This window comes from Bos mutus, chromosome 10, assembly GCF_027580195.1.
Source record: "Bos mutus isolate GX-2022 chromosome 10, NWIPB_WYAK_1.1, whole genome shotgun sequence".
Taxonomy (NCBI): Eukaryota; Metazoa; Chordata; class Mammalia; order Artiodactyla; family Bovidae; genus Bos; species Bos mutus.
The window spans coordinates 21,620,953-21,765,131 of record NC_091626.1 but is presented as its reverse complement, the minus strand read 5'-3'; the positions used below and the strand labels follow the sequence as shown (position 1 = coordinate 21,765,131).

Here is a 144,179-nt window from a genome sequence, read left to right as displayed (position 1 = left end):
TTTCAATAGCCTAGTATTCAGCTTTGAATACACTGCAGTTTGTCTATAACCTTCAAAGAGTACATGTCAATATCAGGAGCAGGGGGTGGAGATAAATAAAGCAAGTTCAGAGTCCACAATTACAAAATTAAAAGCTCTAGGATGCCCCAGTTTAATCCCCATTTCTTTTCTTGGCCTGGCACCTCATAAATTTTTTCCAAGTGCTCTGAGTCTCCAGTAGGAAACCTGATCCCACCCAGGACTGAAGAAACCATGATAAACTCAGTACCCTCAGACCATCCCTGATCTTTGATCCCCTCTGAGAATGCACTTCTCTGACAGTGAAAATGACCCAGCCTCCTACCAGGAAGAGATGAACTTCAGGATGAACCCACCCTGGGCCTGCCCCTCCCCTTTCCCACAAAAGAGCATCTCCTACAACAGTGAAAAGCTACATAAAGAAAGAAAATGCCAGGCTGCCCAGGCCATTCTAAGGGCACTCCTGGGGAAAAGATCAGCTGGAAGACTGAGCAGATCTAAGACACTTTCAAATAACAAATGTCAGAATAAAAGACCAAAGTTTAAGTGTACCAAAAACTATCACTGGACTAGGAATTGGGATACTTCATTTCTTGTATGTTCTTTTCAAGTTGAGTGCCTTGGCCAGTTGTGAAACCTCTCTGGATCTTTCTAGATTCTTTCCTCTGAACACATAGGGAAGTGAACATATGATCCTTGAAGACTGTCTTATCTATGACATTCTAGGATGCTTCTCCAGGGGCACAGTTCATCCTTGATTACTCATGTTAGTGGAAAGAAAGCAATTTGAACACTCTAAATATGTAGACAACACAGAACTCGTTTCTCTTTGGCTTTGGAATATATTTCATGACATGGAGCAAAGCACAACAAATTTATCTTCTCAGTGATGCCTGTGCTGTGCTGTGCTGTGCTTAGTCACTCAGTTGTGTCTGACTTATTGCAACCCCATGGACTGTAGCCTGCCAGGCTCTTCTGTCCATGGAATTCTCCAGGCAACAAAACTGGAGTGGGTTGCTGTGCCCTCCTCTAGAGCATCTTCCCAGCCCAGGGATTGAATCCAGGTCTACTGCATTGCAAGTGGATTCTTTACTGTCTGAGCCACCAGAGAAGCCAATGATGCTTAACTCAGGCTAATGTTAAAAACCCAGTTATTTACAACTAGTGGTGCAAATAACTGGGCACAGTTATTTTCAGATAACTGTGCTCAGATAGACAAATGTAAGATAGTATTTCATCGGGCACCAAGGGTCAGAGAGAGCAGGGGACCAGGAATGGGTGCTGGACCAGGATAAACCTAAAGTTTATCCTTTCTCAATATGAGATACCACATCTCTAAAATAGCTTCTGAAGGCAGTGTCAGAGCACTCAATCAGTGAGGCACTGTGCTGGAACAGAGGACACAGAGATGAGCAAGAGAAATCTCTTCTCTCAAGGGTCTTTACCTAATGAAGACAAAAGGAATGGGGTTTTGAGAGCAATGATAAGGATCAGCACTGGATGCAAGAAGATTCAGGGAAAGGGGTACATCTAACACAGTCCAGTCTTAAGCAGTCATTTAGGACTTCCCAGGGACATCCACAGCTAAGCTCAGACCAGCAACTCAATAGAATCTAAGGAAGTGAGTAAGGGGCCAAACTGAAGAACTAAAAAAAGAAAGTGCATTTCAGACAAAAGCAATCACAGGGCAAAACAAGGAAGAATGAAAGAACATGGCCCTTTCAGGAAGCAAGTAGTCTGAGGCAGCTGAGTTTAAGGGAGCATGTGGTGAGGTATAAGATATAGGACTAGAAAGGCAAGCAAAAGCCTGTGTTCCAAACTATCTTATTCTGAACTAAGTGGGGAGCTACCATAAATTCTGGAAGGTAATTTCAGAGTTGGGGTCCCTCCAAGGCTTAGCATCTATATTAATCAGCTCTTGGCCTAAGGGACAAGTAGGGTTAAAATTCAGCTTGAGTTCTTCTGGCTGAGCCAAGATCCTGATGTGGAGCTGCATCAGCTGGAGAAAAGGAAGCCTTTAAGAAAGCTCATAAAGCAGCCCCTCTGTTCACCACATTGAACCCAAGGGGCTACCTCTGCATTCGCCCAGCAGGTCACCTTTTCCAAGTCACACTAAGTAGTATATGGGTTACTGGCCCTGAATTTAGAACCAGAGAGTCAATGGAGAAAATGAAATTCTAAGTTTATGTGAAAGTCCTTTGTCGGTTGCATGATCCTCCCCATGTGCAAAGTGGAATAAAGAGAATTAATTTGAGAGCTGAGCAAGATAAATAAGAAATTATATTAGCCACAGACATTTTTTGCCTACTTACATCTTGTAATATCAAGTTGAGACATTCAGGTCTGGCAAACTCTTCTGGGGAAACCATCTAGAGTAGACTACCCAGAAGGCATAGTGTGAGTAGACATCATGATTTGGTCTGTTCTAGTCACAAACTCCAAGACAGATCTAGCCAGGGGTTCAGAAGAGCTTCAGACAGAAACAACTGGGGAGCCGGCCCTGACCTAAGCCAAATCCTTTTGATCTTGCTGGAGCATGACTTGGAGAAAACACCTGGCCCTGTAGTTCTAAGAGGCCACGTTGGGCAAAACCATAGGGGAGGTTTTTGTAAAGGACTGTAGCATTGTGGGTGGGATACGCACGGTGATACAAAACCCACAGAGACCTGTACAAAAACTTCAGGAGCCCAAAAGACATTTCCCTGGGAAATCCATAGCCTGGCTACCCTGCCCTAGGGAACTAACAGCAAATAGCTGTCCTTCCTTCCTCTGTGACCCAGAAGGGATGCCAGAAAACTGTCCAAACCAGGAGAGGTGACACCCTAACTCTCACCCCCACCCCCCAACTGCCCCTGCCAGCTGCTACTGCTAGCCTCTCTCTCACTGCTGTTTTCTCTTGGATTTTCTCTTGGTATTTCACCCATATTTGAGGAATACAAAAAAGGTGATCCTTGAAAACTATCCTTGTCTTGGTTTCTACTGCAAAAGAGTCATATGGAATTTCTGAACCCAAATTCCTAGAGACATTTGCCTATGTGCTTTGCTATGCAGTTTGGGAAGATGAATTTAAAGATAGGGATTTGGTTTTAGGTCATCACCAGTAGTAGCTGCTCATTCTAACACTGAATACACTATAAATCCCCAGTACAGGACTGGTGTTTCATGCTGTCACTGTGGATATGCCACATGTTATCAGACTTAAAGCAGCTCTGGTGTCTGTGAAGCCCTTGACTCTGGAATAGCTGTGGATCCAAGACCCATCCCCTGGGCAACACTCATCTTCTAAGACTGAGAGTTAAGTGTGTATCTAGGAAATGAGAAAAAATTTAAATAACAGAAAGCAACCATTCCAAGAACTTCACAAAATGTCCAGTACAGGAAATGTCCACCATAAGGAGTGTGTGCTCTTACCTTCTCTTCAGACAGCAACCTTCCAAAAGCAAACCCAAAAGCAATTGCAATTCTGCAATTGACTAAATGAGCATGAACCAGTTGAATGAGCATCAAGTGCCATCTTTCAAAGAGCCAAACCCTTAAGATCCTCCCATCCTCAAGTTGATAGGAAGAAGAAAGGTGGGAGCACTGCTGAGGTTTTTGGAAAGCCCTCAAGCTCTGTGATGAGACTGACAAGCTCATCTTTGGAAAAGGGACCCGCCTCATCGTGGAACCAAGTAAGTAATTCATTTATCTGTTCTTTGAAAAGTAATCCTCCATCTCAGGGGGTGGAAATATTAGGGAATGTGAAATGGGTAGTAATAGCACCAATATTGTGTCAAGGAGGGGTTTGGGGAAGATATGAACTACCGTTAAGCTCCTCCATAGGAACTGGGAGCGGGTTGTTTTTTTAAAAAGTAGATTTGGGGGTTGTAAAAGACCCCCACACAGCTCAGGGAGACTGAAAAAGCTTCTGTCCAATGCCTGAGCTTTGGGTCAGGCTGTAGAAACCACACAATCACTGGCTCAACTCCTCCAGGAGAGTCGTAACTGACCAGATGCAAGGTTAGGCTGAGTCTGGGTGACTCTATCAAGCTGGCTCCAGATAACTCGCTCTTAGGAGAGCCCAGAACTGTATCAGCTTCCTGGGCACAGAGGCTTAGGCCAGGGTAAGTGGGCTGGTGCAGCTCCATTTTTCTTCAGAAAAAGGGAACCGGTTCCAGAGATCTGTTTCTAATTGTTTGCAAATGGAAGTTAGGTGACTAGTGAGGAAGAAAATGGATGTGCTATGCTTTCTTTAAAGCCTATAGGACATAGCCAGGTGTAGCTCCCTAAGGGCTCATGGCGTCCATCTTCCTCACTAAGGGTACGCAGTGTCACTCACTAATTAACTGTTATAAAGGAATCGATGCTAATGTTGTCAAAGGTCTGTGCTCAACTCAGAAGGCATCTTCTCGTGTCATTTAAGTGACATTTTAATTCAATTGTGTCTTGTTTAGAAAAAAAAAAGACTGTTATCTCCAGTGGGCAGCAGCTTCCAATTAGAACGTGAAGATTAATATTAATCTAGAAAATGTAATAAACAACACAAAACCCCATTTCAGAGATCCTAGGGGAGTCTGGCAAGGGGATCTTAAATTTGTTGGGGCCCCCTTGTCTGCTGGAGCTGTCTGCTGGAAAAGTAACAGCACAACCTGGCCTGACGCCCTGGTGTTCAGATTGTGTTTTCTAAGGTAAAAGAAAACTATAGAGAAGTGGGGTGAAAGTGTGATGGAGTGGGCTCCTCTCATAGAATGGCTGAGGACAGGACTGTCCTGGATGTATGAATTGAAGGAGGCATAGAACTGAGATCAGATGAAGGGAAGGGGAGAAGTGCAAGCTGGGCACCCGCACCCTCACACACAAAAGGGAGAAGTGGGGCAGGGGCTTTGTATCCAGAAAAAGATGGAGAGCCAAAGTCGGCTAGCAGAATCAGAGCAAAGAAAATCATATATCTATTTTTTTAATCATAGTAAGATTTGAAAATTCAACTAATTAAGGTTCTTCCCTTTAGAGCTTGTTGGCTCTAATTTTTCTCACTAAAATAAGTTTATCCACCTTCCTGACAAACCTAGTGACTGAGTTCCTTTATCTCCCTTTGTTCACTGAGTTCTTCCTAATGAATTAAGTTCTTCTGTTTACTGACTTACTTGAGCCAATGTTGCCCTAAGTGTAGAATGCATAAAATGTGATTTTCGGTGGTACATAGACAGACGTTCTTTTCATTTGAATTGCACTATCTTTTAATGGTATCAGCATAGTACAACTAGGTTGTCAAACCTATGTGATTTAGTTTCCTCTTAATTGTATTTTAAGTTCAAATGTGAGTAAATTTCAAGAAAATTATTAAGCAAATCTTATGACTAATGGAAATGACCCAAAATAAAAGCCCCAAAAGAGATGTGATTAATTGAAGTTTAGGAAACACTGAGCTGGTGCCTTCCATTGTCCTTTGAGATGAAAAGATAGCAGGCATCCAGAGAAGGCATATCTTTCAGTGTAGCCCAGATCCAGAATATCTTTACACAGTGACTTCTTTTTAGCCAACACATATTGGATAAAAAAGGATCACTGCAAATCCAGATCCTTTATCTTCCCAGAAGCCTACTTGCTTTTCATGGTCTCTTTCCTCAGGAGCTTCTGTCAAGTTCTTACTTGCAGGGCTCCCCGACTGCACCAAACTAACAGGTCTACACAGACCCACCATCACAGGCTCACCATAGCTTTTAACCCTCCAGATGGAAAAAACCTAGGGTTGCCACTTAACTTCATAAAACAGAACCAGAGTAAGGACCAAATGGCAAGGAATGAAGTACCACAATGTAAATAGGTGCTACTGACCATGACAATGACAGGAGCTTAGAAAGGGTAGTCAGGAGCATTTCATGCCAGTGGGCCACTGGATGGACTTAGAATTATATATACTGTTATATGATATTCACATATCCTCATCATATCAACTGGTGCTTTTTGAGAGCCTACCATGTATTGGGCCTCTGGACCAGGCACTTTATTCATGAATGTCATTCTACTTGGTTCTCACATGAATATGTAAAAATTAAGTACTACTACTTGCATTTTTATAGATCAGGAGAGGTTCCCCAAGATCACACAGCTTAGCAAAGTTAAAATTAGTATCAACTGTCAATTCCAAACCCTGCGCACTTAAAACACTCTGCTCTTCTAGGGACTTCAGTTGGACTGGGGCATCTGTGGAGGTTTTTCCTGCCTGGCTTTCCCACTCAGGCTCCTAATGAGCTTCTTTCCAAGCTGCCTACCAAGTCAGAAGCAACGGTTAAGCTATTTCCCTTCCAGCTGCCACCCCCACCACAATCCTTCACCAAGGCAGAACTCCTGCCCCCAACCAAAACCAGTTACCCAAAGAGGCATTCTCCAGGCAAGGCCCATCCCCCACATTACACCCCTCAGGCTCAAGGGTCCCTAAACTCAGAAAGGTTCAGACAATGATCAGAGCATCACCTTTTCCTTCAAGAAAGAGAAGTCCACAAAATCCTGGGCTCATCAGCAGGTTTCTAAAATGCCAAGAGACAGCTTTCCCACTCCCGTCTTTGGCATTCGTCCCCTCTCACTCAGGAGGAGCATCTCCCAGAACAGAGCCTTGACCTGCTGTACTTTCTGCCGGGACCCATTTTCTCTCATGAACTCACCCTAGCTTTCTTGCTCACCTTCTCCAGGTCTTACTCAAACGTCACATCTAGTGAGGCCTTCCTCAACCACCCCCTGTCTGCTGCAGTCCTTGCTTTATTTTTTTTTTATTATTATTTAATTTTTGGTTGCACTGGGTCTCCATTGCTGCCTGCAGGCTTTCTCGAGTTGTGGCAATCAGGGATGCTCTCTAGTTGTGGTGTGTGGGCTCCTCATTGCAATTGCTTCTCATTTCAGAGCATGGGCTCTACACACCTGGGCTCAGTACTTGCGGTGCACAGGTTAGTTGCCCTGTGGCAGATGGAATCTTCCTGGACCAGGGATTGTACCCATGCCCCCTGCATTTTCAGGCTGAGTCTTAACCACTGGACCACCAGGGAAGTCCACTTTGCTTTTTTTTTTTTAAGTGGCATTATTCATGTTTTACGGGAGACCTTAACTGTCTATGTTAGAGACTCTAGGATAACCATTATTTAAGGTAAATGTTCCATGGGGTCACAAAGTCAGACACAACTGAGCGACTGAACACATACACGCATAGCTTCACAGGGCTGTCCAAACAAAGGCCCACAGCCTGGGCGGCTTAAGCCAGAAGCTCATCCTCTTGCAGTCTGGAGTCCAGCTTGCTTTATTTCGTATAGCCTTCATCTTCACCCGAAACTTTGAATGCTTATTTATCAGCTATCTCCCTTGTTCCATGAGGACAAGGGCTACATTGAAAGCAGTAAATAAATATTTGTTGAATGAATGAATAGACAAATGAAGGAATGGATGAGAGGACAAGTCAGCAGTGGTATAAGGCAAAAGGAAACAGAAATGTAAGCAAGCTAGGCACTTTCAGAACCAAGCCCGATCCCAGCTCACAACCTGTGACAAGTCACTGGTACTATACACAGGGCACTCTTCTAGGTGCCAGGGAATCAGCATGAACAAAAAGACAGAAATCCATGCCTTGTTGGAGTTTACAGTGTACTGTAAAAGACAGATGATAAACTCACCAAATAAAATATATAATGTTTTAGGTGGTGATAAGCCCTGTGAAGGAAAATAAACCACAGAAGAGAAATAAAGTGTATCAATAGAAGGGGACAATGTGCAGTTTTAAACAAAGAAGTTATAGAAGGCCTCATTGGAAAATTGACATTTGGGCAGAGACACGAGGGGGTGATGGAGTGAGTTGTGCAGATTTCTGAAGGATGAGCACTTCTGGGCAGAGGGAACACAAGCCCTGCCCAGGGTACGTTAGGACAGCAAGGAAGCCTGGGTGGCTGGAGGAGAATGAGTGACCGGGAGAGAGTTTACAAATCAAGTCAGGTTGATAATGTAGAAAAGATGGCTTGTAAGTCACTGTAAGGACCTGTACTTTTGTTTTTGTTTTTTGTTTTTTTTTTTGTTTTGTTTTTATTTTTTTTATTTTTTATTTTTTTTTTATTTTATTTTTAACTTTACAATATTGTATTGGTTTTGACATATATCAACATGAATCCACCATAGGTATACACATGTTCCCCATCCTGAACCCTCCTCCCTCCCCCTCCCCATACCATCCCTCTGGGTCGTCCCAGTGCACCAGCCTAGAGCATCCAGTATCGTGCATCAAACCTGGACTGGTGACTCGTTTCATATATGATATTATACATGTTTCAATGCCGTTCTCCCAAATCATCCCACCCTCTCTCTCTCCCACAGAGTCTAAAAGACTGTTCTATACATCTGTGTCTCTTTTGCTGTCTCATGTACAGGATTATTGTTACCATCTTTCTAAATTCTATATATATGCATTAGTATACTGTATTGGTGTTTTTCTTTCTGGCTTACTTCACTCTGTATAATAGGCTCCAGTTTCATCCACCTCATTAGAACTGATTCAAATGTATTCTTTTTAATGGCTGAGTAATACTCCATTGTGTATATGTACCACAGCTTTCTGGACCTGTGCTTTTGGATTTAAGAGGGAAGGTTAGAGAAGGAAATGGTGGTCACACCTGACCCTGGTAAGAGACCAGAGGAGACAGAAACCTGGATTCCAGTCCTCACTTTTATCCCAAACACCAAAGAAACAGGATCCTCTCCTGTCTCAGCAACCTCTCCCTACACCTTGCCCTGGGGAGCTCTGAGCTTAGTGTAATTACCTTCTCCTGCTTCAAGTAAAATTTTTACTCTGAGTCTGACCCTAATAAACATTCTAATACTTACACTGAACATTTACAGAATGCTTTATATATACACCCTTTCGCTTAATCTTATAACCTCTCAATACAGAAGACAGCATCCTCATTTTATAAAAGAGGCAAATGAAGCTCAGTGACCTTAAGGAACTTGGCCAAGATTACACACTTAGTAAGTAAGAAACTGAGTGGAATTTGATTTCAGGTTCTCTGATTCCTTTCTACTTCACACAACTGAGAACCACTCTCCATTTTAGTGATTCTCAGAGTATGATATGCAATCCTGTATGGGCTGTAAACTGATCTGAAAAATCTGCATATTTTCTCCCTGGATTTTTGTGAGTAACATACAACAATTTCATAGACTCTGGTTTTTACATATGACAGAAGCTATTTTAACTGTCATATCTAAGTGTAAGTACGCCATTAAAGTTTGCTCAAATTTGAAATTCATGAATATATTATTAAAATGTTATTAAAATAGACTTTAGTTCTATTTTATACCAACTCTGGCTGCTGCACAATGCTTGTCAATGATACAAAGCTCTGATTGGATAGGAAATGGAATTCTCCTGAAAGGTTCTGAGTGGGGCTCATAACTTACTAGATCTTGCCCCATGTAAGTATAGCCCAAGGGTTGAGAATCACCATTCTATGACCAACAGGATTCCCCAGTGGCTCAGTGGTAAAGAATCCACCTGCAATGCAGGAGCCACTGAGATGCTGGTTCATTCTCAGGGTCAGGAAGATCCCCTGGAGGAAGGCATAGCAACCCACTCCAGTATTCTTGCCTGGAGAATCCCATGGACAGAGGAAATTAGCAGGCTACAGTTCATGGGGTCACAAAGAGTTGGACACGACTGAAGCAACTTAGTATACCTTCATGCACTCTATGGCCAATAGCCCACCTTTTTTGCTCCAGACTGGAAATTGTTTTTCAATATCTCTTATTCAGACTGCAAATCAGACTATAACATGGCAAAAGTCTAGATTTCTATTTGACACAGGAATCACTTCCTGCTTTGTCCTGAAGGGTAGCTCCCAAGACAGAAGAAGAAAGAGGTTAAGCAGATGAGACAGAAAATCTCATCCAATGACTGTCACATGACTTGGGGCCAGGGTTGCGGTACGGAAAAGGCAGGCAGTTTTTAGACTGGGTTTATCAGCTGTGCAGAATCCACTAATATTTGGCAAAGGAACCTATCTGAACGTGGAACCAGGTAAGTGACTTGGTTTTATTCTTCTTCTTCTTCTTCTTTTGACCACTGTATCTGTCAATTATCTTTGTTAAATATTTTCCCAATTCATCAGTTTAGGAAACACTTCTCAGGTTGTTGAAAGTCCCTCCAGCAAGTGATTTAGCAAGGGATGGTGGAGGAGCAGGGACTGAGTTTCTGACAAAATCCAGGGTGGGAATGCATTGTAGTAATCTTCTTGGTCCGCTCTCCATCCCAGAGTGTCTGTAAATGGCATTCGCCATTTACAGATCTGGGCCATGACCAGACCTGTGTTACAGCACATCTAATAAATGTGAGGAGCACTGGCAAGCATGTTAGGCCAAGAATTGAAAGACTGAGTTCTAATCCTCCTTTTTGACCAGCTCTGTGACTTAACTTCACAGTACTTGAGTTTCCCTCTAGCTGATTCAAATGATTTCCAAAGTGTCTTCCAGCTTAGCACACTAAGATCCTGAATGTCAGCCAGACCAATTCTAAGGGACAATATATTAGGAAAAAAAAAGAAAGCCCAATGATGTGAATGTCTTATGATCCAGTGGAAATTCTGAGATTTAATGAAAAATGACGCTGAAAACTGGAGTCCAAACTCTGTCTATATGCCCATTACTTAGCCTTTGTGTGGCCAAGGAATTTTGACAAGTGGCAGCTGAAGCTCCTCTCAGTCCTGTCATCTATTACTCTGGTTCAATGGATGGGAACTGGGGTCTGGAGACCGGAGAGTCAGACACAGCTCAGTCACTATCTTAACTGCTCTTTAGCTCCAGTGACTTCATCTGTAAGACGGATCTAATAATAGTTAGCTCATGGAGCTTGTTATGATGTGTCTGTTGAGGTAGTGTAAGCACAAGCCATCTGGAAGTAGTAAAATACTTATAGAAATGGCAGACTTCTGAGAGTATTGGGATCTTTTTAAAAGACTCCCAGTCTTTTGCAGAAATGACTTTTGGTCCAGCCATCCTGTCCTTCCAACTCTAACTGATGCATAGTCCTTTCTGATTGACTTGAACCTTACAGCTGTGTTTCTGCTGAAAAGAGCCATTTGACATTCTCAGCAAAACCAAATTAATTCCTTTCTCTCTGTGAAAATATGACTGTGAAGCAAGATCTTGGGGTAAGAGATGACAGGTTGAGGAGATAATAGCAGTAAACCCTGGGACTTCCCTAAATGCCAACACTCAGAAGATAACACACATCAAAGAAGCTGCCAAAATGAAAGGCTTAGATCTCAGAAACCCTTGTAGAGCTCTTTGTATCCAGGTAGCCCATCCACTTCCAAACAGATGGACTAGGCAGGGAGAAGATAGGTAGTGAGGTTTTGGGTCATGATGTCTGAAATGGTGTGCTGATAACAAAACTTGTCTTTGGAAATGAGACTCAACTCATCATGGAACCGAGTGAGTTATGCATTTTATTTAGTGTGTATATTCCCTTGGACTCATGATACAGTCCTGAATAAGCAGAGCTTCTTGAGAAGTTAAAGGTTCTAAATGGGAAATCCGTTATCATTGCTGTTGTTGCTGTAAAGAGTCAACATAAAATTGGAGAATAAAATCATTAGATCTCTCTTAAGAAAATATTCTATGCATACTTAGAAACTCTCTTCTGAGGATTAGTATTGATAAGTCTTCTGCAACTGCTTAAATAAAGCCCTGGTCAGGGACTGGGACTAGGGAAAAGGCAAGCTCTGGATCTTTAGTCTTTCCACTGTTTATGAGGGAAAAGAGTCATAGTCACAGCATAGGGAGAGGGAAGGTTAGAAAAAGAAAAATATTATTAAAGAAGGAGTTACTGCAAAAGCACCTTCTCTGCCTCAGATGTCAATAACCAATCTGCCCTTGTCTCTTTTCTTGCTGAGAACTTGCATTAAATCATCATGCCTGGCTCACACTAAATTATTTCCAAGGTCCCATCCTTGTTTGGGTCTGCTGAGAACTGTTTTGTGCTCACCTCCCTTGTTGGCCCTGAATCTGAGGATTCTGTAAAAGGTCAGGAGTCTACAGCAAAAGTACAAACACAGCCCCAACTTCAGGACAATAGGGAAGTAGTGGGCTCCCCTAGGGATACTATCCACGGGCAGTCTGTTCCAGTGTTTGGAAATCCAGGGGCCATATTCAGGTAGTTTGGCTAGCTGCCAACCGTCAGTCACTGGAACCAGTCCAGAAAACAACAGTCTCAGAAGCTTTCCAAAATGCCAAGGCCAATGGGGCATTGGTTAGATTCTGCTTTTACTTATTTCAGAGGCAATAAAAAAGTGGAGAAATGTACATGAATGTGAGGAGGCAATCTGACAGTCCTGAGAGGGACTGGTAGTGTCAACGTGGTCTCTGCCTCTCAGAGGGTAATATAAACTTAGAGGCGTTCTTGATTGCCTCAGGCTTCCAGGGAAATAGTGGAATTTGGTGAGTTTTCTTATCTTTGAGGAGAGGGAGACTAGAGCAATGAAAAGGAGGGAAAACAGAATCACATTGTAACTGATTGCAGTCTGATTGATGCTGGGCAAATTGCATCTGAGCAAAAAGTATTGTGTTTCATTTTCCCTTTAAATCATTTCCACTTGAAATTCAGAGTTATCTGCAGTGTTAGAATCAAATCTCTGAGGCTATGCCTTTGGGACTCCTAAGGAAGAAGGAAAGAGATGAAACCAAAGCTTAGACCCTCTGTTGAGATGCTGACCTGCGCTCTTCAATGATATCCCAATTGCTTCTCCAGTTTTCTCTTCCTGCAGCAATTGAGTATAATATGATGATATGAGGCTCAGGTAGGGGGTTTAAGAATTTCAAATCAAGCCCCCAATCCTTAAAGTTTTGACAGCAAAGAATGGTCCTTCCCTTTCGCCTTGCTCTAACCCTGGACTCTTGATTTTTTTGGTGATAAGACAAAGTAATCTATAGGGTTTTAAGTTCTATTTCACATGATTACTCTGTCCTCTTGAGGCTTGTATCTGGATCCAGAGTCAAGAGAAATTATAAAACAAAAATAAGCAATCCAAAGCAAGCTCTGCTTTCCCTGACCTGTGTCCATGACACGCAGCACCACTGGGTTCCTTTGTCAGCTACCAATTTCTTGTTCAACCCTCGGATCCTTAGAAAGTCTTTCCACGGGCTCAGGGAATTAGAAAGTAGATTTGTTGTTACTGTGAGACTCAGTCTGAGTGATGGGGGAGAAATTAGTTTCTAATCAAAAAGCAGGATTGTGACCCAAGAGAAGGGAAATAGAATATGAGAAAAAGAGCTGGGCCTAAAACTCTCCTCAGCCTAACATTCATTACAAGAAATATCAATGTCCAGTCCCCCATTCCTACTCCCAAGCTGGTGTGTGCTTAGCGAGTCCTTCCAATGGATGGGTGTTAAAGCTTCCATCTTGGAGGCAGCTACTGGCCTGCTGACACCCTCTTCTGCTGCTCTGTCTCAGCCCTGTCCCCTGTCCCAGTGCTCCTGGGCTGGGGATTTCATGCTCACCTCCTTACCCAGCAGTTACACTATTCTTAGCTTCAAAGGGAACTGGGACTCTGTGTGCTCAGCCCCCTGATATCATCAAGTACAGCTTTGTAGCTCTCTGAGCCATGGGCTCTCTGGGCTGGAACCCGAGCTGCAGAGGCAGGACACAGATGCTCTAGCTCAGGCCCCAGAGCTGGCCCCAGGCTGGTTACTTGTCAGGTAGTGTCACAATGTGCTCCTGGGACACCCGACAGATATTTTTTGGAGCTGGCACCAAACTCTTCGTGGAGCCCCGTAAGTTGATTTTTTTCCCCATACATTTCTAGGGATAAGTTGACTCCTGGGACTAGGCTTGCCATCCAGTTTGTGGTACATGAGAAAGTATAACTAGGAGATGGAGTGGTACAGATGTGGACCGGGCACGGTAAAGACACTAGGCTGAGTAGCGAAGTAGCTCTGTAACTATTATTACTAAAAAAAAAAAAATTATTTCTGAAAAAAGAGCAGCCCAGAAAACCCAGAGAAATCTAGCAGAAGAATTATACAGATATGTTGGAATATCAGATGCAGGAGGGGCAGAGGCCCAAATTCTCCAGGTGGTTGCTTCTCCTTGCGCATCGTTTTGGCTAAGCTGACTACTGTGTATGTCTTTGTGCCACCCGAAAAATGTCCTGCAGCTGGAAGACTTAGGAGAGAGATGGTTAACCTGGTGAGAATAATCAAGTAAAGCAAACTTATTTTCAGTGTTCAAGTTAAAGGCCATCTTGGCAGAGACCTTTGAAATTGTGACTGACATCTGTTGTCAATGTTTCAATGCTTAGGGAACCTGTAAGGGGCTCTATAAGAATCTAGAACATAGATGATTTCTAAGTTTATAAATTAAGGAAGACTGTTCAGGGAAGGTATACACTTCTTTTTGTATGTTTACCAGCACATAGCCTTAGCATTAAATAGTACTCATAAAAAAAGAAAGTGCCAAAATGTAGTTAGTTATATTTGTGGACCAAGAAGAAAGATTGGAAATTCTCAAAAGACAAGCAATTACATCTTTAAATTATAGACTACAATGTAGTGCAAATTTTACACAACTTCAAATTTTGGTTTAGGTCTAATATAAAATAGACTGGGTTACATGTAACAACTATATTGAATGCATTCTATTTTTTAAAAAAGGTTCGGTTCAGTCATATAGCCTTTTATTTTAGTTACCATGATACTAAAGAATGAGTTAAACCCTTTACCTTCAAACAACTGTTTTGAACAGATAGACATTAATTTAGAAAGAGGATCTGAGAAAAATGTTTTTTCAAACCAATGCATCATGCTCTATCTGAAATACTAACAGCTTCAGAGCTCAATATCCTGAGTGTATGACCTTCTTCGGACATCTGTCTTGTTGGTTATATCAAATTGTTCAAATTATTCAAGCCAGGTCTCTCCATCCCAGAGTGATTATTAACAACTGCCTTTGAATTTAAATTTTTAAATCCCAAGAAAGGCTTAATTTTCCAACTAAATCAGACTAGGATTGGATCATATTTTTAAGTAATGAAAAAAATAGGAATGTTTGGGCTTTGGTTTTTAATGGACTAGTTTCCTTTCTCTATAACTCATAGCTCCCTTGAAAATCAACCGGATTCATCTCACCAAATCAGTATTGTGAGCGAGAAATGCCACAGTTCTGAAGGGAGATGACTGAGCAGAATGTGCGGTTTCCAAGCCGTTACTGCTGGGCTTATCAGTGTCGGTTATCAGCGGCTTCAGCTATGCCGGGAAACAAAACAATGAAGCTTTTCTCCTTTTAGGTTCCAGAAGAGCTCTTTGAAAAATCCCCAACACCCCCCCCCGCCCACACACACACACACACCTCTGATTTTAAGGAAAGAAAAAGATGCAAACAGAGAGTAGCAGATAAATGATTGTCCAAGGTGAGGCATGAAAGGAAAGAAGCCCAGGAGGAGACCCAACTATTGTAACCCATTTTCCACAGCTCTGCTTAGAACAAAACAAGAAGAAATGGGCTTAAACTGGTTTCATGCTCATAAGGACTTCTGAGAATGATAGTTATTATTCTCTGATTAAAGTCTCAAAAGAAACTATAGGGTAGTCCTTTACAAGAGAACAAGAGTTCACCTGAAGACAGAGAGATGGACCACTTAACTTTAGCAGATCCCTTCCAGTCCGAAAAACAGGAATGACATCCTGAAGTGATGTCAACACTAATATCTGCAGAGTGTTGAACCACTATGGACCCCTTTTAAGACTCTGCTTTGATCTCACTCCAAGGGTTCATGCATTTAAAATAAACCAACTACAGCACAACTTAAGCTTGGTGCTCTGTGATGACCTGGAGGGGTGGGATGGTGGGCGGGTGGGGGTAGGGGGGTTGAGAGGGAAGCTAAGAGGGAAGGGGATATATGTATACTTATAGCTAGTTCAAACTGTTGTACAGTAGAGACTAACACAAATTTGCAAAGCAATTATACTCCAATTTTTAAAAATTTAAAATAAATGAAAATGGTGGATATTCAGAAATTAAATAAATGTACTGATTCAGATAGATATTCAGCCTAACTCAACCGTCCAGAGGATCGACTAATAAAACATAGATAATTGAAACTCAGTTGACCAAGACACTTCTTTGTATTTGTCATTGTCTATCTCTACTCCCAGTCATATCTCTTCGCATCTCCTAACTAGGAGTCAAACTGCCTGCCTTTCATTTCTGCTTCCCTTGGTCATCCTTTCATGGAGATGCTAACAGGTCAGGTCACTAACAGGATGCAGGAAAGTCTGGATTGCGGTGTTTGGCCCCAGGGAAACTGAGGAAAAGAGCTTTGTTCAACTCCTACACGTGGATAATCATCTCACAAAATAAACTGATTATATTTGCAGAAAGTCAACCTGCTGCCAGCCCATCTGTTTTTGTCATGAAAAATGGGACAAACGTCGCTTGTTTGGTGAAGGAGTTCTACCCCAAAGATGTAACTATAAGTCTGCAATCATCCAAGAAAATAATAGAATATGACCCGGCTATTGCCATCTCACCTGGGGGGAAGTACAGTGCTGTCAAGCTTGGTCAATATGGAGACCCCGATTCAGTGACATGTTCGGTTGAACACAACAAGCAAACCTGGCACTCTACTGACTTTGAACCAAAGAAAACTATTCCAGGTAGGTCCTATCTGGCCTCAAGGGGCTAGGGTTGTGGGGAAGAAAAACTGAGGGCAAGAGAAGTTGGAGATGTAAACTCTTGACAGGTCACATTCAATATGGCATCATGCTGGAAATAAGACTTAGGTTCAGATTTAAGGATTAGGCTTAATTCCTATCCCTAAACAGGAATTAAACTTGTTGCATCTCTGAGCTGGAATCTAGGATAAAATCCATCTTATTTCATCCCCATCTCTCCTCTTCACCAAACTCTGTTTCCTTCATACTAAAGACTCTAGGATTGAACATTCATGTGGGATCTGATCTAGTGTGAGTGCCCCAACCAAAGGCAGCCCAGCTTATCTTGGTGTTCATTATCTCAATTCTTCCTACAAATTAGAGGCATACCTGGATGTTGGTTTCATGGCCTAATGGGAAAAAAACCTCAAGACAGGAAGCATGTTGACTGTGTCAATAGCTGTAGGACCTTAACCAAGTCATTCCTCTGGTCCTTAGTTTACTTACTTAAAGTCACCTCCAGTTCTAAAACCTGAAAGCCCTTGAGCCTCTCAGTTGTCATTGTAACCCTGACCATTGCTGTTTGTTCCAGAAACAACTCCAAAACCGATGGCATATGAAAACAGCACAAAAGCTGAAGCTCCAGTGACCTGCCAAGAGCCCCAAGGTTAGTTGAAGCCAAAGGGCCAGCTTCAGAATTGAGGTTAAAGCAAACTCTGTCATTGTCAGATGGGGCCCCAAATCATTCTATTTCAAAAGAAAACAAAAACCATACTTGAGTCCAGTTGGCTCCCTCTAACTCTTCAAGCAGAGTCTTCCTGACTATCAGATCAGATCAGATCAGTCACTCAGTCGTGTCCAACTATAGGAATGGGTTTTTCAAAGCTTGCTTTGCTGACTGTGAACAGCAGCTTCAGGTCTGTGAAGGCTGTCTGGCACCATGCAGGGCTTCAGGCCAGGAAGAATGATGATGATGCGGGGCAGGCTGGTGTCAGTGCTGTAAGCCAATATCTGGCAGGAAATTTAGTCTCTTGCTAAGTGAATGAACCATCTTCACTCTCATTCATCTGCAGTGCAACCCGGGAAGGTGAACATGATGTCCCTCTCGGTGCTGGGGCTCCGAATGCTGTTTGCCAAGAGTGTCGCCATCAATTTTCTCTTGACTGCCAAGTTATTTTTCTTTTAAGGTAAGAACTAGCTGCTTCTTATTCCTAACTCCACCCAAACTATGCTACACGTGAAAGAAAGGAGTTTAGGACTGATAAGAAACATTGGGAAAGGAAAAAACACATAGAAACCTATTACGATTCAATAAGGTGGGCCTTTCTAGATACTTAGCATTACACTCTGCCTCCTGTTGGCCTTTTATTTCAAGCCAGATTCAAAATTCAGGTAATATAATGTAATACCAGTCAATAATCCTCACTTCCAACTGAGGAGCTAGAAAAACTGGACCTAAACAGGAAAAATCTTTTTCTTTATTGTTATTTTTGTGTATATGGCCAAAGGACCATGGGCTTTTTGAGAGACCATCAGTAAAGGCTCACTTGAAGAATATTCAGGGAAGCAGAACTTGTCTTTGCCAGACAAAGGTGATGCCAGTTCTTGATCCTTAGTCATAGGACTCGATGTGTCGACCAGCCTATCTCTGGGATGAACCTACACTCCTATTCTTAGTGAACAGCTCACTAGTAACCTCTCAGGATGCATACAAATTGAGGATGAGATGTGAATTATTTGCCTGTCACTTGCATTCCCTCTTCTGGTTACCTTGTTATTGTTCAGTCGCTAAGTCATGTCCGATTCTTTGAGACTCCAAGGACTGCAGCACCCCCGCTTCCCTGTCCTTCACTATCTCCCAGAGTTTGCTCAAACTTATGTCCATTGAGTCAATAATGTTATCTAACCATCTCATCCTCTGCCGCCACTTTCTTCTCTTGCCCTCAATCTTTCCCAACATCAGGGTCTTTTCCAATGAATTGGCTCTTCACATCAGGTGGCCTAAGTATCTTAGACATGAAATTTGAACCAGAACTTAGGTTTGCCTATAAAGCTCCTTCTCCAGTCCCCCAGACACCCCTCAGTCCCAGCTCCTGATCTAAGGACAATCCTAGACTTAGTGTGTTGGACTTACCCAACCTGGCCTGCAAGCATCCTCAGTCATTCCCCAACAGGTGAGTGTTTTACCAGCCGTCCCCAGGACACAGGCCAAATGGCTACATGAAAAGGACCTTCTGACCTCAGTTGGAATCAGAAGCACTAGATTTTCGTTCCAACTTTGTCACTAACTCACTGCAATACCTGAGCCAGTTTTCTTCACCCTGTTGGACCTGGGTTATCACATCTGTAACGCAAAGGAGTGAAAAATAACTAAAGGAGAGCAGATAGGTTTTGTGACTGGTGTCAACACTGATAAACTGATAGTGACTAGCTGAACTATCTCCATGTGTAGAAGGGAAATGTGCCAGGATAGGTTAGCGATGTCTGCAATGGTACAACCATAGGGAAGTACTGACCATCCTCATGACTACTACAATTCCTTCCAGCACCGAAGGTCTATGATTCTATAGCTCTGACAGTTTTCCTTCATTTGCAGGCTGACTGGCATGAGAAGGCTGCATTCCCTGACAGAAACCAAAAGCCTACAGAGAAGCTATCTCCTAGGCTTTCAACCTTTTCGTGATTCAAGTTGACCCGTCCCAGCCTTGCTTAAATGGCTGCTCCCCAAACGGTTTTCCTTTAAAGACAACAAACCCAGCTTATCCTTCAGCCTGATGAAAGACAGAAGTCCTGGGGAGTGGGGGCCCAACTGTTTTATATGCTGCTTTATAAAGGGATAAGAGATATGAAGGTATATAGGACTCATTTTTTTCCCTATGACTGACATACTTTGAAAGTGGTGTTTTGTTCCTTTGACTTTCTTTGCCTCCAGAACTAGCAAGTGGGACCCATCCGGTTCCCAGCTCCATCCTCCAAGAGGAAAAATAGATCCTGGGGAAAGGACAGCGGGTGTCCTTCTACCTAAATGTAAAAGCCTCTGCTCAACCCAGCACTAGATTTGCCCAAACTAGCGTTCTCATCCACAAAAGCACTTTCTGCTTTCCCTAGTACTTGAGAAACAAAGCAACACTTGACTCCCTAATACTCTCTGTGTAGGCAATGGGGGTCTCATCTAAATACTCTCAGAGCTATTAGCAGAGAAAAGAGTAAAATGCAGAGGAGATGTGCTTTCCTCAACTTAACAAACGTGAATTATTGCAAGTTCCAGGCACTGTGCTGAGAGTGCAAAAATAAGTAAGACATGGGTCTTGCTTTCAAGCAGCTCACTGTGCAAGTATTTTTGGAGGGAGGGATAGGAATGAGTCCCCAATATTTCCCTGTAAAACCAGAGTCTTCCTGAACCCTTGCCTGCCCATCTGTATATGGGGATTTTGAGGGCATTGGATCTTTGGTGTTGATGGTTTTCTGCCGTTTTTCTTTGTCTCTGTTGCGTTTATTAAAGTGCATTGTATGTACCTTGCTTCTGGCTTTATTTATTGCAGACTACTGCAGGAGGAAAGGTGGGGGGCTGTGAATTCACTAGTAGTCAGACAAAAACCAAACTGAGCTCATAGGTCACACCACAGCTTCTGGGGCCCCTAGCCCAGCCCCTGGGTTTCCTGCTGTTGTTGCCGCAGCTGCTACAACAGCAGTGCCCCTACCTGCATGTGGCCACTGACCTCTGCTCCTCTCACCTCGGCAAGGCCAGCTTTATCCCTTTGCAGGAACACGGGTAGCAGAGGCTTAGAAACCCAGCACTGTGGGTGCCTCAGCACCTATGTGGGGTGTCAGCTGGGGACTCATGAGGTGACAAGTGAAAGAACAAGGCTCACCCACAACTCCCCCGCCTTTGCCATCTGCAGACTGCCGCATCAGGTCCTCACACCCCAAACCAAAGAAAACAGGCAGCTGCATTCTGAGTCAGTGAGTTTAGGACAATCCAGATGGATAAGCCAGGTCTATCCTGGGAAAAACCACTAGAAGATTCCACACATCTTCACCTCATGGGCATCTAGAATGCTCATTTCCAAAACATGTACATCTGTTACCTTGGGCCATTCTTAGAATATTTCTCTGAAGTTGCTAAAAACTAAAAGATCATAGACTCATTTTGCAGATGAAAAAAAAATGCCCCCCAAAAAGTTGTGTACCTTGTCCGAAGTCATTCAGTGAGGCAGGGATATTTCTGGAAGCAGAACCAAGTTGTCAGGGGTGCCAACTCCAAGTTCAAACAGTCCTGCACTTACCATATGAATGAGCCACCCACTGGCCCACTTTGATCATCAGCAAAATGCAACCAGCATTTTATAGGACTATGAATTTCTTCCACAAAAGTGACCCTCCAGAAAAGATTTAAGGCTGGGGCCAGAGGGACTGTGGCTGCCTTCAGGTGTGGGGATCTTGCTACCATGGATTATAGGTTTCCAGAGCTTTCACATGAAGAATCTCAAGTCCTACAAGGACCCAAAAAAAGTTTACAGAATAGTATTACACACACTCAGTAGTAGGTGGCAGAACAGAAGCCCCAGAAGCTGAGTCATTTGCCTGAAACTTTGGCTCCCTTACCCATATTCTTTCCTTCCCTCTCTATAGTGACTACTCTCCACTTGCCTGTGCTCAAGCCCAGACAAATTGCTGCCCAAGCTACTTACTGCTACAGCCTCCTAGGGCACAGCTGCATGGGAGCACCCAGATATGCTCCCTTGGCTCAGTCATTAACCAGCTCAGTGACCTTCTGATTGTTCCTCACTTCTCTGGGCTTTTCCTATAAAATAACGTCTAACGCTTCTACTAGGGCTTCCCTAGTGGCTCAGCCATAAACAATCCGCCTGCAATGCAGGAGACTGTTTCAATTCCTGGGTCAGGAAGATCCCCTGGAGAAGAAATGGCAACCCACTCCAGTATTCTTGCCTAGAGAATTCCAAGGATGAAGGAGTCTGGTGGGCCACAGTCCATGGGGTCACAAAAGAGTCCGACACGACTTAGCAACTCAACCACCACAATCAAGACTTCTATTTCTAAGATTACACATAATAACTCCAATAGTTGTATTAAGGCAGAAACATCAGTAGTAGAGGAAGGAGGGGTGCAATCCCAGGGCTGAGGGTGTATCTATTTTTGACATCACATCTTGGTTTTGCCTGGAGGTAATTCTCTCCCCTGGGGATACCACTGGGCTCCAAACTCAGGAACTTTGAAGCTGGGATTCTGGTTTTCACAGACAGCTTTCTGGGAATAGCTCAATGCTCTTTGGTGAAAGGAAAATATTCTCCAGACAAAGTAAAAAGGAGGTACCAAAGAACATCCCAGAGAAATAAGATGACTGCTCAAGAAGATGTGCATGAAAGGTAAACTGCAGAAATTTTTTAAAGTAAATAACTTTGTGTCCAATTTGAATCTTAAAAGGGAAACAGACCAATTCCAACAATGGGTAAATGATGGACATAAAATAAACACACTTCCAATGGGCTCTCTTTAGATTGGTCCCCCACCCACCCCATCTGGCTGTCTGCCCAGGGCACACAGCACATCCCTGTCAAGCCCTTCTCTGTATCAGGCACAACCCAGGCACCAGGGTCCCTCAGACAGGCACCAGGGCATCAAGGGCCCTCTATGAAGTGGAGCGACATCTCCTCCATTTGAAGTTGGGGTGCTCCCTTGCAAGTGACCAGGCTTTTTCGTATTTGGCAGGCATGTTAGGGCACCTCCCAAGGCCAGACTGGACCACAGAATGATGGGGAAGAAGGATGCCATGTTCAAGGACATGAGCTGCCCAGAGAAGCAGCTCTGCCAGGCTGTGCCCAGGGGTTTGTGTGCAGACTTCCTGGGTGCCTGCATCACCGTGGGAGCCTCAAAGCACAGTAGTAAGTGGCAGTGTCTTCAGGCCTCACGGAGGAGATCACCAAGTGGAAGGTTTTTTGGCTCATGCTATGCAGCACGGTAAATCTACCCCGAGCAAAATCTGCATCACGGGATCTAGTGTTGTCCCTGTACAGGACAAACTGGAAGACACCATCTGGACTTTTTCGGTACCAGTATAAGTCTGGATTTGAATATATGGTTTGGAAGGTGCAGAGCAGTGTCACCTCACTGCCACTCGCCACTCTCTGCTCCGGGGGACTCTGGGTCACTTGGTTACACAGCACGCCCTTGTCTGTGAAGAGAAAAATAAGGAAACAGTGAAGTGCTACGTTCTGCAGGTCCTGGGTCCAGCACAGCCCCACCCAGGGGAACTCAATGGGCAGAGGCAGGGGAAGGACACAGAGAGGAAAATTAAAGGCAGAAAATAACTAGAAAATCTAGTGTGAATGGGAAAGAGCCCAAGCCTTGGAAAATCAGAAACAGGGAAACGGATGATAGAATAAGTGGGACAAACAGTGAGTACACTTACAGAAAAGCAAAAGGCTGAAGCCCACAGGGAGAAACATCTTCTTTTTATATCAGGGAGGAGGATACATAGAAACCCAGGCTCCTTAAACCTCTGAGACCGTCTCTGGGGCTTCTGAAGAGAAGGAGATGGGAGGGACGTGAAGGGAGTGGAACAGCCCTGACGGTCACGTGCCTGAATTAGCTGTAACTCTCTGAGGCACGTGCTTCCAACCCAGGAAATGTCGTTGTTGTTGTTTTTGTAGTCCTCAACCCTCTTGAACTAATCCTTTTGTAAAACACAATGAAAATGAATTAGTTTTGAAAAAGGAAAAAAATAGAAATTACAAGCCCAATGATCACATACATCCATACCAAATCGCCCTGCATGCTGCATGCTCAGTTGCTTCAGTCATGCCCAACTCTCTGCGACCCTATGGACTGTAGTCCCCCAGGCTCCTCTGTCCTTGGGATTCTCCAGGAAAGAATACTGGAGTGGGTTGCTATGCCTTCCTCCAAGGGATCTTCCTGACCCAGGATTCGAACACACATCTCCTATCTGTCCTACATTGCAGGCAGATTCTTTACCCACTGAGCCATCGAGGAAGCCCTAAAACTGGCTTATGGTCCATTTCCACATCCTCTGGTCACAGACTGGGTACCAGTCACACAGCACGAGCACAGCTGACCATACCTGTGGCACTCGGTCCACGGAATAAATGAACGGGGACCTAGTATTACATCTTTGTGTAATGAGAAAAGGAAGAGGGTTGGATAAGGTCATTTCTAAAATCTGCTCTAGGGACTTCCCCGGTGGTCCAGTGGCTAAGACTCCATGCTTCCAAAAGAGGAGCTTGGGTTTGACCGCTGGTTCAGGGAACTAGACCCCACATGCCACAACTAGAGAACCTGCATGCTGCAATGAAGACAGAAGATTCCGCATGCTGCAACTAAGACCCAATGCAGCCAAAGAAATAAATATTTTTTAATAAATAGAATCTGCTCTAACCCTGAATTCTAGAACTCTTATTTCTTTTGTTGTTGTTGTTATTTATTTTTATACAAGTTTTTAATGTTACACTCTGTTCACGATTATTACAAAATATTTGAACTCCTCTATTTCTTTTTTACCCCAGCTTTATTTATTTTTTCTTTCTTTTTAACTTTTTAAATTCTGAAAGTATGATAAAGTTACTAGAGACTTGGAAAATACAGAACAAAATAGCATATAATTCCACTCTACATTACAATTATTTTCTTAAGTAGCTAAATTAAGATTTTTAGTTGGAGTTTCAGTATCAAACTCTCAAAAAATGAATAGAATGAATATACAGAAAAGCAGAAGGGTCGATTTCTGATGGATCAGGAGGGCTGCGATTCTGAGATCATTCTTTCATTTCCCTGCAGTCTGATTTCCATCTCTCCTGCAGTGCACACTTGGCCCCAGCTGGAAAATTCTCCCCTGAAGCAATGCTTCCCAGAGGGTGAGCTGCAGTGAGTAGGTTACAAGGCTGCTGAGACAGTGCTCACAGTGGACAATGGGACCTGGGGTAGCTGGAGCCTCCTGGGTCAGCCCTTCCTGGCCACACTCAAGTACAAATATTATCTTCTGTATAAGCCAAGACATGACAACGGCTGGGAGGCACTGCCCTAAAAGAACAGATGACCAACTTGCTCCCCAAACCTGGGAGTGTTTCTAGGAGTACTCTGGAGTCCCTCTGTTTCCCTGTCCCCCACCTTCAATTCATCAGGAAGGGCTGTCAGCTCCACCAAGAAGTATGTCTCCAAGTGCCTCCACTTCTCTCCACCCCCACCCCCTCCTGCCAATACCACCCTCTCTTGTCAGGCCCAAGGCACTAACTCCCCAACTTGTCCCCTTGCCTCTGCTCTTCCCCTGGGCAATCACTCTCCAGGTCTTCATAAACTGTAAATCTAATGATGTCAGGGAGGCCTCCGATCCTGGCCTGTGACCCACTGCACATGGTGGGACCGCTGCTGTCTGCCAGCCTCCTCACGTGCCCTCTCCTACACCCATCACTGCCCTTCAGCTGCTGTGGCTTTCCTTCTGCTCCCTCCCTGCCTCCCTCTTCTAGGTGCCTGAAACTCTGCTTTCAGTTTTTTACCAGTCTCAGCTCTGAGAGTCTCTCTCTGGCAAATAAATTAGTCACTCACTTGGGTACCCAGTTCAATTCAGTTCAGTTCAGTCGCTCAGTCATATCTGACTCTTTGCAACCCCATGAACCACAGCACGCCAGACCTCCCTGTCCATCACCAACTCCCAGAGTCCACCCAAACCCATGTCCATTGAGTCGGTGATGCCATCCAACCATCTCATCCTCTGTCATCCCCTTCTCCTCCTGCCCTCAATCTTTTCCAGCATCAGGGGCTTTTCAAATGAGTCAGCTCTTTGCATCAGGTGGCCAAAGTATTGGAGTTTCAGCTTCAACATTAGTCCTTCCAATGAACACCTAGGACTGATCTCCTTTAGAATGGACTGGTTGGATCTCCTTGCAGTCCAAGAGACTCTCAAGAGTCTTCTCCAACATCACACTTCAAAAGCATCAATTCTTAGGCACTCAGCCTTCTTTATAGTCCAACTCTCACATCCATACATGACGACTGGAAAAACCATAGCCTTGACTAGACGGACCTTTGTTGGCAAAGTAATGTCTCTGCTTTTTAATATGCTGTCCAGGTTGGTCATAACTTTCCTTCCAACGAGTAAGCGTCTTTTAATTTCATGGCTGCAGTCACCATCTACAGTGATTTTGGAGCCCAGAAAAATAAAGTCAGCCACTATTTCCACTGTTTCCCCATCTATTTGCCATGAAGTGATGGGACCAGATGCCATGATCTTAGTTTTCAGAATGTTGAGCTTTAAGCCAACTTTTTCAGTCTCCTCTTTCCCAGAGTCACCCTCCTCTTTCCCAGAGTCACCTCTATTTCATCTCTGTCTTATTTTCACATTTCATCAATCATTATATTTGACATCACTGGGCTTATACATGCTTATTATTTGTCTTTCCCTTCTCACCCTGTATGGGCTTCCCTGATAGCTCAGTTGGTAAAGAATCCACCTGCAAAGCAGGAGACCCCAGTTTTATTCCTGGGTCAGGAAGATCCTCTGGAGAAGGGATAGGCTACCCACTCCAGGATTCTTGGGCTTTCCTGGTGGCTCAGCTGGTGACGAATCTGCCTACAATGCAGGAGACCAGGCTTTGATCTCTGGGTTGGGAAGATCCCCTAGAGAAGGGAAACGCTACCCACTCCATTACTCTGGCCTGGAAAATTCCATGGATTGTATAGATGGGGTCACAAAGAGTCAGACACGACTGAGTGACTTTCACTTTCACTTTGTCCCGCTGTGTATATAGGACATGGTGAGTCCTAGCCCCTGGGACTGTGTCTGCCTTGTATCTGGCAATCAACAAATATTTGCGAACAACAGAATATAACTTTCTCCACTTAAAAACTCACCATTGGGATGGATAAGTTTGCCAGATTCTTTTTATTGAAGTATAGTTGATTTACAGTGTTGTATTCGTTTCTGGTATACAATATAGTGATTGTTATTTATATGTATATATATATATTCTTACCATATTCTTTCCATCATGGATTATTACAGGATATTGAACATAGTTCCCTGTGGTATACAGTAAGACCTTGTTGTTTATCTATTTTATATGTAGTACTTTACATAGTATTTGTCTTTCTCTTTCTAACTTACTTCACTCAGTATGATAATCCATAGATCCATCTATGTTGCTGAAAATGGTACTATTTCATTCTTTTTTCTGGCTGAGTAGTATTCTATTGTGTATATATACCACATTTTCACTATCCATTTATCTGTTGATGAACATTTAGGTTACCTCCATATCTTGACTATTTTACATAGTAAAGGTGCCAGGTTTAACAAATAAAAATACAGGACACTCAGTTAAGTTTACATTTCAAATGAACAACAACAAAAAATGTTTAGTAACAATTGGGGCTTCTGTGGTAGCTCAGCTGATAAAGAATCCACCTGCAATGCAGGAGATCCCAGTTCAATTCCTGGGTCGGGAAGATCCACTGGAGAAGGGATAGGCTACCCATTCCAGTATTCTTAGGCTTCCCTGGTGGCTCAGCTGGTAAAGAATCCACCTGCAATGTGGGAGACCTGGGTTTGATCCCTGAGTTGGGATGATCTCCTGGAGAAGGAAAAGGCTACCCACTCCAGTATTCTGGCCTGGGGAATTCCATGGACTGGGGTTGCAAAGAGTAGGACACGACTGAGCAAATTTCACTAGTAATAACTGGGACATTCCATATTTGGGATGTATTTATTCTAAAAAGATAGTCATTGTTTTTCTGAAATTCAAATTTCACTGGACATTTTGCATTTTATCTGGCAATCCTAGTCATGAAGACCACCAAAAGCATATCCCAGAAAGTCTGAAACCCCAGTGTGAGCATCCCCAGGCCTCTGGATGTGGAAGAGGGAGGTTCAGCTACCGGGTTGCTTTGTTTGATCAGCTGACGCCAGGCCTGCACTGCCCCCTGCAGGTAGGGGTCCCCTCTCAAAGGCACCAGCCCCTCTGAGAGGGAAGGTCACTTCCAGCTTCTGGCTCTGAGATATTCACAGGCTCTGGCGGCCCCCACTCAATTTTTGGGAGTCTGTCCCAGTTCTAAAGGTGGTGCCAAGCATGATATTTGTGAGAACTGAGTGTTCCCTTCCTGACCTAGGCCTGTTTACAAATTAAATTGCTGCTCCTCTTCTGACAGCCCAACCTCAGTTACATCTGCCCACACACGAGAACAGAGGAGAGGGCTTCAGAGACCCTCAGTCAAAGGCACCTGCCCTCTCTCTAAGCCTTCACCTTGAGACCTTCTCAGGGTGGCACAATCATAAAACAACCCCTTCCCCACCATGGTGTCCTTCCATCACTCCTTAAAAGGCATCGCTTCAACCAGGGCACTTCTCAGAACAGCAGTGCAGTATCATGGTTAAGGAGTGGGGCTCTGGATCCACACTACTTGGGTTCCTATCAACTCCAGCATCTACTTGCTGTGAGACCTTAAACACAACCTAACTCCTCCTCAAGCCTCAGTTTCTCCATCTATAAAATGGAGATGAAAATAATAATAGCTTTTTCACAGGACTGCTGGTAAATTAAATGAAATAACAGCAATACACCCAGCAAGTGATTTAAGAATGCTAGTCATTGCTGTTGCTATTGTCGTTTTTGTGAAATAGACTGATGAATAAACTCCTGAGAGCTTGAGTCTCATCAAAGACGTTCAGAGATAAGATGCTGAGTAAATCTAAAAAATAAAGTTGTGAAATCATGCCAAAAAAAATTTAAAAACCATGTTGTACCAATCGATGGCAAATAAAAAAGAGACTCTCATCTTTCATTTCTGTCACTGCTGTAAGTATGTCATAGAGCTCTGTGCTCCCCTGAGACCTGAGCCAGCTATGCTTATCCCAAACCCCTAAGAGCACTGGAAGTATGAAATGAATCTCCTAGCTCACTGTCCTATGTCTTCCGAAGGTTTCAAGAGGCTTGTTCATAGGAGATCACAATGTACACAAGAGAGTGACCCCCAAAGTTTAGAGCTAAGAGAGACTCAAGATTTAATGACCTACTATGGACACATTGCCCTTGAACGTTCCTGCCCCATCTCCCTTAAACCTGCGGGTGTCTGCATCTGAGTCCAGGCAGGGAGCGCCCTGGACTGCCTTTCTTTAACCCAAAAGCACCACTCAACAGAGGCCTTCGGACCTGACGGGGCCCCAGGGATTTGATAAACAAGCCACTCTTGTCCTAAGCTTGGATTTGATCACTGCTGCTGCTACTGCTGCTGCTAAGTCGCTTCAGTCGTGTCCGACTCTGTGCGACCCCATAGATGGCAGCCCACCAGGCTCCCCCGTCCCTGGGATTCTCTAGGCAAGAACACTGGAGTGGGTTGCCATTTCCTTCTCCAATGCATGAAAGTGAGAAGTGAAAGTGAAGTCGCTCAGTCGTGTCTGACTCTTAGCAACCCCACGGACTGCAGCCCACCAGGCTCCTCCGTCCATGGGATTTTCCAGGCAAGAGTACTGGAGTGGGGTACAATCGCCACACTAGCTCAAAAAAAGGGGGAGATTTTCCTCCCAGCTTCCTCCGAGGAGGGCAGCTTTGTTTTTGACCTTATAGCGCCCTCTGCTGTTCTAATTAGCCCATCTCCATAAGTAGGTCACACTGGAGGTTGGCAGAAAAGAGGTCAGGGGAGGAAAATATTCTTTGTTCAGAACTTAGTCAAAGTTGCAACTTCTGTTCCCCTTGATCCCCTTTCAACCCTGACACTGGCAGCTGCTTCTCTGTTGGGCCAAAGGGCCCATCCTCCCCCAGTCACTCAGAGCACTGTCTTCAAGGACATGAGACAGCACCCCACAAGGGTACATGGGACATTTTCCTACCAAACAAAAGCCTAGTGCAACAGCAAGGACACAGGGAAATGTCTTTGGATGGACATGGACAAACACATCGCTTTTTTAATGAAAGAACAGAAATGTGATTGAAAGGAAAAGCTTAGAAACATCTGACTGTGTGATGATGGGAGTGAGTGGTCTAGCGGAAGGGTTTCTGCATCACTTTCTTCCTGTGGCCCATTCCATTCCAGGGCCCCCAGGACAGACCTGGGTGGATGGATAAGAGGAAGCATGCCAGGAAGGGATTGAAGTCCAGCAGACGTCCTCTACCCCCAGGACCTCTGTTTGGGGGGAAGATCTTGCTGAAAGCTCTTTGGGCCAGGGCAAGCACGAAGAATGCTACCATGGTTTGCTGCCCAAGGCCTGTGTTTGAAGGAAAGCTGTGAGGGGTAAGCGATACTCCATGGTATTACTGTCGTCACCTCTGCAGCAGCCTGTGGAAGGACAGTCTTGGTCCAACCAGGTCAGTGATATCTTTTGTGATGGGGCTGTGTGGGACCTGGCCTGACCCTGACCCAAGCACATCTCTCAAGCCATTTGTAGGATCTTCTTTCCAATTATCCCCCAGGCATGGAGGGCAAGCAGGTGATATTTCAATTACCAAGGGTTAGCAATTGGTAATAGTTATCTGGAACACAGTTTTAAGAAGGATTGTGAGCTATATGTAAAATAGATAAGCAACAAGGATTTATTGTATAGCAGAGGGGAATATATTCAATATCTTAGAATAACCTATGATGAAAAATAAGAAATACATCATATATATATATATTTATATATTAATAAATATATATAACTGAATCACTTTGTCATACACCTGAAACTAACATAATATTTTGAATCAACTACACTTCAATTTTTTTAAAAAAGGACTGAGGCTACATCTAGACCCCGAGGAGCAGAGTGATGTGTCTATTAGCAATACCTGCCACGGGAGCAGGAACAGGAGGTAACACCACGTAGCTTTGTGTTTGCCACCATCCCTGCTTAGATGTCAGTCCTGGTAATGAGTCCCGCAGAGAAGGACTAATCAGAGGCAACTCTCTGTTGGATTATCCTTTTGGTAAAGGGCAAATTTCTAAATCTCTGTCTTTCCCTTGGCTTCCCTGAGACCTCACGGGCCATTTCCCCCACTATCAACTGCTGTTGCCTGCAGCCTAAGAAATAAAATTTTAAAAATGAATTAAGATGCTGTATATCTCTCTTTAAAATTTTAAACCCTGTGCCAAAGCCAAACATCTCCCTTGAGTCACTTATCCACTGCTTAGCAGAGATAATCATACCCAGGCTAGCCAGGAAAGCCCCAGGGATGGGGACTGCCAAGGGAAGGTCCCTGTTCTCTTGAGTCACAGGAAGGAAGAAGGCAGGAATGGGACTTAGGTGTTCTGATTTCTAGCCCCATCTCTGTCTCTATCTACTGATGTGGCCTTAAGCAACTTTATCCCTCAGGGCTTGGGCTTCTTCATCCTCTGCTTGGCTCCAACAGCTGCTAAGTTCCCTTCCAGGTCTTGCATTTTGGGATGCTAATGTATGAAGCTGAGAGCTGAACTAAGAGAATTATCGGTTTATATTCTCCTGTGTGTGTGCTTAAACTCTGCCATGCCCAGCAAGGGAGGAAAGCAAAGCATGCTTCTTCACTGAGGGGTAGCATCATTTCTTGATCAGTATGTGTGTGACTCATCAGAACCTGGAGGTTTGTGCCCTTATGCCAACTTGAAATCCAGTTATTATTGCATCTGGGAGAAAGAAAGTGCTGAAAACAGCCTTTGCCGGAGGGGGGAGGGGGGAAGCATTAATTTGGCAAGAAAAAAGAAGTCTCTGCATTGTGTGATAACATTTTGATATCTTATTTATCATCTTCATCCCTGAAATCTACTCAGCCACCTACTATCTCTGTCCTAACAGAGGGAAGAGGGCAGACCTTTCCCAGGAAAGAGGGGGCCCCTGGGGAGGACAGACAGCTCTCTCTGTCTAGTGAGGAAGGGGAACAGAGGCGATGCCACATCCCTTTCAACCACGCTGATGCTTCTAGTTTTTGTAAAGGTGTTCACTCCTGTGGGAATGGGGTTAATAGGAAACTGACATTTTGGAACCAAGACTAGAGGAATCTTGAAACTCAGTATGTACTATCTGGCAGGATTAATTTTTTTTCATCTGAAAATTGTCAGAGAGATATTCAAGTGTTCTTTGAGGAAGAGGAACAAAAGATGAATGATTAATACAATTCAATTTACCAAATATTTATTAAGTGCCCACAGTTTTCCCCAGGGATCACCTGGGCCAGTTTTGGAGGAAGCAGTTTCATTGCTCAAAGGGAAGAAGGGTTTTGTCAGTGGATGAACAATGACAACGGATTTGCCTTTGAGACCCAGATACGGTTAACTGTGGCCCTGGGTAAGTAGCTTATCTTCAGGGGGGATAAAATATGTACACAACAGCATGGGTAATCTAAAACACAAGATATCAAAAATGGCATTTTATAATTGGCTTTTAGCACATATTTCATCATTTTGTAGGGCCAGTTTCTCTCCCCAACTGTAGGTTTTCTTGATCTATTAAATATATGGGGGAAAGCTTTCCAAGAATAATAGGTTTCTGAAATTAGGCTCACAGTCAACATAGGAAGAAGTGGTACCTTTTGTCTTTCCAACAATGAAAAAGGGGACCTGACATCCCTCATATACTTGATGCCCACAGGGGTCTCCTTTCCTGTTGTAGGTCAGAACCAATGGTGAACCACCAGGCAGTTATGATTTTTATAGATCTGTACAAGATGGGAATAAGAAATAGCCTACAAGATGTTCAGGATACAGGAGTCTCAGCTGCCCAGGAGGCCAGAGAATTCTGGACCCCAACATGATTGGTCCTGGTGTCCTCCTGTCCTGAGTCCTGGGCTGCAGGACAACCCTAAGTGACCTTGCTCACCAAGGGGGCCCCCTAATCACCCCAGAGACAGGCTACATCTGAGAAGAGGAAGTCACAGCCCGGCACTAAGAGGAACTTTTGGTAAAGGGCCCAGGCACTGTGTAAAGAGCACTGAGAAATTCACCTTTGGGAAAGGGACTCAGTTAATTGTAAGCCTGGGTGAGTACCTTTAGTGTTAGCAAAACCCCCCTCAGCATCTAACACCTAGCAACCAGAGAGCTGGCACTGGTGGCTAGATGATGAACTTCCTTATCCATTGGGAAAAGACTATAAATATCGAATCACCTTTCCTGTGGATAAGCAAGAGCCTGTAGTTTATGTAAAGGTGTCTGCTCCTGTGGGAAGCAAGGCAATTTACATTCGGAACCGGGACTCAAGTGAGAGTGAAACTTAGTAAGTACTAGCTTTAAACCAAAGGTGTCAGTTTATTTGGTTTGGTTTTTGAATTATCTGAAAGCTCCAAAGAAAGAACAGTTTTCCCTGAGGATTTGGTTCCAAAATTCTGACTTCAAACTTCTAAAGAGATCTAATGTTAAGGCAGATGGTAGGCTCGAAAAACTCTATTTCCCTGTGTGATAAGCAGAGACCTACTTTTCTTTTCTCTGCTTATTTGTTTTGTTTTGTTTAGGAAATGGGGAGGAGGACTAGACACTCTGGGAGGTTGGGGGGAATAGATTTGCACAGTATTTTGGGATAGATTAGGTCCAGAGAATCAAATCAAAGAGTAACAGCTCAGAAAGTCCTGAAAGACTACCTAACTCACTTCTTTAATTTTGCAAATGAGGACAGTGAAACTCAGAGAGGTTTGTGAACTTGCTCAAGGTCACACAGCTGAGCCTGGCCTGGGACTAAGCCAAGATACCTCACAGCTGTGACCAGGCCAGACCCAAGAAAAAGAAAACATCATGGTTCTTGACTAAGCAAGTTTATTTGCACCCCAAACATTCTTTTTCCAAGATTTAGTGAGCTCAGAACAGAACCCCAGGGTTCTAAGAAGAGATAAAATCATCACATGCCTGTTTTGTGGGGGAAAGTTGACTAAAGTTGAAACAGCTAAACTTGATCTTAGGGGAAATGTTCAGCCATCTGCAAATGGAGGCAGGGATGCAAAAAAGTGCAAATGAAAATGCTGGTCTTGTCTTCAGACAATTGACTGTGACCATCAAACACTATCTATAAATTCTGCAGCACTAATTTCTCTCCCAGTGGGATTTTATATTCTATGATAAATTGCATCAGCTATGCAATTACTCTGGACCACAGATGTGTATAGAGAATCGGCTTGCTGAGCCTTCCTGTGTCTTAAAGTAGCAATCATATCTCTGGACATATCTCTCAGCCCTGAAGCTCTGGCCTACCACCAAGAAAGATACCATCACTTATCCTGTCTGAAAAGCTTGGAGGTTGAAGGAAAATTTTAATTCTTGGGAAGCTCAGCAAAGTTGGGCTCCCTGAGTTGACCCCTCTGGTTTTTGCAAAGCCTCGGAGCATTGTGTTCAACAAACCAGTGGCTCTAAGATGATATTTGGGAAAGGGACTCAGCTCACAGTGCAACTTGGTAAGTGGAGAAAGCACTGAACCCTCTTCTTGAAAATGGTATGAGACCCTTTTACAGCAATTCATGGGTATGTGACTTCTTGGCCAATCTCTGCTCATATGCAAGTTCTGCCTGGCTAAATGATAGCCTCGCCATATCCTCCAAGATGGTCCAGTTATGAAGGTGCACCCATGCAGCTAAATACAGCTTTTGCTAAATTCTCACAAAATCCCTTACCCTCCTCATCAAACTGCTGAGTAGTTCTTCTGTTACCCTTATAGCCCTGCTGGTTTACAAATTAGAAGAGAAGTACTCAAGGACTTGGAGATTTTTAGGGCATTGTGAAAAGAGCATCACTGCCGGTGTGTTTGGCTTCTGGGGAGGAAAATAATGATGATTTTTAATTGCTTACTATGTGCTAGGCAATGGGCTGCATGTTTTCTATCCATTATCATAGCCAATCTTTATACCGGCTATGTGGGTTAAGTGTTATTATTATCGTCATTTCATAGAAGAGAACTTCTTTCATTTTTATATTTTATATTCTTTTGGAAGCTCAGAGAGAGGTTGAATAACGTGTTCAAATTGATTGAGTGAGAAAGAGGGCCTAGAGTTTAATTCTTGGAACTCAGATTTCAGAATTTAGTGTTTACTAGTGGGGGAGTGGATTATGTTTTGGGGGAAAATCACTGATGCTTTGGTCTCTAAAGTTGCTAAAACAATCCCTAGAGAATTGTGCTCTCAGCTAAGCAAGCCAGAGATTGAGCAGCAGGGCCAGTGCAACCCACATACAGATCCTAGTCCTTATAACAACATCACCATGCCGCACCATTCTCCCCACTTTTCTCCCCACTTTACAGACAGGGAAAGTGGGGTGCAGCAGGTTAAGGAACTTGCCCTTGATTCCAAACCCAAGTCTCTCTGACCCCAAAACTGAGCTATTTCAAAATCATTACAACTGCTAACCAGCTAGGTTAATTAATTCATTAATGGCAACAATCTAATGTTAGGTAAAGATGGATTAAAGTGTTTCCTTAGCTCCTCCCCCTTCTCAGGAACAACTATACAGTTTCGTGGTCACACAACATTGTGTTTCCACCTTTGTGCTTCCTTTGGGAGAGACGGAGGAGCCCCGGCCCCCAGCACCTGGTGGAAGGGTCTTGGCGGTATTTGTAAAGCAGTCTATGGGGGTGTAACTCAGGGCGGATCTGAAAGACTCCTCTTTGGAAAGGGAACGAAACTGACAGTAAACCCACGTAAGTTTGAGTAACTAATGCTTCCAGATTTCTCTCTGGAACCCTGATTCTTAAATTTCCCACTCTGTTTTATACTCAAGTCCAAATCATGGCAGCCCCATTGATGGATTCCAATTGAAACAACCGATGGTATATACCTGCCTTATGTGATACTCTGCTGTTTACCCTCACTTGCTATTTTATCTAATAGACCAGAGTGAGACTGCTAGTGGAGCATTTAAACTAAGGAGTCAGACTGTTAGAAAGTTTAATTTCGTATTATAACTGGTGGAATTTTCCATGAGACTAAGAGAAAATCAGTTAACTCGCAGGGCCTCTATTCTCTCCCTCTGTAAAATGTGGGAGGCAGTTCCTACTCCTGTTTTACCAGAGCAGGCAGGCTGTGGGGGGATGTTGGCACATTTCCAACTAAGTGACAATAACGCAAGGAAAAAGAAGGGCCCAGACAGTCCATAAACTCTACCACCAGACCCTCATCATAAAGCTGGTTTTATCAAGAGAATTCTTGGGTGATAAGTGAACATTTAGATAGGTAGTAAAGGGAGTTTGAGCAACTGAGTTTTTGTAGAGTCTCGTGTCATTGTGTGATACTCCAATAATAAGCTGACATTTGGAAAAGGAACAATCCTGAGTGTTAGACCAGGTATGTTTAAAAGATGATTTGTTTCTAAACATAAGCCTTCACTCTTAGAAATTCTGTGAAAGATCACGGAGTTACTCACTGAGCTATTAGCATCTTTGGGGACCTGGTGTCACCAGTCTTTCTGGCAAGATGCTAATGAGGGCAGCCTCATATGGAGACTCTTTAGGGCTGTTTCTTCTATACCTTTAAGCCCTTGGACGTGTTATGCTGGTTTTGGTTGTTATTGGAGATGTGTCTCTGACAAATGAAATCTGAACTAAAGTTGTAGTGTGTAGGGCAGAAAGCAGTTAGGAAGAAAGGATCTATTAGACGAAAGCAGTGTAGGGTATGCAATGCAACCTGACTCAAAAGAAGACAGTGAGATGCGCCTGTTGATATAAATGGCTGAATGACCACTCTCATTCTCATATCTCAGGTGCGATACTTGCCTTCCTAAGGCCTCCATGTTGGAGAAATTAGGAAAGAAATTGCTTAATCCCGATTATTCTCAAATTCTTGGAGCCACACCAGTTGGGTAAAACCATGTAGGATTTTCTGGTGCTGACATAAATCTCAAGCTGATATTTAGGGAAGTGCTAAGATTGAAAGCAAATACTCAAAACAGATCACGAACTTCTGAAAACATGCCCCAGGATGCTGTTAACCACAATGCTTCTAACTGGAACTTTTTCATTCTCGCCTTGGCTGAGCTCAGCAGAGAAGCCCCTTTGAATACCCACTCATTTCTGTGCCCTTCGAAGTGTGAGGGAAGGAGTTCCTAACCCAACATAACAACTCCCTTGCAATATTCAGAGGGAGATTTTTGAGTGCTACTTACCACTCTCAAAACAAATCTAATTAATTAACTTGACTGTAGCTGAAATTTTGCTCCATGAGGGAATTTCTATCTACTGCAATAGAAGCTCATTCCAGACAATTGTTTGGGTTTTAACTTTTGCTTACAATTCATAAGAGATGCCAACTACCCAATGGATATCTCAAAGTAAAACTTCCACTTTCATGACCAAATTAGTGTCCACATTAGAAAGGCTAGAATCAGGAGGTCCTAGTGAGCATTATGTTAGTTCCAGATGACCTTCCTGAAGTCCCTTATGCCTAAAACAGCATAAGAATAAAAAATATTTCCATGCTGACCTGTGTGTCCAACTGCTAACTAGAGCTCAAAATGTGGACCAGTTGGCTGCCATGTTTCCAAATTGGGTTGGATATTTAGAGTCCCCCAGACACTGGAAATGATAATCAGAAAAAGCACATGCTAGTCCATTTTTATTTATAATTCTCATCTCTCCCAGAGAACTGTTATAAATTTTCTCCCAGAGGTGTTATATTCATCCTTCTTTTGGTTCTTTATTTGTAATACGTACAGAGATGAAATATTGGTTGAGATTCAGAAAACATCTATGAGATTTACCTTAAGCTTTGCCTGTCACAGAGATTCTAAGAGCTAAAAAGATGGGAAGCTGACATTTGGGAACTAGATTAAGAAGAAAACTCAAATTAATCCCAAGGAGCAACGTTCAGTAGATGGTTATTTAGACATCAGCCCCACAAGCTGAGTTGCTCAGATGGCTGCACTGCCCCTATCTTGGGCTTGCCTAGAAGAGTAATAATAACGTGTTCACCCCCAGACCTGTTTTCAGAAGAGAGAAATGTCAGCCTCCGGCCCTAAAAACTCCTGAATTGGTTCATTTCAATAGAGTTTATCACTGCACATGGTGTTCTGGAAGTAATAGAAAAAGTGCATTAGAAGATTCAGCAAATGGAAATGAAATGCAAATTTAGATTGTAAATATAGGACTGCAGTAAATAGATAGCAAGAAGAAAAGATGATGAGATTAGAAACTTACCACATTTCTCTAACCCTAAAGGGGTTGTATCTATGAATAGTTTAAAACTACTGAAGAGGAGGGGGGTGGAGAAAGAAAACAGAAGCAAACAGATTTTCTCCTAATCCTTTTCACTTTGCAAAATCAGAAATTGTTTTTCAATCAAATTTCCCCAAGCAGAAGAAAGAAATGATGTCTGTTTTCAGAGTTCAGGGTGTGTGGGTGGGAGCCTTCTAGAACTGATGCTGAGCAGGGCTCCCTGTTGGTGACAAAAGATAGCAATGTCCCGGTTGGAGAGGAGAAGAGAATAAGCCCAAAAATAAGTGCAAATAAGGGTGTGAAGACAAGAAGGGCTCACAGGCCAGGATTTCCCTTGGATTTTTCTACCTTGACTTCTAACCTTTCCTGTCTTAGCCTATGGATCAGGTCCCAGATGAGCAGACCCTAGGATTCAAACTACCAGTTTCAAGGGGGAAGCCAGCTTAACTTCACTCAGGAGACCTTGTTTATTCTGACTTGAAAGATTCTTTTAATCCAGCTGATTTTAGGGAGAGCTCTGTAAAGGCTGAAGGATTTTTTTTTTTAAGTTAAAATTCTATGAAGTGGAAATAAAGATGTTAAATATTTGACTGACAGGGAGAACAAAACTCTGGTACATGCCTGTAACTGCTAAAGGGGACATTGACAAGGAGGCAAAGGACAGCAAAGAGACACTGTCCTAAAGCTCTCTGGTTTGTGAGACTCCGGGCCCAGCAGGCTGAGGCACTGAGGGCCCAGCAGGCTCCTCTTCAGGGGAGAGAGAGGGCTCTTGTGGGGAGACAGGGGCCTTGCATACAGTTTGTGTAAAGCTCTTTGCTGGGGTGTGACTCAGAGGTGCAGGCCAGAAGCTGGTATTCGGGCGAGGAACCAGGCTGACCATCAACCCCAGTGAGTATGGAAGGATGAAGCCACATGGGGCCCCTGACAGTTTTGTCCTCTCTAGACCACATCCTGCAGGCTCTCCTGGACAGGCACTGGTCCATTATAAGGAAGCAGATCAGGAAAGACCAAAAAGCCCTCAAACTCCTACCTTTGAACACGTCCCTGTAAAATTCCTTCACTCTCTTCCCCTTCTGCCATGTGTTTCCAGTAAACCAGAATCTGGGGCTCTGATGTGAACAATTTCCAAAAAACAGAGAAACAGTTAGCCTTGAAGTATAATAAAATAGAGACTGTGTGAGTGCCAACCGGGGTAGACAATGGGGGAAGAAGAAAAAAAGATTGGTTTATCCAAACTAAGGTGGCAGCTCAGACAAAAAATGAAAAAAATTTTTAATTTTTAATAAATAACATATATATTTATCAAGCCTCCATTGCCTTCTGGAAGCCCAGCTCCCACCTGCAGCAACCAATTTGGGAGCATGTTGTTAAATAACCCACAAGTCATGTTGTAGGATCGAGACTACATTGACCCCCAGGGCCCTGCTGCAAAGAGCTGGTCCTGTTAGTGTTTTTGTAAAGCCTCCCCTGACTGTGAGACTAGTGGAACTAGCAGCTATAAACAGACATTTGGAAAAGGCACTCTCTTAATTGTGAATCCAAGTAAGTTTGAAGGGCCCGGTGGGGAGTGGGAGAGTTTCAAAACATGTCTTTCTTCTGATTTAAATTACTTGTCCCCCCCGCCCAAAACATTCCAGGTTAGTTTCTAAATCTGATGCTTGTGTTGGGAAGATATGGGCCCCATCAGAGAGATTAAAACTCCATTGTACAAAGACTAAATTACCTTCGGCCAAAAACATTCCTATCATCCATCTTCAATGAGATTGCTGGTACAGGGAGAAAAATTGAATACAGGATCCTGAGGGATTCAGCTAAAGCCAGGAAATGTTTGCCAAAAAGATAGAGAGGAAATTGGCATATTGTGACTATGCAAATTCAGTAGACCAAATATAAATCTTCCTGATGTAGATACTAAAACTCCCCTAAATTTATCTCCTGAAATAATGAGACCCAGAGATTTCATTAATGAATACTGGAAATTCTACAGACAGATTTCTTTTCTTCTTTTATCTTCATTTTCTCTCTCTTAAAGAACTATACTCCATCTCCAGTCCAGTAACTGAGGTCTCTGTGAGTGGAACTGTCAGATTAACTCAGCTTTTAACCGCTCTTTTCCCTCTGTTACCAAAATTATTGATTAAATCACCATTTGACTTAGCTCAACCCATGAGGGGGGCAAAAATTCATTTGTCCTCTGAATCATGAGAATACAGCAGTACATTCTCTCCTTCATATATGCACCCACATGTTCATAAGGGTAATAACATATGTTAAATACTTGGGAAAGTTTTAAATGCTATATATATAAAATACTAAGCAACTGCAGTAGCTCTTGGCATTCCTTGAGAATCTATGTTTCTGGTGGCTTCAGCGAGTGGTGCTTATAAACTAATGCCGGGAAGACTGACTTGTTATAAAATTTGGGTAAATAGGAAAAACATGTTGAAAGCACTCCCAGTCTCCTTTTGACATAAGCTAAGCTCCCTGATTGCTGAGTTTTGTTTATTCAGTTCTGCTTTCTATGATTAGGAGAGGATACAGCACTGGGAGAGGCATACTACAAAATACAGCCCAGGTGAAGCTCTTGCAAAACTGGCTGGGGAGGGTTGGGGGTAAATGCCTAAGTGATGCAGTGCATGCAGTGCTAAAGGAGTTATTGCGGCCCTGATAACAGCCAGCTTGGAATGTTCTGGGCTAGGTCCTGCCTGAAAAACAGTCAGTGTGGTTAGCTCAGTGGTGAAGCTGTCACAGGCAGAAGTGCCTTGCTCAGCAGGGGCAAAACCAGCACACGTCTGCAACAACAGAAACAGTGAATAAGGTGGAATCCCATGCACTCAGTAGTCTCTGAGATCCTAGCTAATTAAAGCTTCAAGGGGATTCACTGGGAGATTCAAGGACATCACTTTTCAGAGGGTGGGCAGCCAAAACTGGGGACCAGACTGGTTTCATCTTTGGGGTCTCGCTGGAAACACTAGGGAGAGCTCTATAGTGGGTGTTCTAGAATGCACAGAGAAGCTGAGAGTTCCTCTCAGTACTTGGTGGGCCACTTCAGGGAAATGAGAGCCGTAACCCCTACACAGTAAAATGTAGAAGCAGACAGCCTCACCTTGCAAAGAAAATACCTGTGCAGGGCGAGCATTTTTCCAGAGCTCCAGACAGTAATTGTAGGCCAAATTTTCCATACAATGGACTCATCTTCTACAAGGGCTACCAAGGCAAGGCTGGAGTCCAAGGGACCTTAAAGACTATTTTCCTTCAATCAGCAGAGGACAGAGATTATTGCTATAGCGACACTTTGGCACCGTCTGCTGGAGAACTTTCGCTGAGAGTAGGCATCTAATTTTGCTTAGGTTCTGAAATTTCAGCGGCTGAAGTATTGGTGTGGGGAGCTCTGTAAACTGTGATGCTAGGAAGCAGGAAGAGATGAGAGGGTCATTTGAATCCCTGACTGCTGTCCTTAAAGCAGATGTCACTTCTTCTTTGCTAAATAATAGCCTTTTTTCCTCTCTCCCAATTCATGCTTCATGTTGACACTTTGTTAATAAGTGGTTGCTTGAAGAGATGACTAGAGAGAGTAGCACAAATTCAGTCAAACAGTTGAAGAGTTTAAAAGTTGAATGCAGATAAGGAGCTAAAATATTTGTGTTTCATCTTCGTTGGGGACAGGGCTTGATCACAATGTGCCAAATAATGAGGTTGCCTGAATTTGGCTCCTCACATGGTCTGTGGCATCCACCAGACACAGCCAAGGAGACCCCAGGGCTTTCTATGGTTGTGACTGTCAGCAGTGGAAGCTGTGTTTGATCAAAGGATGCAATTTACAGCAACTCCAAGTAAACACAGAGTAACTCCAAGTAAACTCTGAGCAACCCTAAGAGAGGCCTCAACTAATTCTCCCATTATGGCTACTGGGCTGCTCAGAGGTCAGGACACCGCAGATGAGCCTACAGGGTGACCAGTTGTCCCGGTTTGTCTCTGATTGTGGATTTCCCAAGACAAAGGTCTTTCTTTTCTAAATTCAAAAGAGCCCCCGGGATGCTTGATCACATAACAAAGCTCAGATGTAAACTTCCTGTGAGATATTGCTCTCAGTAATGAGTAATTCAGGTTCAAGACCAACTGAAGTTCAGTCAAATGTGCCCATTATTTTCATTCCTTATGCTGGGGCATGAAGGGAAGCTCAGGAGATGGTGTTTCCTGAGGCTGGAGCCTAAACCTCATCAAATTCTAGTCAGCCTCCAGAAAGCTGAACACTCTCCTCCTGTCTCCTTGCAATCAATTCATTGTCATCAGAAATGTGTGACACCTCGAAGGGAGGGGAGGACATGTCTTGAAAACTGATCAGAGGAATTGTCCTGAAAATGATGCTGTAAAATGGAAATGAGACCTTTAGAAAGAGAAATGCTGAACATGAGAAATCAGTAAGCCTCAGGATGGAAACCAGAGGAAATGGACAGAGACAAAACACAGCCCCACCAGGGGGTGGGAGGGATACAGGAGGTCAGCGTCCCAGGACCAGACGTGCAAATGGTTCTCTGAGCTTAGGTGGGAAGAATCTCAGCCTCACAGGTTCGGACCCCTTTGGGTGAGTCTCTTCTGACCCAAAGGAGTTAAAGAGGAAGTTGTCTGTGAGCCGTGGGGGTGCCCCCGGGGTTCTTGTAAAGGCTTCCATTGCAGTGTAAATACTGGTGGTAGTGCCTATGGAAAGCTGATGTTCGGACAAGGAACCACTTTGACTGTCCATCCAAGTAAGTGTAACAGGACACAGAAACATACTGGGAATTCTGGGATTTCAGTCCTGGTGTTAGTTTTGAGAGAAATGTGTGTTGCCTAGAAACCAGATCTTGCTTGTCGTTGACCAGTAGCCTCCAGGGTCCTGTCTCTTCTTTAATCTCAGCATTCATAGATTTCATTTTGGACCTTGAGTCTTTGGGTCTAACCCTTTGAGACTCTGGGTCTATCCCACTGCTGTGGAATAAAGCTGACCTTGACCTTGGAAAGATAGAAAATAGTCTGCTGCTTTCAGAGCCTTCTCTAGACATGATGCCCAACTTTGGGGGTGAGGGTGTCCCTTTTCCAATCGATTCCCCTGAGTAACCCATTCTAACCGTTAGTACCATTCCTCATCAGAAAGTTCTTCCTTATATCAACCTTAAATTCTTCTTGATGCAGCCGAGGCCATTTTCGCTGGTATCATCTACAGTGGAGAGGGATAATTGAGAGCAGAGGTTGAATAAGTCCGAGGCATTCAGTTCAGAATGAGTTTCAAATGAAAGCAGAGAGGGAAAAAATGAAAACTGAATGGGAATCTAGGGTCTTATTTCAAATCCCTCTATGTTCCCTGCATGTCTCCTATGGCTTCTCTAGATGCAAAACTACAAAAAAAGAGGGGGGGGGGTGGAAAGGGGTGGGAAAACACACATATCCACTGTTCCTATCACTGAAACCACCAGGCAAGGGATTACAATTAATTCCAAAGAGTTTCAGATACCAGGCTTAATACCTTTCTCCTCGTGGTGACTTGTATCCTTGCTGATAATTAGAGCAGATAGGAAGATTTGGCTTTGGTGTGTTTGCTGCTGTTCCCCGCTGGGAAGAGTGAGAAGCTCTGTTTTTTCAAGATTCATAAAGTTCCTTCTGTCAGTCGTTGTAAAACTCTCCACTGCAGGGAGTAGCCCGGCAGCTCTGAGTTAGAAAAAGAAAGAACTTGACTAACCGTGAAGCCAAGAAGCCAGAAAGACCCAAACTCACAGTGTCCCCAGGTAGTCTTGCATTTTAGGACTTTTGTTCCTTTCTTGCAAGGATGCTAATGGAGTCCAGCGGAAACAGATCACGGAGGCTGGAGTCCCGTGGGTGCTCAGAAACATAAATGGAAGGAATGAGCTATAGGAAGGGGGAAATGTTAAAATATTAAAATGTAGGAATATGTCTTTAACAGCAGCATGATAAGACTGAGATGGGGAGGAGGGTGTCACAGAGAAGGGTGGCATCACTCTGTGTTGCAGGCACTGTTTTCCCAGGCTTTCCACTGAGGGCAAAGTCTTCTGATGCTAAAGGGATGAGAATCCAGATCTGTGTCTTTATGCAGGCATAGTTGACCAGGCAGACAGCATGGTCCCTACTCTGCGTGATGGAGACAGGAGTGGGGATGGAGGGTTGGGGTTTTCTGATATCATGGTCTCTATCTGCTCTACTGAAGGGCAGCGTCAATTCACACCAGGTGGATGTGGCACTAGAAGTGCCACTCTAAAACTGAATCTTGGATTGTTATGACCATCTTGAATGTGCAAGATGCCTCCAAGAAGAGCCTAGGTCTACTGAACAGGGGGCAGGTTGGACCAATATTCCCCAATTTTTGTTGAATTTCTCCAAGCCTAGTATTGTGGGAGCTGAAACTGAGAGGATGACATTTGAGCCTGGGAACCCTTTGACTGAAATATGCCAAAGGGGTCTGAAAGGGCAACACCGCCTTCGGAGCTCTGCTTTTGTTGTTAGCTCTTTGGCAGTTGTCATTTCAGCAAAAAAAGCATCCACTTAGAAAGGTCAGCTCTTCATTAGCCAGACAAATGAGGACAACATATTGACCAGTGATCAAGAGCGAGAGGCCCAGGTCTCAGCTTCTGAGAGGCTGGCATTTCCAGTCCTTTAATCACGGCAGCCTATGAATATATGCTGTCTTGGGGAAGGCAGATCAGTGGTGCCTGAGGACCTGGTGTCACCAAACCAGGGCTTAGAGATGGAAATGAGATGCAGATGGGGACATGGTGTGATGTGTGAGGACAGAGAAGGGAGAAGACGATAAGAGAACTCACTGATGTTTTTAAAATCATCAGCATGTCAGAAGTTGCAATGACCCCAAGGTGAAGAAGCACATGTTCCTAGCAAGTTTTCTACCATCCCCCAAAGAATCTGACCTAACTGTGGCCCCATATCTCATCTGAAGTTACCTGAGATGCCTTTTGAAGTGGCGTCAAGAAAGACTGGGGTCTGAGATCACAGAGTCACCTGTCAGTTATTGCAAAGTGTTCGATGGCTGTGTGACAACTCCTACAAGTTGATGTTTGGGCAAGGGACGAGCTTATCAGTCATTCCAAGTAAGTTTGCCTGTGACTCTACCTGTGGAGGGTGGCGGGGATAATTACCACAGGCATGGGGCTCAGATGACTGTGCTGGTGGCATGGTTGTTGAAAACACAAAGCTAAGGGAATCCAGATGTATTCACTGTGATCAGAAAAGGAGGTCAAAGAATGGCAGATATGGGTTTAGTGCCTAAAAGGTATCATAGAGACCTTGGACCTGAACATGGCAATTTGAAAAACAAGTCACTAACCTGTGTTCTCCTCACTCTACCCTCTCCTTGCTCATGGGGTACAAGATCAGGTGGGTGAACAATGGACACTGTAATAGGCTGTTAGGGAAGTGAGGTAGGTTGGAAAAAAGCAAGTGGTCAGAGCTTCATCTGGGTTAATTCCAAGAAAAGAAATTGTTCCAAAAATTTCCCAAAGAAATAAAATCCTTCCCAGAGTTAAAAGATGTAATAAAGAGACCTAATGAGAATGAGCTTCAGAATCATGTGATCATCAGGAGAGAAATTAAATCTTCAAAGAAAAAGAATGTTTTAAATGTCCACGCATAAAACAAATGGGCCCACAACTTTAACTAGACAGCGAGCAGCCCACAAAGCACTTGAACCTTCCCTTTAACCCCCACTCAGAAGGACTCGGTCCCTCCAACCACTCCTCATGGTCACAGCTGCTCTAAGCCCTGAAGCTCCTTTCCATTAATGCCCTGGTCCCTGAGCCTGCACAGGACAAGAGATTGTCTGTCTGTCTGTCTGTCTGTCTGTCTGTCTTTCTGTCGGGTGGGCCTCCAGGTGTCTGCACCAGCTCTGTCTTCTGCCTGGTTTTTGTTGAGCTTCCTATCACAGTGGAACAGCTACGGCCAGAACTATTTTGGGAGAGGGACAAGTTTGACAGTCATTCCAAGTAAGTCAAAGAAAAATTTCCATCCCTATTGTGTTGAGCAAACCCTTTAATTTCCAGAAAGAAATCATCAAGTTCTGCTACTCTGTTTCTCTAAACTCAGTTCAGTTCAGTCGCTCAGTCGTGTCCAACTCTTTGGGACCCCGTGGACTGCAGCAAGCCAGGCTTACCTGTCCTAATTCTCTAAACTAGATAGAATTTTATCTGGAACAGAGCAGAGTCCCTCCCCCTCCACCCCCAAGAGTGAGTCATGCTTGGGAACATAAACCCTCACCTGGACACCCCTGGGAGGAGGGGGACAGTGTCCCCTGCAGCTGGGCCACCCCCACCAGCTGGCCCCTCACACCTGCACTGACCAGAGAAGCATGGCCGGTCACAGCACAGGCCACAGGCCACAGGAGCAGAGACTGGGGGACAAGTTTCAACTGAAAGAAAATGGCCCAGAGGCTAAAGGAGGGGAAAGAGGCGACTTCAGAGAAAACTGAAATATGGAATGGTATGAAAGGATGAGAAAGATGGCAGGCTGTCCAGACTCATCCTATGTTTAGACCTGAGGAATTCACTGATGGCACCTGGAGAGAGAAAGGGGATGTCTAGTCCTCTCTCTGAAGAAAACTTGGCAGAAAAATCAAAACAATTCTCACATGTCAAGCCTCTCCTAATTATAGCCTTTTTTCCACTTTCTCTCAGCTGGTCCAGCAGGAAATGGTATGGAGGGTCACTGACAGCTTTGATGGTGAAGTATTGGGAGAAGGGGGTTCAGAAGAAATGGGGGCTGCACAGTAGGGTTTGGAGAGCTCGGAGCCTTGGTTTTTGTAATGACTTAGAACACTGTGTGTCTAACTACCAAGGCGGTCAATTAAACTTTGGAACAGGAACTAGACTCACCATCACAGCCAGTAAGTACTTCATTCTTGGTCAGGAAATCAGGTATTCTTTAATTTTTAGGTCACCTATGTGAGATTCTGGAGGTCACACTCGATAGAGCAGGCTTAGAAGAATTTCTACCTGTCCTTTCTCACAAATGGTAGGGATGGGTGTCAGCCAAATATCTGATTTTCTGGGGGGAACTCCAGTCTTGAATATTTAATTCAAAGCTGAAAATATGATTCACAATTCTGTTTTTGCTGCTGCCATCATGTGCTAATGTGACATGTGAAGAGAATTCAGACAGAATAACTGCATCTCCACTTTTATCTTGTATGATAATTTGAACTTTGAGTACTGCAGTCATTTGGACGAAATGGTTGAAACGTAGGCTATCAAAATGACAAGCAAACCATGAGACCCAGAGAAGCAGGCAGACAGAAAGTTGGAGAGTATAATTTTACAAAGCTAGTCCAATGTGTTTCTCTTTGCAGATGGTGAAGGTATTTGGGAAGGTGCTAAGAACTGATGCCTTAGGTAGGGCAGAACAATGAGCTCTGATCCCAAGTGGAAGGTTAAACTTGGAAAACATGGAGGAGGGCTGTCCCCCAGTGGAGTTTATCAGTGTGACAGCACATCTCAGTTTAATACAGTTCAGTTGCTCAGTCATGTCTGATTCTTTGCCACCCACGGACTGCAGCAGGCCAGGCTTTCCTGTCCATCACCAATTCTCGAGCATTTAGTAAGTTACAGCGTGGATAAGGCACAGAATTAACTGCAAAAAAAACCCCAAAAAACTATGTCTGAGATGGTAGATAGTTGATAGTTGATAAATGAGAGAGAGATAGAAAGAATGAGATAAATCCTGGATATATACACCAGAGTACAGTAATGTGAAAAGCATGGGGCAAATAAATTTCTTACATCTAAAATTTAAAGTGGTGGAAAATCTGAACATGTAGACTTTGTTACAAAAGACAACCTTGCAAATACTGGAAGGGCAAGAACTGGATAGATGGAACCTGCCCAAGTCTGGATTTCTCAACTGTCTTAACCACTCAGTTACCTAGAGGAATATTTTTCTCTTTTTTCTGCATTAGAAATTAAAGGCAAGAGTACTGAGGACTTGGATGGCTCAGACTATTGTAGTGAAAATTACATTATAAAGCACCTCCCAGCTAGGCTGGATAAAGCACCTTTAGGCTTCAAAGCCTTTTTCTTCTCTGTCTGGAGAAGGTAGAGGAGTGGTACTCTCTCTGCTCTGTATCTAGGGAAGGGGAGCTCAGAGAGTTACAAAGCAAGACAGTGAGAGAGCTGAGCTGTGGGGACGCAGTGATGGTCAGTAGCCAGAAGTGTTGAGGGGACTGTCCCCAGGTGAAAACATAACTCACTCGGTGAAAATGTCACTCTCCTCTGTGCCACCAAGAGCAACTCAGTAAAAGTGCTTTCCCCAGCAGGGGACAGTCAGAGTGGTTCTAAATCAACTCAGAGCCCCAAATACTCAAAAACTGTATGTGGAAGCCAGCTGCAAAGAGTTTGTTTCCAATCAATGCATCCAGAAATTTTTACTGATTGGTGGTTGCTATGGGTTTTGAAGTTGGAGGACATCACAACAGAGTAGAAATATTTGTAACAGGGGAGTCTGATTAGGATTAATGAGATGAAAGAAAATTCTGCTAGAGGGTTAGAAAAGCACTGGAAGAAAAGAAATACTGAATCTTTGGAGCATTCGTTCTTTCTAGAGAAGAGTCAAGTCGTAGCATTTATCCTACTCCAAGAAGCAAAGAGCAAACACAAGGGAAACTCCATACACAATCGAACTTGTCAAATTTGGAAGTTTCTGTGATAAGTCCAATATCTTTGGCTTCTTGGCCAAAACCCAGCACATCCTACACGCAGAGAGAAAGAGTTCTGTTTCCAAGACCAAGTCATTCACTCCCACGCCACCCCACACGCTAAGACCCACGAGCTGTTTTTGTAGAGGAGTTTGATGCTGTGTGAATTCTGGAAACACACTGATCTTTGGCTCAGGAACCACTTTGACAGTCAAGCCTCGTGAGTATAAAACGCGCTCTGGCCCACCTTAATCCCAACCTGTGTTTCCTAACAAATCAAATAGACTCGAGTTTAGAAGTTTTTGTTTCTAAGGAAGAAAAAGTGAAATCTCAGTGCAACACAAACACTTTATTAATGTGATTCACTTAAGAATTCCCATGCAGTTATAAGAAATGCAAGAGTACACACTTGGTTCTTTCCTTTTAGTTACTAGTTTGGGAATGTTGAATGGTTTCCTAGTTTCCTCCAAAGGTAACCATGGGGTTTTATATAAACTTAATATTATTATAAACTGTAGAATTTTTTGATTTTTCAAAGAATTCCCATGCATTGCTTTTGAGAGAGTTAAACACACCAATTAACTGATGTTAAAAGAGAACTTAAATTTTTTAAGGTTTGAAATAGAACTTAAATTTTTTTTTAAATGTCAGCATCTCTGCAGGACCGCACTGCTTGCTGTTTGGGTGTCTAGACTTGTCAGATAGAAACCTTAGCCTGTTGTTTTGAGCTGAGAAATTCATCCTGAGCCTGTGACTTGGAGAGGTGTGAGGGAAGATGCACACTGCTTGGTTTGTAGGGCACTTTGGGATCGGTGTCAGGAGAAAGCCAGCCAGACAAGTTGGTGAGGTGACACTCGTGACAGATGTCTGCCCCGTTTCTGTAAAGCTGCTTACAACAGTGAGAAGAGTGGCAGCGGAGACAGGCTGACTTTTGGGACCGGGACGCGTTTAGCAGTGAGGCCCAGTAAGTCTGAGAGGAAAGTGGAACATTTATGTCTCTTCCTATCATTTGTTCTAGCATAATTTTTGCATTGTCCTGTTTTACATGCCAGATGTACAAACCATAGCCCCTTTAAATGTCTGTGGCTGAGGGCCTCTGTCCTCCCCATCTTCTCCTACGTGACAGGGGCGTGTTTTGTGACCTTGTCTCTCTCATGAAGAAATCGACAGCAGTGCAGTTGGTAGCCATGTGCTGGCAGTCCCTGCCCTCATCTCCAGTCCCCTTATCTCGTTATGTGTTTTTTGAGTTTTTACAACAGCAACAAGGGAGGGGAAGAAATGACCAGCAGCTTCAGCAGGGCTGTGAGCTGTTCCTGGTGTTTGAGGGCTTTGGAGCAGCTGTAGCTAGAAGTTCTGGAGGTTCAGGGCATGGGTCTCTGGCAGAGAGATTTATGTAAAGGGTTGACATGAGGTGTGAATACAGGAGGAAGTAACAGACTCATCTTTGGAAAAGGGACTCAGCTCATCATCCAGCCCCGTAAGTGCTTGTGCCTGAGAGCTGGGGACCTTAATGCAGACCGCATGGAAATATTCCCAGACCTTGCTGATGAGCCTCTGGTCCCATGGGCATATCAGCAAGGTCCTAAGCCCACAGGCACTTTTGAGATGTGTAGATGTGGAAGGGGATAGTCTGGGGGGGTGGGGGTCCTGGTTGCTTATTGTGAGTGTACCCCCATTACTGGGGATTCTGGATTCTGGCAGACAAAGGATACCTTTTGGGACTGAAGCATGAATATATAGCGACCGTTTTGTTATCAGCACCTTTGCAATGAAAATGACTCTCATGGGTGTTGTGGACAAGGCTGTGTGGATAGAAGTTTGATCGTTTCTTCTTTTCTGTCTTCATGCCCTCTTCTCCGCCTGACTTAGGGACCTTAAGTTAGAACAGTTATTAATCATTTGCTTTCTGAGTCCCATCTCTCATCAAATTCTGACAAGAGAGATTCATTAACATAAAACCCAGAAAGGGAAAGGACAAGGAGTTAATTCCCAGCGTCTGGGGAGTTGAACTTGACAACTTCTCAGTCTTCATCAGCTAGCCAGCACTCCATGATGAATTGAGGTCAAAGAGGGTCACAACAGGTAGTATCTGGCCAGAGCCCCACCACCCTCCTAGGGTTAACGCTGCAGAGTTTGGGAGATGGATGAAAAGGGATCCCCAAGAGCTTGCCTGGGCAGCCTGTCCATGGGGAGAGCTCTGAGTAACAGAGTGTAGGATGGAGACCAGCAGCAGGTTTCTGTCATGGAGCATCTCACAGTGTAACACGGGCAGTGGCGGGAAAGTCATATTTGGGACTGGAACGAGACTTCAGGTCACCCTTGGTAGGTAACAGGAACCTTAAGGTAACAACTGTGTGTGTGTGTACAGTCGCTCAGTCACGTCCGACTCTGGGACCCTATGGACTATAGGCTGCCAGGCTCCACTCTCCATGGGATTTCCCAGACAAGAATACTAGAGTGGGTCGCTGTTTCCTTCTCCAGGAGATCTTCCTGACCCAGGGATCGAACCCGTGTCTTCCACATCTCCTGCATTGGCCAGCATATTCTTTACTGCTGACCTACCAGGGAAACCTTTGAAACAGGAGTGCTCTGGAGGGGATATCCTAGCTGGACGCAGTCCTGCCTGTGTTGCAGTGGGAGGTGGTCTCACTGAAGGCACCAGCATTCCATCAGTATTTGTGCTAGTTTTTATTTCTACTGCTGAGGCTTTCCTATCCACCTGTGAAAACAGACTTCTCCCTACTTGAAGCTCTTTCAGTCTTTGTTACTCTGTGTGTTTTCTTTGGAGCAGCAGGTTTGGGAATTTATCACCAGGATTATGTCACTCTGAGCAACAGAATGAAAAGGGTTCTCAAATAGAGAGTAGAGAGCCCTGCTCTTCCAGATAACTTTTCAAGGGTGACATGTGCAAACTGGAGGAAGTGGGCTAAAGTGACCTTCTAATGACTGTTTTTGAGTGACTCTCAGGAAATTTGCTTAATGTCCTACACACTCAACTTCTGAGAGTAATTGTTGGGCTAGACGCTTGGTGGAGTAAGACACTCGATCCTCTGAAAACCTGATGAAATACCAACCCTCTCTCTCCCCCAACACACTGCCGTGTTTCATTATTTACCAATTATGAAATAACTACATGATAATTAACGTGAAATTATATAGATGAGCAGTTTGAGTATTTTGAACCCATAATTAAGATGCAAATTATCAACAATCTGAAGCATGCCACCAGGCAGTAACTCATATACAGTGGTCCCTGAAGACACATCATGTGTTTGGGCATGATTTGTTTGTGGCATGGGTTTATACCTAATTTGGGAACCTGTTAGAGAGCTGATGCTATGTCTCAGAGTGCCAATTTGGGTTCTGGATTAGCTGTGCTCAGTGCGCTGAGAAGTGCCCACTTGCACAGCCTAGTAGCATGACAAATGGCCCCATTCCTGTGAGAGAGGAGAATGGGACAGTTGTGTTGTGGTCTCAGTTGGTGCCTCTGCCCCCTGCCCCTGCCACACTGGGAGCCTGGCTGCAAGCTTTCTGTGGGAGGTTTTTGTTAGAGGGTGTACTGCTGTGGCAATAATAACAACAACCTACACTTTGGAGCAGGGACCAGACTGACGGTAAAACCAAGTAAGTGAGGGAAGCGGGTCAGTCTGAAAGGCAGTGCTGTTCTGTGCAATTTAGCAGGATTGGGACCCTGCTGCTCCCAAGGGGGTAGATGCACCTAGTTTCTTTGTACCTGAGCTGGTTGGAGTCCGTTTCTTGATGAGTTCTAGCAATCCTAAGAATTAGGTCACGAAGAAGTAGAAATTTTCGTTGGTTTCTTCCTTGGCTCTGGATATATAAAAATGCTAATGATAACATGCAAAACCCAAATTTAAAAAACCAAACAACTCAGAAATCAGGTTTTCCTCAAGAAGACCCCTCCTTCTCTCCAAGAGGAGCACAGTCAGCTCCTTTGTTGGGTTTTTATTGGATTTTATGGTCATTGTTATTCTTTGTAAGAACTATGAAAGTGGCATGGTCCCGAGTCCCCAAAATAGCCACTCTCTGACCCCCGTGCTAGATGGCATATCTCTGCCTGACCTTGAGATTGTTCCACGTGTCTCAGGCATGAGTCAGCCATCAGAACTCAGTGTTCTGGGAGCAAAACTGGGGGTTTAAGATCAAGCTCAGATCTATCTGCACAGCCAGCTGTTATTTTTAGAGACATGTCCTATCCCTGCCAAGGTACTAGGAGTTGAGGCTGCAAAGCAGTGAGACTTTCACTAGAGGGCAAGTGTCTTCCCCTGAATCCTTCCCATCTACTGGTAATTGTAAGGTCCCATATGACTGTGTGAATGTTGGCAGCGGCCAAGGACAGCTCATCTTTGGAAAAGGCACTATGGTCTCTGTTAAACCAAGTAAGTGTTGGGGGATTTCAGAGACTAATCAATGAGTGCAACTAAAGTGCAATCCAGAGAGAATGAGAAGAAATGTAGCCGCCCTTCAGCCATGAGCCCACAGAGCTGCCCTGGTCCAGGCCCCTGGCTGTCCTCAGTTCAGACAGGCCTGGCCTCTGCTGGACACAGGGTTTCACAATGTGTAACAGGGCCCCCTCCCCAGGTTGGCGCTTCTCAGGAGCGATCGCCCACCTCACTGTGGTGAGTGAGCGACCTTCTCAGCAATGGTCTCCTGGAAGAGGGCCCAGGGAGACCCACAATCTGTGTGACTGCAGGGTGATGGGTGTTTAGACATTGGATTTAATGGAGGAGAAGAGGGGAGGTCCCATGAGGAAGAGAGGGGTTTTTGTTTAGGGAAGGTGCACTGTGGAACTCAATGCCGGCTACGCGCTCCACTTTGGCCAAGGCACCTCAGTGCTGGTCACACCCGGTGAGTTCTTGTGGTTAATTCCTTATCCTTTCTGGAGAGCCATCCAAAGGGACCTGTTGAAACGCAGCTGAATTTAATTGCTTCGTTTAGCATGCAGTTGTTAACTATGTCGGATGTGTGAGTAAGATATGAATACATGTTTCCCTGGAGGCTGAATTTAGTTATCAGTCCTATGGACAGTTTGATAAATTGTATTAATACCATAGTCAGTGTTTCTTGAAGGTCCACAAAGCACGTTGAGGCTTTGGGGAAAAAGCAGAGATAAGAGGCAGAAAAGCTTGGTGATAGAAACAGAAACAAACCAGTGAAAAGGGAGGCTACCAAGAGCAGCGTGTGGCCACAGAAGCGTGTCCTTAACAGATAAGCACTGAGGGGCTGGTTGCACTTATGCTGTGTCACCTGGTGGGATTGGAAAATCCGGCAGGTGGACTGAGGGCTGGTGTGAGGGGTGGGCAGCAGGAGTTACAAGCTTCTAGTGGCTTTCCTCTGCTGAGAGAACAGTGGAACAATCCAACTTTCTCTGGTGTGAGGACGGCCCTCAATGGGTCATGTCAGTGGACAGCCCCCTCCTTCACTCCGGGGACAAAGGAGTTCCCCACACAGATTTCTCCCATCATCCAGCCTGGCTGAGTCCACTCTGCGGGAGGGACAGAGGACCCCTGTACTCTGGAAGCCTCCCTGTGGCCACTGGATTGCCTGTGATAAAGCAGGGTGTTTATCTGAGTTGTGAAGCTGTCAGGGAGAAGGGAGGAGAGATATATTACAACAAGCAGTGTTGAAAATGTATACGCTATCTCCACCCTTGCAGAGTTCAGCGCTCTGGGATTTGGGTTTGGGCTTTTTCTGTTAGAATTATAGAAACCGAGGTGCTTTCCATGCAGGCACACTCTTTGCAGAAATGCCTGCCATCTCACACTTCACTGGTATTTTGTCAGCTACCCTCTGTGCCTGAACCAGGTGTGACAATAAGTAACCAGGTTGATTTGTTAACAAATAAGAGTTTGTACATTTAAATGAGTGGCCCAGTCAAGCCACTGACATACACTTCAGTCCCCCCACACACCCTCCTGTGCTTTGCTCACCTCCTCCTTTGAATCTGCCCTCAAAGGGCCTGGAACATTCTTCCTGTAGCAGCCTTGATGGCTTTATCTTTTGAAGGCGAATTTTATTTTTATTAATAAGCAAAAAGCTTTTGGAGCCATGACTTATAAATAAAGGAGGGACTCAAAATAATTGCTGGTACTATCATGGTTCCAAAAAATGAGGTATGACTGTAAAATAAGGTCATTGTTATGACCTGTGGCCCATAAACTGATCCTAAAGGGAGTACTTTAAAGGGTTCAACCATCATTTAGATCTTTAAATCTTGACATGTTTGTTAAAACAGCCTCTTTACTTAATAAACACGCTTAAGATAAACATAGCCTGAGACTGAGGAAGTTTTGCAAGCCCAGACCTAACCAAAGCAAGAAGACTTCAATATGAACTGAGGTGTTATCCCAAGTAAATCCCTTTTAGAAAAACATGAGGGCAAAACCTTCCCATGGAAAAAGTGCATACGACATCTTGCTAATTGACTCCAAAGCTACTGTAAGGAAAGGGGAACCCTGTGTTGGTTTATGTAGAGCCACATAGCACTGTGACTCAGGAAACTACAAATACGTCTTTGGAGCGGGCACTAGGCTGCAGGTTTTAACAAGTGAGTATTACAGGGAAGACATTATTTTAAATGTTGTTGGTATCTGAGAGGCAAAGGTAACATAAGGGAAATACTTGCTGTAAACTATGGAAGCAAAAATAGCAGCTGCCTGAAGTGGCCATTCTGGGTCCCTCCACTCTGGACAGGAGGGATGAAGGAGAGCTTGGGGCTCACCAACATGAACTTACCACCAATTTCATAAGAATTATATTAATTACTAGAAAATATTTATTGGCTTAAGACTTTGAGAGATTCCTCTAAACACGGGAATTCTTTTCAAAATTGTACTCTCATTCCACATTTTTCACTTGCTTTTCCTACCCCTCTTTATGCCTTTCCCCCTCATCCAGTTCAATGCTTTATCTGGGCATTCGTGTTTTGAGAAACCATCATGTCCACTTCTTAGCCTGTGACTTAAGTAATTAAGTGAAAGATATTTCTCAGTCGTGTCCGACTCATGCGACCCCAAAGGCTGTAGCCCACCAGGCTCTTCTGTGCATGGAATTCCCCAGGCAAGAATACTGGAGTGGGTAGCCATTCCCTTCTCCAGGGGATCTTCCTGACCCAGGGATCAAACCCAAGTCTCCTACATTACAGGCAGATTCTTTACTGTCTGAGTCATCAGGAAAGCAGGCTCTCTAAAACCTGGACCCTTTCTGTTCTCCAAATCTCTTTCCAGCTGTTCCCTTTCTCAAATGCTCTGCTCCAGGTAAACTGGACACCTGCTTCCCCTGAATGCTTACAATTGCCCACACCTGAACCTGGTGTCCATAAATCAGACTCCACGGACCCACCAATGAAAGCAGACTTGCAGACATGAAACAAATTGTTTCTCAGCCAGAAGACCCAGCACAAGTGTCACTAGACTTCATTTCACAGGACAACTTGAGAAACTATATCCCTTCTTCAAAATGACGGAGGCTTGGGTAAGCGATCCAACAGGCAAATAGCAAAGTAGGAAGGAAGGAGATGCTTCTGTAGCCGGTGTGGAGAGGAGGGAAGACATTCTCTGGAGGAGAACAACACTGACTTAACCCAAGTAGGAATATATGGGCTGCAATATTTCCTGTATATTTCTTGTTTTCCCTCTGGAGGGGTCCATTCCGGATTGTTTGTTGTTAAGCCCCTGGTCCCCACCGCGGTGCCCAGAGGTGGGGAAGGGTGAGGGGGACACTTTGCCCTATACTCAACAGTGGAAGTAAAAGGTAAAATCATTCTCAGATTTTCCTTCAAGCTACCTCAAAATTAAGAGAGGTTCAAAAGGATCACCTTGACAAAACAGGAGAAGCTACCTGTAAAAGAATGATTTTAGGTTAGTCCTTGGCTTGTGTTATCTCCCAGGAAAAGGACAGTAAGAAAGGAAAAGTCTTCACTAGGACGAAGATAGAAAGTAGTGAAAGTCCTTTTCCTGCTGATTGTCCAAGCTGGGGATGAAAGGTCTGGAGCTGGAGTCAAGGGTGAGCTCCAGCACTGACCAGTGCCTGCAACTGTCTCTAGTTTTTTGGAATGAGAACAAGGCAGGAATCCCCTTACACGTTCGAGAGCCTGGACATCAGAGCCAGGCTCCAGCATCCTGAAAGGGTGGACCAACGTGCCCACCCCTCTTGCTGGGTGGGCAGTGGCAGCTGCCCTCAGTCTCTACCATTGCGATGACAGCATCTCTGACTGCTTTTGCTTTGGTGCCATGGATAGGAACTGTTCCTACTTTGTCCAAATGAGTTATATGATCTTCAGAACCTCAGGAGAATTATTATCTAAAGCACCAGAGGATAGCTAGGATTTTGGCAGTCTGGGCTTTTGTGGGAAAGTATTCTGGGCTTTTGTGGGAAAATTCCTTCTTTAGAATAGTTAGAAAGAATAGCTTCCATTCATCCAATGTGGAAACAGTTCTGAACTCCAAGCTGGAGCTAGGATTCTGTGCCAGGTTATTACTGTGACAATTACTTAATATTCTCCATGCTCATGGTATCGCTTCTTCCAGAAGATCTTTAGGGAAAACTTAGTTCAGTTTCCAGGAGGTTTTTGCTGAGCTGAAGATCACTGTGTGAATAATAATGCAGGCAACATGTTCACATTTGGAGGGGGAACAAGGTTAATGGTCAAACCTCGTGAGTATCTCTGCTGAATCCATAATGAATGTTCTGATTTCTAAAGGAAGCCATAGCACTGAACTTCATTTGAGGACTTTCTCCACCCAGTGTTTTTAAAGTTACTTCTAACCATTAATCCTAAGGATGATACAGCATACATATATGCCATATGTACTTGTGAAAACGGGCACATAGGTAATTCTCTGGAACAGAAACAAATAAGCTGGAGGATAACAGATTCTTTGTCCTTTTTGTCTTAACCATTTGCATCAGAGAGTCTGGGTTGAACTCAGGGACGGTTGAGCACTGGAGTGGGAGAACCTTCTCCAGCAACTTTGTGAGGATTTTGCCATGTCTTGCTGGGCTGGTGAGAGGACAGCTTGGTCTGGAGGTTGGGGGATGAAATATGTAACCTCAGAACAGCCTTTGTGTCCCAACCATGCTGTAAACTGGCCACGATTATGAGCAGTCTTCCCCACTGCTTCTTTGGCCAGGATCCCAGCTGGAGGAGCACGCTGGCTAGATTTGGGGATTGAAAGGGATTTCCTGGTACACACTGGCCTGGTTGGTTTCTGTAAAGCTTTCCATGACTGTGTAATACTGGCAACAACCGTAAGCTGATTTGGGGACTGGGGACAAGTCTGGCAGTAAATCCAAGTGAGTCTTCAAATTAACTCTCTCAAACCTGTCTCTGTAGTTTGAAGTATCTGAGAAACTGTCTCCTCTTTAGAGAGACAGTTTTAAATGTGCAGTAATGAGTAGTGTTCTTCTCTTGTCCACCCAAGCTGAGTCCTCGCCTACCTCTCAATCAAAATACCTAGATAGAACAGTTCAGATGTGCCTGGTGGGAAAGCAATTGGAGTGTTTGACTGTTGTCTTACAGAGCAAACAGGTGGCCCATTTCAAAATAGCCATCAGGAAGCATCAAAAGTTAGACGAGGTGAAACTACACGTCATGTATCACAGCCTCCTTAGTCTACACTATACCAACATCATCGCAGGCCATCAGTGAATTCTGTTAGCCTCCAGCCAAAGGTAACTCCAGTGCTGCTGGGAACTCTCAGAACTCAGGGTCTTCCCAGTGGCCTCCCTGGAGAGCATCTCCCTAGTATGGATTATCCAGCATGACTCAAACCTACCATGTGATTTCTGCATCTCTCAGTTCTCTTTGGCTCACAGTCTTATGGTAGATTTACTAGAAGCAACAGGGAAAGAAGTTGGTTTCATCCTAATTCTGGTCTCTTGAAGAGTTCTTCTCTCCAAGACTCTTCAGAAACATCTTAGGGACCACCCACCCTGCTCAGAATTGTGCCTTGTACAACCAGACTGGTTCCCAGCAGTGTTTGCTGTGGCTTTGGCTAGCTCCCAGGGAATTTCTGGAGCTCCAGGCTGGAGCTGTGGGGAGAGGAGCGGGGGTGATACAGTGAGCTCAGAGGATTTGGGAAAGACATCTTTGATAGAGGCGTTAATGAATTTCTAAATGAGCTTCTGTGTGTTAACTTGATAAGACTCTCCAGGGAGAAGGTCACCCTTACCTTTGCAACTCTAAATGTAAGTCATGGGTTGCAAGAAAAAATGGGAAATGTCAATTGCTATGCCAAAATGAAGGGAGAGGATATACGTATTGAACCAGTTTTAATGCTAAGTTTATGAAATGTAAGACTTTCAGGAGAACCTTCTCAGGGTACCTTTATTAAGATCGATGAGCTAACTATTTAGTCAGTGTTACGGGGATGCACACTTTAAAGGGGAACCCAGAATTTTTTTAAGGCCAATGAAAGGTTTAGCCACTATAGGTGAGTTTTGGAATCAAACTGCCTGGGTAAACCCTAACTCTGCTACTTGCTAGATGTGTGACTTCGGGCAGATAACCTAATCTCTTTATGCCTCATTTTTTCATCTGTTAAGTGGAAATAAGAACAGTACCTATATCACTGCATTGTTATGAGATTAAGAGAGTTAATACTGACCAAGGGCCTTGCATGCAGTGACACATAGTAAGTCTCCAATAAATATTAGTTATTATTACTAGATCAGGTTGCTGGAGGGAGGAAAGGATCTCCTTTTACAGTTTTTGTAAAGTAGAGCATTACAGTGTGACTCAGGAAACACAGGAAGACTCACCTTTGGGCAGGGGACAATGTTACAAGTAAAACCAGGTAGGTCTGATGTTCCGAACAGTCCAGAGTTACCCATTAAGCTCATTCTTTGGTTAATCTTCTCTGCCTTTTCAACTTATCAAAGACTCTTATTTTTTAGATTTCATCTTTCGTTAACACTAGTAAGGAGAATGTGGGTAAAGCTTGGCTGGTATGGTCTTTTCTAACTCACTTGGTTTCAGTTAGTGGTGAAAAAAGGAGCAAGACTTGAGGTAAGTTAGGTCTGGAATTTCTAGGCAAGACCAAGAGAATATAATTTGATGGGAGACATAAAAACATCAAATGTAAGAAGTGTACCAAAACTAAAGTTGATTTTACGCAATAATATACTGTAGTGAGAACCACCCCAGTAGCCACGAGAATTCTCTTAAGAATTGCCTTTCAAGGGGAAGATGAAAATGATAAGTTTTTGTGTGAAAAAATGGGGAGGAAAAATGGGAGACTGTTGATAATTTGGATTTTTTTGTTAAGAAACATGGAAAAGAACATTTTTTCCATAGGATGGTTGGTAAAAGGCTATCATCAAGTAGGAGTCAAAAGAGTCAAAATGTGTATGGTATCCCCCGGGTGAACCTCACAGAGAAAGAGGAGGAAGAAAGTGGCCCAGAGTAAAGTGTTTTTGTACTGGGCAGAAACACTGTGTTAACTTCTGGAGCAAACCAGCTTGTCTTTGGGACAGGAACAAGCCTCACCATCCTCCCCCGTAAGTTCTTTGCCACTTGAGAAAAAGCCCTTAATCTATAATGACCAGCTCTCACATCCCAGACACCTAATGAATTTCTAAATGAGCTTCCGTGTATTAACCTGATAAGACTCTCCAGGGAGAAGGTCACCCTTACTTTTGCAGCTCTAAATGTAAGACATGTTGTAAGAAAAAATGGGAAATGTCAATTGCGGTGCCAAAATGAAGAGAGTGGGTGTAAATATTGGGCCAGTTTTAATGTAAGTTTATAAAATGTAACCCTTTCGGGAGAACCATCGCAGGGCACATTTATTAGTTTGTGTCTGCACAGCACAATCATCCAGTTAATTTGATTAATGTCAGTAGCTGATCCAAATATTTAGGTATTTCCTTGAGAAACCTTTTTTGGGCTCAAAATGGCCTGAATTGACTGTCACTTTACCTAAATAATTGCCAGATCTGTTTTACTTTGTGCTGTAGAGACTCAGCCTAATAAAAACAAATGCTGCTGTGTTTTTTCCCTCGTCTGTCTCGTCTCCACACAGCAAGTTTTCCTTCTATTCAACAGCAACTCTGCACACAAAGACACCCAGCAAGCCATTTGACTTACGGCTGCTGCTGTTTTGCATTTATATGACTCCTTTCCTTGGAAGAGATTAAGACACTTCATAGGAATTATTAGCTAAACAGATTGACAGCCTAATTAGAAAGAAAGAAACAGATTCAGAGGATCTTTTGTGGCTGCCTTTCCTGCCCCTTCGTGTAGAACATTTGATCAGATGGTTCTGCGAAACAGAGTGAGAAGCCGGGGGCGGGGGGGCGGGGGGGTGTGCGGGTGTCTCTGCAGCACACCCCTTCTTAGCTGCATACGAGAGGTTGTTACGAGAGGGAAAATAGCACTAAATATGTCAGGGTGACTGACAGAGCTGGGAACATGTTTTTCCTCTAGAACTCCTGTGTTCTCACAAAGCAGAGCTGGACGAATTTTGACATCAGCTGTTGCTCTGTGGGTCTACCCTTCTGTTTTCAGCCCCTTCCTTCTCCCACTCCTCTAACTCCTTTCTCTCTCACACCTGAGTCTCATCCGCACCCCAGCACCAGCTCTACCACATACTAAAGAGGCTGCCAGCCTCTCTGGCCATCAGTGGTGTTGTCCTCAGCTCCATGAGTGACCCTCCAAAAGCTCAGGCACCTGAGGGAATCCTCCCAGCCGCCCCAGGTACCGAATGCCTGTATCTAGGCTGGAGCTGGGCCCGGGATGAGGGAGAGTCTCTGGAGGAAGGTCGGTCACAGAATCAGGACCACCATGGCCTTCGTGATACGTGTGTCTGAGCCCCCTCCTCCCTGGAAAACTGTAGCTTCCACCTTGATTCCACATATGTGGCTCTGAAGGGTGGCAGGTTTTTGTAGTGGAGTCAGCCATGGTGGAACTTTGGGAATGTGCTGCATTTGGGGTCTGGCACTCAAGTGATTGTTATACCTCGTAAGTATAAGCATCTCTTCTCATTCCTGTGGGTTAGTATGTCAATCAAATAAAGGAGTTATCCCCCCACCCCCATTTCCCAGCTAGTCTCTGATGGGATACGATTTCTGGATCTAGCCACACTGCTGGATTCAGGCGATCAAATTCATTTTCAGATATAACTTCAACTGATTTCCGTTAATGCTGCCAACAGCAAAGGGAAATTAGAAAGTGGTGGGAACCTAATCTATGCTCATCACTGCTGTGGGAGGGCAATCATTTCTTCTTATCCCCCGGCAGTCAGACTTAGAATTCAGCAGACCTTTTCCAGGCCTGTCTTCTCTGGCAGATTAAGTGACTGTGTCCATTAACTTTCTTGAGGGAAAACATACAAGATAGATACATTCCCCTTCAGCTTTTCCTCAGAAAGCTTTTTGTTCGTTTTTTAGGCAGTACACTTTAGCTAACATATTCCCTCCTATTCGTGTTAATAATATCTTGGCTTAAACAAGCAATTTCCCCCCACATTATTCAAAATGCATTGCTGCGTGTAACCCACTGCCCTCTCACCAGCCCTTTTGCCTTCACAACATTCTCTGAGAAAGTAAACAGGATCACACATCATCACACATAATTTCACAGAGAGAGAAGCTGAAGCGCAGACAAGTTAAATAATTTAAGTCAAACCCAAAAAGTCAGAACTGGGATTACAGCCTGAGATTCTTTGTTTTCTTACGGTGAATTATCTTGAGCTGTCATCTCTGTGAATTGAAAACATAATAAGCACAGGCCGTAGGAATTCGCTGGGGATGGAACTTAACCAAAACAAAAACTGATTGTTTGATGATTGCATGGGTGTTTGAAATGTATGCCCAGATCTTCTTTGCCACTGGTGATTATTTGGTGTCAGAGATAGGGAGAAAGCAGAGGGGCCAGATGAGGGCAGAGCGCCTTGCTAAGCTCAGGGGTTTTTGTAGGCCTTGGTATCACTGTGCTCCAACAGGGACGAACTCATCTTTGGGGCTGGAACCAGATTACAAGTTTTTCCAAGTAAGTCGTAGAAACCAAGCAGAGATTTTGCAAAAATGTTTTGTATAAACAGTCAACTGGCTTTGGTTCATCCTCACGGTACTGTGGGCCACCCTTCCCAACGCTGTGCTCTGTAGGGCTTTCCCCACTTCTGGCTGTCTGCTCCTCACTCCCCCGGGATACCATTTCTCACAGAGAAAGGGTTCTGTAAACCAAATCAGCTCAATCTGTGTGTGAATACCATGGTACTGACTAGAATCTTATCAGCAGTGAAAACAAGACAGTAGAAAATCAGATGCATCATGACTCCAGACAAATGATCTGTTTTTCTCGTTTGCATTTTTATTTAAAGTATCGGGGAAGGTGAAGCAAGTTCAGCTTCTCCCATTTAAAAACTGTTTATGAATTACTCTTCCCTTGTGTGCAGAGAGATCGAGATTGACTTTAGATGTTGAGTCATTTGATTTCATCATATGTGTCTGGAATCTATAATGGGCAAAGGAATCAAATGTAATTAAATGAGCAAATAATCTTCAATAGTCAATATTCCTACATTGCTTTATGTGCTTGGCTCTGGACTTTTATCTGGGACTTATCTCTAATAGGCTCCCCAGAAGGACAGTGAAGGTTTTTGTTAAGGTTTTTGTCTCTGTGTGGATGGCAACTATCAGTGGATCTGGGGCTCTGGGACCAAACTAATTATAAAGCCAGGTAAGTCTCAGAGATGTGACTGTAAGGGAGAAGAGACATGTTGAATAATACACGAGGCATAGCATGCAAATTACATTTTTAAGAACAATCCAACCTGCTGGAGAAAAGGCACTCGACCCAAAAGGGGTTTTCACTCCCAGCGAGAAGCAGTGTCAGCCACCAACTCTCTTGTTTGATCTGCTAGCTTCCAGAGTGAACAGTGCTTAACTCGCCCTCCAAGAGAGCAGAGTTGGGTTGTTACAAAGGTTGATTCCCTCTAAGATGGTTGGAATGCTTTCCCAAGGATATAACCAGTCTCACTTTGTCAAAAGAGAAGGCCAGAGAAAAGGCCAAGAGCCACAGTCAAAGGCCAAGAGATGAAAGCCGTGTTTGCCACTTCCCCAACATCCTTGTCTCTGGCTGCTATCTTGCATGGGGAAGCAGATGCTTGCAAAGCTTCTGGCCATTTGCTGGAGAACCCCCTGAGGTTCTGGACCTCAGCACAAGCCCCACAAGGATGTAGTGTAAAAGGTCATGTCAGGGCACCTGAAGGGTGTAAGGAGCCTAAAGGGACACCTGGCAAGTCAGTTCTCAAAGCAGTGGGACTCAGGAGTTCTTAGCCTGGGAAGACTAAGCCCATTCGCCTCCATCCTGCCATGCCCCTTCCTGTGGGTTGTTGTAAGGCACTGAAAGGCTGTGTGAATTATGGGGGTGCTGCCAACCAGCTCATCTTTGGGACTGGCACGCTGCTTTCTGTCAAGCCAAGTACGTGAGTAGTGGGATTCTGTGTCCCTGGGAAGCAAGTGGGAAGGAACAGCCACTCTTTGATGAAAGGGAAGGATGAAGGTAGATTTCTTACCCCCTCCATCATTCCTTATCTAGTCAGGCTCTCAAATGTCCTAATCTCCTCATAGCACCACAAAGTCAGAGAAGGGAAAATGGGCTAGTGTTAAGATAAATCCCAGAAAGAAAAACCCCTGAAAAATTCTCATCTAAATGTTACAGGCTTTCTGCTCAGTGAACTTGATTTCCAAGCCATTTATCAGCTCTGGTCCTGCCTTTATCTAGATAGATACAACCTCTCCTAGCCTGTTTGTGCAGTTGTGTGTGAGCTGGTCCAAGCATCTTATTTTTCTTCCCAAAGAGACCTGAGAGCTATGGTTGGCGAGATTGCTAAGAAGGCAGACAAAACTGACCCACGGTAGGGGAGGCCAAAGACGAGGCTTAGGGTGGGCTGTGGTTGTTATTTAGACACCAAGTCATATCCAACTCTTTTGCAACCCCATGGACTGCAGCCCACAAGGCTCCTCTGTCCATGGGATTGCCCAGGCAAGAATGCTGAAGTGGGTTACCATTTCCTCCTCCTGGGAATCTTCCCAACCCAGGGATCAAATCCACGTCTCCTGCACTAGCAGGTAAATTCTTTACCCGTGAGCCACCAGGAAAGCCCTAGGATAGATTAGGTCAGTATCAAAATGGTAACCCATGGAACACCTTCCCCATATGTCCTGCATCTGTTTCCCTTTTCGTTTTCCCTAGAATACATCCTTTTGGCTTGTTCTGGACACTCACTGCTCCCAAGCTAAGAGGAGAGAAAATTAGTCCTTAATTCGCTCTTCAAATCTGAAGAAGCAACAAGTCACAGTTATGTTGAGGATGAGATCTAGTCTCGTCTCTCCAAGTTCAAAATCCTGTCACCAAGGCCCTGATCTGGTGTCACCGTCTTAGATGCTCACTCCTCTCTCTTCTCTTCAAGTCTCAGTGTATGTGTTAATATGTATGTTAAAACTCAGCCAGTGCTCAGCTTAGTGATAAAAGGGCTCTTGTGTGCCCTTATCCTTGTCTTTAGGATACAATCTTTCTTGTAACAGAAAATGTTCCCTTCTTTCATTTATTTCAGAACTGGACTTTCTTAAAGTGTAGTAGATGGTGTGTTATAACTCCCTTGCTCATCTGAAACATCATAAGAGTCCATGGTGGCACTTCTTTAGGAAAAGATAAGATGGTTTGTCACTTGTTACTCTTCCCTGGTGAAATATCTTCTTAGGCTGCCACATAGACACTATCGCATAGTGAGAAAGCTTGGAAATACCCTGATCAGTGAGTAGGGAACAGGACCATGGCATCTGGGTGAAGTCTGGACAAGAATTCAGACAGCTCTGAAGCTGGAAAACATTCCTGTGGGTATAGGAAGGCATCATCGTTCCAGACCTGTCTGTCTAGGGCTAGGCTCACACGTATGAGAAGAAGAGTTGTTAACAGATAAGTTGATTTGGCCATGGCAGATTGAAGCCTAACAATGAAAAAGGTCTTAAAAGCTCCTACATTTGGTCTTTTTTAAATAAAAATTATTTGCTTTTTGTAGCAGAACCAGTATTTTCTTCTTATCATAAAAGACCATCTTCCAGAAACACAGGGAAAAAAACATGGGGAATCCAATGCCCCTTCACTCCCGAGCCATGTGTGTGGCGGGGTTTCACTAGGGGTTTCAGTAAAAGCAGGAAATGCTGTGGGGACTGACAATACCAGAATCTTCTTTGGAACTGGAACCCAGGTGGTGGTAAAGCCCAGTAAGTGGCCCTGTTCTATTTATACTTGACCAAACAAATAAATCCTGTGAAGTTAGTAGAGATTTAATTTAATATGTAGACAAATGTACCCTTTGAAAAATGACTTTTGCAAATGCATGAAACATTCATGGTTGTTGAGAATAGAGCAATAATGATAAATGGATACAGAATGAGACCAGCCCAAATTGCCTTTAATATGGTAGCTCAGCTCCTCTTTTTAAAGAGATACTGGAGTCATGAGTTATTTACAGCCACAGTATCTCTGAAACTATGCTCTGCAATGATTTGTGTGTTTACTGTAACGTTGCCCACAGAACTTGTCTTCCATTCTACTGAAAATGAGAATCTATCTCATTTTAAATGCTCCTCATGTGGATAAGGTAACTTCTTTGTTGCTCATGCCTGCATATGTATTTATTTCTAAAAGATCCAATATAAAACCCAAACATTACCCCAGTTTGACAAAGGTCCACATCTAGTCCTATACATGTCAAATTTCACTAAAAGCATAGCTTTACTGTTCAAATGCAATGGGAAAAAGAAACAACTGAGATAAATTGATGATCCCAGATGGCTTATTAACACCTGAAAGGGAATTCAGAGTGAAATAAAATGGCAGGCATGATGACAGCATTTTTATTTAATGATCAGTTCCTCCATGGGGAGTAAAAACTTTTTAAACATGCCTCACTGGGGAGGAGGGAAATAATGAATTCAGGAGCCTGGCATTCCTGGGGTGTACCTGGGATGTCAGTTTCTCCACAATACTTTTTGGAAACAAAGCGACTCATCCAAATGTCAAGTCAAAAAAGTAATAGTAAGAGGCAGGTGTTGTCAAGTTGACTGACTGAGTTATGAAACTCTACATTAGTTTATAATTGAAACTATGGACTGACCAACTGACCACAGAGCTTTGAAATAGAATGGCCTGATCTTTGAATGGTTTAACTGTGGGGAATGACCAAAGACAAAGAAACGAGCTAGAGGACTCCATAAGTTTGCTTTGCGCTGTGTGCTCTGCTACACTAAGTCACTTCAATCATGTCTGACTCTGCCACCCTGTGGACTATAGCCTGCCAGGGTCCTCTGTCCATGGGATTTCCCAGGCAAGACTACCGGAGTGGGTTGCCGTGCCCATCTCCAGGGGATCTTCCTGACCCAGGGATCAAACTCACATCTCTCATGTCTCTTGTACTGGCAAGTGGGTTCTTTACCACGAGCACCACCTGGGAAGCCCAGGTTTGCTTTAGAGCTAGCAAATATGACCAATCCATGGGAATCCTTTTTAATAACTGTGATAAAGACACTTTGGGGGTCAGGTAGTCAATGAGGAGGAAACAGTGGGGTTTGTTTTTTTATGGGTCAAACAAGGATTCAATCAGGACTGGGGGTAATGCCATCCAGTGTCCATCTCTTAGTGGTAAGGAAACCATGGACTGTGAAAGAACAGCATTCCCTGAAAGGCTAGAGTCCTTCTGGGCCAAGGGATGACCCGCACTACCACTCATAGGGCAGGTCTGTAATCAGTGTAGCAAACATGTGCTTGACCTCAGGTAAGGTGTCTTCAGGGTGAGGTGGTACGGCCTCTCCAGAACAGAGCCCAGGATGAGGTGAGGGCTCTGTGAAACAGTTCTGTCTCAGGTGAAATTCAGATGTGTGTCTTGCGTAGCCCCTTCCTGCCCCCATCTTTCTTCAGACTCTGAGGAGTGGGCGTCTAGCTGGGTAGCTGTCTGCTCAGTCGTTTTTCACCTGCTGCCACAGAATTGTGTTAGATATCACAAAGGAATTCATTGAATTGTTGCTTTTATCATTCACTCTCAGTGTCAAATGAGGTCGTCCAATTTCCTCTCTGCATATTTGCAGCAAGCAGCATAAAATTGAAGCAAAACAACCAGGAGACACAGAGAAAGATACCTGAAGCGATAACGAGGCCTGTTTATTATAGTAGAAAGGAAAGTGTCCCGTGAAGGTGAGATAGCCATCAAGCTTTCCTAAAGAGTCACTGGGAGTTTTTGTTGTGGCCCCAATCACAGTGTGAACAAACCGCTGGCAAAATTGTCTTTGGAAGAGGGACTCAGCTTCATGTTCTCCCCAGTAAGTGCTGTTCATGTGATTTTCTGATATTGACTCCCATTGACTGAAAGTGGTTTGGTGTTGGGTGGGAAAAGCTTTGGCTCTAAGACATGCGGGTAGCCTCTAGTTCCTGAGTCCTTCTGCTCTACAGAGAGGCCCAGTCCTTGACCCTTCCACAGCCTAGCCAGATATCAAATTCTTTCCCTTCTAGAGCTTGAAAAGTTGCTGCCAGTGCTTTTGGTGCTTAAATATTAATTATCCTTTCCATGGTTTATACATGCAAAGATTCAAAAATTGTGAAACTTTGTCAAGGGTCATTTTCAAGTTTCCCCTCCCCCACCCAGGCTGCTTCCTCATGGACTTTGGACACATCATTAAATCCAGGATGATTTCTGACTTCAACAAAGTGGCTTTGGAAATGACCCCAGCCTATCTATGACCCCTCCTCTTCCATTCTTCATAAAAGACCCACTTTCTCTGTTCAGCCTCTGCTAAAATTCCTGGCTCTGGTGCCCTACGCCTTCGCATTTCCTTTGTTCCAGGGATGAGTAGGAGATAACTTTTTTAAGAGCTACTTTAATGCCAGAGGCAACAAAGATGGTGTGTCAGCCAAGAACAACATCTTGTGTTGAGCCTTCTCACCCTGTGCCGTTTTCCAAATCCTTTTCTTCATTTAGGTAAAGCAGCCACTCCTATTTATTCCTAGCACAGCAAAGAGTTCATTATGAGGCCAGAGACAAGGGTTTCCTTTGGAATATATTTCACAGGCTAACAATAAGCTGGAAGTTTGCAGATAGTTCACAAATGCATTCTCAGGCCACAACTCCATGTATGGAAGCCAGTATGGGCTTCCAGGGAGAAGGAAGCAAAGATGTGCTAAGGGAAAACAAAAGCTATGGTTTAGTGGGGGAGATTTCTGGATGATTCCACCCAGGGAAAAAAATTAACATGAAGAAACACTCAGAAAATCCCCAAGGCCAGGCATTCAGAGTTTTTGTGATGAACGCAATCACTGTGGGGATTCAGGAAACAGGCAACTTGTCTTTGGAAAAGGCACAAGACTTGCTGTGACTCCAAGTAAGTGTCCCTGGCCATCCCTGATTTTGATCAGCAATAGCATCTATGCTTACATGATTATTTTCAGTGAACCTATGAATGCTTTTTTTCCCCAGGAAAGGTCTAGTAGGAGCTGGGAAGTTAGTACTTGGCAGGAAGATGAACAGGTTACTCTGACATAATTCAAAAGCCAACCAGACAATCAGGGGCAAGCCTCATACCTCACCGCGGCCTCAGCCTGTCCAACTGGCTCTGGCCACATATCCTGCCCAGTTCTCTCCCCTGATATCAGGAGCCCAAAACTCTAGGAGCTTTTCTGAGATCTAAGAGCCACTTTTAAATATATTGTGGGTTGCTGTCTAATGTTGTTATTCATTTTAATTTGTCTAAATAATATATGAAATTTTCTCATTATAAAAGCAATCCAAATCACAGATAAAGCCAATATTCACCCTGACCTCCTATTCCTTCAGTATCAGTTTCCTCCCCAAAGGTGACCCTTGGGACTGATTAGGTGAGTTGTGATGAGTTTCTCCTTGGAGAATGACATGAAATCTCCTGTCTTCAGTGAAGGCAACTCAAGACATAAAGAACTCAGACTGCAGTTTGCAGATTTCAATTAGATATAAGGAACGGTTACATCCTTGAATGCAAAGGCTATTGGCAAAGGAGAGTTACCTTCCTAGGAGCTCTTGAAGAATACATTGGTCTTTGGTCCTTGGCTGAAGACAGGAAGATGGACCAGGTGACCTCTGAAATCCAGCCAGGTCTCTGTAGGACTCAGGGATGGTCCACCTGGCGGCAAGGGTCTATAACAGCCCTTCTCTTCAGCCTGTCCTCTGGTTGGTGTTTCAGCCTGAGCTTTTGTCAGCAGTGCTCCTATACTGTGCATGGTTTGGTTTTTCTCAGCATCTGTGGGGTTTTTGCAAAGAAAGGAAACTCTGTGCCTACTCTGGGACTGGGAGTTACCAACTCACCTTCGGGAAGGGCACCAAACTCTTGGTCACACCAAGTAAGTTCTTCTTTCTGGCTAATTATTCTTCCCAAGATGCCTGCCTTCCATCATGCAGAAGCTGTCAAAACACAGGTGGTGTTTTCTTTGCTTGGTTTGTGTTGGGTGGTTCATGATACCAGTTGGAAAACAAGGTTATTAATGCACATATCCTCTGGGGCATTGTACTTGGCTTTTAAGATCCATGTAGTTTCTCCTAGAGAAAATATGTGAACCTCCACAAAGAGGAAGGCCCAGGGAAAGCCGAGGGGGACGGGGGAGGCAGGAATTGGATGAAAACAGATAAAGGGCTTGCAGAAACAACAAACAAGAGGCGATCCCAGGAGGCCACGCAGTAGCCACCTTGAGCGAACTTCCCAGGAGTTGCTCCTGCCAAGGCCCTTTCTTTCAAGGAAAATTACAGCAAATAGAATTGGACTGGGAAGTTGCTAGTTATTAGTATTCATCCCACATTCTAACCTAATTACAAGGAGATTGTTTTGGCCATGGGCAGTCATTTCAGGTTTTGTTTTCCTGCTTGCCTCCTCCACCTCCACCTGTCTTCCTAGAGGCCCAAGTCAAGGTTATTGCAATAGCACTGAACACTGTGTAACACCGGTACAGGCAAATTAACCTTTGGGGACGGGACCGCGCTCACTGTGAAGCCAAGTAAGTTGTGTTCTTCTTTGGTTGTGCCTTCAGGGGCAATCAATCAAATCGTTAGTTTGAAAAATACTTTAATCCTGTGCATCTGCTTGGGCTCTTTATTAATGTTCTTTCCCCAGGCCAAAGAGAGTTGGTTTCTTTCTCTGCTTTAAAATGAGATGTGCATGTATACATGTGCTCATGCACACACACACACACACACACACACACACACACACACACGCTCTGGCTCATGGTGAGGGGCTTTCAGGAGCATAGACTGCATTTTCAAAGAAATCGAGATATAAACAATAACTGAGCCAATGAGAAAGTCAGGAAGAACATCCAGAGAAAATGCCCCACCCCGGTCTGGCTTCTCTGCACGTTCTCAGCCAAATAGGGGGCTTTGGCTCTGTCTGATGGTCTAGGGCAGGGAATTCCTCAGCTTCTCTCTGTAATGAATTCTAAAATGTAGCAGCCTTTGCTGTCAGAAATAAAGTACATCTGACTTTGATTACCCATGTGTACACTGCGATTTAAATCTCTGAAAAGAACCCCTAGAACTTTAGACATCTAGTTTGAGAATAAAATGCCTACAGTTAAATATGAAATTCAGCACTGAATCTCTTTCTGCAGCATCTCTGAGATGCCATGTGTCCCTCAGGACACGAATCAAATGATTAGGAATTAGGCGTTATAGTCTGAGCTTTGGAGACAGAAAAACCTAAATTCAAGTTCTGGCTCCATTACTTTACCAGCTGTGTGATCCTGGACAAATTAATGAACCTCTCTGAGCCTCAGTTTCCTCATCCATAAGATGAGGATAAAAATATCTCTACCTTATTATGCTATTGAAAGGATCAAATAAAACAACAGCTAAAATATTTAGCATAGTGCCAAAATATGGAAAGAGCTCATTAAACCCTAGCTATTAATAATAATGATAAACCATCTCCAACACACAGTAACACTTTTGTTTCACCCCTCAGGCTCTTCTGTCAAGGCTCTGTCATGCATCAGGAGAAGAGCTGGCAGGAGGGGAGGGTGGAGAATGTCAGCCTGCTCTATGAAATTCTTCACCTGGGATTGGAAAGTGTCTAAAGGGAAATAGAAAGAACCCTGGCTAATTTAAATACAAAATCATCCAAATGTCAGAGGCAGGGGAGAGATTTCTGCAGAGAGCTGCACGGCCCAAGCTCCCGAGGCTACACAATAGCCCCTTAGAGCAGGGATGCGGCTCACAGTGTCCTAAGGTGATGGCTGTAGCAGCTGAACCTAGCACCATCCTCTCAGCAAGCTGACCCCAGCACAGCTCCCTCCCAGACATGAGCTCCCCATGCGGAGGGCCAGGCACAGAGGATGGCAGCTTCACAGGGAAGAGCTACTTGCCCCCAGATTGCATCTCTGCTCCTCTAGGTAGTAATGCTCATGAGAGATATGATGCCTGAAGATAGCCTCTAAATGAAACTCTCAGACCCAGGGATGGAGAATCGGGAGTCTATAGAGGCAAATTGGGCCAGTTAGTATTGAAGAAAAGGGATGGAGGGTAAAGTGGGAACCTAGTCATAGCTAAACCTGGGAGAGGACGCATTAAACAAAAGCTGGAGGTGCTGTGTTGCCCAGCTCCCTGCCTGACCCCGCCCTGGGACTCAAACTCAGGACATGGCTAATACTGCAAGAGGAAGGGAGTTAGGTTAGTGGTAAAACCGTCCTAATAGGTTTGTGAACAGTGAAAATGAGCTGTCAGGAGTAGTTGCCAGGGCACTTTCTCTGGAGGGTTTTTGAAAAGAGATAGACACCCTCCTCTCAGGGCTGACTGAAGCGCAGCCCTGCCTGGAGGCAGGAGGAGAAAGAGACACTCTCTAAGCCTCTTCCCAGCCCTGGAGCTGCTCTGTGAAAAAAATTCTGGCTCATTAACACAGAGCTGCCTCCTTCAGGGCACCAGGGTTGCTGGGTTAAGTTTGGGAACCCTTGCTTGTTGTGTCCCAAACTCCCTTTGTACTCAGACTGAACAGGATAAGCATCCTAAAGCTACAAACACAGAGTCTGGGTCACAGGTCATTGCAGGTGTTGAGATATGTGAGTTGGGGGTGGGAGGTGGGCTCTGGGGGGCTCTGAGGGCTTTTTGTAAAGCCCAGGGGCACTGTGGGAATAACTATGGCCAGGGTTTGATCTTCAGTGGAGGAACCAGACTGTCTGTGCAGCCCCGTAAGTATGGAGAGGTGGGAGCAGAAACCAGCCTGTGCTTGAGGCCTGGGTCCATTGTGACGTTGGAGCCAGGATGGAAAAGAGAGTAAGGAATGAGAGGGATGTTTATTCAGGGAGGAAGATCGCAGGACTGTGTGAATAATACTGGGGAAATTACACGGGACGTTTCCCTTCTCAGGAGGGCTTTGTCAGGGGAGAGCTGAGTTGGCAGGTTTTTGATGCTGAGATAATCACTGTGGGGAAGGACAAGGCTTCTCCCTCGTCTTTGGGAAGGGGACAAGGCTGCTTGTCAAGCCGAGTAAGTGGCATCCAATTTGACTTGTGCTCTGAATATGATAATCTCCAAGAGAAGACCTGCTCTCTTTCCCACAGGGTCTCCTTGGGCCAGAAAGACATTCTAGAGGCTGAGCAGACCAAGGCCCGGAGCCTGGTCATCTTCCTTGTCTTTAAAGGAGCTCTGGGAGGTGCAGGGGGGAGGAACTCACCAGGACCCCACCGACAGCCCAGACTTGGGGTCCGTCCACGCTGTCAACCTTCCAATAAGTAAAAGCGTCTGATGGCAAGTCTTCCTCAGGAGGAGATGCCAGTAGAGTTATGCCCATTTCATACACTTAAAAACTGAGGCCTCTCAGAGACTGACATATTCTAACAGGAACGGAACTCAGGGAGAACAGTTTTTCTGGTAGACGGTTGGATTTGAAACAGAAGGTTATTTAAATGAGAGGGTAGCTGTGGTAACCAGCTTTCACCTGAGCTCCAGGTGCTGAGCACTGGGTAGGGTTTTAGGTAAACTCCTACCTAGACTGTGGGGTTTTATCACTGCAGAGCCCAGTCTTCCCTAAGCCTGGTCTTCATTAACCCAAGCAGCGCTACTCCCTGGCCCTGCAGCCTTGGAAGTGCAGCTCCTGGCAACATCATTCTTGGTGTCTTTTAATAAGAGAAATTAGAAGAGTAGCAAGGGAAAAGCTTATATCTCGGATCATGCAGTTCCCTCATTTTGTAGCAAGATTGTTTCCCCACGAGCCATTTGTCTTCATTTAGCGGCTGTCTTCTCTGGGGAAGCCATTTTGTAGAGGTGTTTGTCACAGTGTGACAACTGACGGCTGGGGGAAATTGAATTTTGGAGCGGGGACCCAGGTTGTGGTCACCCCAGGTAAGCCTGATTCCCTGGAGCCTCAGCTGTCCTTAATTCTAACCCGTGTGCCAAGTATTTCTAGCTGAGATCATGAGAGACATATTTGAAAGGAAGCCATTTTGCTGAACAGCAGTACCCAGAGCCATTAAGCAAAAGTGAGAGACCAGTTTGGTGTTAAACAGTAACATTTTTGGAAAAACAGGAATCCTCATTATTCCCTATCAGTCCCCTGTGTAGGTACCTGATTTCCCTTATAAGGAAAGAACTTACAGGAGAATGTAGAGCCGTGATTCACACCATGGTGTGGGAGAGATGGGCTGTGGATTCTGGAGGGTTAGGATTAGAAATGTGTTCAGGAAGATTGGATGTGTTTTTGACAGGCTGTATAACACTGTGTGAATTATAACCAGGGAGGAAAGCTTATCTTCGGACAGGGAACCGAGTTATCTGTGAAGCCCAGTAAGTATAAATGTGTATCCCTGGATTAAGCAATGTCTATGGATTAAAGGCTGATTTAGACCCAATTATACACTATCGGAAGAATGTTTAGAAAGTGTGAATGAGCGTCAGATAGACGGACAAAAGTCCCCTGGCTAGGATCTGACATCTGTGTGCAAAATGGGCCATGTAGGGGAGTGTCTGGGAATTGTTCCCAGAATATGTTTGGTGAGACAGTGATATGTGACTGATTACTTGAGGTGCTGACTAGGATCTGTGGCCCTAGATTTGTACCATCATCAGTGACAAGACTTCTTCCTTTCCAAGCCTCTAAGGCACTATTTTTTTTGGCTAAGATTATGTCAATTTATAGAAGGAACCTTGTAAATAGTGATCATTGACCAAAATAACTGTGATTCGCCTCTCCCAAGGTCTAAAAATCACTTTTAAAACAAAGTTTATTCATGAGTACTGTTGGGACAATTTCTGTTTCTGAGAATTTAGGCCAAAAATGTGTATAGCATAGCCTCGTGGAGCAGAGAGAACCCTTAAAAATCATCTTTTCTGACTGTCCACATATAAGGAAACTGAGGCCCAGGGAAGAGACAGATCATGGCCCCACAACCACTCTATGGTTGAGCTCAGGTTAGAACTTAAGTCCCTATCATTAATTCTCCTGGATAGGGCAATCTCCTGGTGGTGTAACCCAGAGATACTCAGAGCAGTGGAGAAATATTCTCTGTCCTGGCTTTGTGAGTCTTCTTGGATGAAAAGATGTAAATACTGGTTTGACCTATGAAATCAGAGAGCGCTTATCCTCTCTATATATTAAAAGCGTATGTTTGATGCCTAGAACTCTGTAGTAGAAAGTGAGAAGCAAAGGTTCCCTAAAAGAAGGTGAGATTTTTAAAGACAAAAAAGGCTTTCTTTATGATTGTAGATAGGCAGTTTGGTTACTCCAGATCAAACCTAGTTTGACAGTCCTAATTTTCAAAGTAATCGCCAGCCCTTCACTCTGTGCTCCGGCCAACCTGGCCCGTTGGCTCCTGGTTTTTGTTGTTGGGCTTATCACAGTGCTTCCTCTAGTTCAGGCTGGCAACTGACCTTTGGATCTGGGACCCAACTGACTGTTGTACCTGGTAGGCCATCACATTTAAGTAATATTTTCATGAATGTATTAATCTATAAATGTATAGTGTATATTTATGTAACATAATAGGCCTGCAGGTGGGGTGGGGAGAGAAACTAACAACACATACTTTAAAAGGTAAATAAGAAGAGACTTATTTATCAAAGACCAAAGAGAAAGAAGCCTTTCTGCCAAGTTTGGAATAAGAGTTGGTGAAAATGAGTAGAAAAGAAGCTGCCCTAACCTAGAAGAGCAACAGATTTCATAATGGGAACCTCTGTTTCTCATAATATTTTCACTAGAACAGGTGAAATGCTACAAGATGGTTTTAACAGAAATTATCTTAAACCAAGTCTAGTTGGCCAGCTATGTTGCTAGCCCATCCTGGCTTATTTCTACATAAGTCCTTAAACACGAAAGTGTCTATTTAAGATATTTAAATGAAGCTCTATTTCTATAGCTTTCTCATGCCCTTCCAGCGAAGCATTCTTGTAACACACTGCTTATCATTTCTACAAGTAAGAACAAGTAAGCCCTTTGCCCTCCCAAACTGTGTAAGTATTATAATTACTTGCCTTAGACTGAAGTCACCTCTATTTTATTTCTCATAACTGTGTTCATTTGTTGAGATTTGTTTAAATCCAAACAGTGTGGGCGTCTAACTGTTGGCACTGAGGTTTCCTTTCTCTTGAAAGTGTCAGCAAAATATTTTGCCCATAAATAATGTTTCATCTAGACTTGCAAATGACAGCCAAGTCTGCGGCCTCTTTTTTTCCTCCCCCTTCCTAAAGAGAATATGCAGGCAGAGAGCAGGAAAAAAAAAAGCCAAAACCTACAGTTTCATTGTGGGGGCTGGGCGGGGGCTGTTAAAGTACATTTGGTTATATAATGGAGGTACTTTGACCGATAGGACGCAGTGATCTTGTTTGATCATATACACAGACACTGCTAGCTTGCGGGTGTGGTTCAGGGTGTCCTTGAAAAGAAGCTCAGGTCAGGTTGCCAAGCATGACACAGACCCAGGTCCAACTCAGGGAGAGAAGCTCCTGGATAGCCCTGGAACTAAAGGCAGAATCAGGATTCTCCTTACAATCTAGTCTATCTGAGGAGAACTTCCATTTATAATTAGGAAGAGAGAAAGGTAAAGAGCATTTATTTGCAGAGTCCTTATTTCAAATATTGTGTGTATGGAGCACAGAAGACGCAAGAATGAGCCCAAGCAGGAAACGAAAGAAAAGAAATCAATAAAACCACTGAAGAAAATCAGATGCCCTTAACTTGCCTGTCTTTGATAATGAATGTGCCTTCTTGGTTCATTCCTCACTTGGGTTTGTGAATTTTCTAGGAAAGTAGCAAAAGAAAAAGAAAACTGGTGGCATTGGGTTAGTCTTGGCCTAGCTTGGTTAGTTATCTCTGGATAGCACACCTTCCTTTTAGAACGTCCAGGAGACTTTTTGTAATGGTAGTAAACATGGTGTATAACACCAACAGATTTTACTTCGGATCTGGGACAAAACTCAGAGTAAAGCCAAGTAAGTGACAGTTGTCTATAAGAAAAAGTCACCAGCATATTATCCTAAATTCCTCTTACCAGTCTGTATTGATTTTGAGTTCTTTTATTTTGTTTTTTGGCCCTTGTTCATACGTCCCTTAAACAGATATAAAATGTAGTAAACAAATCCTATGATTCAGCAAACATTTTGAATCTGCCAACCATACTCTTGGGATGATATCCCATATAAGGAAAATTCTCAGATTTTAACTGTAGTTGCTTTTATTATTAGTTGGCTCAAAAAAAAAAAAAAAACTATTTGGACATAATTTAAAAAGACTATGAATATCCAGGACCTCAGAGAAAGGAGATATTACAAATTAAAATTTTATTAAATTAAAATTATATAATTATATTAATAATAAATAATCTAATAGCTATATTTACTGAGCACTTGCTATGGTGCAAATGCCTCTCATGCTTTAACTCACTTAACCTTCCTCACAATCCTGTGAAATAGTTGTTGCCATCCCCATTTCACAGATGAGGAAACTGTGAAAGTGAAAAATAAAACAAGAGGTTAAAATAGTTACCAGAGGGCTCTACACAGGGGAGGCCTCAGGGCAGCCTGCCCGTCCCCGCAGCCCACTCTCTTATCCAAGGCAGGGTTTGCGTAGGAAGACGTAGCACTGTGACTCTAAATAACTACAAGCTCACCTTTGGATCAGGAACCACAGTAACTGTGAGAGCAAGTAAGTAAAAAGGAAGAAACAAGAATAACTTTAAAACAAAATGGTGGGCACAATTACAAGCAATCCCACCTGGGGAGCACAGTGGTCAGTAATGAAATTCGAAAAAGCTTTCCGGGTTTGCATTAGGACAAAACCTGCCTGCCTCAGGGTCGCCCTCACATCCTCCTCCATCCCAAATGGCTCTCCTCCTCAGGAGCACCTTCACAAGGATAAATGTGTCAAGAGCATTGGCTTTAACGTCAGATGAAAACCAAGCTAGCTATCTGGAATTCTCTCAGATTCCTAAAAACAGTAAGAGAGGATGTCAGTGGGCTGTACTAAGATGAGATATAATGCTTTTCAAATATTTGAAGGACTGCCATTTAGACAAGGGAAGGGGTGAGGACAGGAGGCAAAATCAAAACCAGTGGATGAAAGGAGATGTGTCTCGGCCTTCTGTGGGACCTTTCTGAACAAGGCCTGCAGTGGAAAGGCTGCTTTGTGAAGTGTGCGACCCTTCTTCCTTGGAGACCTTCACACTGGGTCCTGTAGCTGACTATCTGATGTTGTAGAAGGGGTTTCTGTGCCATTTTAGATATTGGACTGAATCATCTCTGGGCTCCCTTTCAACTCTAAGTGCTAAGATCTCATGACTCCAGCCTAGAGGATGAAAAGGTGAGCTCAGACGTGTTTCTTCTATTTTTATTATTTTGATAGTCAAAGAAATATGTCATTGAATTATTCATGAGCTAAAGCCTATTTGGGCTTTTTATACCTAAGAGATGGTGGGATATGATTCCCCAGTGCCGTAAATGGGAAAATAAAGAGTGGTATTAGGAAGGAAAAAAGAGGAAAAGAAAATGCCTGGAGGGACAACCAGAGGTCGAAGGAGGGGAATGGGGTGATTCTGCAAAGGACTGCAAAGGACAGTCTATCAGAGTTTTCACAAGTTCACCTTTGGAAAAGGATCCAAACACAATGACAATCCAACTAAGTGAACTGTCTTTTATACGGGGAAATAGGGCCCGGGAAGCCAAGTTCCTTCCAATTTAAACACTCTCAAAAGGACGTGTAATTGCTTTCTGATGGGAGGGTGCCTCTGCAGGTGGGAATGCTATTGTTAGCACAGACCATTTGTCCCTTGAGAGATAGCCTCTGAGATCTGACTGTCCCACTCAGACTGTCAACTGCACAAGGAAAGACTTAAAGCCACTTAAAGAGGATGAAGGTGGATTTTCAACCCTGGCCCCCAGGGCAGGAGAGAGAGGGGTGGGGAACATTAGGAGCAGGTTCGTGTAAAGGGGGCCGGCACTGTGTCGATAGAGGCTCAAGTCTGGGGAGGTTCTACTTTGGAAGAGGAACCCGGCTAACTGTACAGCCTGGTGAGTGGGTTGTTATCTAGTCCAGGGAAACATTTCTATGAAGAAACTGAAAAGCGAGATGAATGAATGCCCTTAGTTCTAAAACTAAGGGAATATGTGTATTGCTGTTCCTGGAGGACACTCCTTCCTAGGTAGACTGGGATGGGGAAGTAGAAGAAAGATCAGGATCACCTAGGATCCCTTTCAGGAGCCCGAGACTCTGAGAGGAGGCTGCGCTTGTCCCCACTAAAGGCAAAGGAGAAGGGCATTCCCACTGGAGTGCGTGAGGCATCCCAAAACCCCCACTCCAGTCTACACCCAACACTTGGTTGGGTGTGCCAGACTGAGGTACAGGGTTGCCAGGGTTATTTTTCTGGAGTCCAGAGGCCCTATCAACTTCTTTCTTATCATGAATGACCTCTCCATAGTATTCTGTCAACTTTCCCAGGAAGCCGCCTCCCTCTTCCTTAGTAGAAGCCTCCCCATTGAATGGGCTCTAGAATAACTGGAGGGAGTTAGGATCTGCAACTTGGACCAAGGAAAGAAAAGCTGATCACAGTGTACAGCAGCTCAGAGGGCCTGAGTAGACCCAAAACAATATCCTTCTTCTCTTAGGGGTCTTCCCAGGGCACTAAATTGAATATAAAGAGACTCATAGTGTACATGCCTACGTATGGGTGGGTTCATTAAGCTGTATGTATGAACAGCCTGATCCCAGAAGTCTTACAGAGCTTATAGGACTTCCTGTTCTCAGGTTCCTTTGTGGGTTACAAATGGTCAAATGGGCCCCTGAGTGAGGCTTTGTTGACAGCTATTATTCTCACTCACAGATCCAGGTCCAAACAGCCAAAGCAGAGAAGTAAGTTAATATATGAAAGAATGAGACCCAAGTATGTGCCACAGACAAGCATTCCAGCTCTACAAAATGGGCACAGTGCTGGGAGCCAGGATTACCCTAACCATCACAAGCCCTCCACTTTGCCCCAGCCACAGGACAGGGGTCAGGCATCTAAAGAGTGTGATTTCTTTGGTCCCTGTGGTTTTTGCTGGGCCTTGAATCACTGTGTGACCACCACTGCAGGGACCAAGCTAACCTTTGGAGAAGGAACCAGGCTGATAGTCAAGCTGAGTGAGTACCGGTACCTGAGCCAAAATTCTGTTTCCAACATTGAAGCAGGAACCTAGTCATCAATTTTAGATTGAGTGTGTTATGCGGGCCCACATAAATCTGTCTCAAACTTGCCTTAAAATTGTGTAGTGTTGCTCTTATGCATAAGCATATAGGGATGCACAAATTCAGTGTGGAGAAAAATAGCACTATATTGATATTTTCTAGGATCTGTCTTCTTAAGAAAAGGAAAATAGTTAAGGCCCTTTCCTTATTTCTTCACATCTTTGTCCCACAACGTAGAAGAAAAAGGAAAGCAATGATTCTCTCAGTTCAGAGTGGTTAAAGGATTCGAACATGCTCACAATAGCAGGGCCAGCACCTACATGTTCTAAGGTGCAATATATTGCTGTCTGTACCAGGCTGCACCCCCTATAACCATCACTCTGATTTATCTCCTCTGGCCCTCATTTTTCCCAATTAATGCAACTGAAATATTTGTAACTCTTATCTCCTGGCTCACAGAAAGCATGTGAGGATTAAAAGGACATTACTCTGAAAAAGTTGAGCTGGAGGTTTATTTAGAGAGGTCCTGTTTTGTTTTGTTTTTTTCTAAGGGAGGAAATGGATATTGTTTTTGTTGTTGATGATATTGCCTTTTTCATTAGGGAAGAGAAAAAGGAAGGAAGAGATCCTTGAAAGCCATGGTGATATGATCAATACATGAACATGTACAAAAAATCATTAAGGCATTCAGTGAAGTGAGTGAAGTCGCTCAGTCGTGTCTGACTCTTTGTGACCCCATGGACAGTAGCCTACCAGGCTCCAGGTCCATGGGATTTTCCAGGCAAGAATACTGGAGTGGGTTGCCATTTCCTTCTCCAGGGGATCTTCCCAACCCAGGGATTGAACCCGGGTCTCCTGCATTGCAGGCAGATTCTTTACCAACTGAGCCACTAGGTATTCAACTCGGGGCCAAAAGACAGTGGATCTGGCTCAGTCACTCACCAGCCACGTGCCCATGGGAAGCCTTGTAAGCCTCAGTTCATCTACAACATGGAGATTATGATTCTAGCTCTGCCTAGCTCAAAGGATTTTGTAAGAATCAAGAGAGATAATGTATGTGAAATCTCTTTGAAAAGTATGGGCAGTCAGATGATTCGTGAATTTTTTGAGAGTCAGATTTTATGAAAAATTCCATTTGAGGATAAACTTGGAAATCAAAAAGCTTCATGGATCTTGGCTATGGCAGAGAAAGGGTTGAACGCGAATATAAGGTGAACCTTTCCAGCCCTGAGAAACCAGAACATGAGAATTGGGAACTGAGACTGTCGCTGGAGACCATCAAGACCTGAGATCACTTGGGAGAGAAATGAGTGAGGTTGTGAGCGTGTAGGAAATGGTTTCGGAGGTTTCCTACCATGCTGAAGAATGTATGACTTTAAGACTTTTCTTGAGTTTACCTAAATATGTGTTTAGTGTTGGACTGGGTGTCAACCAAGTGAGGGATCCTGGGAGAATTCCTGTGCTTGTAAATGAAGCTCACTGGTTTTTGTGGTGAAATAGATCACTGTGGGGTTTTCAAGTGGCCAGAAGTTGGTTTTTGGAAGTGGGACCATGTTAAAGGTGAATCTTAGTAAGTATTGAATTTTGAAATCTATTAGTTACTGAGACATGTAACAGACTTTTTTGTAAATCTAAGGGGACTGCCAAATGTTTCCAGTTTATTCAGATTTAGTGGAGAACAGAGTTCTTCCCACGTCCTCTCCATCCTAAGTGTAAAAGCTCATTTTGTTAGGTAATGGTTTGCATTGTTGGACAGTTTAATAGAGAACCAGAATGGCAGAAGTCTCCCCATCTCAGTGGTCAGCTCCATCAGAGAAGTCATCTGAGAAACACTCTGAGAGGCTAATATCTTCTCTTCCAGCGGTCCTCCTCTTACAACCTTAATGCACTCAACAACCATTGCCACAGTTCCCAATTCCTGTAATGTCCCAAAGTCACTTTGGAAGAACCTCAGTCTCATTTTATCTTTCCTAAGCAGGAATGAGGTATGAGGTGGAACTGTATCTAGTATTTCAAGAGAGAGAAGGCATGATCTAGGCATCCATGGCCATCCTTGACACTGTGTGATTTGGAACCAGGCTTTGATCTTTCAGGCCCTCAAATTGCTGATCTATAAATGGAGGTGACGATTCATTCTTCCAAGCTTGGATCTCATCATCACCTTCTCAGAGAGACCTTTCCTGCCTAATCCATCCAACAAGCCACCAAACACAGACAGTGCCTGGCTCTCCATCCCATTATCCAGCCTGATCTGTTCCTGCACTTCATCACCTGACATTGTATTATCTATGGATTGGTTCCTGTGTGCCTCCTTCTAGACTGTAAGTGCCATGGGGACAGGGACAGTGTCCCAGCGGCTTTCAGCTGTATCCTAGCACCTAGCACTGGGCCTCACACATGGAGATGTTGTGTGAAGTTTGTTAAGTGAGCACAGGACCCACCACATCTACCTTCCTTCTCACAAAGTAACAAAGCTTTACTGTTGCATTCCCAAACCCTGGGAGCTCACTGAATTCCTTGCCGAAGGCAAGGACAGAATACAAGTGTCCCTTGTCAGGTGAGTGAGCAGGTACTCAAGGTATTTGCAGGACCTTGTTTCACTGTGCCTACCAGGGAGGAAATGCATTGGTCTTTGGGAAAGGAACCACAGTATCAGTGCATCCCAGTAAGTACCTGGTTATTATTGATCATAACACCTGAACTTATCCTGCAGACTTAATCTGCAGGGGACTAAACGTTTCATTCTTTTTTCTAAATGTGTCCTGTGTTTCTGTGTATCTTCTTTTTAAATATGTATTTATATGACTGTTCCAGGTCTTAGTAGTGGTATGGAAACTCTTAGTTGCAGCATGTGGGATCTAGTTGCCTGACCGGGGATCACAGCACCCTACCTTGGGAGTGGAGAGCCTTAGCCACTGGACCACCAGGGAAGTCCCTATCTCCTTATTTTTTAACTCAAGGAGTACTGGGGTTTGATGATGAAAGGCACTAAGACAAAATGAAAACATGTGTACTATCCCCCATGTCTAATACTCCAACCATACCTACTACATGCTCACAAATGTTTTTTAAAATAAACTAAAGTGAGTGATAAAAGAAAGATAGATTACCTACAGGGATGGGAGCAATTCACTAAGCACTGGTAAAGGGAGCTTGTGTACAGGGGTTGATGCCTAAGTAAACATGGGGACCAGAGCTGATATCCTTTGGCAGGTAAAACAATATGACTTGGTGAAATTTTGCAAATCTTTCTGAAGGAAATACGTCAGAGTTGTCTAGAGACTATCACTTGGACTCTTCTCAGGCTTTCCCCTCCATCAGTCCTATTGTGCTCTGAAAAAGAAGCTTTCAGAGGCTTAACTCCATGGCTTAGTCTTTATTTCAATAATAAAAAAGGAGGAAATCCCAGCCAGAGTTCCCAGGAAGGAGGACAGATACACGCTAATCACACTAATCTATTATCAAGGTAGCTCAGGAATTATTGTCAGGCAGCACGGTGCTGTGATTTATAACACATTCATCTTTGCGAGTGGGACAAGATTATCAGTAAAACCCAGTAAGTAGACAATATGTCACTAAAGTAGGAGGCTTAATGTGGCCGTTGAACTTACTGCAGTATTTGTAGGGCCTGAGCGTCAAGAAATGAATGGTTTATGTGGACTAACATTCATTCTGATGTAGAAAGAAATGTTAAAGTAATGGCACGGAGGCTAGGCTAAACGTGGAGCAAAAGTAGTCATGTGGATGAACCAAAAGCAACAGACTGAAACAGTTCAGTCCGAGAGTAGATCATAAAGAAAAAAGCAAAGTTTGGCTAAACACTGCTAGTCCTTCTAAACCTGGCTAGATCAGTGCATCTGAGCCACAATTTCTTCACCTGTAAAATGAAAATACATCATCTCACCTCAAAAGTTTTTTTAATATTTGGCAAAACTAATACAATATTGTAAAGTTTAAAAAATAAAATAAAATTTAAAAAATAAAATAAATAAAAATAAAATAAGTTAATAGATATGAAACTACTTTATAAACTAGCAAATGCTATGTACATGTAAAATATTATGATTGTTTTCAGAAAAAAAGGCTAGGATGGCTAGTATACTTCTCCATAGAGAATATGTAGGTTCTTAGTAAAAGAGCTATTTTCATGTTGATCTGTAGCCATAGACATTGGTGAAAACCGCTTTCTCTTCTACTGAAGTAGAAGAGACACTTAAACGTCACCCACATGAGAATGGCAGAAAGGAAGCCATTCTGTATAGGCCTGTATTGTAGCGTGAATCCTAGGGGTGACCGAAAGGTTGCCTTTGGAACTGGAACGACACTTCAAGTCACCCCAAGTAAGTCTAAATTCCTAAGCACTTCTCCTTCCTTGTGTTGTCATCGCACAGATTGTAACATTTGGAGCACATGATGGGGATGTAATAAGCCTTTTCTGGCCATTTTTTGAAAGATTTAAATAAAGCTATTTAGAAAGATCCCTCATCCAACCCTTAATGTTCTAATAGTTTTGTCTCATCCAAGTTGTGTTCTTTCTTAATAGAATAGAAAGCCAAGACATTGCCCATGAGGCCAACTGAAACAGTAAATTTGCAGAGAATAAGAACCAAAGAGAAGGCAAGTGATTTTTTTTTTTTTAATCAGACCCGAACCAGAATGGATACCCTTTAATCAGAGGCATGCCTGACTTTGGGGACAGAACAGAACTCAAGTAGGTAACCAAGGTGCCACGGAGCCACTAAGTCTGCAAGATAAGGAGGTAGGAGCAGTAAGTTGTCATTCTGTGATCTGGATGTTATTCCATGAAGTTTCAGATTGATTGAAGTTAAAATTGGGAGAGACACTATGGCAGGAATTTAAAGTTTGATAAGTGTAATGAAGACAAAAGAGCTAGATACATCTGCTGGATAAACAGAGTTGAAAATCACAAGTTGGATGGTGATAGACCCAGGGCTGTGAGTAGATCAAGGCTTCATTTTAAGCGTTGCACAACAAATGCTCATAATTGAGTCGAATGGCCTGTGTTATGCAGAATGTAAAAAGAAAGTTAAGACGAAGGGGCTGTATCTCTCAGTCTTGGGTATGAGAAGATGTGTGGGCTTGCAGGGGTTTTTGACTGACTAAGAAACACTGTGGGAAGGGTGGAGGCTATACATGGACCTTCGGAAGCGGGACTAGACTGCTGGTCAGGCCTGGTGAGTAGAGTATCAGAGGAACAGCAGGAAGGTTGATGAACATGTTTTCATGTCTCAGGAAATGACGGCATGATAGAGGATGAGCTGGAGTTTGGGGGTCACTGATACTAGTGTTTTAACATCTGGTTCTGGCAAGAGGATTAACTGCAACACATTTGCAGTCTCATTCTCTTAGAAACAAAAAGGAGAGTCCTTCTCCCATAGCTCCTCCTAACATGTATCTGTCCTGCCCTAAAAAGTCTCACGCTTCCAGGGTATTTGTATATCAGGACTGGTTCCACGTGCTCAGCCCATCATCTGTTCTTCCTTGGTAAAGTAAGGATAGTAGTATCAGAGTTCATGGCATAGTTATGGCCTGAATAAGGCAAGGTTATACAGAGGTTGTTAACCCACTTGGCACATAATAGATTCTAGTGCAGGTCTTCTTTCCCTTCCTAAGTAGGTCAGAGGTTGGAGGGCCCAACACCACCGGCTATTTTTGTATGGGGGTTTGCTACAGTGTGAATTCAGGATACAACACACTTACTTTTGGAAAGGGCACTGTGCTTCTTGTCTTTCCAGGTAAATGTTGACCTAATCCCACTCCTCTTTTCTCGTTCTCTGGTTTAAGGCTTCTACACGTAATTACTGTGTTTTACCCTTGTGACATCATCCTTGTTTTATCAGTTGACCTCTGATTTTAAGGTTGAGCCCTCATGGAAGACTTTGAAAAAGGAAAGTAACCAACAGAAGAGTTGGATTAGTAGAATTAGTTGAATTAGTAGAACTAATTCACTAGATCAGGATGGAATAGAGACTAATACCCTAGGTGATTAAGACAAACCTGGGTTTCCCTAGAAATAGCCTGGCTTCTTGCTTGAAGACTAGCCTGTGGTGTCTCCCTTGGTATCCCTTCCTTTCCTCTTCCCTCAGGATCCCGTATCTAGCCGTGGAATACTGGACAGTCTGTGACACATACAGCTACAGAATTCTTTCATTAGTGAGATCTGCCTATTAAAACTGAAAGATTCTTAAGAGCAGAGGCTCCTGTTATATACCATGAAGTATCTAATACGGTCCTTTTACAAAGTAAGTGCTTGAAAAGTGCTTGTTTAATTGAAATCGAATACCCAGAGAGATCAAGTTTCCAGGCCACAGAGAAGAAGAGAATACAGTAAGTGACACAGTACATATCAGTATGTGGTAGAGAGGGGAAAATACTAGATTGAGAGTCAAGCAACTCACGTTTTGGTCTCTGCTACCAGCTAGCAGTGAAACCTGGAGCAGATCTCTTGCCTCTGGGCCTCAGTTTTCTCATCCAAAAATGGGAGAGTAGGTCTGCATGGCCTCTCTGGCCCCTTGGCACCAGCAGCCCGTGAATTTATTCTTCTTGGGCTGCAGGGAGCTTTTTTCTCATATGAGTAAGTCAAATAGCTATATTAAGTCTAAAACATTCTCTAACTCATCAGGTAAATCAAGAAAAGGGGTGACGTGACAGAGGGAGTTTATTGTGAGGCATCAAACACTGTGGGAATTGGGGAGGAGGAAACAAACTCATCTTTGGGAAGGGCACCCACCTACAAGTGAAGCTGAGTAAGTGTGCAATTCCATGGTAAATGCAAAATGTATTCCAATGACAGTGACTGGAAGTTTGTCAAGGAGATTTTGTCATTTGTATCTTATTTATAATTAACCACAATCTAGTGTTGAAGTAAGAATTGTGGCACTCAGATAAATTAGTGAAAATATTCAAACATTGTATGAGCATCCTTTCCTTATGGTGAAATTTAGCAAACTATTAAGACTTTTCCCAAGATGTGAGGCTGACAAACCTGGGTTTCTCCAGAAATAGCTTGGCTTCCTGCTTAAAGACTAGCCTGTTTTCAAGAACAGCCTGGTGTCTAGCCTGTCCTAGGCCCTGCTATAGGGCTCCATGTGTATAGAGTTGGCCCAGTCAGGGGGCACCATTTTGTACAGAGTTATGTCAGAGTGTGAACACGGGTTATCAGAAACTCACATTTGGAACTGGCACCCAACTTTTAATCAACCCAAGTAAGTCAGATCTCCAGAAACGTGTGACCCCACTTCCAGTGTTGGGTTTACATGTATCTATGTAGCGTTTGCTCTGGTCAAAATATAATATGATGGTGATGATAATAATGTCATTATTTTGTCATATCATTATTATTAGCACTACTGTTTTGTTATTATTAATCATAACAATGCTGCTAACTTTGAATTTACTTTTCTGCCACGTTATTCATCTTACCCTTTAAGGAGAATCAGTGTGAAGGTAACAGGAGGAAAATGGACAGGACAAAAAGCTCTGTCCAGTATTAGAGTTTTTAGCACTAAAATTGAGCTAAATGCCAGAAAGAGGAAAAAAGATTAAAAGCAGGAAATTGCATGGCCGTAATCTAATAGAATTTTTCTACCTCCACTGCCATTGACTCTGAGACTCACCATAGGAGGCTATTCAAGGTCACTTTACCTATGCCCCAGGGCTTCCCTGGTGGCTCAGAGGTTAAAGCATCTGCCTCCAATGCGGAGACCTGGGTTCCATCCCTGGGTTGGGAAGATCCCCTGGAGAAGGCAATGGCACCCCACTCCAGTACTCTTGCCTGGAGAATCCCATGGACGGAGGAGCCTGGTGGGCTACAGTCCACGGGGTCGCAAAGTCGGACACAACTGAGCGACTTCACTTTCACTTTCACTTTACCTTATGCCCCAGCTCATTTCAGAGGCTATGTCCCTTTGCACTAAACATTATTCAAGAAGAGTCACTGAAGTGCAGAGAAAGGAACCCAGGGTTTCTAGTTTCAGTCTAGAGTTCTAGATTTGATTGCACCCCAATGACTGTGTCATTGCCCCTCTGTGTGCCTCAGACTCCTCCAGTGTGAGATGAGAGGGTTGAAGCACTCAAAATCTATGGTTCTAGGATCTTACTCCGATAGCACCCTAGAGTTTATATCACTACAATCCAAGGATATTGACTCTTATGGCTATTTAACAAATTCTCTAACACTAAAAAAAGCCTTATTGATTAATAATTTAACAACATAGAAATCATAACCACCATCTCAGTTTCTATGATGGGTAGATATCATGTTAGGCGCGTGACATATAGTATTGTGTATCTTCAAACAACTCTATGATCAAGGAACAATATTCCTATTTTACAGAAGAGAAAACTGAAATTCAGAGAAAGAAGTATTGCCCAAGATCCCAGGGTTAGTGAGTAGAAGGGTCTACATTCAAACCAGGATCTGCCTGCCTGATCTCAAAGACTTACTCTTTCCTACTACTTTATGTCACAGACCCTGTGCCGGTGCTTACTTAGAAATGAGAGAGGATGCCAATCAGAATTACTAAGGAAATATATGAAATTTATCTTTTCTATTCTTAGATACTGCCATGACTGAGAGATAGAGCCTTGAGCAATCTTGACTTGGGTGCTGCAAATCTAAAGGATTCTCTGCCCTTTTTAATGAGAAATAAGTAGTATGGGGGAGCTGCTGAGAGCATTTACCCCAGTGGAGACAGCAGAGAGAAGAGCTGGCAGCAGCCACTTCCTCAACACGGACTGTCCTTTCCTCTCAGTACCTGTTGTATTTTCCCCAGGCAGACGGCCCCCAGGGTAATCCATCTACAAGTGCCTCACTCATTTGTGAATTATAGAAATAGGCAATGGTGAGGGCACTTTGGGCACTGCTGGATCATAGAACTTTAGCTCTGAAAGGGAAATTTTTTTTTTCTATAAGGAAATTAAGATCCAGAGAAGTTCACTGAACTGTCCATTATCATAAATTCAGTGAGAACTAGGGCTGGGACTGAAACGTGGGGATCTTGGTCTCTGGGCCATATTCCATGACTACTGTTTGGTGAACTAACACTTCTGACAGGAAAGATGTATGAGATCGTTCAAGAGCAGGAAAAAAACTGGGTTTTACTGAGAGACTATAAAAAAAAAAAAAAAAAGCTCCTTGCTTAAGAGTCTGTGCTTCTACTTCAGGGGGCACGGGTCTGATCCCTGGTCGGGGAAGTTCCACTTGGCCAAAAAAGGAAAAAACAAAAAAGTGCTCCTTACTTTGAATACCTTCCCCAAAATAAGGCTCCCTGAGCCAAATCCCCAGCTGTGGCATAAAAACGGAAGAAGGAAGTGGCCCATTTTGTCACAGCACAAATCACTGTGGGATATACTGGAGGCTTCAAATTTGTTTTTGGGACAGGAACAAAGCTATTTATTGAAACAAGTAAGTTCCATGAAATAACCTGATTTTTATTATAGTTGAAAGATATGGATATCTGTTTTCATTGACTTTTTCCCCAGAGTTTTGTCCGCTATTTAAATAAGATAGGTTGGCAATGGTAAAGTTGCATTATATATATCCAAGAGCATTATTCATGTAGAAATATGTAGTGAACCTTAGTAAGTGTGGATGGACATAGCTACCCTACGTCCTGTCTAGAACTAAAACTCTGTAATTATATGAATGACTTTTTAAACCTGAATATTCACGTGTTTTTTAATATAATCTACTGTATACAGAGCAGGATTTTCTATTGAGTTGTGACTTATTTCTTGTCATCTTCCAATGTTCTTAGAAATGAAGGTTAAACAGTAAAATTATACACCTCTTCCCACTTTGATGACCACACACACTTAATAACTAACTTGTGTGTGATTGAGGAATCCCAGGCTATGGCCCAGCTACAGGGCTCCATGTATATAGACTTGGCCCAGTCATGGGGTGCCATTTTGTATAGAGTTATGTCAGAGTGTGAGCACAGGTTATCAGAAATTCGTATTTGGAACTGGCACCCAACTTTTGATCAACCCAAGTAAGTCAGATCTCTATAAATGTGTAACCTCACTTCGAATATTGGGTTTACATGTGTCTATGTAGCATTTGCTCTGGTCTAAACATAATATGATGATGATGACAATAATGATTGTCATCTCATTATTATTATTACCACTACTGTTTTGTTATTATTAATCATAACAATGCTGCTAACTTTGAATTTACTTTTCTGCCACGTTATTCATTTTACCCTTTAAGGAGAATCAGTGCGAAGGTAAAACAGGAGAAAAACATCTGTTTCCTTTGGAATCAAGTACTTGTTCATTCCATTGCCCCCTCTCTACTGAGGGTCCATATTAACCTCACAGTATTTTGGTTTCTATGCTGCCTCCCGATTACCTCTCTGAGAAATGTTTCCTTAGCTTTTCCCTGCCTAAGCACTTAGATTTTACAGCTCATATTTACCCAGAGTATATTTAGCTTTTAACCTCTCCCTAAACTGGCCTTCTTGTCCCAATAATTATGCACAGTAAAACTCAGTTCACCTCAGTAGGTGATGACTGAGTATCATCAACAAGCCAGGGGCCATATGTGATTTAAAAAGAAACAAACCAAGAAAAGAAGAAGTGTAAGATGTGGTTCTTGCTCTCGAGAACTTCCAGTCTTGTCAGAAAAACAATACACCCATCTATTAAAAGTCTATTAACAATTTATATGTGGGTGCGCCAAGCAGCATGCTGCATGCGGTCATGCACGGGACCTGGGGCCCTACTGGCTGGAAACAGGACAGTGGATAGTCCACATTCCCTGGCAGAGAGCAAGCAGGATTCCACCCCTGCATTTCTGGAAAAGGACCTAAGACTGTTATCTGCTGAGATGCTTGACTTTCTTGACAACCCTTGACAGAAAGCAGCCTGACTGAGGTGAGGATAGCAACAGTAGAAGCAGGAATGAGTCAGGCATTAGAAACCAGGAGTCTTGCTCAGCCCCAAGGAGGATGCGGTGACTCTGAGTCTCACCGAAGCATGTTTTTAGCGTGTGCCCCAGCATGGCTTAATGAAAATGTTCTTGCTCCCACTCTTTCTGGCAAAGTGAAACATTGCAAACATTTTCGCAAATGTCCCCAAGACGATGGTGCCTTCCTCTCAGGAGGGGCAGCTGAGGTGGGAAATGCCCGCTGCTGCCAGTACCTTCAGAAACATGCACACCCACCCGGCCAAGGTAGGAGACAAGTTTTTCACCAAGTGTTGTCAAGGCTCTGCTTCCCCCCTACCCTGTGCAGGAGAAGTAGCCAGAGGCTGTTTGTTGATGGCTGTGATGAGGAAAATGGAGGTGCTGGGTAGCAGTGGGGCTGAAGCTGCTACAGCCATTAGGGAATCTCTCTCCAGCTGTCAGATCACCCATCCCAGGAAAAAGGTTAGGGTCAGCCCTCCCAGGTTCCCAGCATTTAGAGCTCCTGGGAAGTATGTGTGTCCTCTATGAGAGGGTGGGCAAAGCCAGGACGTTTTTGTAATGCACTTACCCAGAGTGTGATTATGGGAACAGACTCACTTTTGGAAATGGGACTCGAGTGCTGGTCACACCAAGTAAGTGAGCTGGGATCCTTCTGGGCACATGACCCTCTCCCCCACCCATCGATGTTCCTACCCCATAGGTGCTGGACAACTTATGTTCATGGGAGTAGGAAGGGCATGTCCTCCACCGATGCCACACCTAACATTCTTAGAAGGTCACTTCTAAGAACCTTTGTGTCTAACCTTTATGTGCCCCTTGTTGCTTTCTCTCAGCATCTCCACTGACAATATAGTATGAAATCTCCTTTGCCTCCATCCTGGGAGCACTTGTGTTTGACGAAAGAGTAACAGAGTCAGACTCTGCTGTGGCCCCAGGCAAGCAGGCAGCGCTGGTGGTGCTGCTGCTACAAGGGAGCTGCTGCCTTGCTTCCCCACTGACAGGAGCATGTGCATTCTCCTGAGTAAAGGAAGTGTGGGGCTCTTCCAGTCCCATCACCGCCTCTAGGTTCAGGGGCCCTGGACAACTGTGGGAGATTCCTGCAATAGGAAAGTCATGTGAGATGGGTTTTAGCAAGGGCTTTCCTTGCTGTGTGTATCAAGACTAAACTATGGATTTATATTTGGAACAGGGACCAAGCTTGTTGTTCACCCACGTGAGTATTATAGAAACAGTCAAGGGATATTCTGTAGACAGAGGACACATGATGGAAGGATACTGCAATAATGAGGGAGTCTGTGATTGGTCTGCTCCGTCATTAGAGAGCCCATTGTTGCCTGGGAGTAACCTACCATTGTGTGAGGTCTAATGAAATGATTGAGGTTGTGCTGGACAAGGGTTTTGCATGGTGGGTGCAGAGGACAAATCCCTGAGGGTTGAGAAAAAAGGCTTCACTCTTGGTTAGGTTTCTGAAGCAGAACTATCTTCTTGGCAGCCAAGGGGTCCATCTTACCCCTCAATTCTGTGGCTGAGAATCTCTTACCATGTCATCTTGGATCCATGAGATATCTGTCCCAGGCAAGAGCATCCCAGTCAGGGTGCTGAGGCACCCGGCGATGGAACAGGGACAGGTCTCTTCTGGCTGCAAAAAGCCTCATCCCTCCCTTGGTGGAAATCATTGCTGGGAACCATTGGATTATTAGCTACTATTTACGGAATGTCTGACATGTGCCAGTGACTACATCCTCTCCTCCATAGAATTTCTCAATGCTCACACCCATCCTAATGCTAGGTAGCTAGTATTAGGCCCATTTTACAGATAAAGAAACAGAGGCTTGAGCCAAATAACTTGCCCAACCCAACATCATACAGCTAGGAATGACAAGCTAGAATTTAACTCTGATCTATTTGACTCCAGGGCCTTACTGTTAACCATGCCACCACACTGCTACCACTGTCCGTCCTGCATTCTGTGATGGAAGATCACAGACCTCAAAGGCTACTGGTCTGGTCCCTGGTTTGCCCAACCCAAGCCTTGTTGCCATGGCAACCATTGCAGCCTTGGTCCAGGACTCATCATTTCTGAAGAGATGAGTAGAGTCATTGAACCTGGTTGGCAGAACTCAGGTATGGCAGGGAGAGGAGTAGAAACCTAAGGGGACTAGTTATTGGGCATAAAATAACACCGAAAGAAATTTATCATCAAAACCTTGAAACAGGCTGTTTAAAAGCTCTGTTCCCAAGAGTGAAGGCTGTAAATATGGGGGAAGGAGGGGGTGAGGGCAGCCACCCTCAGAGAGCAGTATTTGTACTGCACTGTGGCAGGGTGTGAACACAGGCAGCAGAACACTCACTTTTGGGAGTGGAACAAGACTCCGAGTGCATCCAAGTAAGTGCCCAACCTTAGACTCCAGCCAAAAGCACAGAAAGTCCCTGTTCTGCTTTCTTGGATGTTGAGTCTGCACTTCCCGAACTAATTTCTCATGCTTCTTCATGAGGTTTGAATGTTTTGAAATTTGAATTCCCAGCTGCAAGCTCAACAGTGGTTTATTTTCTAAACGTAGTCATTGCCAGTGGGGCCTGGCCTTTTCATCATTATAGAGGTAGACTCTTTTGCTATTTCTAGATTCCTTTGAGACAAAAGACCTTTATTAGAAAAGAAATTATGACTGATTATGCCAAAAAATTTATTTTTGTTGCCATTTAATTTTCATGAAGGGTGATAAGTTAAATTTCCCAAAGACCATGGGCATGGGATACACTCTCACAAAGCTCCATGTCTAATCAAGAGATATGGGAAGGACTTAAGGCCTAAATAATGCAATAAAAATATTGAGTTTAGAAAATGGACCTATACAGAACTCAAAAGATAAATGAAACAGTCTTAATAAAAGAAGATAGCAGGATTGCATTTAAAATGAACTAAAATATTGAGAGGGCTTTCATTCAACAAATATTTAGCAAATAACTATTATTGGGTTGACCAAAAGGCTCATTCAATGCAGGAGACATAAGAGACATGAGTTCTATCCTGGGTTAGGAAGATCCCCTGGAGTAGAAAATGGCAACCTGCTCTAGTATTCTTGCCTGGAAAGTCCCATGGACAGAGGAGCCTGGCGGGCTACAGTCCATGGGGTCACAAAAGGGCTGGACACAACTGAGCAACTGAGCACACACAAAAGGCTCCTTCAGGTTTTTCCATAAAGATCTTACAGAAAAGCCTGAACAAACATTTTGGCCAAGCACCACAGAAGGAAGGAGGGAGGAAGGGAAGGATAGAAGGGAGAGAAGGAAGAAAGGAAAAGGCAGAGTCTCTGTCATCCAGTATCTCCCCATGGATAGACATCCGTACAAATAGACAGTTAAAGACAGTGTCACCACACTGCCGTGGAAGTACACACAAGCTGCGATGGAATCGCAGAAAGGAAGGCATCCTGACCTCCTATCCTAGCTGCTTGGTACTTTCATCCACCCTGCACTGCACTATTAGCTCTGTGAGGGTGAGACCCGCTCTCCTTCATCCTTTCACCGCCACACCCCAGCACCATTCCTGACACATAGGCATCACCAAACAAGTGACTGTTGAAAAACGCCTTTAGCTCGAGAGTTGGGGAAGACCTCAGTGCAGAGGCAGTAACTGCTTAGAACCTATTGGTTTAGATGGCAGCAAGTATTCCCCAACAGAGTTGCTAAATTTCAAAACCAAGAGATGACAGAATCCACCTGAACGTGCATGGGTGGGTGAGAGCCCATTTCTCGAGGGAAAACTTCCTCCGTACTTGTCCATTCATTTGTGCACTCACCGAAGTCTCCCCTGCCCTGGGTCAGATCAGGTTGCCTTTAGAAAGCCTGAAACCCCATCATATTTCTGAAGAACCAGAGTTCAGAGATATAAGAATTGCACCACCCTGCTAGGGAAGTTCACTTTCACTTTTCACTTTCATGCATTGGAGAAGGAAATGGCAACCCACTCCAGTGTTCTTGCCTGGAGAATCCCAGGAACAGGGGAGCCTGGTGGGCTGCCGTCTATGTGGTCGCACAGAGTCGGACACGACTGAAGCGACTTAGCAACAGCAGCAGCAGCAGCTAGGGAAGTAGCACAAGTGGAAAATCCTATGGTAGCAAAAAGGAAACTGGTCTAATGATAAATACTTGAAGTATATGTCTCTATTTGAGACACCACCCAGGACGGAAACTTTTCTCCATGAGGACCAGAATCTCCTTTGAAGCACATAGCTCTAAGGTCTGTAGGAAGGTGTGTGGAAAGAAAGCCAACAAATTCACATTTGGGCAAGGCTTTCAAGTTGCCATTGTTCCCAGCAGGTAAACCCTGCAAAGTACTGGGGTGATGTGGTCTTGCATGATGACTTCGTTCATATCTTCCCTCGAGCCATTCCTGACAGCAGCAAGAAAATTTGCTGCGTAGCTGACTACTGTTCAGCATTTGCCCGAATAGAATGAAGCTGTTTCATAATGATTAGAAAGAAATAATCAGCATCAATAAGACCCCTAATTGTGTCCGTAGGAGTTGGTAGGAGAACAAACAGACTCAGAACACAAAAGCTTAAGGATAAAATTAGGCTGAAATTTAGGATGAATTTTAAATTCTTTAAACTAGAAAAGGGACTTCCGGGGAATGAATATCTAAACCTGTACATGTTCCACAGAGGTTAATGGATGTTTTAAGAAACGAAACATTCTTGGATCAAATAAGTTTAAGAAGCTCTAAATTTCTTTATTGTAAGATCTCTCAGAGCCTTTAGACTGCTAATACGTGTTGTCAGGCTTCAGGACTGAAAAAAGAGTATACAGCATTTTCCAAACTTCTTTGAGCTTAGAATCTTTTTTGCAGAGAAATTTAGGACTAGAGTTCTGTGAAATTCTCACTGAAAAGGACTTGTCTAAACCACTCTCAAACTGGAGATTTTTTGTTGTTGTTGTTCCCATATGAACGTTAATCCTAACCTTAGAACTTTCCAGAGAACTAGATTCTTGGGCCCCATCTGCAACTCACTCCTGATTCTCACAACCTTCACAATTAAGCAGTCCTCCTTGTGCACTTCATGAGGCTATTCCTATGGCAATATTAGTCTGTGTCGGCCCTCAAGGAGTAATGGAACCACTTTCTGATAGGAGAGCTCTCACGGGCCTCCCTTCCATGATTAAGTTGTACTCAAGGTTTTCCATCTATTGCCAGTGCTGTGAATGTTCCCTCAAGATTCATTTCCCAATTAATCTCTGGTTTTTCTCCAGACTCTTTCCGTTTTCTTTCCTCACTTTCACTATGGAATCTAGAATGGGCATCCACCCTCCAGAAAGAGCCTGACCTGCTGAAGGCTGGCTGGGATAGAAAGGTGTATGAGGTTGTTACACAGAAAGCTCAGGAATTAGGACCCGGACTTCTCTCTTGTGCTAGAGAAAGGGGGATTTTGAAGGAACCTGTAAAACAGACATAGGAGTCATTGCTAACCCTGCCAGGCACTAGAGTTCTTATAAAGCATCCTCCTAGTGGGTGTCTTCTGGTGTCTACAATAAGCTGACCTTTGGAACCGGAACCAGGCTGACTGTACACTCACGTGAGTATGACGGTGTGAATGACCAAGGCAAAGTGACTGACCATTTGTCTGTGAGAAAACCGGCAACGATTTATGGCAAACTTGAGGATATGTGAAACACTCGTTTCCATTTCTACAAACTCTCTGGTAACTTGAAATGCTCCCATTTCTCATGTTAAAGTAGAAGTGCCAAGAGCCAGCTGGGTAAATGAAAACCTGAGCAGAACAATTTACGGAAACATAAAAAGAGTTGCAGATACTTGGTGCTTTCAAGTGAAACAGATCATATCAGCACCAGATAATCTGAGCATTCAGGAAATTAGCTAAATGCTCTTGGGGGAAAGAGATGAGTTAATGGCAAACACAAATTCTCTTTTATTGCAGCAGGTAGCTAAATTCCCTGGATGGACTAACGAGCTTAGTGTGGGCATAGCTGCTCACAGAATCTTCCTCTCTGAGATTGAGTAGAATTTTGAACTGCTCCCAGGGTAAAAATGACCCAGACCCCTATGTGAATGGCAAATATGACAAGGTATGGAGGCAGGATGGTGTAGGGTTCACAGCATAGCTTAGAAGGCTAGCAGACCTTGGGGGGAGTCTGGATTTGTCCTCTCCAGCTAATTAAGTCTTCACTTTCTCAACAGAAAAATAAAAATTACCACATCATAATATGAGATAATGCTCGGCATATAGCAAGTAATCAATAATTGACAGCTTTTCTAAATAATATTAATAATTATTATCATCATCATCATGAAGGCTTTGTTATTCTAAAGCTTCATTATTATAAAGGGAAAGAGGAACAATTTCCATGGGAAATAGGAAACATAAGAAAAAAAGCCAGGGTCCCTTCTCAGATGGTGCCCTCAGAGCCTGGTAGGTTCCAGCAGGTTAATGTCAGGACGGTTATTGCAAAGACCTTACCCTCAGTGGAGATTCGGCACCAATAAGTTAAAGTTTGGAGCAGGGACCAAACTGAATGTCCATCCAAGTAAGTAATGTGGGGCTAAGGTGGACATTGACAGCTAATTCTTCTTTGTCTGAGATGCCCAGTTGAGCCCAGGTGCTTTCTCCTGTCGAGTCCCAGAAGGTTCTTTCCACTCATCCCAGAACATCCTCTCATCCTGCACTCAATGCTCAGGAAACACCCTTGGGCCAGAACCTGAAAAATCATGAGTCAGATGATGGGCAAGGAGTCCTGGACCTTTCACGAGAGGATCCAAGACACTATTGTCCTGAGCAGGGTGGGTTGTCTACTAAATTCTGTGTTTATGGGAATCAGAACCCCCAATCCAGGGCACTATAGCAGGATGGGGCAGGAAAAAAGGATAAGAGACAAAGATTCAACACAGAAGAGCAGAAGGTCTAACTCTAAAGAGTGTGATCCTCTGTCCCCTCTGAGAGACCAGTGTTTCTCAATGAAGTAGGAGCCAAGGCCAGTGAGTTTCTGTAATGGTGTCCCCAGCAGTGTGAATACAGGAGGAGCGATCGGTAAACTCACTTTTGGGAAAGGAACCCAAGTGTCCATAATATCTGGTGAGTCATTCCAGGCGGCACCATTTGCAACCTCATGAACTAGTATCACTAACCTTTTCCCTGGAGATCTTGGTATTACTATGGCAAGGCTAACTGTGAGTGTTATAACTGTCTTACAGAGGCCTCTGTGAATGGAAAAGGCAACCCTCTTGATCTTGAAAATCTGTGTCTCTCTAGGTCAATCACATTAAAATTTGACTTTAATCATTCAGCAGATAACTTTAAATGCCTTCTCTGTGGCCATCATTCTATAAAATGTGAGACTGAGTATGAATATCTAAGACAGATGCTTGAACTGTCTCCAAACAGTATAAAAACTAGTCAAAGAGACCAAGATATTGTAAATTTTGCAACCTGAAAACCATTTTTGTATCAACCAGCTGATGATGATAACAGGCACGGTAGAGATTCAGAGAAATGGGGTTCTGGCTGAAAAGTCGGGCTACATGGAAAAGGTTTTATGAAGTAGAAAGAATTGTTGAGGCTAAAGGATAAATTAAGATCTATTTGGGCAAAGCAAGGAGATGAGGGGACTTCCAGGCATAAGAAACACCAAGAAAGAGGGCATGATCTCAGGAATGAACAAGGCATGTGCATTTTGGCCAAGTAAACACTCTGATAATGAAGTTAGATGGAGAGAAAGCCAAAGATGCCTTCAGAGACAATGGAGAAAAGGAATGCTAGAGCCTTCAGGATAGTATAGACCATTAGGCCCAAGGCCAGCCACTGGGAAACAGGGAAACAATTCAGAAATGCAGACCAGAGGTGAAGGTGAGAGAGGCCAGTTCTTCCCATGGACAGTTCATGGCCTAGACCACCCCCCTTTGTTGCTCAGTGGGCTGTAAGAGCCCATCCGTCAGAGGAGGGGAAACCTAAGGCTTTCTGTAATGAAGACAGTGAGAGTGAGATGGAGGTGTTGGCTCCCAGATGCAGTTTGGCAAGGGAACCAGAGTCTCCATCACTCCAGGTATGTCTCTGAAGGTTCACTGCTTCCTGACGCTCACGAGGGCCTCAGTGGGACTCAAACTCAGTCAGTACTGCTCACTCACATTTAGGGTTCCTGGTGCCCAACTTCCAAACACAGATTTGGTGGTATGGGAGCTTTCCATCATTGCTGTGCCCTGGGGATCTTAGAACCTAGAGCCTTGGAACGTGTGCTTCTGTGGCTAATTCTGAATTAAAATGAATGATGAGGATCTAGAAATAGCTGGACTTCCACACTGAAAAGTTGATCCAGTCTTGCTAAGCCTACCTTCTGAGATGTCATCAGTGGTAGGAGGCGTTTATCTTACTAAAGTGGAACAGGATGTTTTTCTCCTGGGGCTCTGGCAGATGGACCCCTAAAGATCTCCAGATTAATAATGACTCATTCTTTGTTTTCAGACAAAAATGTTGCATTGAGGTACCTGGGGATAAAAGTAAAAGGGGCTTCATTTTTTAAGGACTTCTTCTTTAGTGTTTATTTTTATTGATTTGCTTGACTGAGCCGCGTCTTGGCTGTAGTACGCAATATCTTTAGCTGTACCACACTAACTCTCAGTTATGCCATGTGGGGTCTAGCTCCTGATCAGGGATCAAACCTTGACTCCCAGCACTGGGAGCTCATTCTTAGCCATTGGACCACCACCTAAGTCCCTAAAAGAGGGCTTTTTTTTTTTAAAGAGGGCTTTAAAAAGCCAAGTTTAGGGATCAATATCCAGGTTTTTTGACCCAAAATCTAATTAATAGGAATTTTCCAAATCTGACGGTCACTAGGCTGCTTATTTATCCCACAATTATTTCTTAAGCACCTAGCATATGGCAAAGACTAGGGACATAGCAGTGATCTAGGGACAGGTCCTAGTTATCACAGAGCTTATATTCCAGGGAGCCAGGATGAAGAGTTTTGTCCAGCTGTACTCATACAGGGCATATAAAGGACTTGAGAGAGGAAATTCAAGCGCTCCAAATCGTGGCAACCACCAAATGCTGTGCCACGGAGTATGGGCATTATCCTATAGGCGATAGGAGTCTCTGGAGTATTTTGAACAGAAAGTGACTCGATCAGCTCCACATTATAGACAGCTCATTTGGATGATGAGCTCAAAGAAAAAAATGAAGTGGGGGGAGCAGGAGAGGGTGACTAAGAAGGAAACCAGGGGTAAGGAAGCTGGGCAGAGAAACAACAGCAAAAATGCACATGGGGAAAGCCCAAGGGTATCAACTAGTAAAAACAAGAATTGAGAGAGGCTAAAAATCACCCCAATTCTCTGACTTCACTAACTGCTCTTTCATTTTGATTTCTCACTAGCAAAGTTGAGCAACAGTAAGCCTGCCCTGGTATCACCCTGCACGGATCTCAGTTGGCTTTAAGTCTCACTCTCAGCCCCCTCAGCCTTTCCTTGCGGTCCGTGGCATTGCATCCTCCAGACCAATGCCGTCCAATAGAACTTTCTGTGACAATGGAAATACTCTGTCAACCTGCACTGTCCTACACCGTAGGCATCAGCCACATGTGGCTACTGGGGTCTCAACATGAAGGTTTAATTGCTAACTGAATTTTTAATTTTACTTGATGTTTGTTGTTGTTCAGTCGTATCCGACTCTTTGTGACCCCATGGACTGCAGCACACCAGGCTTCCCTGTCCTTCTCTATCTCCCGGAGTTTGCTTGATGTTGGTTAGTGTAGCTAAAGACTATCACACTGGACAGCATGGTCTAGACCCTCTCCAGACTGACAGCCACTGGCTCTAGGATCTAAGCGAGAGTTTAACCAGGTCTCAAAGTCAGGTGTCTGGCCCCCATAACAAACCCCTTTCTCCCTCTGAGGTCAAACTGTGTCTGGTGGCACTTTAACCTCAGCTTTCTTGTGGCCATATTCTCTCAGCACTTCCACACCCTTCCACATCACCCTCTCTGGTCCCACCCATGACTCCTGCTAACGACTGACACATCCACTGGGGTGTGGTATTAGCTAATGGCTTCCCGACTCTCCCCTCCCAGCAAAAGAATTCTGCCATAAATCCTTAACCCACAGTGATGTCGTCCTCTCAGGCACATGGAGATTGGAGGGGAGCAGGCAGAATCCTTTGAAGCCAGAGCTTTGGGTGTGGCTCACAGGTGACCATGGACAACCCTACCCATAGGCAGCTCTGCCTTGATTGAGCATCCCAAGGCCAAGCCAAGGGCTGATTCCCCTAGTTTCCATCCAGCTGGATATCTGCATTGCCAAGGCCACCCTGACTGGCTCAGCACACGGGGTGCGTCCTACATCACTGGTCTGCAAGACTTTGCCTGTGTGGTGAGAAAGCTAGGGGAGCAGAGAACCACGGGCCCCGGAAGCTGCCATCCCAGCTCTGCTGTAAACTTGCTGGGTGGCCCCAACGTGTTAATCCTCCTAGTAAACCTCTGCTTCCTCCCTGAAACGCAGGAGGTCTGAAAGAATAAACACTGGGGGTTGCTTTAAAAACACAGAATCCCATGAAAATACTGAGGAGTCTTCTCAGCACTAAAGAAAAGCCTCCCGAAGCTCCTGCTTTCCTGGGGCGGAAGAATAGAAACTGTGTGTTACTGGGTAGCGCAGTTATCATGGCAATCTACTGGCAGTATCAAGAGCTGCAATTACTAAAATTATTTCAGTTTATTAAATATAACTTTATATGGAGAAACTCTCATAGCTTCTCAGAAGAGCCTGGTCAGGAAAAAAGATGAGGCAATATCCCCACTTGACAGATGAAATTCCTGAGACTCAAGGAGCTGGTATGAATTGCTCAAAGCCTTGTAGCTAGTAAATGGGAGAGCCAGGGCTTAGACACAAGGGTTCTGATTTAGAGCCTAAAGCTTTTATCAGTGAGAGAAATCTCCTGGTGATGTGGCCCATCTTCCAAGTTCATGCCAGCCTATTACAAACATCACACTCCTGTCAACACCAGCCCAAGACGGGGAGACCACCCTAGACTCTAAGACATGTGGCTTGCTTTGCTGGGTCTCTTTTCTGTGCTTGCTTTGTCCTGCCAGAACTATGTTGTTGCTTCCTAGGCCTTCTGAGCTTTTGCAAAAGTTCCTATTAAGTAGAAAAATGGGCAGCATCCTTAAGTAGCCCTGAATTGCTAGTTTCCTTGAATGGTAGGCAGGGCCTGGCAGAGTGTGTTCACTGAGAGCCTGGTCTCTTGGCCAGGACCCGTAGTTTGTGCCTGTCCCTGAGTCCTGTCCGTTGTGAGCAGAAGGTTTCTAGAATGTTCTTTCCCACCTCAAACCTGAGAATGTGACTTGCCAGCCCCATATAGCCCTATTCTTGCCCATCACTGGCATCTGGACTCAGGCCTTGGTTGGAGGGAGGAGGAAAACAACCATCTCCTAACCTGGGTCCTTTTGGTCCACAGAAGTCAAGGACCCCAACCCCACTGTGTACCAGCTGAGAAGCCCCCAATCCAGTGACACTTCTGTCTGCCTATTCACCGATTTTGATTCAAATCAAGTCAACATGGAACAAATCATGGGGTCCGAGGGGAGCACGGTGCACAAAACAAACAGCACCGTGCTCAACATGGAGATCCTGGGATCCAAGAGCAACGGGATAGTGACTTGGGGAAACACCAGCGATGCTGGATGCACAGACACCTTCAACGAGACCATTCCCTTCGCCTCCAGCTTGGGTGAGTGCAGCCTGGGTTCTGCTCTAAGTTGTCTCCTCCATCCAGAGGCTCATTTGTGCCCAGGGCTCAGGTTTGTGACATCTAAAAGCTGCTCTGATTGGTGGTCTCAACCTCATCAACTGTCAGCAAAGACCCCTCCCTTCTCATTCCTGAGCATCAGTGAGCCCCATCCAGGCAGGTCACAGAACGTCCTAGACAAATAGCAGAGGGGGAAGAGGCCTGAGAGCGCGAGGGCCCTGAAGCTCACCCTCTCTGAGTCCCCACCCCTGCCTCTGCTCAGCCCCTCACTGCTCCTCCAGGCTCCGGTGTGCTTCTCCCAGATCCCTCCTTTTACTCCTCCCTCTTGGCCAAAGGACTTTCCCAGCTCCTAACCTCATTCATTCATTCACTCAGCAGTTGCTGATTGTGCCTGTATAATATGCCCGGTGCTGCCATGGAGGAAGAAATGCATACGATGAGGGGTCTGCTCTGAGCAAGCCCCATTCCAGTTGGGGGAGACCAACCATCAACAAGCAGAAATCTAAAGAACTCCAGATTATCACACTTGCTTTAACTTGGAGTTGGGGAAATAGCCACCCTACGGACAAAAGTCAGAGAAGGGCCCTCTGGGGAAATGCTATCTGAGCTGAGATTTCAAGGCTAAGGAGGTACCAACCATAAGAAGAGAAAGGACCTTACAGAGTCAGGAGCACAGTGAGAAAGGCAAAGGGCAGGAGAAGATGAGATGGAAGAGATAGGCCGGAGCCAGATCACAGAGCCTTGCCCGTCATGAGCGGGAGACACTGTTTGGTACAGTGAGGAGATATTGGTTGCCTATAAGCAGGCGAATGACACCCAATTTACTTTATAAAAAAAAAATCATTCTGGGGACTTCCCCAGTGGCTCAGTGGTAAAGGATCTGCCTGCACTGCCGATGAACCCACTGGCAGGCAGATCCCTGTTCAGGAAGTCCCACATGCCATGGAGCAACTAAGCCCCGTGTGCCACAAATACTGAGCCTGTGCTCTAGAGCCCAGGAGCCAAAACTACTGAGCCCATGTGTTGCAACTATTAAAGCCTGTGCACCCTACAGCCCGTGCTCCTCAACAAGAAGCCACCACAGTGAGAAGCTTTGACACCAAAACTAGAGAGTAGCTCCCGCTCGCTGCAACTAGAGAAAGACTGAGCAGCAAGGAACGTCTGGCACAGCCAAAATAAATAAATAATTTTTTTTTTAACCACCCTGACTAGAGTGGAAAATGGATTGTAGGAGCCGAGAGTGCAAACGGAAAAGAAGCTCCTGCAGCAGAGAGATGATGGGGGCCAGGATGGGGTTGTGGCAGGGGAGTTATTCATTTGATATTTTGTTTTTTATTTCTTTAACTAAGGCACTGGGCCTTAGTTAGGACATTTGAACTCTTGTGGGATCTAGTTCCCCAACCAGGGATAGAACCCAGGCCCCCTGCATTGGGAGCACAGAGTCTTGGTCACTGGACCATCAGGGAAGTCCCTGTGGCAGGGGAGTTAAAAGCTCAACACTATTTGGGATTCAAAGCTAGAACCATGCAGGACTGAAAAGGAAAAGAGGGAATTGAGGAATGTGGCTGGATTTTCTTTCTGAGCAGCTGGGTCAATGATAATGCCATGTACTGAGTCAGAAAAAACAAGCAAACAGATTTGGGGTTCAGGGGTCAAAACCCTGTGGGACAGATGAAACACCTGTACCCCTTATGGCACTTCTCACTGTGTCTGCCTTACTTCCTCTATGAGACTCCAGATTGGAACTCACCCAAGGGTGGGCTCTGATGGCTCCTTGTGTCATGTAACATGCGCTTAGCACAACCAGTATTAAGTAAATGAAATGGTGCCTAGAAGCCAGGGTGCTGGTCTTTCGAGGGTCAGTGGTGGCCTCAACAGGTGGTCCCATGTGGGACAAATTCCTTCCAGATCTCTCCACAAGGAGGCATGGAAAGGCTTCTGGGGTGGGAAGTCAGAATGCTCAGGACTCTAAGAAAAATGTCTTTATTTCTCTTTTTAGAAATCCCCTGTAATGCCAAGCTGGTAGAGAAAAGCTTTGAAACAGGTAAGGAAGGGGCCCATCCTGGCTTCACACAGGTCTGGGGAAACGACGAACCCACAATCACCCAGACGGAATAGAGGCAGTGTGAAGGAACATGTGGATCTAGGAATGAAGTTCTAAGGAAAAGAATAGCAGTTCAAGCCCCGTTCAAAGCTGCCTGGGGACATTCTTGAATCCCTAGATTCCTCTCACCATCTCTAATTTTCTTTTCCACTCTAAGAACTTCGAGGATAAGTCTAGTTTTGCTAGCCCAATGACTCATTCCCAGGCCTCTGTATTCCTTTCAGTGGCTCCACTGTCCACAGAGATCAAGAGAGCTTCTGGGTGGCCCAGCTGGGAAATCTCAGACCAGTTCACATAAAGCCCTAGACTAACCAGGTCTTCCCAAGGATGCTCTCCCTCCATAGCCTGGGGGTTTTGCCTTCTTTCAAGAACAGCAGCAAAACTCACGTGGGCAGTGACCTTGGCTCTCAAAGATCTCCACCATTCCTCACCACCTACTCTGGGCCCACGTTCATTTCCATTTGAGTCATTTGTACTGAGTCATCCCTCTTGGGCTTCCCTTGTGGCTCAGTTGGTAAAGAATCCACCTGCAATGCAGGAGACCTGGGTTCGATCCCTGGGTCGGGAAGATCCACTGAAGAAGGAATAGGCTACCCCCTCCAGTATTCTTGGGCTTCCCTTGTGGCTCAGCCGGTAAAGAATCCACCTGCAATGTGGGAGACTTGGGTTCAATCCCTGGGTTGAGAAGATCCCCTGGAGAAGGAAAAGGTAACCCACTCCAGCATTCTGGCCTGGAGAATTCCCTGGACTGCATAGTCCATGGGGTCGCAAAGAGTCGGACACGACTGAGCGACTTTCACTTTCACTTTCATCCCTCTTGTGGTTCCACCACTAGATTCTCACTAAGGGGCACTGACCCAGGGTGTTGCGTGTGCCAAGTTCTGAGCATTCACCATCCCCATCCACTGAGAGGCTCAGCCCTAAATCAGAGAGTAAGCGCTGTTAGTGTTTCCCTTTGGAAATGAAATGCTGTTGACACTGGTGCGTGCGTGCTCAGTCACTAAGTGGTGTCCGACTCTTTGCAACCCCATGGACTGCAGCCCACCAGGCTCTTCTGTCCATGGAATTTTCCAGGCAAGAATACCGGAATGGGTTGCCATTTCTTACTCTAGGAGATCTTCCCAACCCAGGAATCAAACCCGCATCTCTTGCGTCCCCTGCATTGGCAGACAGAATCTTTACCACTGTGCCCCCTGGGAAGCCCATGTTGACCCTAGAGGGATGTACAGATATGTTTATGAGGGGATGGTGCACCAAAGCTCAAAGGGAGAGGCAGATCCAGGCACTGAAGCTCACCATACTCCCCACCCTGCTTTCGGTGTCACAGGGGCTGTGCAGACCTGTGCCATGACTGCTGTTGCTCCTTGTTTTTGCAGATATAAACCTAAACTCCCAAAACCTGTCAGTGATAGTGTTCCGCATCCTCCTCCTGAAGGTGGTCGGGTTTAATCTGCTCATGACGCTGCGGCTCTGGTCCAGTTGAGGTGAGCTGACATCTCAGCCAGACGGTGGGGCCCTGGGGGCGGGTCCCCAAGCTCTGAAAAGGAACTTCCCCCAGGCTCTTGCTTTTAGGGCCTAAGTCTGGACCCACCAGACTCCTCTTTTCCTGTTCATGATTCCTCTTGTTAATAGCAATGGCCCCAGATACTTAAGAAACACAATACACTCCTCAGGTGACATTGGTCACTTCCTTTAAGCCACGTCTCACCTAAAAAGTATGAGGAACAGTTGCTGTTATCCTCATTTTGGGAATAAAGAAACTGAGGCCAAGGAACATCAAGGCCACACAGCTAATGAGTGGAACTTAGGAGACACTTAGGGCCCAGACTCACTCATACCTATGCCTTCCATTGTACCCCATTCATTGCAAATTTTATGGGGCCCCCCATTCCTTTCCTCAGGTCCTCTAACCCCAATGTGGTGAGGCAGTATTGTATTTGTTATCCACCCTAAATCTGACTAGAATCTCCAGACCCTTTCCCCCAGTGTCCCAGGTCATCCCACTGACAAGACCATCTCATCAAAAAGAACTCTGGGTCCATTTGCCCCTAGAACTCTACAAACAGAAGCATCCTCATCACATCCCTGACTGTCCTGAATCTCATCACTATGCAGCCTGACCCTGTTCTTCCTCATCCCAGGTCACCGACAACCTGAGAGCCCCGTGCTTCCTCGCCCCTTGCTCCTCGTCGCCCTTCCTCTCCCTCTTCAAGCAGAGAGGCGCACTCTCTGCCCCCATGGATGAGAAGGCTCCCTCCTCCTCTCTGGCCTGGCTGGCCATAACACCAACTGGATCCTCCAGATACTGGTGATCAAGATGCTGACAAGCTGCCCAGCACGGCTGCCACCCACTCTCTTCCTCACTGCTGCTTGTCACTGCCTGGCATTCTTGGCAAAGTCGGGGGGCTGCTGCAGCCTCTCCTGGCTGTGGGGACACTCCCTCCCCACCCCCACCCCCCAGAGACTGCCTCTGATGTCCCACTGGATGGTGGATCCCCAGTGGGTTCTCCTGGGCTCTAGCTCCTGGAGAATGTTGTGTGTTGTTTATATTTTTTTACATAGTGTTCATAAAAAAATATATATCACCCTTTTCCCCAACGTGTGGGGAAAAATTATCTTTTCACGATCTAGGCCCTGCTCTGCTGTGTATCCGAGCCACATTGTATATTCTGCTGCCACGGCTTCAATAAAAGCGATTTGGAAGAGACTGTGCTTCTGTTTGACTGAGTTTGGTCCAGGTCATTTTCAGCTTGCTGTGGATCACTAGCTGGGCAGAAAGAAACCAAGCCATCTATCCATGAGGACTTTCGGCGGGCCTAACTCAACAAGCTGCTTAAGTCCACCTTTTCCTGGAAAAACCTCCAAAAAATTCCACTGAGAAGGCTGTGCTGGGGGCCAGGAAAACCCGCTTAAAAGCCTGGACCCCTGCTCTGCCACTGGGCAGCTCATAGCAGGAGGCCCATGGACATGGGTGGTAGTGACCGGTAGCTGAAATCTGGCAGACAGGGGCCACACAGCAAGTGTCCCCAAAAGGCCACCCACTGTCTCTTGTCCTGAAGAAACATTTCCTTTGCCTTTCCTTTCAGACTGGATTCCCACTGAAACTGTGCATTGCTCTACAAGCTCATGGCTGGGGACCACCTACCACTCCACTGCCTGGATGCCCACCAGAGGCTCAGCCCCTTGGAGTATCAGTCTAGGAGTGGGGAAAAGGGGGAGAAGAGGGTGACCCTAGCCAGACTTTCTGCTCCCACAACCCTGAATGTGAGAACAAGGAAAGCAGAGATGAGCTCTCTCCTCTCAAGCCCAGGGAGTTGGCCAAGGAGAGTAGGCGTCTCAAGCCCTCACCTAGAAGACAGGAGACGGGGTCCCCTTGGATTCTCCTGAGCCTCCTGCTGTCTTAGCACCTTTCCTGGGGTGCTTAGGAAAGGGGGGCACCCCCCAGACACCACTCAGCCATCCACCTCACAATTACCACTCTCAAGACTGGAGCCCAGTGCTTACCAATTCCTGGTGTAGGAGTGGGAGGGGGTTCTAGCCCCAAATACATCTACAGTTCACCTTTGTGTCTCTGACCACACAGCCAGAAACAAGCAAATCCTTCCGGCTACAATTCAGGTCTGTGGCTTTTTACAAGGATGGAGCCACCAGCTCAATAGGTAACATCAGCGTGTCCCTCCCGTCCGCGAGTTCCAGGATCACCACCTGTAAAACCTATGCCACTTAGGACTGGAGGCTGCCTCCAGCTCCCCTCATCTCTGATTCTATGGCTTCTATAGAGGTTAAGAACCATGTTCAATACTGGCAGCCCTACCAAGGATAGTCACAGAAACCCCAGTGGTCTCTGAGCAGCCTCATGTGCAGCCTAAATACAAGTGCCTTTAAAGATCACTAAAGGGAAAGATCTCAGAGGAAATCCCATCATAGCAGGTCACTCTCACGCCCAGAAGAAGAGTTACCACCTGCAGGGAACTCAAAACTGCCTCCTCATCAGTCGAACACAATGCCAGAGACTCCACCATTGGGAATTTCTTTTAATTAAAGCATTCTCTTCCCCATATTAAATGAAAATGCCCCTGGGAAGGTTAACAGAGCAAGCCTTTATCAACTGTTAAAAACTTTAGGCAAATTAGGTCTTTTTTTTTTTTTCCTCCTAAAATAGTAATCCACTTTGGTCTGTATACATAAGATCCAGGCAAAAGACTGTGTGGGTGGCTGGGGAGGCAGGTCTGCTCCTGAGAGTTGGCTGCAAAGATGCTGAGGATGAAGGGGAAATGGGGCTTGTGGCAGAGGACATGGGCAGGGACTCTGAAAGGCAGTAAAGGGGCCAAAGACAGACCCCTCCAAGAACTGCAGAGGAGGCCCAGGTGGAAGGAGACCAAGGGAGCCTGTGGAGTCATGCCAGCTCAGGGTCCTCAAACGTTGGGCCCTGCAGTCACTGGACCCCTGAAGCCACCTGAGGAGCTAGGAAGGGATGCGGCAAGAGTGCCCAGGGATCCTCCCAGACCCACGGAGGGAGGAAGGCCTGCTGCTTCCAGGCCCAGCCCAAGCTGAGAGTGACAAGGCCTCAGGTAGGTAAGAGGCCATCTGGAAAACAGGGTCAGCATCAGCTTGGGGAAGTTTCCCATCTCAAATCCAGATTCCTCTATCCCACCAAGAACATTCTCTCAGGTCTGAGGCTGTTAAGCCGACAGCCAACTAAGCAAGAGTGCTGAAGGGGTGATGCGGAGTCCTCGGCGGCTGTGTCCACTCTGTTCTCACGTCTGGCCCAGGCCCCACCAGGGTGTCAGAGGGGATTGAAGTGGCCTTGTGAGGAGGCCTGGGGAAGGGTGCCTATGCCCACTAGGAGGGCAGCGCTGGGCTGAGGGCCACTGCAGCAGATCCCTCCATGCAGTAAGGGACAAGACAGTGTTCAGTGTGGAGGGAAAAGGCTGCTGAGGAAACCTGAAGACATGGTCACCAAGTCCCTGAGAAGGCCCAGCCCTGAAGAGCCCCAGTCCTCAGCAGCAGGGGCCAGCCTCAGGGAGGGACAGCCATGCCATCCCAGGGTGGAATGTGCCCCCAAGGTCAGTTGCAGAGCAGAATTCTCTGGACAGACATCCTACTGCCCCCAAAAGACTTAAGCTCAGGCCAACCCTGGAGGCAGAAAAAGGGACCAAATGACTTCTCTGGACCCAAGCCCAAGATTCTAGAGAATTCTCTGTCGCTTCACCCAGAAATCTGCCCCCTGAGTCCAAATGGAATCATGATCTGGTCAAGAAAAGGGCAGGCTAAGCCAGTATGTGCTTCAGGAACACTTGGGTGGGTTCTCAGCCCCAACAAAGCACCCCTCACCATGACCCACCATTGGAGGGGGAGCCATCTGAGTCTTAAAGAATTGTTTTCTTCTTGGTTTGCCCATAAAATCTAACCCCCAGGGGGTCACATGTAAAGCCTTTAACAGATATCACTTTAGTTATCAGGTAATACCTCAGCAAGAAAATCCATTCAACTATGAGCTCCTTGGAATGGGAAGTATATGGTGTTCATCCGTGTGTCTGTAACACCCAGCACAGTGCCTGGCACACAACTGATGTTTAATATACACTTAAGCAGCAAGTGAACAAATAAATGAGGCAGGGGGCTCATCAGGCACTGGGGAAGGAGCGAAGATGTATATGTGTATGGTGGGTGAGGGAGCATAAGAGAAAGGAAAACGGGGATTAATAGACAAGGTGGCCCAGCGAGCCACATTTTCACAATTTGTGTATGTGCGGTCGCTCAGTCTTGTCTGACTCTTTGCAACCTCATGGACTATAGCCTGCCACGCTGTCCTTGGAATTTTTCAAGCAAGAAAACTGGAGTGGGTTGCCATTTCCTACTCCAGGGGATTTTCTCGACCCAGAGACTGAACCGGAGTCTCCTGTGTCTCCTGCATTGGCAGGCAGATTCTTTACTGTTGAGCCTCCTGAGAAGGTATTTCATAATTTAGCCAAGAGCTAAGAGTAACCTGTCAAGAACTATCAGGATAAGCAGAACCTGAGTGATGGTCCCTTGGCCAGAGCAGCCTCGGTGGGCACTCATCCAGTAGAGCCTGGGGGATGGGAAGGCACACAGGGCTTCTAGGAATCAGCCCTCCTGCTACTGAAGGACCACGCCCAGGTCCAGGGCTGCAGGTCACCTTACCATTCACCTCACTTTGTCCACATGTCCTGTCTTAAAACTCTCTCTCCATCTACCTCTGGGAGCAACCTGTGGGAAGTAGAGCTTCTGACTGACGGGTGGGTCTGGGGAGGTCTGCAAGCCCAGGCCACTGTCACTCTGTTAATGAATAGACTGAGAGGCCAGGAGGCTGGCGGGCCAGTGCCCTGCCACCTGGGACTCAGGCCTAGTTTCACCCAGACACACACATGAGTAAGGTTTCCTCTGAGTATCACACTGAGAGCTATATTTTGAAATTAATAAGCAGGTCAGACATTGAGTCAGTAGCCAGATGTAGGACAGGAAGTGGAAAAAGTCTCCCACTTCCGTGCAGGTGTTTGAGGGGGCTTGGGGCGGCCCCTCCCATTTCCATGACGTCATGGCTCCCGCGAGGGGCAAGTGGGGCACCCTTTGAAGCTCTCCCACAAAAGCCACATCCTCTGGAAAAACGAGTTAAAAATACCGAGTTAGAGATAGCATCACCCCAGGCCACGTGCCGGGGCTGGGAGGGCCGGGCCGTTACACCACCACGACCGCAGGTGCGACAGGAAGGCGGCGAGCTGGGAAGGGCCGGCGGGGCCCTAGCGGCGGCACCCACGCCCACGGTAGGCAGGGGGGCTGTGCACCCCATGGCGAGAAGTACCCCCGCCCCGCCTATCACCCCCTCCCCCCCCAGCCAAGTCCTAAGATCAAACCTTGATCTCACTCGATCACACCATTGCTTTATGCAGGACAGGCCCTCTAGGCTTCTGTCCAGCCCGCCCTCCCCGGGAGGAGTGGGGCCACATCTCCCCCTCCTACGCACAGCTGGAGCTGGTTCTCCAAGGAACCGCTCCAGGTCAGGGTTGAAGTGCAAGATGATGGTCTAGAAGGACATCTGGCTCTCAGAAGCCAAGGAGACCAGGATTCAGGAGGCCGGTTGATGGAGAGCCACAGAAGGACCATGGGAATCTGAGACCTGAGTATCGCGGGGTTTGGACGTCCAGCTCTGTGGTAGTGTCCCAGCCACCCACGTGGGGGCAGCAGAGCTCCACCAAAGATGCTTCTTCTCCCTTAATCCGCTTCTTTTGAGGAAAGAAAAGCCCCAAACGCTTAAGAAAACGTCTTTTCAGAGGAAAATAAAAGGACAGGAGACTTCCTTCCAGGAGCCGAGCCCCTGCCCTTTGTCCATCACTGCCCTGGGCTCCTGCCCGGGTGATCCTGTCTCAGCCCTTGGAGGAGAGAGGGTGTAGGGTCTGGCCCGGTAGACAGCAGGGGGCGCTACCTGCCCAGGCTCACCAGGCTCCTTCATCCAGAGCATTAGATAGGAGCCCCCAGGGAGGGGTTGGGGGAGCCCCCTGGGAGCCTGGAGAGAGCTTTGGATTCAGAATCAGAGAGCCTGGGCTAGCCACCAGGATGCACCACTACCTCCTGCCCTGTGGGCATCTCACTAACCACCCACAGCTTCAGTTTCCCAATGGGATCAGTGCTCTCTCACAGGGTAGTTTAAGAACCAAGGCTCCTCTCACAGTGCATACCTGCCAAGTGCGGACACAGGCCAGGCCCCAGGGATCCAGGCTCTGTACAAACTCTAGGACTCCACACAGATGAAGCTCAAGAACAAGCAAAACTAATCACCAGCAACAGAAATGGGAACAGTAGATGCCTCTAGGGTACAAGGACTGGCTGGAAAGGGGCCCCAGGGAAGCTTCCAGGTGGTGAAAATATTCTGCATCTTGATTTGGTGATTTACACAGGTGTATAGACATGTCAAAACAAGCCCAACTGTACACTAAGATTTGTGCATTTTAGCACAGGTAAATTACACAATAAAGTACTGTTCCTATTAACACATGCACAGATTCAGCATAGTAAACTGAATGCAAATTTTAAGGGAATGCCCAGAAAATTGAATGGAGACCCTGCCTGGGGGTCAATAGAGCTGGGTCAGGCTGGACCACCACGCTGAGATAAAAGTGGGGCTGCTGCTTCACTAGGCCAGCGCCCAAGTGAGCCTAGAGTTCTCAGCCCACCAGTGTGTCTCTGTTGCCCACAGGCATTTCTCCCCTCATTAGGGCCCCAGGAGCTTCTGGTTACACCATCTTATGCATTTTCTTTCCCCCTCCACGGCTTCCAGGAGAGCTTGAGGGAGGGGAAATTACAGCACTGGGAGGCCCTGGCAAGGCTGCAGCCGATTTTCAGAACAAAGCCAGCCCTCCCGGCCCCAGGCCACTCCAGGCTGCCCACTCTGCTCTTTGCAACATCCCTGAACACTCTTGCTTTTTATCTCCCCTCTCACCCTCTAGGGCCCTCTCTGCTTTCAAAAGGGCCCCCTTGGGGATGCCCTGGCAGTCCAGCAGTTAGGACTCTGCACTTCCACTGCAGCTGGCATGGGTTCAATTCCTGGTCGGGGAGCTAAGAATCCACATGCCACATGGTACAAGCCTCTCCCCCAAAATGGGCCCCCTTGAGTCCTGGCTAGATGTAAAGTCTGAAAGAAAGAAAGTAGACCACCCCACAATGGGTCGTTTCTCTGGGCAGCCATCGTCCCAAGCCAGAACACCATACATCATCCCAGAGGGGTCTCACCACCTTTGGGAAAAGGGCAGCCCATTCTCACTGTTTGTTTTGGAAATATGGGCACACTCCCACTCCAGAGGCAATAGGATCCAGGGGAGAGAGCCCTCCCATTGTCAGATTCTTTAAAAATCCCCCAAGAAGCAGAAAGCATGCTTGTCTACCCTTTTCCTGAGCCACCCACACAGAATTCAGCCAAGGAGGAAAAAAGGAACCATTAAGGAAAGAGCTTATAAATGTGAGACATGGTTGGCAGGACTTCAGAGAGTTTGAGTAGATGAAGGACTGTGGTTCAGAGAGTGGTCAGCAACTGGTCTCCATTTCATGCTTCTAGCCTTGATGGGAGGAAACTGGGCTAACATGAAACAGGACTTTTTTCCAGTGGAGACGGTGAGACACTATTTTTAGCAAACCCTAGGGAGGCCTTGCCTCTCCTTGCTGACCCAAGTTATTCCAGAGATTTACCGGGGGACGTGGGTGAGGTGACATCCTTATCTGGAATCTTTATGAAGAATAGCGTGTCTGTGCAACACCAAAGCAAACATGATCTGGCTTTGACCTTCACAGGAAAGCTAAGCAGTAGGCAGGGTATGGTCCCTCCCTTTCACAAACGGAGAAAGGCGAAGTGGCTCCCTTGCCGTCACAGTGAATGAGGCCCACATCAGCGCTAGTGGACGCCCAAATCCCAGGTGGCTCCAGATACAGCCATCACAGAGAAAGGAGCAGGAAAAGATGGGGTCTCAGGACCAACTGATCGCCCACTCCCACCCCGCCCCAAGACTGGTGTCTTCTATTCTGTCTGGATTTCCCTTCCCTCTTCAGGACTCTTGATCGTCCTCTAGGATTAGAGTAGAGTTGCAAAACAGTTTGCTTTGGAGACACTCCTTCGGTAAATGTTGTTGATTAGTCATCTCCTGAGGCAATGCTTTCTGCAAAAGCAAACTCCAGGACTCAATCACAAGGCAACGAGAGTTAGTAAAGTAATACCTAGACACACTCCAGCTGCTGGTGCCATGACTGATGATAAACGTCTCCTGCTTAGAGAGGCTTTCCTGACCACTGTGTCTAGGTAGCTCCCACCTCACCCCATTGGTAATCACGTCATACCATTTGTGTCCTTCACTCCACTTACAGCAGTTATATTCATGTGCTAATTCGGCCCTCTTCCTGACTAGAATGTAAGGCTCAAAAAGGGAGTTACTATGTCTGTTCTGATCACCTCTGCATGTCTTGGAGAGTAGGCACACAAATATTTTTTAACTCAGTGATGAAGTCATAGAAAGAGCTTCCCCGTCAGACGTCTCTTATAGTATCTTGAAACTACACAGAGTAGTGAAAGTCACTCAGTCATGTCCAACTCTTTGCGACCCCATGGACTATACAGTCCATGGAATTCTCTATGCCAGAATACTGGAGTGGCTAGCCTTTCCCTTCTCCAGGGATCTTCCCAACCCAGAAATCGAACTCAGGTCTCTCACATTGCAGGTGGATTCTTTACCAGCTGAGCCACAAAGGAAGTCCTGATGGGGTAAAAAACATGGCTAATTTTTGAAGCCAAATGTTTGGTATCTGTAAGTTTATCTCTTGACATGCATGCGTGTGCATTGTGTGTCTGCGACATTTTCAGTAAGAAAAAGTTAAGAAACAAAGCTATTCATCCCTGGATTTAAAAAGGCAGAGCAGTTTCAAATAGCAGAGCCCAGGGATGTCTCTAGGGACATCTAGGGACTCCCTGAGGATGTCTTTCTCCAGAAAAAGAGGAAGACCTGACCTTGGCCACCACAGTCCTTTAGCTGAAAGCCAGTAAAACTGGACGTGCAGCTGAGGGTGAAAAGCAGTACGCGTGGACAGTTTCCCGCATTTCTGACGACTGCCCTCAGGGTACCAGTACGTTTGTACAGCAGTCGTATTAACAAGGTACTTTCACTTATATTTTGTTGGGACAACAGTGAGAAGTCCTATTAGCCCCATGTTAGCCTATCATTTTCTCATAAAGTCTAACCCAAGTGCTTTGAAATCAGACAGGAATAGGATTCAAACCTTCACAGTCATGTGAGTTTCAATTTCCTCATCTGAAAGAGAACACTACCTTCTCTTCATGGGACCATTGTTGTAGAGTCACTAAGTCGTGTCCAACTCTTTGCAACCCCATGGACTGCAGCATACCAGGCTTCCCTGTCCTTTCCTATCTCCTAGTTTGCTCAAACTCATGTCCATGGTGTCGATTATGCCATCCAACCATCTCGCAGGGAAGCGTAAGTAACAGGACACTTAATACCATGCCAGACATACGGAGGGCACTCAGTGGTAGCCACTCCTGGACAGCAAGGCTGTTATCTTGTCTCTGGTGATCTCACGTGCTATGCAGCACCATGCCTGGGTGCCTAATTATTGGCTAAATTTGAGAGACAAAACAAAAGGTCTTCCGGTCAACAGACAGAAGTGGCAGAACATGTCCTTGAATCACCTTCAGGGCAAGCGCGGTACTTCCAGCACCAGCCGGCTGCCCAACTCGGGTCTTGAAAATGCCTCTCCTTTTCATCCCATGGACAGGTCTGCATAAGCTTGAACCCACCTATTAATTCAACCTAAGCAAGTATTTTTTTAAATTCCTCAGAAGTCTTTTTTTCTCCCTCATTTCCTTATCTAAAATCCTTGTTCTGTGAAGTATTGTTTCCTCGTGCAGGAAAAATCCATTTATTTATTTTTAATTGAAGGATAATTGCTTTACAGTATTGTGTTGGTTTCTACCAAAAGGAAAAAATCCATTTTTTATATTCGTTAAGTTTTTAAAAGTTAAAGGCAGGAAGTCATACAGCACTGAGACTGTAGAAGCCCTGAGCCGCAAGCCAAGACAGGAGCGGACACAGTCACACCGAGTCTGTACACAAGCGCCCCAGCCCATGGCAACCACCAGGGCAAGTTTGCTGAGCCAAAACCAGAGAGCAGGCCTCTCTGACCCCCACCCCCCAAGTATTTTCAACCATCATAACAAAAGTGTTTTGAAGACTAAGATGAAAGGATGTGATCAAAGAGGCCAAAGGTATTGGCTGCTAAGAGAAGAAAACACAAATGATGGTTTCCATGTGATAGGGGGCAGGAAGTGTGTGGGCAGGAGGTGCTCAGGGCCGGGCTTCCCGCCACTGCAAAGAATGGCAGGCAACAGACCATGTACAGCGCTTGTGGTGAATGGTTTCCGGCCCCACAGAAGAGCATAGAAAATAAAAATAAAGCTACTTCGTAAAGGTGTTGAGCTGGAGACACCAGAAAATGCTAGACTATAGCTCACTCTGTGGCATAGTACTCAAAATCCACTGTTGCAGCATGCTCCTCTGGGCACCCATGTGTGAGACCCATAGAGGGGCACCATCACAACAGAGCTGATGGGTATCAAGACCCAGGTTGGAAGACCCATTAGATGAAAAAGATTACCCATCCTGGTTCAGTGCCTCTCATCTAAAAAAAAAAAAACCACCTAAGAATCAGAAATTCCATTGGGGAGAGAGGGGATGTACTTTTTAAACTTTTAAATAGTTTCACAGGTAAATTTTCTGCTTCTAGAGTTGAGAACCACTCAACTATTAAAAAGAATGCATTTGAATCAGTTCTAATGAGGTGGATGAAACTGGAGCCTATCATACAGAGCGAAGTAAGTCAGAAAGAAAAACACCAATATAGTGTATTAACACATATATATGGAATTTAGAAAGATGGTAATGATGACCCTATATGCAAGACAGCAAAAGAGACACAGATGCAAAGGCTTTTGGACTCTGTGGGAGAGGGCGAGGGTGGGGTGATTTGAGAGAATAGCATTGAAACGTGTATTATCATATGTGAAACAGATCGCCAGTCCAGGTTCAATGCATGAAACAATGTGCTTGGGGCTGGTGCACTGGGATGACCCTGAGGGATGAGATGGGGAGGTGGGAGGAGGGTTCAGGATGGGGAACACATGTATACCCATGGCTGATGCATGTCAATGTATGGCAAAAACCACCACATATTGTAATTAGCCTCCCATTAAAATAAATTTAAAAAAAAAATAAGAGTTAAGACACCACTGAACAAGTGAACAAAGCTCAAAAATGGAGTTTTATTAAACTGAATTTAAAATCAAGATTCTAAAAGCTGTCTATAGGCTTTTGCCCTACTGCAAACAGTGAGAAGGCAGTACGAGATCAGTGTTTCCCACTGACGGTCACTGGCTTGGGTAAATCACCTCTGAGGTAACAGCTAACCCGGTTAAGTGGGTGCTTGGTATCTGCCCTGTGTATCTCAAGATCATGGATAGACATTAAAATGTGTGTATTAGAGGCTCTGAAAGTTGTAATGTCTTCCTTGATAAAATTAGTACTATTATTCCCAGTTTTTAAGCCCATTTATACCGCTTTTCTTATTCAAAATACTGGTCTATCAATCTACACTAAAAATTGTTCAGAAGCCTCCTGATAAAGATACATACCTGCACACAAGTTTGAAAACATTATTAGTTATGAGCGAACTAATATCCCTCAGAATGGTAAACCAAGCCCCAAGGACCAACATCCTGCCTTTGTGATACAGTTTTAGTGAAACACTGACAGATCATTCGGTGATGACGACTCCTGATACAGAGCTATTCTCGAACCTCAGTGTGTATCAGAGTTCCATGGAGAGCTAAAAATCAGAGGCCCAAGCTCATTACTAAGTTCCCAGAGAATTGTGAAATAAACCAAGATTTGAGAACCACTGGTCTGGATGGGTGCTTCTCAAAATTGTAATATGCCTGTGATTCCCATGCAGACCACGTTCAAACAGCTTTTGCTTCAGGAGGGAGTGAGGTGGGGCTGGAGAGTCTCCTTTTCAAAGATTCCCAGGTGATGTCAATACTGCTGGTCAATGGGCTACGTTTTTAGGAACAAGAATCCAGTGGTACTTCTCCAATCTGGCTGCATGTTAGAATCTCCTGTGTAGCTGTACGAAGATGCCACCCCAAAGATTTTTATTTAATTGGTATGGGCTGTGCCCTGGGCATTGAGATTGTAAGTTCCCTAAGCAATTCTAATGTGCAGCCAAGTTGGGGAATCTCTAGAGCCCAACATACCAAGGCAGCAGTTGGCTAAATTTAAATAGTGGAATCCTCAACATAGCTTATTTCCTATACACAGCCCCCAAGATGGAAATAAGGATGCCACCACAATATATAAATATGCCTAGACTTCAGCCAGCAGACCTATTGTTCCACCCAAGCATGTCATGAACTCTGATCTAAAGCAAGTTACAAATCGGAGCTTCAATTTCATCTACCTAATGAGCACTGGAACCCCTGAGATTAAATAAGCATATACACAAGTCCCACACTTTTTGTACTCTTTTTACACTAAGAGATACGTGTATCACTTTTCACCACTAAATAAGGGTGAAACAGATATAAATGGGGAAGCACACATGTAGTTCAATTTCTCACAAAGTGCTTACTGATGCAGTTCCAGGAATGCGTTGTGTCGTAAGAGCAGAACCACCTGCAACAATTGAAGGATTAGTAAGGGATAACCAGCTCCAGGGAAAAGACAAAGGGCTCTCCTTTCCCAGGGTTGTCAGAGCTGCCTTTTGTCATTAACTTCCAATACACTGAACGAAAACATGGAGGTAGATTCACAGTTGCAAGTTATCAACTCCTAAAGAAATCTGCACAGAGGACTGAAGGAAAAGGATTTTAATACCAAAGCACACAGCCAGAGGCAGAGAAGGAGTGGCATGGAACTTTTTAATTTGGAAGGCAAAAAGGTTACACTTCGTGGAAGGCAGAAGCTGTGCTAACAAATGCTTATTACAAAGCTGTTCTGGCTCGGAAGGAACCTAGGGAACTTCTCTAGGCTCTCCAGCTGCACCCCAAGGAGTTGGTAGTGAGCATAAATCTGAAGAAAATCCATGTGTCCAGCAAACTGCCATCTCAAAGAGCTCTTATCCAGGGGAAATTAAAAAGTGAACCTGAAAGAAAGAAGCAGAGAGGTAAGAAGAGATATTCATGGTTTCTAAAATGTCTTGTGATACTACAGACAGTGCGTCAAATCCTTTAACCTAAATTCTAAACCTGTATAGACAAAGGCAGTTACAGGGTTCCCCAGTTCTGGAAAGTATTTAAACCAGGCTAGAACAACCAAAATAAAGCGAGTATTTTTCAATGAACATTTTACAGAAGTATCCATAAAAACTAATGCTCAAATCTCAATTCCAAGATATAGATGACTTGGAACTGTAGACGCAGTTCTAACACTGGCTCTACAATTAATCAGCTGTGTGACTTCATATAAGTCACTCTGACCTTCCTGATCCACAAACCCTCTCTGTGGTGAGAGGGCTGCAACTTAACCTAAAGAACTTTTCTGGATTTAGAAAGCTTATAAAGCACTAATTTATCATTGGGGTGGGAGTGGTGGGGAGTGGAAGAAAGAAGAATTCGAAAAACCCAGAAAAAGATCCCCAACCTCAGGTTTAACAAAGGACCAAAAGAGAAGGAATAATTTTCACTTAAAGGTAAGACTATTTTTGGCAAGAACGAGGTAGAGAATAACCCCGAGAAGTGGCTTTCTTTCTCATCCCTCTGGGAGGGCTACCCACACAGTGTGCTCCAACCCAGCGTGGCCAGGGGTAACCCCTTGGCTCTAGGCACCCCAGCGTCCCCAGCCGCAAGCAGCCCACTTTCCTGCAGTGTGCCATCTTCCATGTGTGTCATGATTTGAGAAATGTTGGGAAATCCCACCTTTCAGAAGAGGGGGGCTACCCCCTACGTGAAAAGGCACCACCTTACTTTGTGTATTGGTTCAGGTGATCCGGAGATTCTAGCATCAGAGCGTAAAGGAAAGATCTTACACTCCTAGCCAGATTGTCATTTCACTAACAATGGCACTTACAGAAATGCTACATAATTGCAGAACATTCCTGCATCAGTGGAATTAGAAGAAATATGTAAAACAAAGAGCAAAAATTGGGGAGCAAAAGTGATCACAGTGCCAAACAAAGAACAAACAGATCTCCTGAAACTCACCTATTCACTCCATCAAATTTCTTAAGCAAACTCTCTGACAACAGACTATCACATCAGTGCTAACAGCCAAGGTGAGAGAGGACTAGAGCACTGGCCACTTCCGGGAAGAGCCCTGACCCCCTGAGAATGCTAAGAGAAATCCTCATTTACTAGGAAAGTCAAGTTTTGAGATCTTATGATATTAAAACATTTAAATCTAAGACATTGGGACTGGTCCATCTAAAAGGCAAGAAAATGATTCATGAGAGTAAATTTCTTTGAAAATGGTTTTCAGAAAATTCCTATTTACATAGATCTGCTCCTTTAAGGCAAAAGTATATTTACCAGACAGTATTCTAAAAGCAGAGCTTCTAGGAGTCTTTGAATTATTAGCTCAACAAAAGTGAACGATTCACCAGGTCAGAAGAATGATTTCAACTGTTAACCAGGGGATAAAGGTTTCAGGAAACTGACTAATAAAGTGTCCTCCCCTGATAACAAGATATGTAAAGTGGAAGCCAGGAGAGTGAGCATGGCTTCTTCCGTCTATCCACCCGAGCAGGAAAGATAGCACCGTTCCATCAACCTGTTCCCGTCATCTCAAGAGAAAGCAAGGCACAACACAAAGAACTATTCAAAATACTTACTCTCTGTGAAGTCACAAAAGATGATGCCAGACAGGGTCATTTCCATTTGGAATGTCTGTTTCCTCAGCACCATGTCTATTCAGACACCAGCACTGAGCAGATATGCTCAAATACCGATTTGCCTTCAAATCCATCTCATCCTAGATTCTACTCACCCAATTAAAACTAAAATTGGAGAAAATAGGAATGAACGCGCATCTAGTCTTCTCATCTTACAGATGAGGCAACTGCCATCTGAGAGTCTGACAGATCTGTCCAAAGCTGTGCTGTCCAACACCACAGCCACTGGCCGCAGGTGACTATTCAAACTGAGTTAACATTAAATAAAATTAAAATTTCAGTGTCTTAGACATCCCTGGCGGCCCAGTAGTTAAGACTCTGTGCTTCCAGTGCAAGGGGTGTGCGCTCAATCCCTGGTCAGGGCACTAAGATTCCACATGTCGGGGTGTGGCCAAAAAGGAAAAACAAATAGTGCCTCAGTTACATAGCCACATCTCTAATGCTTAATAACTAACTACATGTGACCAGTAGCTACCATGCTGGGCAGCTGCAGGCTCAAGTTTGCCCAAAGCAAAGTTCTATTGGACAGCGCTGGCCCAGGGTCACCCTCTTGAGATAAAGTCAGGTTTCCTGATGTGCATTCTCCTCCATTTCTTCCAGATCATATTAAAGATGACTTACTGTGCAGAAACATTTACCTCTAAGTTTTTCCCATTTAAAAAAGAGAAGCAACTTTGATACTGTTAAAAGAAACCTTCTAACAAGACATATATATTTATCATCCAAAAGTCTTTGAACACTATAGAGAAGAAGGAATATAAAAGTTTGGAGTAAAAATGTCAGTTAACGAGTTCCTACTCAGTCACTTACTAGTTCCAGGCCCTGGACAAATTAATTTAAATTTCATCAAGGTTTTCTTACCTCATGTATAGAAAGGGATTACTACTATTTGTCTACCTCCATCCCAGCATGCTGAGTGCCATGCTGAGTGCCAAAGAATTGATGCCTTTGAACTGTGGTGTTGGAGAAGACTCTTGAGAGTCCCTTGGACTGCAAGGAGATCCAGCCAGTCCATCCTAAAGGAGATCGGTCCTGAATATTCATTGGAAGGACTGATGCTGAAGCTGAAACTCCAATACTTTGGCCACCTGATGTGAATAACTGACTCATTGGAAAAGACCCTGATGCTGGGAAAGATTGAAGGCAGGAGGAGAAGGGGATGACCGAGGATGAGATGGTTGGATGGGTCACTGACTCGATGGATATGAGTTTGAGCAAGCTCCGGGAGTTGGTGATGGACAGGGAGGCCTGGCGTGCTGCAGTCCATGGGGTCACAAAGAGTCGGACACGACTGAGCGACTGGACTGAACTGACCCCAGCGTGAGCTGGGGGATAACACAGGTTGCTGTGTATAAAAGTGCACGTGGAATGTGTGAGTCTTGCAAACCTGGTCATGTGATAGAGGTAAAACATTCAACAAATGTCTAATTTTGTAAAAGGCTTTATACAAACATTGTGCATTTTTAACTTTCCACCACCCTGATGATGAAAACCTGGTAATGTATAAAAAGCAAAAACTAAAGGAAAAAAGCAGGGGAAAAAAAAGCAATGCTCAGCTGAGGATCCACACAGTGTGATCCTCCTCAAACACAATGGGACTATCATGAATACTATTAATCAGAGGCTTCAACAACTGCAAGAGACTCTGATGACCACTCAGGTCAATTCCCTTCCTGTAAAGATAGGGGAAATGAGGGCTCAGCGACAAGCTTATTTCTCCATCCAACTAGTTAACAGCACAGCAAAGTCTACAACACAGGTCTTCTGACTTCTAGTCTCCTGCTCGTGCCCCACTCTACCACCCTTCATGCGGACTGTTTCCTTGGCTTCGTTCTTCTACAGCACATTCCTCATGTCTGAGCATCCACATAACTAAGGATACAGCCATTTTATACAGCAGTTCTTGCTGCTGAAAATGATTTACACACCAAACATGCACTATGACTATTAGCTCTGTGCTAAGCTCTAAGGTCCTATTCCCTGGGCATTTGAGAGTCCAGTGGGAGAGACAGGAAAATGAATGGTTTCATAAGTGTATGGTAAGTGCAGCATTAGGGGCAGGCACCGGGGACCGAGAGAGCCCCAAGAGGCTCCTATGCAACCTGGGGGCAGAATGCCTTGCAGCAGGAATCATCTGAGCTGCAAGGGTAGAGAAAATAAGGCAGGGACTTCATAAACACAAATCTGTAGCAGTCCCCTGGCGGTCCAGTGGTTAGGACTCAGCACTTTCACTACCGGGGCCCAGGCTCCATCCTAGTCAGGAACTAGGACTCCATAAGACACAAAGCTCAGCCAAATTTAAAAAACAGAACAAAATTAAAAAAAAAAAAAATCTACCTGATAGTCCTCTTTTTTTTTTTTTTTGCTGGTTTTCAATGAACCAAATAAAAAATAGAGCAAAATCACCAATTAAAAGTCATCAGTTATCAGGAGTTTTTTTGTAAAAAAATAAGCAGATTCAAGGTTTTAAGAATAGGTAAAAAAACTAAGCTCATTCTCCAACCAAGGAAAAAAAGGGGGGTTGAAAAAGACTATGCTAACTCAAAATGTCTTCTACAAATTTAGAGTATTCCCCTTTTTCAGAACTTATCTGATGGCTAATTCAATATAAGGTGAAATGTCACAGAGAAAATGAAATAGACACTAACCCCTCACACACACACAAACTTAAAGCTGGCTGCCAGGAGAAGAGTAAAACCAGGCCCCAGTTCAGTTCAGTTCAGTCACTCAGTTGTGTTCAACTCTTTGCAACCCCATGGACTGCAACACGCCAGGATTCCCTATCCATCACCAACTCCCGTCCATCAAGTGAGAAACAGGTCTAGAATAAGCCAAAATGGGAGCTCCTGAACTGACAAGATAAGAAAAAGAAATAAAAAGTACATCTGTGGGCCACTGTGCACTTGGTCTTCACATGTAACAGAATCCTAGGGTCACTGTAAGGTTGCATGCCCTTTTGTGCCTCACTCGACACTGCCCACTTCTGGTCAGAATGTAAAGCAACCCCCACCTAACATCTAGGCCCACCTGGACCTCTGCTGCCCTCCTGTGACTGGAAAGAAACTAGGTTTTATCACAAAGGTATTTGTGGTCTCTTCCCCTAAACTCAGTTTCTCTTTTGAGCTTGTAGTATACTCTCTCAGCAGTGAAATCTACAAGCCACTAGGTGGCAGTAGAGCCTAAAAAATCACATTAAGATTCCCTTTAGAGGTAATTTTCTAGATTACTATAGTACTGATATTTACTGATGAATTCGAAAAGCCAACAGCAATTGCTTGTTGGAATATAATTCCCAGAGTTATGTTCTGCCCAGCCTTGTAGCACCCTCGCTTCAGCCAGGATTAAACACTATGAATTTTTAAAGACCTGTAGAAACAGCCTCCACCATAAAAACAAAGTTAACACTAACAAGGTTTCAGCACAAGCTGGTGGCAAACTATCTCCCCCAGGCTAAGCACACTTCCAAGCCCAGGTCTGTCCCTTTGTCAAAGCCCTGCTCACTCTTCCCCCTGATGCAGGGCCGAGTCATCAGGAACTTCCCTTCCCAAGCTGTGATCCAATGTAGCTAAGTCTCTCTTCCCTTCCGAACACCTGAGGTAGGCTGACATTTTCCGAAAAGAATTTCACAAGGAGACATGGAAAAACAAAACAGGAAATATTCACCTGTAGTTATGTAAATCTTTAAATATTCAAATCTATTGAATATGATGCATTCAAAATAGACTTACTGCCACCTAAGTGCCAAATACCATCACTTTAGAGGTGCATGGATTCTCCCAACTCAGAAGCTCACCAGGAGCATTTTTCCTTTTTATAATTTTTTAAATATTATGAAGTCTATTCTTGAACCCAGCAATGGCCACCTATACCAGTGTTGCCAACTGAACAGCCAACTTTTACCACAGGTGTCTCACTCTGCTATCTCTGGACATGTTTTCAGGGGGCCACAAAGTCTGAAGTTTGGATAAGGTTGTGTTAACAGTTTTTATATATTTATAAACTTCAAGAAGACAGTAAAGTCTTACAGCAGAGGGAAACAATGGGGACTGGAGGGATTCAAAGGAACTTTAGCTTAGTTTCTGTTCAAAATCTGTTCATTGCAAGTAATGAACATGGGGGTGTTATATTATTCTCTGTACTTTTCTGTATTTTTAACATTGCCATACAAGCAAAGAAAGTAAGTAATAAAGGAAATGATGGTGGTAAAATAACTGTGGCCATTTTAAACACATTTCTCTGACTGTGCAATTGTCAAATACTTTATAATAAGCAATTTTTTAAGGCTGATTTACATATATATATATTTATGTATGTATTTATTGACTGCCCCGGGTCTTGGTTGCAGCACGCAGGATCTTCAATCTTCATTGCAGCACGCAGGATCTTTAGTTGCGGTACAGGAACCTCACTTGTGGTGAAGGAACTCTTAGTTTCGGCATGTAGAATCTAATTCTCTGACAAGGATCGAACCCAGCCCCCTTCATTGGGAGCACGGAATCTTAGCCACTAGACCACCAGGGAAGTTCCTATAATAAGCAATTTTAAGCAAAAATTAGGGCTTCCCTGGTGGCTCAGATGGTAAAGAATCTGTCTGCAGTGCGGGAGACCCAGGTTTCCCTGTGTCGGGAAGATTCCCTGGAGAAGAAAATGGCAACCCACTACAGTACCCTTGCCTGAAGAATCCCTATGGACAAAGGAGCCTGGTGGGCTACAGTCTGTGGGGATGCAGAGTCGGACAAAATTGAGCAAGTAACACAAGCGAAAATAGAGATTAAAAACATTTTTTTACATCAGACTGGATTATCAAACTTAAAAGATTTCCGGTAAGGCTCTTTGAATCTTAGTTTCCCGTTCATAAATGGAATAAGCAAGTTTATCCTCAAGAGGTTGTTCTGAAAATAAAACAGAATAAGAAGCACTTAAAACCTGATCCATGTGAGCATTCACTATCTGCTAACTTCCTTACTTCTCCTTGAAAACATTTATTTAACTCAATGCCATTTTCTTCTGATCTGCCTTTTTCAAAGTCGCTGCTGGTTTTAAATGCTACCCCGAAATTCACAAAGAGCAGTACGCTATATATGTTTATCCTTTTTATACCCAACTTCCAACATACTTGGCAAAAATGGAAAGTATTAAATTTTTGTTGTACCCTCTGATATAAATATTGAAAACTCACTTAAAAACCATTTTTAAAAGTGTTTTAGGACACTGCACATAGAACTGAATTAGAAACACAGAAAAAGAGCAGAAAAATGTCTATTTGAAGATTGAGAGCAGGACAGTATACTGTATGTCAAATGAAAGATCTCTGGGAACAAAAAACCCTGATGAGTCCCCCACAGAAGAACTTCTCTATGAATACACCCTCTATAGAATGATTTAACACTGTAATCTGGGATTGGAAGATTATGCTGTACCCTGGACCCATAATTCCCAGCTGAACAGGTGGCCCTAGGTCGTTAATATGGTCTGTAGTATGCAGACTCAGTTTCTGCCAAGCCTGCTTTTTTGTCTGTTTTTGTCATAATTTTGAAATACTAGGCTCTCTGCAGCAGAGTCCTCTTCCAATCATGACAGCCCTAAGAAATAATTTTTCATGATTTGGCATCTCCCTGATCCTAGAGAACATCCTTGGACTGTATGCTCTGTCCCCTTGTTAAAGCATACACCACCATGACTCATCTAGAAAAAACTAAGGCATTTACTTTTTAGACTAAGGCATTGCTCTAAAGTAAGGCATTGCTTTTAGAGGAAGGCAATCAGAAGACTTATGACCTTTCCAGCAAGTTTACTATCGGAGCCCAAGGGTTACTCAGACGTTCACAGGTCAATGAAGGTCAGTGTTTTTGGCTAAGTTTTCCACCTGCACTGAAGAAGCTGTCACTGGTCAGACACCTCGCCTGCGGCCTCTGCTCCCAGATAGTATGGCAGCCACCTTCTCTCAGCCCCCACAGCACTCTGTTCAGGTCTTTAGCATGGCTCTAACTGCTGTGGGTACATGGCTTCTCCATTAGACTGTTCACTTCTTGAAGGCAGGAACTATGTTTTCCTTTTCTTTGTATTCCCAGTATCAAGGCATTGACTGGCATATGAGAGAACAATTCAAGTCCTGATCAGGTCTCCAAAAAATTCAACTGTATTAGGATAGTAGAAAGAAATGGTTCTCAACCTCTTTCACTGATAGAAACCATCTCTGTCAACTTAACTATTGCCAAAAGTGAAACTTCACCTGAACTAACAGAACTGTTTTTGAGACAATATAAAAAATGGAAAGGCTTTATGTAATATACTAAGGAACTGATTGACTTATGATAGAAACTGAAGTACAGTCACATTATTACATTTACCTTGCCCATGGCTGTTGTAACTCATGTGTTAGATTTCTGATTAATACAAAAATGACAGCTTTCCAAGTACAACAGAAAGAGGTTGGGCCTCTTCCCCCAGAGACGGTAACATTTCCTAAGGTTCTCTTTTCTCTACCCCAGTAATAGCAACATTTAATTCTGTAGGGAAAGGCGGAGAATAGAGTGCATTTACTCATCAGTAGGCAACATAGGATACTGGAAGAGCACCACTGGACTAGGACACTGCTCTGCTAACACTGAGCTGCATGGCCAAGGAAACCTACTAGACTGTTCTGGAACTCTCTTTCCTCATATATAAAATAAGTATTAATACAAAGTCAAGTGCTTCTCAGAGCTTTAGGATTCTGCTTAGGAGGGAAGGATGGAGGGGAGGGCATACTACACACAAGGAGAGCCCAAGTAAAGAGGGCTTTTCAACTCTGTCAATCAAAACAACCCTGGCTCCTCTGCCATTTTATATATTGAGATTCTATTTTTTGGGCTCCAAAATCACTGCGGATGGTGATTGCAGCCATGAAATTAAAAGGCGCTTGCTCCTTGGAAGAAAAGTTATGACCAACCTAGACAGCATATTAAAAAGCAGAGACATTACTTTGTCAACAAAGGTCCATCTAGTCAAGGCTATGGTTTTTCCCATTGTCATGTATGGATGTAAGAGTTGGACTATAAAGAAAGCTGAGCACAGAAGAATTGATGCTTTTGAACTATGGTGTCGGAGAAGACTCTTGAGAATCCCTTGGACTGCAAGGAGATCCAACTAGTCCATCCTAAAGGAGATCAGTCTTGGGTGCTCACTGGACGGACTGACGTTGAAGCTGAAACTCCAATACTTTTGGCCACCTGATGCGAAGAGCTGACTCATTTGAAAAGACCCTGATGTTGGGAAAGATTGAGGGCAGGAGGAGAAGAGGATGACAGATGATGAGATGGTTGGATGGCATCACCGACTCAATGGACATGAGTTTGGGTGGACTCCGGGAGTCGGTGATGGACAGGGAGGCCTGGCGTGCTGCAGTTCATGGGGTCGCAAAGAGTCGGACATGATTGAGCAACTGCACTGAACTGATTGAGATACTTAGGAAATAAAAGAGCTCTACTGCTAAAAAAAAAAAAAAGGAAAACTGACAAATGAACCAAATAGCATCTCATCTTATATTTTAAGGTGTTCTCCCAAGCTAATCCAATTTTCCCATTAATTTTTAATTCAGCACATATATTAGCAAGAAGCTGTCATCATGAAGCTATCATTCATTTAGCATGTACTATACATGTATCAGGTGTAAGCACTATACTAGGTACTATGGGAACAATGGCCCAGCACTTGAAGTCATCTGAGAAAAAATTATAGAGCAAAACTAAAACCAAAATCTACAATTTATGTCTCTTCTAAGATCTCAGAGTTATTTTCATGGGGTTATTGGTGCAGAAATTAATGTATTAGCTACAAGCAATCTCCCATTTTCTCCTTATCTTAATGATTTCCAGAACAGTGAGAAGAGAAGGCAATGACCAAGATCAGCAGCACTGATGAATCATGATGATATTAACACAAACTTTGCAGGCCAATATGGAAAATTCTGCAAACCTCTCATCAGCACTATGGGAACTCTGCCAACCATGATCAAAACCAGCCCTCCAATCTCTATTCCTAAAATCAACACCATGTGATAAGTGCTAAGATCATCACTTACATTCTTCTAGTCTCCTCCTCCTCAGTTAAGTAAACAGGAATGATTCAGCCAACGAAGTTCATGACGACAAGGTGAAGGATGGTGCTGGCAAAGAGAAAATCAGCAAAGGCTCGCTCTGGGGAGATGCCTTGGAAATCCGCCTTGTTTTGTGGGTTGATCTGTATTCTCAGACAAACTGTACAAGAACAAAAACACAAAAATGATTATCAAGTATGTAACATGTATGACTAATGCACATACTCAGACCCCCTGACCCAATAATTCTATTCTAACAGAAGTGATACCAAGTCCATCAAAAGACGTGTACAGGAATGATACCGACGGTGGCCCCCAAATGGATGCAATCTAATACCTATCAATGGTAAAACAGGGGGTATTCTCCAGCAGTTCAGTGGTTAGGACTCAGCACTTTCACTGACAAGGACCCAGATTCCATCCCTGGTTGGAGAACTAAGATCTCACAAGTTGAGCAACCCAAAAAAAAAAAAAAAAACCCACAAACAAAACAGTAAAATGGGTAAATTATGGCATATGCATACAACAGATACCATAAAGCAATGAAAGAACTTCACATCATGGATTTCCACAAATATCATGATGAGCAACACAATCCAGACGCCAAAAAGTACATTCTTATGATTCTACTTCTACAAAGCTTAAAACCGGCCAAAAACAATCTACAGTAATACAAGTCAGGATAATGGTTTTTAATCTTTCACAGGAGAGATGACTTGGAAAGCATGCGGAGAGACCTTTAGGGTACTGGTAATGTTCTATATCTTGATGTGGTAGTGGTTAAAAGGGTAAATTTTTTAAAGTTCATCAAGTTGTACACTTAAATTTTCTGCTGTTGTTTGTTAAAGGGAACAATATGACTTCTCAGAGTTAAACTAAAAATCAAAGGCTTACTTAGAAAAAATATATATACAACCAGAAAATCTTGAGAACTCTCTTATCTCCTGACTTAAGTTTATAAACTTTTTAAGACTGAGATGTACTTGAGGGAGTAACAAAGGAGTAACAAAGGAGGCAGGCTGAGACCCAGTTATAAAGTTGTGAATTATTTCCAACAGAACATGTATATTAGACGGCAGAGATGCGTATACACGAGGACCTCACAGTTATAATCTTTGATCTCCCAGTTCTAGCAGCTGCTGGTCTCAAAAAAGGCAAGAGATCTAAATTACACAGCTCTGACAGAGAACTCTCCATTGCCACCTTCTGTACCCTTGAAGATTCCAACCTGATACTGTAGCCAAAGTGACCATTTGACATGAAAAGAAAGTTCTAGGGATACACTTTTCCAAAATATCTTTCTACCTGTGACAAATGATTACAGAACTTAAATTTACTTCAGACTAGCATCTGTTCCCATCACTTCATGGCAAATAGATGCGGAAACAGTGACAGACTTTATTTTGGGGGGTTCCAAAATCACTGCAGATGGTGACTGCAGCCATGAAATTAAAAGGTAGTTGCTCCTTGGAAGAAAGGCTATGACCAACCTAGGCAGCATATTAAAAAGCAGAGACGTTACTTTGTCAACAAAGGTACATCTAGTCAAGGCTATGGTTTTTCCAGTAGTCATGTATGGATGTGAGAGTTGAACTATAAAGAAAGCTGGGCGCCAAAGAATTGATGCTTTTGAACTGTGGTGTTGGACAAGACTCTTGAGAGTCCCTTGGACTGCAAGGAGATCCAACCAGTCCATCCTAAAGGAGATAAGTCCTGGGTGTTCATTGGAAGGACTGATGCTGAAGCTGAAACTCCAATATTTTGGCCACCTGATGTGAAGAACTGACTCACTGGAAAAGACCCTGATGCTGGGAAGGATCGAAGGTGGGAGGAGAAGGGGATGACAGATGATGAGATGGTTGGATGGCAACACCGACTCAATGGACAGGAGTCTGAGTAAACTCCGGGAGTTGGTGATGGACAGGGAGGCCTGGTGTGCTGCAGTCCATGGGGTCACAAAGAGTCGGACACAACTGAGTGACTGACCTGAACTGAGCATCCATTTTACCACTAACCAAGAGAAGGCAACGAACTAAGATCTAATCCAAAGATCAGAAAACTACTAGACTAGTTCTCAAGAGTCCATCACTATGGCAACAGAGTTGTCATTATGCTTAAACATGGAAACAGCCCTGATGTTTTCAGGAAACTGGACTCTTCAAAACATGAACGACACTGACTGAAACAAGGGTGGCCAATTAAAATCTGCTGGGGCAAGTACAGCTTGCTTCATCCATTTGCCAGGGCAACTAGCAACATCTATTAATGTTTAAAATGTTGCCACCTTTTAACTTAAGAATTTATCTTACAGAACAAGGACATTCTAACAGCATGTACCTAAAGCTGAAAAAAAAAGTGAAAACAGTCCAAATGACATCAAGGGATTATTTAAATAAATTACACTACAGACATGCAATAAAACCCCATGCAATTATTCAAAAGAATGAGGTGAATTCTCAATAGGTTGACAGTAAAGATATCTAAAATACATTAATTGAAAAAGAGCCAAAAATATTCTACTCTTCTATTCCATATTTCTCTTAAAGTAAATATATTTTCTCATTTTTCTTGGAATGTAGGAAAAAATCTGGGGAAAGAGATACCAAACACAATTATCAGCGGCGACTGGGGTAGAAGGTGGGAGTAGAGTAATGCTCGAGAATGGAAAAGAAAATGCAAAAGGGAAGAGAAACTCCACATGAAGGTGGATAAGAAAATGAATTGATGTTACCATTTTCACAATCACAGTAACCGAACTTACTTCAATAATAACGTAAAAGTCAGAATCTTGCAGAGATGCAAAGGACCCTGAATGTCATAGAGACCAACATCCCTTACGAAGCACAAAATGCCCAAGAGGTGGTGGGGATGGGTATGCCAAGAGGGCTGCATGAATCAGCTGGGAATCATTTCAAAATATACTTACCATTTCCAGAATCTGATAAGTCATGCCCAGGTAGAGAATTACAAACCATCCAGAGCCTGTGTTATCACAGAGGCAACATATCCCCCACATGCCGGGGTGAAAAAAAAGGCAAAGAAAGCCTGTTCGAAAAGTGTTAGTCTCTCAGGCATGTCCAACACTTTGCGACCCCATAGACTGTAGTCCATAGAATTCTCCAGGCAAAAAGAATACTGGAGTGGGTTGCCATTCCCTTCTCCAAGGGATCTTCCCAACCCAGGGATCAAACCCGCATCTCTTGCACTGCAGGTAGATTCTTTACTGTCTGAGTCATCATGAAAGCCCTCTGTTCAAGAAACAACCCCCACACAGTCTCCCCCTGAGCACTTCCAAAAATGGAAACGTACTACCCCCTGAGGCAGCTTGCTCCATTTTAGTGGTTCTAATTTATCTCCTTAAATGCTCATTTATTCAGCAAAATATTTACTGAGCATCTATGTGCCATGCAGTGTGCTAGGATTTTGGCACAGAATAAGACAAGAGTCTGGCTCCCAAAGAACTTACACTTCAATGAAGAGAAACATAATAAACAAGAAAACAAATAAAGAAATATGAGGTAGAGATACATGCTCTAAAGATAACAAGGTAATAGAAGAGTGACTAGGAAGCTATTTCTTATTTGCTGGTAACAGAAGATCTCTCTAACAAGGTGCTATTTTAAGACCAAAATTTGATAGGAGCCAACTATGGAAAGATCTAGGGGCAGAGCGTTCCAGGCAGCAAGAACAATGTTGACATGCTCTAGGTACAACATGTCAGACTGACTAGACTCATGATCAAGGGCAAGAGGGGGACAAGGGCCAAATCCAGTGGGGTTTTGTAAGCTTCAGTAAAGACTCTAGATGTAGTTCTAAGAGCAATAGAGTAATATTTCTAAGTTTTGAGTAAAATAATCTGATTTACATTTTCTAAGGATGGTAGAACTGCAATATAGAGAATGGTTTGCAGAGTTAAAGAAACAAAAGAGTCATGTAGAAGCCAAAGAGCTTGGGCAATGGTAATAAAATGGACAGAAGTGGAGAGATACAGGCTGTGTTTTGGAAAAGGGCTTGCTAATGTAATGGATGTGGGAGATAAGAGAAATCAAGGCATCAAGAAAACCTCCTAAATTTTTAGCTTCAACAATTTAACCAACATTGACACTATGTTCTGACTGGCGAAGAGAGATGGTTGGGCCGGAAGGTTCAATTTGGAGTTGTGTGTTAGACATCAAGTGAAGGTGTCAAGTGGGCAACTGGACTTACTAATTTGGAATTCAGGGAACAGGTTAAAACTGAAAATATTAGGCTCCAGTTTCATCCACCTCACTAGAACTGATTCAAATGTATTCTTTTTAATGGCTGAGTAACTGGAGCCTATTGTACAGAGTGAAGTAAGCCAGAAGGAAAAACACCAATACAGTATACTAACGCATATATATGGAATTTAGAGAGATGGTAACGACAACCCTGTATACGAGACAGCAAAAGAGACACTGACGTATGGAACAGTCTTGTGGACTTTGTGGGAGAGGGAGAGGGTGGGAAGATTTGGGAGAATGGCATTGAAACATGTAAAATACCATGTATGAAACGAGATGCCAGTCCAGGTTCAATGCACGATACTGGATGCTTGGGGCTAGTGCACTGGGACGACCCAGAGGGATGGTATGGGGAGGGAGGAGGGAAGAGGGTTCAGGATGGGGAACACATGTATACCTGTGGTGGATTCATTTTGATATTTGGCAAAACTAATACAATTATGTAAAGTTTAAAAATAAAATAAAATTAATTTAAAAAAAAAAAACTGAAAATATTAATGTGGTAGTCGCAGTTACATAGGTATTATTTACATTCACCTAAACGGAGAAGGCAATGGCACCCCACTCCAACACTCCTGCCTGGAAAATCCCATGGATGGAGGAGCCTGGAAGGCTGCAGTCCATGGGGTGGCTGGGGGTCGGACACGACTGAGCTACTTCACTTTCACTTTTCACTTTCATGCATTGGAGAAGGAAATGGCAACCCACTCCAGTGTTCTTGCCTGGAGAATCCCAGGGACGGGGGAGTCTGGTGAGCTGCCGTCTATGGGGTCACACAGAGTCGGACACGACTGAAGCGACTTAGCAGCAGCAGCAAAGGAAAGAAATAGAGACTGGGTCTGGAACCACACCCTCAGACCGAGAAACATCTAGCACAAACAGTAGGAAAGAAAAACCAATGAGGTAAGAAAGAACCACCAGGAAGAGTGTGGTGTAAAAGTTTTGAGAAGTACTTCATTCATTCAGAAGGAAGCAGCCAACTATGTTAACTGCTAAATGTTGCTGAGCATTCAGGCAAGGTGAGGTGTGTGCCATTAGATCTGGCAAGATGTAAAGAGCGGTTTCACTGTAGTGGTGGGGAAAGACCACCAAGAGTGGGTTAAGAGCAAATGGAAAGTCAGGAAGCGGAAACAACAACTAGACTATTTTTTCAAGGAATTCCGTGATGATGGAAAAGAAATGGAACAGTAGCTAGAGGGGTATCTGGAGTCAAATTAATTTTTAATTGGATTAATTAATTATGCTCTAATTAACTACAGCATGTGTGTATGATGGGAATGATCCAGTGGAGGGAAATTAATGGTACAGAATGGAGGGATGATTACAGAAGCTGAGTCCCTGAGTGAGCAAGAGACATCAAGATGCTCTTCACACGTGGAGGAGGTGGCCTCTGATAGGAAAGGGATATATCATCCACCATCACAGGAAGTCAGAGAGCAGGGGTACAAGTGGAGGTGAGCTGCTATGATTCCTTGCTGGGAAAGGGAAAGCAAAAAAACAAAGCAAGATCAACTGAGAATAAAGGAAAAGAGAAAAGACAGGTGAGAGTGCAGAGAGAAATTACGAAGCATATCTTGGAAAAGCAAACGTATTACGGAAGTGTTACAGGACCACTATTCTCACCAATACTTCTCCATCACTGCACCATATCCATGTACTTGCCTGCATCTCCCACCAGACTGTAAACCCTGTGGGAGTAGAGACCACATCCTCATGTTCCATAGTTAAATTCTCAGTTCCCTGCCAGGAAACCTGACATATAAATGTTCAACATTCCTTAACTTATCAGAGGCACGCTCACAACTGAATATCCATTAATAAGCACTGATTGATGAACAGAGCATTACACGCCTACAGAACATGGGAGGAAGACCTAAATCTCAAGACCCAGGCAAGGGCTCAAAGGGAAGCAGCACTTGAGCTGTCTAAGAAGTGAAGGAATTTTCCAGGCAATCAAACAAAGGTAAAATAGCCTAATACACCTTGGAATGTTCAGGGAATAATAAGTAACACAATAATACTGGAATATAAAGTACAGAGGAGGTGGAGACAAGAGATGAAGCTTGTGGTGTGTCCAGAGCCAGATAACAAAAAGCCTCTACACCATTAAAAAATCTTTTAAATTTCTCTTTGGATACAGACAAATTTTCTGTGGGGAGTAGAACAGTTAGATCTTCAAGTCAAATCAAGCCTGCAAACATAGTGGAAGAGGGACTGGAGGGAGAGACAAGAGGCTGGGAGATCAATAACGAAGATTACAGTAGTCCAGATAGCAGATATTGACAGCCTGAGTGACAGAAGACAACAGCTAGCAATGGGTATGAGATTTAGAAACAGGACTGTCAGGCATAATGCTGCCAAACTCCCAATCTCTTTGATAACAGTTATGGGCCTAGGAATCTAAGAGAGAATTCCCAAAGAAACACTGGACTCCAGTCTTCACGGCCAAAGAGCTGCCATGAGAAAGAAAACACTCTGAATTAGGCCTCCTTGTCTTTCAAATTCAAACCGTTTTGGATCTATAAACCAGGGGAAACAAAACTTTGTTAATTCCAAAAGTATTTCATAAAGATTAGAAAACAGAATAGACAAAAGCTGTGAAACTACTTAAAAACTGATTTCAAGATCAAAGACTTATTTTAAAGAGTCTTAATGTTTTCCACACATCCCTCCTAAATAGCACTTTAAAGGAGCAAAAAGAGGTATTTCAATCAAGTAAAAAAGGAAAAACTAGAAAGGCTGCCAACACTGGGATGCTATTCTGAAAAGGGGACAGGTGTCTCTTCTAGAGATATCTAACCACAAGATAAAACAGTCAGCTGCTGAGGATGTCTGAAATCTGTCTGGAAGAAAAAAATATTCTATCATTGAAGTCCTCTACACTGTAAACTGTTGATCAAAAAAAACAAACAAAAAAAAAGATTTCTCAATGGCAATTTTCTACCTCTGGCTCCTTCTTGAAACCATGGGTAAGTCTCCCCAGTCATGAGGGAATAGAAGAAAACAGATCATTTTCATTGGGCCCAAATAATATCAGGCTTTAAAAAAAAAAAAAAGTGACAGGATCCTGTACTGATTTATAATGTACTAGTCAATTTCCAAACAGCATATGCTAAATAACACATGCAGAGGGATGGAAGAGAACAGACTACCAAAAAGAAACTAAGGGAACCAGGTTAGAGAACTTTCCCCTCCAATTTATCCTACACATTAACACCAATTTTAAGTCTCTCCTTCACTCAAATCTAAAAACATTTTTAAATGTTTTAAATGCTTAGATGCATTCCTATTATCTACAGGATAAAACTCCTTGGCCTGGCCCTCAAGGTTCTAGCACCCAGAACTACCTAATCTTTCCACATAATCGCCTACAATTCCCTTTCTCAGCCAAACTGACCTCCTCCCTTCTCTTCCAATAGATAGAACAACTTGGGGAAGTTAGAAACCCCAGCACAAGAAACAGACACAAGGCAGTGGTAGATTTAGTAAGCTCAAAGGTGTCAAAAGAAATGCAAACAAAAAAGGACAAATGGGACCAAATTAAACTTAAAAACACTTGCACAGAAAAGGAAATTATAAACAAAAATAAAAAGAAAACCCTCAGAATGGGAGAAAGCAACAGACAAAGGATTAACTTCCAAAATATACAAGCAGCTCACACAGCTCAATATAAGACAAATAAGCCAACCAAAACATGAGCAGAAGACCTAAACAGACATTTCTCCAAAGACGAATCAGTTCAGTTCAGTTGCTCAGTCATATCCAACTCTTTGGGACCCCATGGACTGCAGCACATCAGGCCACCCTGTCCATCACCAATTCCCAGAGTTCACTCAAACTCATATCCATTGAGTCGGTGTTGCCATCCAACCATCTCATCCTCTGTCATCCCCTTCTCCTCCCACCTTCAATCTTTCCCAGCATTAGGGTCTTTTCCAGCAAGTCAGTTCTTCAAATCAGGTGGCCAATGTATTGGAGTTTCAGCTTCAGCATCAGTCCTTCCAATTAACACCCAGGACTGATTTCCTTTAGGATGGACTGGTTGGATCTCCTGGGACTCTCAAGAGTCTTCTCCAAAAGCATCAATTCTTCAACACTCAGCTTTCTTCACAGTCCAGCTCTCACATCCATACATGACCACTGGAAAAACCATAGCTTTGATTAAATGGACCTTTGTTGACAAAGTAATGTCTCTGCTTTTTAATACGCTGTCTAGGTTAGTAATAACTTTTCTTCCAAGGAGCAAGCGTCTTTTAATTTCATGGCTGCAATCACCATTGGTGATTTTGGAGCCGAAAAAAATAAAGTCTGACACTGTTTCCACTATTTCCCCATCTATTTGCCATGAAGTGATGGGACCAGATGCATGATCTTAGTTTTCTGAATGTTGAGCTTTATGCCAACTTTTTCACTCTCCTCTTTAACTTTCATCAAGAGGCTCTTTAGTCCTTCTTCACTTTCTGCCGTAAAGGTGGTATCATCTGCATATCTGAGGTTACTGGTATTTCTCCCGGCAATCTTGATTCCAGCTTGTGCTTCATCTAGTTTCTCATGATGTACTCTTCATATTAGTTAAATAAGCAGGGTGACAATACACAGCCTTGACGTACTCCTTTCCCGATTTGGAAACAGTCTGATGTTCCACGTCTAGTTCTAACTGTTGCTTCCTGACCTGCATACAGATTTCTCAAGAGGCAGGTCAGGTGGTCTGGTATTCCCATCTCTTTCAGAATTTTCCACAGTTTATTGTGATCCACACAGTCAAAGCCTTTGGCATAGTCAATAAAGTAGAATTAGATGTTCTTCTGGAACTCTTGCTTTTTTGATGATCCAGCGGATGTTGGTAATTTGATCTCTGGTTCCTCTGCCTTTTCTAAATCCAGCCAATAAACACATGAAAAGATGCTCAACATGGCTCATTAATAGAGAAATGATCTAAAGAAATCAAACAATGAGGTATCACCACCTCACACTGGTCAGAATGCTGCTGCTGCTGCTGCTGCTAAGTCAATGCAGTCGTGTCCGACTCTGTGGGACCCCATAGACAGCAGCCCACCAGGATCCCCCGCCCCTGGGATTCTCCAGGCAAGAACACTGGAGTGGGGTGCCATTGCCTTCTCCGCTGGTCAGAATGGCCACCATCAAAAAATGTATTATACAAACAATAAATGCTGGAGAGGATATGGAGAAGAGAAACCCTCTTCCACTGTTGGGAATGTAAACTGAGGCAGCCACTATGGAGAACAGTATGAAGATTACTTTAAAAACTAGGAATAAAACTACCGTATAACCCAGGAATCCCACTACTGGGCATACACCCTGAGAAAGCCGTAATTCAAAAAGACACATGTACTCCAAATCTCACTGCAGCACCATTTACAATAGTCAGGACATGGAAGCAACCGAGATGCCTGTCAACAGATAAATGGATAAAGAAGCTGTACATACATACAATGGAGTATTGCCGCTGCTAAATCGATTCAGTCGTGTCCGACTCTGTGTGACCCCATAGACGGCAGCCCACCAGTCTCCCCCGTCCCTGGGATTCTCCAGGCAAGAACACTGGAGTGGGTTGCCATTTCCTTCTCCAATGCATGAAAGTGAAAAGTGAAAAGGAAGTCGCTCAGTCGTGTCCGACTCCCAGCGACCCCATGGACTACAGCCTACCAGGCTCCTCCATCCATGGGATTTTCCAGGCAAGAGTACTGGAGTGGGGTGCCATTGCCTTCTCCACAATGGAGTATTACTCAGCCATAAAAAGGAACAGATTTGAGGGTGCTGAACTGAGGTGGATGTACCTAGAGCCTGTTAAACAGAGTGAAGTCAGTCAGAAACAAAAAAACAAATATCATATATTGCCACATATATATGGAATCCAGAGAAATGGTACTCATGAACCTATATGCAGGGCAGAACAGAGAGGCAGACAGTAGACTTGTGGACACAGCAGAAGAAAAGGGTGTGATGAATTGAGAGTAGCACTGAAACATATACATTACCATATGTGAAACAGATAGCTAGTGGGAGGCTGCTATGTAACTCAGGGAGCTCAACCCAGTGCTATATGACAACCCAGAGATGGGGGATGGGGGTGTGGAAGTGGGAGGGAGTTTCAAGAGGGAGGGGATATAGGTATCCTTATGGTTGATTCACTCTGCTGTATAGCAAAAACCAACACAACATTGTAAAGCAGTTCTCCTCCAGTTAAAAATAAGTTTTAAAAGAACAAAATTTAAAAAATAAAAAGAAATGCAACCAATACCCTTCCACAGCAACTATGAATTGCCCTGAATCCTTTTTCCTAAAGCAATTTTCATTTCTTAGACCCAATTACCTATTATCCAACAGCTATGAAATCACAATCCCCCACAAGAACTCCATTACTCCCTCTCACTAGGCATTTTCTTCAATGAAAAGCCATCAACTTCTCATTGGGGAGGAAGTTAGGGGGTCTGCCAATTCAATTTTAGCCACAGCAGCCTCAAACCCAAAGACTTGGCATAAGGAATAATAAAATTCTTCTGATTGTATCACACCAATAATAGAATTATAAGAATGAAAGCTGAGTTCAAGACAGTAAAATAACAGCTTCAGAGTTGGGTTTTCCGTTTTAAAAGTTTACCAACTTCAAAGCTGTGTTAAACTTAAGTTAAAGATGAAATGCAGTTTTCCCTGGACCAATATGAAGTGAAGTGGATCACCAGGTTGAGGAGCAGAATGAAGGTGTTTCTAGATTTAAGTCCAGTTCTTCGGCGGCTTTTTGGCGTTAGGTACGACAACCTGAATGAGCCTCAATTTCCCCACTCACAAAAACACAGCAATGCAGATTACCCTCACAACTTCAGAAGGCGGTGGTCTGATACAGAACCGAGTACTGTGGAAATAGAAGTGAAGTCGCTCAGCCGTGTCCGACTCTTTGCGACCCTGTGGACGGTAGCCTAACAAGCTCCTCCGTCCATAGGATTTTCCAGGCAAGAGTACTGGAGTGGGTTGCCATTTCCTTCTCCAGGAGATCTTCCCAACCCAGGGATCGAACCGGGGTCTCCCACATTGTAGGCAGACGCTTTACCGTCTGAGCCACCAGGGAACTGTGTGGAAATAGAAGTACGCACCAAAGCAACACATTATTATTGAGATCACTTATAGAATCATTACCCGCTAGGATGAAGCTCCCCACACAAGAGATGAAGCCCGAGAGGAAGGAGTTGAAGGGGAAGGTCCCCACGAGGAGACAATAACCGAATTGCAGCGCTCCAGTCAGCAGTATATACAGGAGGTACGCGTCCAACAACTTCAAACGCTGAGGTGTGGCGCTCAAGTACTCTTCTAAAAACCGCGAGATGACCGACAACACAGACGCCGACATGGCTACAGTCAGCTACAAGCTGAATATTCCCGCCGGCCTACCCTCAGACTCCTAACTAAACAGACCACCACACCGGATATAGGCTCGGCGCATGCGTACAGCTAATATGCAAGCTCCGCCCTCCTCGAGTTGCCACTTTGCGCAGGCGTATAGGCCGGCCATGGCGCGAAATAAGTAATGCGCAGACGCAGAATACGTCTACTGCAGGAGAACTATAGCCAGAGAAAGCTAGTGCGCCTGCGCAACGGATCTGTCCTGGAGCTGGAGACGTGTACTCTTTTTGTCCTGTTTCCGCCGTCAGGTTAGTGACGCCCACAGTTGCTCTAGCAACAGGGTAGCGTGGGAGGAAGAGGAGGATAGGTTTTTCAGAGGACAGCGTGGCTACCCGAGGGTTCCGGCTTTCTTTGGTTCTTGGGCGTCCTAATTGGATCTGCTTTAAGTCAATGTCTGGCGCTTCCTGGGTTTCGGTACCCGCTCGGCCCTAAATCTGTTAAGGGCACTGACTGCAGATGCCTGTCCCAGATCATTAGAGGAACTCAAGTTGTCCCGCAGTGAGAACCACCGGAGCCGGTCACTGCGAAGGCATCGGTTTAGACTTGGTTATTGCAGAAGGCAAGTGCGGTGCGAAGGTGCGAGAACCTCCGCCAGACCCTGAACTCGATTTGGGAGCTGACCTCTTGAGGACGCATAGAAATAAGTGCGGTAAAACCTAGTCCCGCAGGTGTTCATTCAATCAGCAGACATTTATTGGACGCCTCCTCCAGCCCCCATTTTGCTAAATTGTAGGTCGTTACGCTAAGAGTTGGACACGACTGAGCGACTTCACTTTCACTTTTCACTTTCATGCATTGAAGAAGGAAATAGCAACCCACTCCAGTGTTCTTGCCTGGAGAATCCCAGGGACGGGGGAGCCTGTTGGGCTGCCGTCTATGGGGTCGCACAGAGTCGGACACGACTGAAGTGACTTAGCAGCAGCAGCAGGTCGTTATGCTAGATTGTAGGTATCCTCAGGGAAATATGATATAGTCTTAAAAGAGCTGGTGATGGGCAGGGGCGGGGAGAAAGTCCATTAAATTGCATAAGGGTATATGATCAAGTATGCTGCTGCTGCTGCTAAGTCTCTTCAGTCGTGTCCGACTCTGTGCGACCCCATAGATGGCAGCCCACCAGGCTCCCCCGTCCCTGGGATTCTCCAGGCAAGAACACTGGAGTGGGTTGCCATTTCCTTCTCTAAGTTTAGCAGCCTTCTATTCCCAAGCTATCATCTTGAACCTGTCGTACTATCCCAGAATGACAGCTCTGAAAGGTCTGTAAGAGCATTGCCTGGTGCCTTGTTCAAACCCTACCAGCTCCAACTTATTTTGCAGAGGAAACTATGAAGGTTTGAGGGTTTGTATTTTAACAAGTGAGATCAACTATTCATATCTAGCATTTTAACTTTTTGAAAAATAAGATATACCTTAATTTCTGGCATTTTCTGCATTTTAATTTCATATGAATCTGACCTTCCAGACCTAGTCTTTCTCCCTCTGAGCTACAAGTGGTACATGAACCAGGTATTTTTACAGCTTACATTTAATAACTTTGAACTATTCTAGGCATTCAAGCAAAATTCCTAAAACAGCAAGTTTCCTTCATTCATTTTCACTTATTATTTGTGTTTAAACTGGAACCAAATGAGCATCACAAATGTACTGATTAACAGTCATGAGCAAAACCTTGCTTAGTTCTAGAAAGAAGAGATGTAATCCATGTCCTCAAAAAACTTTATAATCTATTTGAAGATATATTCATATTCACACTCATGGAGATTTACACTGTTATCAGAACTTCAATCTAAACTCTCTTATATTGCTGAGAAAAAAGTGCATAACCATGCCAGTTCTGAATTTCAATATAATAAGGCAAGAAGCCTCAGTTTCTCTGACAAGTTGAAACTTTCTCCCTGCCTCATCAGTAAGTAGGACGATAGCTTCCTCACCAGTATTCAACTTCAAACTTTAAAGACTAGGCGGATGCTGTTTAATCATTTAGGAGTGGATTCCTGAGGGGAATCATCCGGGCTCCTTCCAGTAGTCTCTCCCTTATGTTTTGTCTACCTTTGATCCTTATCTACTATCATCATTAGCATCTCCACAGGAACTCCCAAAGGGGGAAAGCGGAAGAGATGAAAAACATCAAATTCACTTACTGAATACATCCTTTTCTGAGATCTGCAAAGTCAAACACTGATATAATGAACTAAAGCTTTCTTGACTACTTAAAACAGCAAGTAGTCTTCTGTGTTCAGTTTATTATTCTGTTAGGGGAAGCACACTGATTGAAAACCGCCCACCCTGGCCAGGCACCATAGTAACTATTTGCATGAGTTGTTTTATGACAGGAGATCCTGGTAAGGAATATGGAACTAGTAAGCCACCACCAACTGGAAGAGTTCCGGAAAGGTCAAAAGGAGACACCGAGGACACCGCATGTCCGTACACTTCCCAGAATCCCTCTCGCTAGCATCCATCTTGGCTGAGCGATACGTGTGCCACCAGGAAAGACTCTGAATTAGAATGATTGGCCAAAGACCACCTGGAAACTAATCCCATCACCATAAAACCCGAGACTGCGAACCACGCGACAGAGCGGTTCTCCTGGGTTCCCTTACCCTACTGCTGTCCACCCCGGTGCCCTTTCCAAATAAAATCTCTTGCTTTGTCAGCACATGTGTCTCCTCGGACAATTCATTTCCGAGTGTTAGAAAAGAGCCCAGTTTTGGGCCCTGGAAGGGGTCCCCCTTCCAGCAACAATTCTATAATCATTGAAACATTTTTTTGACTGATCTCTCAGTGGGAAATTGCTAATACTGGTGTTAGTTTCAATATTTTAAATCAGAATCTCTATGTAAAAAGTCACATCCTAAGTAGTGGACATACTCAAGACTCAGACAATCCTGGATTTGAGCCTTGATTCTGCTGTTTTGTTGTTGTTTAGTCGCTAAGTCATGTCCGACTCTTTGCGACCCCGTGGACTGTAGCCTGCCAGGCTCCTCTGTCTTTGGGATTTCCCAGACAGGAATACTGGAGTGGGTTGCCATTTCCTTCTCCAGAAAATCTTCCAGACCAAACCCATGT

At 44.3% G+C, this 144,179-nt stretch overlaps 1 protein-coding gene and 2 gene segments (V, D, J or C); 2 read left to right on the top strand and 1 right to left on the bottom strand.

Annotated features, from left to right (window-relative positions):
- The first annotated feature begins 13,606 nt into the window (after positions 1-13,606).
- LOC102285620 (T cell receptor delta constant-like) lies at positions 13,607-20,186 on the top strand. The segment is given in 5 exon segments: positions 13,607-13,794; positions 16,396-16,674; positions 17,264-17,338; positions 17,745-17,858; positions 19,268-20,186. Coding segments are annotated over 4 exon segments (531 nt in total).
- Positions 20,187-63,748: 43,562 nt separating this feature from the next.
- Positions 63,749-107,610, top strand: LOC102285059 (T-cell receptor alpha chain constant-like). The segment is given in 5 exon segments: positions 63,749-63,888; positions 102,509-102,781; positions 104,799-104,843; positions 106,280-106,387; positions 107,045-107,610. Coding segments are annotated over 4 exon segments (534 nt in total).
- Positions 107,611-119,371: 11,761 nt separating this feature from the next.
- DAD1 (defender against cell death 1) lies at positions 119,372-141,160 on the bottom strand. Of its 2 annotated transcripts, none has more exons than XM_005895466.3 (3): positions 140,850-141,160; positions 129,418-129,592; positions 119,372-119,612 (listed from the first exon to the last, which is right to left on the bottom strand). In XM_005895466.3, exons 1-2 carry the CDS (start codon positions 141,058-141,060, stop codon positions 129,462-129,464), a joined length of 342 nt encoding a protein of 113 aa, XP_005895528.1. In that variant the 5' UTR covers positions 141,061-141,160; the 3' UTR covers positions 119,372-119,612; positions 129,418-129,461. The 2 variants fall into 2 exon arrangements, with proteins under 2 accessions (XP_005895528.1, XP_014333619.1); XM_014478133.2 differs by lacking the exon at positions 119,372-119,612 and adding an exon at positions 126,121-126,247.
- Positions 141,161-144,179: the final 3,019 nt, after the last annotated feature.

Coding starts and splice junctions, on each gene's coding strand:
- DAD1 (XM_005895466.3), bottom strand. CDS start 141,060: ATGTCGGCGTCTGTGTTGTCGGTCATCTCGCGGTTTTTAGAAGAGTAC. Junction 129,593..140,849: donor GGGGAGCTTCATCCTAGCGG/GTAATGATTCTA, acceptor GTTCTTGTACAG/TTTGTCTGAGAATACAGATC.